The sequence below is a fragment of the Medicago truncatula genome, chromosome 1 (genome assembly GCF_003473485.1).
Source record: "Medicago truncatula cultivar Jemalong A17 chromosome 1, MtrunA17r5.0-ANR, whole genome shotgun sequence".
NCBI lineage: Eukaryota > Viridiplantae > Streptophyta > Magnoliopsida > Fabales > Fabaceae > Medicago > Medicago truncatula.
Window position 1 is genome coordinate 32,512,769 of NC_053042.1, and position 120,943 is coordinate 32,633,711.

General features: G+C 32.8%; 8 protein-coding genes, 1 long non-coding RNA gene and 1 pseudogene across 11 annotated transcripts; 7 read left to right on the forward strand and 3 right to left on the reverse strand.

Annotated features, from left to right (window-relative positions):
• Positions 1–11,589: 11,589 nt before the first annotated feature.
• LOC120578273 (uncharacterized) lies at positions 11,590–12,468 on the reverse strand. The gene is made up of 2 exons (XM_039830902.1): positions 12,135–12,468; positions 11,590–11,957 (listed from the first exon to the last, which is right to left on the reverse strand). Exons 1-2 carry the CDS (start codon positions 12,466–12,468, stop codon positions 11,590–11,592), a joined length of 702 nt encoding a protein of 233 aa, XP_039686836.1.
• Positions 12,469–18,360: 5,892 nt separating this feature from the next.
• On the forward strand, positions 18,361–21,421 carry LOC11430516 (peroxidase 21). The gene is made up of 5 exons (XM_003590444.4): positions 18,361–18,518; positions 19,210–19,358; positions 19,663–19,851; positions 20,331–20,496; positions 20,843–21,421. The coding sequence occupies exons 1-5, from the start codon at positions 18,452–18,454 to the stop codon at positions 21,247–21,249; spliced, it is 978 nt and encodes a 325-aa protein (XP_003590492.1). The 5' UTR covers positions 18,361–18,451; the 3' UTR covers positions 21,250–21,421.
• A 3,092-nt stretch (positions 21,422–24,513) lies between these two features.
• On the forward strand, positions 24,514–25,600 carry LOC11431263 (polyubiquitin 11). Its single transcript, XM_003590446.4, has one exon. The coding sequence runs from the start codon at positions 24,777–24,779 to the stop codon at positions 25,476–25,478; it is 702 nt and encodes a 233-aa protein (XP_003590494.2). The 5' UTR covers positions 24,514–24,776; the 3' UTR covers positions 25,479–25,600.
• A 5,936-nt stretch (positions 25,601–31,536) lies between these two features.
• Positions 31,537–40,252, reverse strand: LOC25484026 (ABC transporter F family member 4). Its single transcript, XM_013612771.3, has 3 exons — positions 40,244–40,252; positions 34,259–34,395; positions 31,537–33,845 (listed from the first exon to the last, which is right to left on the reverse strand). The coding sequence occupies exons 1-3, from the start codon at positions 40,250–40,252 to the stop codon at positions 31,910–31,912; spliced, it is 2,082 nt and encodes a 693-aa protein (XP_013468225.2). The 3' UTR covers positions 31,537–31,909.
• A 540-nt stretch (positions 40,253–40,792) lies between these two features.
• On the forward strand, positions 40,793–41,083 carry LOC25484027 (uncharacterized). The gene is made up of 2 exons (XR_003008713.2): positions 40,793–40,853; positions 40,953–41,083. It is a non-coding gene; the product is annotated as an uncharacterized lncRNA (long non-coding RNA).
• An 8,313-nt stretch (positions 41,084–49,396) lies between these two features.
• Positions 49,397–78,962, forward strand: LOC25484028 (peroxidase 21). Of its 3 annotated transcripts, none has more exons than XM_013612773.3 (5): positions 49,397–49,515; positions 49,661–49,809; positions 49,904–50,092; positions 50,314–50,479; positions 50,701–51,185. In XM_013612773.3, exons 1-5 carry the CDS (start codon positions 49,449–49,451, stop codon positions 51,105–51,107), a joined length of 978 nt encoding a protein of 325 aa, XP_013468227.1. In that variant the 5' UTR covers positions 49,397–49,448; the 3' UTR covers positions 51,108–51,185. The 3 variants fall into 3 exon arrangements, with proteins under 3 accessions (XP_013468227.1, XP_039683551.1, XP_013468231.1); XM_039827617.1 differs by lacking the exons at positions 49,661–49,809; positions 49,904–50,092; positions 50,314–50,479; positions 50,701–51,185 and adding exons at positions 77,387–77,535; positions 77,623–77,811; positions 77,897–78,062; positions 78,307–78,962 and having other exon boundaries at positions 49,431–49,515; XM_013612777.3 differs by lacking the exons at positions 49,397–49,515; positions 49,661–49,809; positions 49,904–50,092; positions 50,314–50,479; positions 50,701–51,185 and adding exons at positions 76,880–77,141; positions 77,387–77,535; positions 77,623–77,811; positions 77,897–78,062; positions 78,307–78,962.
• LOC25484030 (peroxidase 21) lies at positions 68,181–71,878 on the forward strand. Its single transcript, XM_013612775.3, has 5 exons — positions 68,181–68,450; positions 68,993–69,138; positions 69,221–69,409; positions 70,857–71,022; positions 71,231–71,878. The coding sequence occupies exons 1-5, from the start codon at positions 68,384–68,386 to the stop codon at positions 71,635–71,637; spliced, it is 975 nt and encodes a 324-aa protein (XP_013468229.1). The 5' UTR covers positions 68,181–68,383; the 3' UTR covers positions 71,638–71,878.
• A 19,187-nt stretch (positions 78,963–98,149) lies between the features above and the next one.
• On the reverse strand, positions 98,150–105,352 carry LOC25484035 (importin subunit alpha-9). The gene is made up of 11 exons (XM_013612780.3): positions 105,172–105,352; positions 104,813–105,035; positions 101,862–102,015; positions 101,650–101,752; positions 101,185–101,369; positions 100,853–100,932; positions 99,506–99,656; positions 99,315–99,396; positions 99,159–99,217; positions 98,785–99,090; positions 98,150–98,631 (listed from the first exon to the last, which is right to left on the reverse strand). The coding sequence occupies exons 1-11, from the start codon at positions 105,221–105,223 to the stop codon at positions 98,467–98,469; spliced, it is 1,560 nt and encodes a 519-aa protein (XP_013468234.1). The 5' UTR covers positions 105,224–105,352; the 3' UTR covers positions 98,150–98,466.
• Positions 105,353–107,524: 2,172 nt separating this feature from the next.
• On the forward strand, positions 107,525–111,444 carry LOC25484036 (lipid phosphate phosphatase gamma). Its single transcript, XM_013612781.3, has 2 exons — positions 107,525–108,340; positions 111,011–111,444. Exon 1 carries the CDS (start codon positions 107,653–107,655, stop codon positions 108,331–108,333), a length of 681 nt encoding a protein of 226 aa, XP_013468235.1. The 5' UTR covers positions 107,525–107,652; the 3' UTR covers positions 108,334–108,340; positions 111,011–111,444.
• Positions 111,445–113,078: 1,634 nt separating this feature from the next.
• LOC112418838 (uncharacterized) lies at positions 113,079–113,176 on the forward strand (annotated as a pseudogene).
• Positions 113,177–120,943: the final 7,767 nt, after the last annotated feature.

Sequence of the window (120,943 nt, forward strand, 5' to 3'; positions counted from 1 at the left end):
TGTTTGCGTGATTGTGCCAGTTTTTCACGATCCACCTGTCAAGAGTGTAACTTTGAAGAAGAATGCTGAGCCTTTGGTGATAAGGTTGCCAGGACCAATTCCTTATGTTTCGGACAAGGCAGTGCCATACAAGTACAATGCTACTATGATAGAAAATGGAGTAGAGGTGCCTCTAGCCTCCTTTGCCACAGTAAGCAATATTGCCGAAGGGACTTCTGCAGCGCTAAGGAGCGGGAAGGTCCGTCCGCCGTTATTTCAGAAGAAAGTAGCTACGCCGACCATTCCACCAGTTGAAGAAGCAACTCCAACCGTTGTTTCACCCATTGCTACAGATGTGAACCAGTCAGGCAAGTCTATTGAGGATTCGAATTTAGATGAGATTCTGAGAATAATAAAGAGGAGCGACTACAAGATCGTTGATCAGTTGCTGCAGACTCCTTCGAAGATATCTGTATTGTCATTACTCTTGAGCTCCGAGGCTCACAGGAATACCTTGTTAAAAGTGCTGGAGCAGGCTTATGTTGACCACGAAGTTACGGTAGATCGGTTTGGTGGCATAGTGGGAAACATTACTGCTTGTAACAACCTCTGGTTCAGTGAAGAAGAGTTGCCGGAAGCGGGAAAGAGTCACAATCTGGCTTTGCACATCTCGGTGAACTGTAAATCAGACATGATATCAAATGTGTTGGTGGATACCGGTTCCTCTCTCAATGTAATGCCCAAGACAACTCTAGATCAGTTGAGCTACCGTGGGACCCCGTTGAGGAGAAGTACTTTCTTGGTCAAAGCTTTTGACGGATCTCGAAAGAATGTGCTGGGAGAGATAGACTTGCCGATAACCATTGGCCCTGAGAATTTCTTGGTTACTTTCCAAGTGATGGACATTAATGCATCCTACAGTTGCCTGCTGGGAAGACCGTGGATACACGATGCAGGTGCGGTTACTTCCACCTTACATCAGAAGTTGAAATTTGTGAAGAATGGAAAACTCGTTACAATCCATGGTGAAGAAGCGTACTTAGTCAGCCAATTGTCTTCTTTTTCTTGTATTGAAGCAGGGTCTGCTGAGGGAACTGCTTTCCAAGGTTTGACCATTGAAGGTGCAGAGTCAAAGGAAGCTGGGGCTGCTATGGCTTCATTGAAGGATGCTCAGAGAGCCATTCAAGAAGGTCAGACTGCCGGCTGGGGCAAGGTGATACAGCTCTGTGAGAACAAGCGTAAAGAAGGTCTCGGGTTCTCCCCGTCATCAAGGGCTTCCTCAGGAGTCTTCCACAGTGCAGGGTTTGTTAATGCTATCTCTGAAGAAGCCACTGGATCTGGTCTCAGGCCTGTATTTGTTACACCAGGAGGCATTGCGACTAATTGGGATGCCATTGACATTCCTTCAATCATGCATGTTTCTGAGTAATGTGTCTTGTTGCTTTAATGCTTTGTTTTCAAAATAACAATCCTCTCGCTCTGCCCAAAGCGAGAGTGATATTTTCTGTAAAGGGCATGTTTGTTTCGGCATTGCCGTTGATTAATAAAATTTTGTCGTTTCTTCCACGACTACTTTTTTTTTAGTGCTTTTTTTTTCCCTTGGAAACAATGGTAATGCCAGAAAAAACCAAAACGTCTGTATTTTCTTATTAATTTCAAAAATCTGCATGAAAAAAAAAAACCATTTTCTAAAATCATCCAATCATTATATGCAGGTTGAACCATAATAAACCCGTTGAACACAGTAATCCTACGGTTCCTCCAAATTTTGAGTTCCCTGTGTATGAAGCCGAAGATGAGGAAGGTGATGATATACCATATGAGATTACTCGGTTACTTGAGCAAGAAAAGAAAGCCATTCAACCTCATCAGGAAGAGATTGAGCTTATTAACATAGGTACCGAGGAGAATAAGCAAGAAATCAAGATTGGTGCTACTCTAGAGGAAGGGGTTAAGCAGAAGATTATCCAACTCCTCCGGGAATATCCGGATATTTTTGCATGGTCCTATGAAGATATGCCAGGTCTAGACCCTATGATTGTGGAGCATCGGATCCCTACCAAGCCTGAATGTCCTCCCGTCAGGCAGAAATTGAGAAGGACTCATCCTGATATGGCTCTCAAGATCAAGAATGAAGTTCAAAAGCAGATTGATGCGGGTTTCCTCATGACAGTTGAGTATCCCGAATGGGTTGCCAATATTGTGCCCGTGCCAAAGAAGGATGGTAAAGTCCGGATGTGTGTTGACTTCAGAGACCTGAACAAGGCCAGTCCAAAAGACAACTTTCCATTACCTCATATTGATGTGCTTGTTGATAATACTGCTCAATCTAAGGTGTTTTCCTTCATGGACGGTTTCTCCGGTTATAATCAAATCAAAATGTCTCCTGAAGACAGAGAAAAGACATCTTTTATCACTCCATGGGGTACTTTCTGCTACAAAGTGATGCCGTTCGGCCTAATCAATGCTGGTGCTACCTACCAAAGGGGAATGACCACTCTGTTTCATGACATGATTCACAAGGAAGTTGAGGTATATGTGGATGACATGATTGTGAAGTCAGCAGATGAGGAGCAGCATGTTGAATATTTAACAAAGATGTTTGAAAGGTTGAGAAAATACAAGCTGCGATTGAATCCCAACAAATGTACATTCGGTGTCAGGTCCGGAAAGTTATTAGGCTTCATTGTCAGCCAAAAGGGCATTGAAGTCGATCCTGATAAAGTCCGGGCCATCCGAGAAATGCCAGTTCCACAGACAGAGAAGCAAGTCAGAGGTTTCCTCGGGCGTCTGAATTACATCTCCCGGTTCATATCTCATATGACCGCAACCTGTGGGCCGATTTTCAAGCTGCTTAGAAAGAACCAGCCTGTTGTATGGAATGATGAATGCCAAGAAGCTTTTGATAGCATCAAGAATTACCTGCTGGAACCACCTATCCTTGTCCCACCCGTGGAAGGAAGGCCTTTGATCATGTATTTGGCAGTATTTGATGAATCCATGGGATGTGTACTTGGTCAACAAGATGAAACCGGAAAGAAAGAGCATGCTATCTACTATCTGAGCAAGAAGTTCACCGATTGTGAAACTCGGTATACAATGCTTGAGAAGACTTGTTGTGCTCTAGCTTGGGCTGCCAAACGCCTGCGTCATTATTTGGTGAATCATACAACTTGGTTGATATCCAGAATGGATCCGATAAAGTATATCTTTGAGAAAGCGGCCGTTACTGGAAAGATTGCACGCTGGCAGATGCTTTTATCTGAATATGATATTGTGTTCAAAACTCAAAAGGCAATCAAAGGTAGCATTCTTGCCGATCATCTTGCCTACCAACCTCTTGATGATTACCAACCAATTGAGTTTGATTTCCCCGATGAAGAGATCATGTATTTGAAATCCAAAGACTGCGAAGAACCGTTGATTGATGAAGGTCCAGATCCCAATAGCAAGTGGGGTTTAGTCTTTGATGGTGCTGTCAATGCTTATGGTAAGGGAATTGGGGCAGTCATTGTATCCCCGCAGGGGCATCACATTCCTTTTACCGCCAGAATCTTGTTCGAATGTACCAACAATATGGCTGAGTATGAAGCATGTATCTTTGGGGTCGAGGAAGCAATTGACATGAGAATCAAACACCTCGACATCTATGGAGATTCTGCGCTCGTCATCAATCAGATAAAGGGTGAATGGGAGACCCACCATGCTAAGTTGATTCCTTATCGTGATTATGCGAGACGTTTGCTGACATATTTTACAAAGGTTGAGCTGCACCATATTCCTCGTGATGAGAACCAAATGGCTGATGCTCTTGCTACTCTATCCTCCATGTTTCGAGTAAACCATTGGAATGATGTGCCAATAATCAAAGTGCAACGCCTTGAAAGACCTTCGCATGTGTTTGCTATTGGGGATGTGATCGATCAGGCTGGCGAAAATGTGGTTGACTATAGACCCTGGTACTACGACATCAAACAGTTCTTGCTGAGCCGTGAGTATCCGCCAGGTGCTTCCAAACAAGACAAGAAGACCTTGAGAAGATTGGCCAGTAGATTCCTGTTAGATGGAGATATTCTGTACAAGAGAAACTATGACATGGTATTGTTAAGATGTGTTGATGAACATGAGGCGGAGCAGTTAATGCATGATGTACATGACGGTACCTTCGGGACCCATGCTACAGGGCATACTATGTCGAGGAAGTTGTTACGGGCAGGTTACTACTGGATGGCCATGGAGCATGATTGCTACCAGTACGCCAGAAAATGTCACAAATGTCAAATCTATGCTGATAAGATTCATGTGCCTCCGCACGCTCTCAATGTTATGTCATCCCCATGGCCGTTCTCAATGTGGGGCATCGACATGATTGGAAGGATTGAACCGAAGGCTTCAAATGGTCATCGTTTCATCTTAGTGGCAATTGACTACTTCACCAAGTGGGTTGAAGCAGCATCTTATACCAATGTGACCAAGCAAGTGGTAGCTAAGTTCATCAAGAACAACATCATCTGTCGATATGGTGTTCCCAGCAAGATTATTACCGACAATGGTACGAACCTGAACAACAATGTGGTGCAAGCTCTTTGTGAAGAATTCAAAATTGAGCACCATAACTCTTCTCCCTATAGACCTCAGATGAATGGTGCAGTTGAGGCCGCCAACAAGAATATCAAGAGGATTGTCCAGAAGATGGTAACCACTTACAAGGACTGGCATGAGATGTTACCCTATGCTCTGCATGGCTACCGCACTACTGTGCGCAGTTCAACCGGGGCAACCCCTTTCTCTCTTGTATATGGTATGGAAGCAGTTCTTCCTTTGGAAGTGGAGATCCCGTCTCTCCGTGTGATCATGGAAGCAAAGTTATCAGAGGCTGAATGGTGCCAAAGCCGGTATGATCAGTTGAATTTGATTGAGGAAAAACGTATGGATGCCATGGCTCGTGGACTGTCATATCAAGTAAGAATGAAGACTGCTTTTGATAAGAAAGTCCATCCCCGAGAATTCAAGGTAGGGGAACTTGTATTGAAAAGGAGGATAAGCCAGCAACCCGACCCAAGGGGCAAGTGGACGCCTAACTATGAAGGTCCTTATGTTGTCAAGAAGGCCTTCTCCGGTGGTGCTTTAATCCTTACACACATGGATGGTGTAGAACTTCCAAATCCAGTGAATGCCGATATAGTCAAGAAATACTTTGCCTAGAAATATGAAAAGAACAGCGTGGTAGGTCGAAAACCCGAAAGGGCGGCCTAGGCAAAAATGCGCTTCCCGGTGGATCGAAAACCCGAAAGGGCGGTCCAGGCAAAAATAAGGGACAAAAAAAAAAAATATATGAAAAGCTCGCTGAGATTGTACGCAAATCAGGCAAGAATGAGCGTCTCGATGAGCCGAAAACCCGAAAGGGCGGTTCATGCAAAAATGAGATTGAAATAAAAGGCAAGTAGCTATATCTGGCCGACCACCGTCCCCCTTGGGGCATTTGCAGCTGTTAATGACTATCTTCATCAAAAACTCCTACACTTGCGAATTCAAAGTTTCCAGGAAATGTAATGATTGCTGTGTTCAATGTACCACCAACCAATAAAATTACCATTTTCCAAGCTTTGTGAATCCGTGGAGTCATGCCTTCGGCTGACCACCACTCTTATACATCAATTTGAGCTTGTGCTTTTGTTTGAAACTCTGCTTTCTTTTTACTTTCAAAGCTATATACAAAACATTCTCTTTCTATTTTGATAATGACAATGCTTGAAACAAACATTTTGAAAATTGAAAACTTTTTGTCTATTTTGAAAAGCAAACCTGAGCAACAGGGTACATTCAAATGAAACATGCATGAGCGAGAGTATGTCGATGTCTATTTCAATATATGTTACAAGCAGGTTCTCCTCCAGGATAGTCTGTGGTCAGTGGCAAGAATGAAAAAACAGAATAAAATGCATGAAAATGAATGAGCTCGCTAAGTTGAAAACCCGAAAGGGCGACTTAGGCAAAAATGAGCACCCCGCTGGATTGACAACCCGAAAGGGCAGTTCAGGCAAAAATGGGGCATTGAAAAGAACTTATTTCCCCGGTGGATCGAAAACCCGAAAGGGCGATCCAGGCAAAAATGGGATGCAAAAAATGAACGAATGAAATTAAGAATATAACATGCAAAAAGCATTGACCACAGATGCAATGTCTACAACATATCCAGCACTGAAATGCCCAGCACAACGGCGTTTTCCCCAGTGGAGTCTCTCAAGACTCTATCCCTAGCAAGTTACATACCTACCAGCCCTCGGCCATGGTTCCGATACGTCTCCCAACGACGTCATCTCCAAAGAGGATTTCCAAGAATGTGTAATATAGCACGAGCCACTACGTGCCCAATATTCTAATGTCTTGTCTTCCCCGTGAAGTCGTGCCTACAAACTGCCAACAGTCATGCATTACAAGCATTCATACATGCATAATCATGCATATTACGTGCTCATGCATTTAATGAAACTGTTATATCATCCATGCATATTGCATTTCCAATGTCAACATCAGTCTCAATTCAATACTCATGTCAGGTTCTCTGTCAAAACCTTGTGAGCCAATAGTATCGGTCAATTTCTACCTTTCAAATCGAATCAATGTTAAGTCAATCTCAATCTATATTTGGTCAAATAAAAACCAATCCCCAGTGAATATGTTTCCGTTTGGTCAAGTGGCTAGCTCAATCCAAGAGCAGCTTGTACCTGTCTATCTGTTTCTGTCCGGTGGAGTAACCAGTTCGCATCCAAGAACAAGCTCACACCTGTTTATTTGCCTTTGCTTTCGGTCGAGTGACCAGCTCAATCCAAGAGCAGCTTGTACCTGTCAATATGTTTCCGTTTGGTCAAGTGGCTAGCTCAATCCAAGAGCAGCTTGTACCTGTCTATCTGTTTCTGTCCGGTGGAGTAACCAGTTCGCATCCAAGAACAAGCTCACACCTGTTTATTTGCCTTTGCTTTCGGTCGAGTGACCAGCTCAATCCAAGAGCAGCTTGTACCTGTCAATATGTTTCCGTTTGGTCAAGTGCCTAGCTCAATCCAAGAGCGGCTTGTACCTATCTATCTGTTTGTCTCCGGTGGAGTAACCAGTTCACATCCAAGAACAAGCTCGCACCTATCTATTTGCCTTGCTTTCAGTCGAGTCACCAGTTCGAATCCGTAAGAACAACTCGTACTTGCCAATTTTCTCTTTTTCCCAGTCGAGTGACCAGTTCGAATCCATAAGAACAACTCGCAGTTGTCTGTTTGTTTCATCCCCGGTCAAGTGGCTAGTTCGAATCCCAGAACAGCTTGCACCTGTCCAACTTGTTTCTAGTTTCCCGTTACTCTGCTATTCACTATCTTTGTCAATGTCTACCAATCCCGCAATGGATACGACATATTTTGTTAATTCCAATCCCCATGAGGTCTTGCATTCATAATCCAAATGATGCATGGCATGCATATTATTTGAAAATGGGTAGGCGTATTTTTACGTCCAAACACGGTGCAAATGCTAATATTTAAGTATCTTCGTCCTGTCAAGCCAAAGACTCCGTCTCTTGACTCTCCAGACAAAGAAACTTAAATAGGGGCAGCTGTTATACCCTGTTTTTGGACCTAAAAATACTGGGCCCAATTTCATTTCAAACTTTGTCAAATGTCAAATTTCAACTGCACAGTTCAAATTGTCTCTGCCTCGCAGTATTTTCAATCACAATTTTACCTATGTTTTTCTTGCATAAAACCTTTTGAAATGTCTTTACTTGTCTTGTAAGTCGTTCAAAAGTGTCTCTGAATCATTACATTGCTTTTTCTACAGTTTATTTCAAAATTTGCAAAAAAAGTCATACAGAAGGGTATTTTGGTCATTTCCTGCAGTGGGACCCATTTTCATCCTTGTGACTGTCTCTGAGTCTTTTCGGATTACTTTTAAACATTTCATCAGTAAACTTTGTTAAAATTCATTTCAAACTTGCATCTGAGTCAGTGTCAAGTCAATTTGATTCAGTTTAGGTCGTTTTTAACCCTAGGGGCATTTTGGTCATTTCACATGAAATTTTGGCATGGGGAGGTTACTTTGAAGTACCTCATTTAAGCCATTGGTTCGTTTTAGTCCGTTTTGTCAGTTTTATTTTTGTTTCACTTTACGTTTGGTCAAATTACGTTTTTATTCAAATTTTATTTTTAATTGCATTTTGGTCCCTCAATTGAGGTCCAAAAATTGCATTTTTGTCCAAACTGTTTTTTTATTTCATTTCAAGTTTTTAATTTTGCAGTTTAGTCCTCAATTTCTTTGTTTTTGCAGAAAGGCCCAGAAGTCCAAAATTACAAGGCCGTGCCAGTTTTCTCCATGTCCAGATGTCACAAATCCATTGGCTCAAGTGTACACATGTCAGCTATAAATACATTGAGTCAGATTTCAGAGCCATTAACTACACGCCAACTCATAAACACAAATTCAATTTTCTTTTTTCAGCAACAGAATCAAAACAGAAAAGTTTCTCAGATTCACCAAGAACACAAAACCCTAACCGTTTTCCAGAAAGCAAGAATCATCAAAATTCATTGAATTTCCCATTGATTCTCAGAGATTCCTGAGGAATCATCATCATAGAACCAATTCCTCTGCAATTCAAGCGCAGCTCCGTCACCGTTTGGCAACGAATCCAGGCGCGATCACAGAGACAACAGCGAGAAGAAGAAGAAGAAGAAGGTGAATCAGTGAAGAAACACCGTGTTGTTTCCAGTTTCAAAGCAACAAAGTCACAAAAGAACCAGATCAAAGTTTCCAGAAGCTCTTCCTACAGAGTCTCCGAATCGAAAATCACAGGTAAACAACTTCAACATCATTTTCTTTGAAAAAAGCATGAATCAGTGAAGTAAAACAAACCGAATCCAAAGATTTCCAGAATTCAAAGCCAAGGCCGTAACCGTAAACACAAAACCTAGATCCATAAGGATCTAAGTTTTGAAAGCAAGAACGCGTACCAGAAAATCAATCAAACGACGAAACGATGTAAATCTTTAAAGATCTAAACGTTTTGTTAAAAAAAAACAATCAAAAAATCATTTCAAAACCGTATGAGTCTTTTCCCGATCTACGTCGTTTCAAGAATCGTTTGAAAACCAGTGCCAGAATCATACTTAGAATAAGAAGACGAATCAGAAAACGTAGGAATCTTAGAATTCTGGAAATTTCTTCGCCGGAACCCTAGGAGGTTCATCGGAGAAGATGAAGTTTCCGGTCACCTTCATCTTCTCCGGCGACATAGCCAGAAACCGGTGGAGGTGAGAGAAGAGAGAAGAGTGAGTTTAGAGAGAGAAGCTCTGAGAGAAGAGAGAGAGAGAATTTGTAAAAAATGAAAAAAACCGGTGCTAGCTTGTTTATATAGGCAACTGAACCGGACCGGTTCAAGACCGGTCCAATCCCTTCAATCCTGAGCGTTGGATCTAGGGTTTCCCCCTCTGGATCAATCCAACGCTCCCTGTGCATCCGGATCTTTTGGTTTTTTGGGCTTGGGCTTTATTTCTTTGCTTTTTACGTTTTTGTTTACTTTTCTGCTATTTGCACTGTTTTTGTTTGCTACCTGCACCTATGTCTTGATTAAAATTGTGATAAAATTCCTAGAAAAATTCATACATGTTTCTTGATATTTTCTTATTGTTTTTATGACATTTTTGCACATTGAGGATTCATGAAATTTTGGTATGATTAATTCATAGCATTTTAATTCTCTTTGAATTATTTATTATGGATTCTTCTTCACACATTTGTCCTTGATGTGAGAATATGTGATAAAACTACTTGATGTGTTAATATGAGAAATTTGTGCCTATAATCTCATGTTGATTTGCTGTTTTGATTTGGTTCATAAGTTCTTGATTTTATGAACAATATATGCCTATTTTGAAAGATATAAAATGCCAAGTTTATTCTAGAAAATATGGCATGAAACCATGCTTGCATATTTCCAATAATTCCATGCTATAACTTGAGATAAAGAAAACTCTTTCAAAATTTGTTAAAGCATGAGAATTAGAGGCCAAGAATGCTTTAGGTTTCATACCTAAGTTTTTAGGGTTTAATGTCATTTTGTTAACTTTTTGTGCCATCTTGCATGCTTTTATTTCTTAGTACTTGTTATGTTTTTTTTCTTTTCACTAACAAGTTTATTTCCATGTTTCATGCATCTCATTTAGCATTCCCTCCACCTTCTTTAGTCTAGCATTTATTTTTGCAAGTTTTAATTCATTTTAGAGATGTAATTTACCATTGGTTTGTAGCTTGGCAAAGAGGCCATAGAATGTATTTAGGAGATGTTGTAATATGGACTATGGACACTATGGCGCACCGACACGCACACACTCACCTTAGATGTATGCATAGGATTGTATGGTTAAATAAGCGTTTAGGTTTTAAACACTTAGAGAAAATCCATCTTTTTTCCAAAAAAAAACAATTGAACTTCACTTCAAAAAATTTCATAATAAATATGAAGTCAACACTTCATTTTTTTTCTTTTCTTTTTCTTAAGGAAAATTCAATTCATCTTAACCATTTAGACTTTCTTTCTAATCACTAATCAAACCTCACTTTTTTGCTAAATCTAATGCTCATGAAGCCTCCCAATCTCCTTCTTCAAAACCATTTTCAAAACTTAAAATCAAACAATTAAAACAAAAACAAATTTTTTTAGCAAGAACTACGAACGGTTTTGATCCCTTAAAAGGGTACGTAGGCAATGAGTCAAAACTCATCCAAGCCGAAATAAAATCAAATTCTACTTCTTCTCACCCCCATTCTTCACTCAAATAAAACTTCTTTTCTTTCAATAAGTAGGCAATAAAAATAAAACGTAGAAATCGACTTAGGAAAACGGCTCCTATAGAGGACTATAGTTACTCCGGGTGCCTAACACCTTCCCGTAGTAAAACCGACCCCCGAACTTAGAATCTAAGGGTTTTTTCTCAATTTTTCCCTTCCCAAGAAAAAAGAGAGAAATCAACGGTCGAAAGGTACAAGTCCAATTAAATGGCTTGGCACCCAAAAACCATGATAACAGTTGTCTTGTAATTTTAGTCAACATGCAAGTAGTACATGAATCAAAATTTTTATCAAAATTAGGAATTAGATTTGATTTCATCATATCCTCCAATTTTCTAAAATTAACATGTCCCAATCGCATATGCCATAAATCACAAGTCTCAACCATATAAGCAGAAATCATATTATTATTATTATTAATATTTGCAACATTACATTTGAACATATTCTCACACAAATATCCCTTTCCTACAAACACACCCCCCTTTGAGAGGATAAATTTATCTCCCTCAAATACAGATTTGAACCCATTCTTATTAAGTAATGGTACAGAAATCAAGTTCTTCCTAACTTCAGGAACATAAAATACATCTTTAAGAGTAAGTGTTTTTCCAGAAGTGAATTCAATCTCTATGGTCCCTTTTCCTTGGACTTGCACAGTTGAATCATTTCCCATGTACAAAACACTCACATCTTTATTGATGGTCTTGAACATTTTATTGTTTTTGCACACATGGCGAGTAGCACCAGAGTCTATCCACCATGAATCAACATCTTCAATCATGTTGATTTCAGAAATGACCGCAACAAAATCATCATTTGTTGCCCTTGAATTCTTTTCTTTGTTCTTTTTTTAAAGAACCTGCATTCATTCTTGAAGTGTCCTTCTTTCCCACAAAAGTAACATTCACCTTTCCTTTTCTTTTTGTTGTTATTACCATTGTGGTTATGATGAGACTTATCATTTTCATGATTTCTCTTTTTGGAAGATTTGCTTGAATTTCCTTCTTCCATAACATGAACCTTCTCTTGAGTAACATGATTCTTAATACCTTCTTGTTTTCGGTATTCTTCTTCTAAACGAAGGTGATTGCCAAGTTGCTCAAGAGAAATGTCTTCCTTCTTATGTTTCATGGTTCGTTTGAAATCTTTCCAAGAAGGAGGAAGTTTGTCAATTATGGATGATACAATAATTGTTTCATCCATATTCATGTTATGTTGTTTGTAGTTGTTAAGAATACGTTCAATCTCATATAATTGTTCCATAACAGACTTATTATCTACCATTTTGTAATTATTAAAATGAGAGACAAGGAATTTCTTACTTGTTGCATCTTCACGCATGTATCTGGTTTCCAATTTGTCCCATAAGTCTTTTGCAGAAGGGCTGCTCTGGTAGATATCGAACAAAGAGTCAGACATACCATTCAGGATGTGTCTTAAGCAGATGTAATCATCGTTGTCCCATTTCTGTCTGTCTCTTGTCTCAGCAACGGTTTCATCATCCTTCTCCTCAGGCCTTGCCATGTTCAGAACGTATGCCACTTTCAATGTTGTAAGAAGAAACTTCATCTTCTTTTGCCAACGGATGAAATTTCCCCCATCAAACTTTTCCAACTTAACAAAGTCAGAAGTCATTTCTTTCAATGAAGCAGCCATAGAAATCGAACCTAAAGATTGTTATATATCTTGTTTGTTGGGAAGAGGCTGCTGCACTTGAAACCTGAAATGTTTAATGATCATGCATGTAAAACTCAAAGCGTATGGGGTTGCCACACTAACCTTTAGGTTCGATTCGCCCCCACCAATAAATGTATATTGGATGCAATAGGAATGACCGGCGAATCCCCTTCAGGATACTATGAGTTCCTTGACGTGTATTGCACAACCACACCAAGCGTATCTCCTAACAGTATTTTACAGATTTATGGTTCCAGCAATTCACTCATGCATTAGAGAATTGATGGATGATTTAGAATAATAGAATGGTGAAGAATTATGTTGTTAATGTAACAAAATTCTGTCCAAATTGTGTGTAGTTGTGTGGTTTTTGTATATTCAACTAATGCCCAAATGTCAAGCATTTATAGTGCATTATATGACTCTTCACATGAGAGAAAACACCTATTTAACTTGAATCAATGCCATGATTCATTAAGCACCCTTTTGCCAAAGGTTATAACCATATATACTTGAATCAATGTCATGGTTCATTATTAATAATAAATAATAATGTTCCAATGTATATGAATGGTTCCCATGAAGAGTTACAACTTTTGGTTCTAAATTGATTCCATTATTTTGGAAATCACCAACAATACATTTGTTCAAAACTTTCATCAAATGATTAGCAACAACTTTTGCAACCACCTTATATAAAATCATTATGAAAATATATTGATCTCCAATCCTTAATTGATGGTTGAGTTTCACCTTTCGGAATCATAGCAATATTTGTTCTGTTAAGGTTGGCAGGAAAAAAGCTTGATTATTGTTGATAATTGTACAAGAAAGAATTGGAATATATTTTCTGAATAGAATAGAATTATCATACAATGCATGAAATATAGGTATGATCTGTTTCATAAAACAATAACCTACAATGGTTTCATAAAACTGTAACCATTAATAACTACCACTAAGCAACACAACAATTTAAAAACTGAACAACAGTTGATAAAATCAAATAACCAACACCTAAAACAATGACTCCACATCAGCAGTCTTAAGGAGCAGCAAACACCAAGCTTTGGTCTCGTGTCTTTAAACTTGGTAGTTGGTAAGGGCTTTGTAAATATATCATCTATTTGTTCTTCTGTTTTGCAATAAACAAGAGTAGTAGCGCCATCCTTCTGCACTTCCCCTCAAGGAAAACAGTTTGATGTTGAAATGCTTGGTTTCTCCGTGAAAAACTGAATTGTGGGAAATAGCTATTGCAACTTGATTATCAACAAAAATCCTATTGTGTTCTTTCTGCTCAAGATGAAGATCACGCAATATCTTTGTCAGCCGCATAGCTTGATTTACAGCAGCATTTGCAGCAAAAAACTCTGCTTTGGCAGTAGATTGAGCCACTATTTCTTGTTTTTTTTTTTTTTTTTTTTTTTTTTAACTCCAGAATACTTGTGCTTCCTCCGACTTGAGCTTTATAAAGATCTAACACATACGAGTAAAATCAACAATGAATATAGTATAATAAAGACTGTCATTCAAAGGTGTTCTTCATGGGCCTGCAATATCAGTATGAATTAATTTCAACTTCTTTGTTGCTCTCCATGTTGTCTTTGGAAATGGCTTCCTACATTGCTTTCCAAACTGACAAGCCTTGCAATTTGAAATATGGTCACCAAGTTCTGGAAGGTCGTTTGTCATATCCTTGGATTTTAGTTGCAGCAGGCCCTGATGATGATATTGTCTGAGCCTTTTGTGCCACAAATCTGTTACATTTTCTTTCATTTTGAAAACTAATTTTCTCCTCCTTCAATAGATTTAGAGCAAAACTTTTTCCTCTCATTTTTACTCTGAAAACATCTTTACCATTACCATCGTTAATCAAGAATCTTTTTGTTTCAAACAAAACTTTATAGCCCTTTTCAATAAATTGCCCGACACTTCAAATATTTTTATCAATTTCAGGGACGTACAACACATCGGCAATGAACTTTGTAATTGAATAGGTTGCGATTGCTATTGTTCCTTTAACTTTTACAACAGTATAGTTGTCATTTCCAACCGAACTTTTAATGAACTTGCACCGTTTACTTTCCTGAATAAATCCTTGTTATGTGTCATGTGGTTAGTACAACTGTTGTCAATTAGCCAATTCTCACTTGATTCGATTCTAGAGAAACATGCATTTTGCATTGAACAAGTGATCCTCCTCCTCTTCTTCTTGATCACATCACTTGCCTCATCACTATGTTGTTGATTCCTATTCTGAAATATAAGAGCTTCATGTCTCATTTGACTAGACATAGTGCACTTAGCATTTCGTTTTCTCCAACATTTAAATGATGGATGACATTTCTTTCCACAATATTGGAAAGGTGGATAAGATTTTCTTCAAATTTCATTCTTTTCTTTTGCTTTCGCTGATGTTGAGCCTACTCCAATTTCACCAAAATCCTTCTTGAATTTTCCAACATTTTGCTGATTGGCTGCTGAAGCTCCTTTCGTTGTTGTGTCCTCTCTCATCAATCTTCTATGTTCTTGCACCTTCAATGGTTTAATCAATTCTTCCAAAGATATTTTTGAAAAATCCTTGGTATTCTCTGAGGCAACGACGGTTGTTTCATATCTTTTGGGTACCGTTACAAGATTTTTTTCAACAATTCTTGTGTCATTGAATTCCAATCCCAAAAGTCTTAGATTGTTTGCAATATTGAAAAGCTTGTCAGAGTAATCTCTAATCGTCTCGAATTCCTTCATTCTTTGAAGTCTAAATTCCCATATCAAGTTCAAGACTTGCATGCCTTTAATTCTTTCATGTTCTTCATATTCTTTCTTAAGATAACCAACACCTAATACATAATGACTCCTCATCAACAATCCTAAGCATGATATTTAACAATTCTAGCCAATAAAAATCAGCATTGAAAATTTTTGGACCACATGTGTTCCAAAAATGTTGATAGAATCCTAAATTAAATCCATCTGGTTCACGATATTTATCAGCTTGCATGTAGAAACCAACGTATTTGAATGTAAAAGGTACTGTTAAGTTTTCATTATCTCAAGTAGTAGAGAGGGGCATGGTATTAAGGACCAGAGAGTAATGGAGCACATATCCCAGAAGAGTTACAAACAACGTTGTTTGTGTCCTTCAAGGATGCAGTATTATTCACCTTTTTCCTAATAGTTGCAACACTGAATGTATTTAAGTGTGTGCATCCTTATACCAGAATGTATTGGCTGTTTGCTTTCAAAATAAATAATCTCTAACTAGGAGTGCTTCTAAGTGCATTAATTAATTCATGTTTTCCTTACTCCGTTTGATGATATCCATGGCTTATTTATCATGTCTCCATAGTAAGATTACTAACACTGAAGAACAGAGTTATCAAATTCAGGCTCCACCAACTAAGTATTCTCAAACTTAAATTGATAACGATCGAGGTCTAGTACCAATGAACATAGGGTTGCAAGAAAGCCCAAGAGGGTAATGATCTGATGTAGTAGTCGTTAGACATTCCAACCTCGCATCCGGAAATAAGTTGCACCAATTATCATTTGTCATAGCTCAATCTAGTTTCCCTTCTACTATCAGATTCATTCCAAGACTTTTGAACCAAGTGCACGGGTATCCCTCCATCTGAATATCAATTAAGCCCTCGTCCATAGTTGCCTTAGGGAAACCATTGATCAACTAATTGATGCGATCAACTCTTCCTTTCTTCTCATCAAATGAGAGAATATCATTGAAATTCCCTATATATAACAAGAAAATTGAGAAGTTTTTGAATGTTGTCTCAACAAATTCCATGACTTACACCAACACAAAGCCACATCGTCATCGCAACATTCACAGTAGACAATAAAATAATTATCAAAGCCCAAGACATAACACAACTCTTCTGTCTTATTCGAATTAATCACAGTCTCATACACGATAATAACACACACGATTATAATTTTGAACGATGTATTTTAAATTTTAAACTTCACTCTAATCACCCAAGCCCCGACATTTCCAACAAATGATACTCATTTATCTTAACAGTTATGTTCCATTACATCATTGACATGAAACAAAGGATTAAAATGCATGGGAAAGTCATTTTCAGTATCTTGTTTACAAACATGATGCTTTAACTACAATTTCAGATGCTTTTTATTTTGTCAATCAAAGATGCTTTTTTTAGTAGAAAAAAACATTGGATTAATTGAGAGAGTTTGGGGGCCATAGTGGTTTGTAGTTGGTAGTTGTAGATTATTCTGTATGAATATAATTAACTCCACTAATAAACAATGGTGAATATGACATGGTATACTCCAATTTGTGAGGCTAGTATTTCTCTAACACCTTGTTTATGTTTTTGTTTTACTATTTCTTTAGCACTTCATAATGATTAATATAATAAAGGGAACTATCTTGAAATGTTTGACAAAGATGAATGACCAGAAACGCCTCTTAACTTATTCTGTTATTGTATTTTAATAGTTTGGTCTACTTACCTAAGGCAAAGGACTTTGCTAAATTCCAATCCAATTGATCCTAATTTATAAGTTTTAATTAGTTTATCCTTTTTAATCAATTATTGAATCTAATTTCATTGGCAGCCCAAATTATATGATCTCAAATAATTTAAAGTTAGTCGATATAATATTCATTAAACATTGTTAAAATTGTATAATGTTCATTAAATCAATAATTTTAGCATTATATCACTCGACAAATTATTCAATTGTCTTCCTTCAAAAAAAATATATATATTCAATTGTCTATTTTTGGATTTAGCCATCACCAACCGATCCCCAAAAGTCCGTGACCGATGCTATTTTTATTTTTGTTAAGGACAGATGCTATTTTTAATAACGGCTATAATTCTTGTTACTTATACACCAAGTAAAATTATGGTGGTATCTTGACCAAAACAAAAAACAAAAATTATGGTGGTTGAAAACCAAACAATTAAATTTAAGTGGTTAATAAATTCCATAATATAGCTAATTGTTTCGAAGAACTTAAGTTCATTTGATATGTAGGACAATTTTTTTTTGTTGGATTTTACTTATCTTTCGATTGAAGTTCGAATTATCAGGGGGCCCTCTCCCTGTGGACTAGAGAATTGACCTCATTTGCTGTGTGGACAATTCTTTATCAAACTTTAATTATCTTTTGACCAAACTCCATATTATCAGGAACCTCTCTTCCATGAACAAGTGAAGGGTATATAAGGAATAATAATATATATTTTTTTAGTAAAATATTAATATTAAGTGAAATAGTTAATTTTCGCTTCTAATCAAAATTCAAAGTATTTTTTCCATATAGTTAGTGATAAGAGAAGTACATAATGAAGATATTCGAAATGGCTTAAATTATTATTTAGTCCCATATAAGATTAATATTTGATTCATCAACTACACAACCGTTTTTTCTTTTCTTTGCCTAATTAAAAGAATTTGGGTCTATACCTCATGCGTTTTAAGTACCAAAATTAACCGCTCCACTACAGTTAATTAAAAACTCCAAAATTAAACTTTCTTTGATTTGACCAATATTTCTATTGCTATTAACTATTTTAACGTTTTCTTAATTCATCCATCAATTTAATTATATGTTACTCAAACATTACGATCATAATTTTCTTCACACTCTTAGTGAGTGTGGTAAGGAAACATGTTATAATTATATAATTAATCTACAATATAAGCACTAGCAAGCTAGTTGAAGCAGTGCAAGTGTAACTTATGTGTGGGGCCACAAGCGTGAGGTGAAGAATGTCAAAGAAAGTTGCGTAGTAGTGGATATTGTGCCGCCCAAATTAGGCTTTTGTTTTACACTTCCCAAATGGCACACTTAAGCTTAAATTATTAATTGAGTTGTGCACTCCATAACTATCTCTATATAAGGCTTATAAATTCCCTCTCCCATATATCAAAACTCACAAGATAGAAGAGACATTTCAACTTGCTAGATATGGCTTACAAGTCTAGTTCTAATTCCTCTTTCCTCTTTCTATTGCTTCTCCTACATTTTAATTTGGGTACATTTCCTAACTCTTTTTCCTCAAATACTTTGTGGCCATTATTTAAGACATGTGACAATTTATACATATATAAGTATAGTATGCATTATCATGTGAAAAATATACATGCAACTTTCATGAGCTCCATGTTATTATTCTTCACTATCTTATATTTTTTTAATGGAAGGTAACTTGTTCTTATAAAATCAGTTTGTAAGGCTTGTTAGATTAGATGTATCTTCTTTTATACACTATTTTCAAGTGTTCTCTTTTCAATGTTTATTTTCAAAACACTCCCTCATGGCCTCACATCATATACTACAAGGTCAATGTTATCTAATTATATTTTTGGATTAGACCTAACTAATTAATTCTAACAAATTCTCATTTTGATATCATATTATGTTATTTTGAATTGAATATTATTTTTTCATTAAAATGCAAGGGTGTCATAGAAGGATCCGTGTTTCCCACTTTGGAAAATTCTATACGTATTAATTTGTCTAAGTCACTTAATCTGATCTATTTAACTAATATTAGACAACTCAATTTCTGATTTTGATATACAAATCAAGTCTACAATATAAAGTTTATGTGAATGCATAAAATCCTAATCTGTTATGGACACGTTATCTATTTCTTTAATTGTATTTTTGTAGATATTGTACCATTTCTTCTTTCATTATTAATGTCATGTATTTATGCATAGGGATAAGCCAACTACAGGTAAACTACTACTCCAAGAGCTGCCCAAAAGCAGAAGAGATCATCAAGCAACAAGTCAATGAATTGTATAACAAGCATGGAAACACAGCAATTTCGTGGGTTAGAAATCTCTTCCATGATTGCATAGTCAAGGTGAGTATAAATATATAGACACATAATTAATTACCAGCAGAGTTATATCATTTCAGATTAAGAAGCAATCTATAAAACACATATATTATACTCCTCGGATTAGGAGTGTCCCTGTGTAGAATATGTATCGTATTCGAGAAACACCAACAAATATGATTATATTATTTCTTTTTTTCAAATTATTATTGGTGTTGATGTATCCGTATCCGTGTTGTGTCCGGTGGTCCGTGTCTGAGACTGAGTCTCTGCTTCATAAGAAGCAAATTAATAATGATTTATATATGAGTTTTAAATGTCCTTGCAGTCATGTGATGCATCCCTGCTTTTGGAGACGGTGCACGGCGTGGTATCGGAGCAGACAGCGGAGAGAAGTTTTGGGATGAGAAACTTCAAGTATGTGAGCACCATCAAAGCTGCTCTTGAAAAAGAATGTCCTTTGACAGTGTCATGCGCTGACATTGTTGCTCTTTCTGCTAGAGACGGTATTGCCAGGGTATGTGTCTTTCTAATCATATATACATGTTGATAAGGAGTGGAGCATTGACAAGTCTTACATAAAAAGTGAAACTAAACTCAAAAATATTATTTCACCTAATAGATCATTAATTTTTTTTTAAGTTCAACTCTCCCTCTAAATTTAGGGATATTTTTTTCCACGCACATATACTTTGGAAAAATCTAGAAAAAATACAAGTTTTTTGCCATACCAATAGATAAATGTACTTTGTCACAAAGTGTACTTTTAAAGGGATACAGTTTTTAAGAAATCTTGGAGGAAAAAGTACTTCTTTCAAATCTATTTGTCACTTTGTCTAAAACAAAAAAAATTGTTTCCCTAATTAATCACCAAAAGAAAAGGAAAAAGGTTAAAAATAAAGGGAAGTTATTATTTTTAGAAAATCATTTTAGAAATTCTATGACTAATTTATATTTAGATGTTGATGTTGATGTTTGTCTGTTCTGTATATTAAGTTGGGAGGTCCAAACTTTGAAATGAAGAGTGGACGAAAGGATAGCAAAGAAAGCTATGTAAAGGTGGTGGAACAATTCATTCCAAATCATAATGACTCAATATCCTCAGTGCTTTCTAGTTTTCAAGCCATTGGCATTGACGTTGAAGCCACGGTTGCTCTTTTAGGTACCAAATATTCTCTTTAATTGGCTAATTGCTTTCTGTTATTTCTGTTACACATCCACTGAAAACCGTTCCAATTACATTAACACACTTACTATTACTTTAAAATTTCAAAAGTCAAACGTAAAACATAATTCATAAGCACCTTTCATTACATTAATAATACATGGACATCCACTTTTTATACACTTATCTGTGACAATGGTTAATCATGTTCGAAAATGTGGTTAAATTTAACTATATGCAATAACACAATTTTTAATGTAAAATAATTTTTTTGTAAGTGTGGGAGTCATGGAATATTTTTGTTTACAATTTAACATTACGTTGGTCACTTTGATTCAATTAGGAGCACACTCGGTTGGAAGAGTACATTGCATGAATTTGGTCCACAGACTATACCCCACAGTGGATCCAACGTTAGATCCTACACATGCTGCCTACCTAAAACGTAGGTGCCCAACACCAAATCCAGATCCAAAAGCTGTCCAATATGTGAGGAATGATCTAAAAACACCAATGATAATTGACAACAACTACTACAAAAACATCTTGCAACATAAGGGTCTTCTAACAGTGGATGAAGAACTAGCTACTGATCCAAGAACATCACCTTATGTGAAAAAAATGGCAGCTGATAATGGATACTTCAATGAACAATTCTCAAGGGCTGTTCAATTGTTATCAGAGAATAATCCTCTTATTGGAGATCAAGGTGAAATTAGAAAGGATTGCCGTTACGTTAATGCCAATTAGCTTTGTAAACAACAATTATAAATTTGCTGGTACTTTCTTTTAAGTTATTCACAGATATGTTACTTCATCATGACAAAACCTTCAAAAGATTTGTGAGTGTAGTGTGAAGTTGTAACTATCGTATGTCTTTTTTAATAGTAAAAGTTGATCCGTTTGATAAGGATTCAAGTCATATTGTTCACTTGCATCATCCGTTTAAATTTATATGTTGATATATTATTTAACTATATGTCAATAAAATTCGAATAATCTTATAAAATATGTAAACCACACTTAATTATTTGGATTAATTTGGTAGGATGCTTTTTAGAAAAGCAATCGTCACACCCAGCTAAAATGCATGATCAAGATATTGTGCAAGAAATACAAGCTTTCAATTTACTCAAATTTATATTGTTAGACTTTTTTTAAAACTGGTATTCGATTCAAGGACCAATTTAGGGGATCAATCTAATTGTTCATTAGTGAAGGGTGACAAATTAAAGCTTTGCGTAGATTAGCCCACATAAACTAGTGTCAAGGGGATTCGAACCTGTGACTTTGATTTCTTATGTCAGCGTTTCACAAAGACATCCCCTTGCAAAACAATGATAGTCCGACTAACATGCTATCAAATTAGTAGACATCTACATCAATCAACTGAACCAATTAGATATGGCCTTTGATAGGAGCAACCCCACGCCAATTTGACAGGAGTTAACCCCTTGCAAATTTGATAGAGTTTTACCCCCTCGCAAAGGATTTGCGAATATATCCTTTGTGAGCTCATCACTCTTGGAAAAACCTCTCGCAAAATTAAGTTTCATAGGGTTTTGTTGCATTTCTCAGGGGTTTCAGTGGCCCTATGAAATACTTATTTTTTCTTGTAGTGCCAAAAACAACAAAGATGTGGAGCAAATATCACTAACAAACGAATAGTCCAAGAAACAATATTCAATCTAGAACAAATATAGCAACATATGCGTATAACAAATCCACAATCATGACCAAAGAACAAAGATAAGAGAGCAGAGGAACAAACACATCGAGATTGTTTACCGAGTTTGACCCAATTTGACCTACGTTTTGGAGAGAGCACAACTCTTCAATCCAATATGAATAAGTCTTTACAGGAGATTTAAAGAACATACAAGAAATTATCATCTAGAGTTTTCCAAGAGAATTCCCGAGTTTCTACCATTTCTTCAAGTCTATCAATTTACAAGATGATCCTAAGAGAAAACAAGAGAGAAAATTTAGATTCTTCTTCCTTTAAGGAGATATCACTATTCAATATATTTAGAAAATATTTTTCAACCTAAGAATTTCACTCTAAAGTACTCAACCCTTAGCCTTTAAGTTTCCTAAAAGTTTCCTCTTTTGGTCTCCTCAATATTGCTCTCAAACAGATTGTAAAAGATCCATTTTATAAGTTATGAATGAATCTGCAAAATCCACCCCATGATGAGCCTTGGCGTCTTGACCTCAGTCTTTAGCCTTGCGCGCTACCTTTAGCGCCCCGCAAGCCAAATTGAAACAACCCTACCTGGTTGAGATTCCTACAATCCTCATTTGGAAATTTTAAGGCACACATAACAAAAATAATAAAGGTAAAAATAAAAAGGAAAAAAAAGATAAGCTCAAAAGTTTACTTGAATTACAAACTCAAAAAATAAAGCTTATACAGAAATGTTATAGGTTATTTTTAAGAGAAAAATGTTTTCGTTTTTGGGAGAGGAGAAAAATATTATAAGCTTAAAAACCCTATAATGTTCTAATTATGTCAGAAAAAATCTTTCAAAATCCTAAAAGTTTAATTATAATTAGACAAATTTAAATTTAACGAGACAAAATTGCATGTTGAAAAATTTACATATGAAAACTGGCCATTTTTCTTTGTGAGAAACAAAAGTTTATAATTTTATAAGGACGAAAAACTTGTTTAACTTAATTTCTTATTGAAAATATCAATTTTCAAAGTTTTAAAATGTTGAAAGCACAATTTATTTATTTTTTTTAAATGTTGAATGCACAATTTTTATTTTTATTTTTAAATCTCTACTTGACAGATATTTTAAGAACACTTGTTAAAATTCTCCTAAATATAATCGCATGGTTTAAACAAGAAAATTTCTACTTACACCCCATATATTTTTGGTTACATCCAAATTTACCAAAAATTTTAAGTTAATACCAAAATTGTTATTTTCATATAAATTTCTGAAAACACTTTTTTATCGTTGCACTCTAAACTTTCACCCCCTATCACCCATAAACATTCATGGATGTGGAACTCATCTCAATGAAAAATTAAAGATTCTTCTATTTTTCAATACTTTCATAACATCTTCCACTCATACTCTCCAGGAATTCTTTTATTTTTCAATTTTCTAATAATTTTGGGTTTCTATTTTGTCTTTGTTCCATTTCCTTTGTCTTTTACGGAGAAGTAGTTTTTGTAAGGTGTGTGCGTTACCTAGGTTTAAGTGTTAATCCCAGGTTAACGTAATTTAAATTTACGTATTGTTAAAACTTAAAAAAAAAAAAAAAAAAGTAAGGTTAACGTAAATTAAATTTAGGTATGTACACTTAAAACTTAATTTAAGCATGTACAAACTGTTAACCTCTGGCTAACGTAAATTATATTTAATTATGCACACTTAAAACTTAGTTTAGGGTATGTACAAATGTTAACTGAAGGTTAACGCAGTTTGAATTTAAGAATGGCTACATCACTTAAAATATGGTTAACGCAAACTAAATTTAAATATGTGCATGTAAATTCGGTTTAAGTATGTACATGTAAACTCAGTTTACTTATGTATGAATGACTACATTTACCATATATTTTTATGTACGTGACTTAATTACTCAAACTAATTGTATCTCACATAATCAACAAAACACATGCAAATTAGGGGTTACGAATGCAAAATATATCAAGAATCAAAATTGAAGGTTATCTTTTAAATTGGGAAAAAATTGCAAAGAAAATGAAGATAAAGTTATACAATTGAGTTTTGAAGATGAAGAAGAGTGGGTTTCGGTGAAGAGAAGAGAAAATGTGATTGTATTCTGGGTTTGGGAAAAAGGAGCACACAAATTAGGTTTTAGAAAAGATGAAAGGGTTTTAGTATAAATAGAAATTTATTTCCCTTATTCTAAAGGTACTTTAGTCATTTTAAGTATTTTAGGGTGCAGCTAGGTTTTATTGGGGTGTAACTAGAAATTTTATTTAAACAAAAGGTTGGTGGTTTCCTGGTGAATATTCGATCATGTGGACCTCTTTGCTAAACTCGGAAGTTTCGTGATGATCATTCGTGGGATAAGCATTGACGACACACCACGTCAAGTGTTGGAATATTATAGACCATTCTCGAAACAAAATTCCTTTCTTAATCTCCACGCTTCAGTGTTCTGGATTCTTCTTTCATCTCCTTATAAATCAACAACCTTTCCTATCTCTTTCATCATCAATCTTCTCAGTTCTCAATTCTTTCTCTCAATTCCTCAAAACCAATCACTCTCTTCTTCTTTCTTATATCATCATGCAGATTTTCGTGAAAACCTTGACCGGCAAAACAATAACCCTAGAGGTAGAATCATCCGACACAATCGACAACGTCAAAGCCAAAATCCAAGACAAAGAAGGAATTCCACCTGACCAACAACGTCTCATCTTCGCCGGAAAACAGCTAGAAGACGGTAGAACTCTTGCGGATTACAATATCCAGAAAGAGTCCACGCTTCACCTTGTTCTCCGTCTCCGTGGTGGCATGCAAATCTTTGTCAAAACCCTAACAGGGAAAACCATAACCCTGGAAGTTGAATCTTCTGACACAATCGACAACGTGAAGGCGAAGATTCAAGACAAGGAAGGCATTCCACCGGATCAGCAACGATTGATCTTTGCAGGGAAGCAGTTGGAAGATGGAAGAACTCTTGCGGATTATAATATCCAGAAAGAGAGTACGCTTCATCTAGTTCTGAGGTTGCGCGGTGGGATGCAGATATTTGTGAAGACGTTGACCGGGAAGACAATTACTCTAGAGGTGGAGAGTTCTGATACTATTGATAACGTGAAGGCCAAGATTCAGGATAAGGAGGGCATTCCACCGGATCAGCAGCGATTGATCTTTGCTGGAAAACAACTTGAGGATGGGAGGACTCTCGCTGATTATAATATTCAGAAAGAGTCTACGCTTCATCTTGTTCTCAGGCTACGTGGTGGTGGTGGTGACGATGTTTAGATTTAAATCCATAAGTTTCTAGTTTTTTCTAGTTTCTGTGTTGTTTTTTCGATTTGTGTTCTGTTGCAATGATTAAAAGTTCATTAATAAAAGTTTCAATTTGATATTATTGTTTAAATTTATGATATTGTCTTCGATTTATGCGAATTTTGACAATTTTGTTATCAAATATATTGTGGATGTTCATGCCTAGTTCCTATGCTTTCATTGAATTGCGTTTGATGTTGCATCGGCTGATGTATTCCTGTTAAGAAATTTCATTAAAAATCAACCATAAAACCTAACAGGTTATGCAGTAATAACATGAGAAAACCCATAAACTTGCCATCTATGGTTCTCTTTTAAGATGAAAAGAAAAGATGAAAAAAAAAAACATGGAAAGGTGTAAGCTTAATTGCAGTATTTTCCCAATTTTTTTCAAAACATTGAAAGCTTGGTGCTAGCTATCAATGATTTCTTACATGTATATATTCTTCTTATTTGTTGTTGCTTGATAGCTTGGTGTTATAGCTTAACATGCTATCAAGCACGACACTTGACACGTCGACACCTCTATAATAATTTGAGAAAATCAAATCTCCTCTTCCCCACAAGCTGCATAATCCTCAAATGTAAACATCTTGATGATGCTGTTCATAATGGTCAGTGAAGGAATTTCACTTTGATCTTGTTGAAAGATTGCAATAGTTTGATTGTATTGGATGTCTTTCCTTTTAGCACTTCTTCTAAGTTCTTACTGGGTGCTATATATGAACTTGTCATTCTAATTTCTTTGAACTTTTGTACATTTTATACTGTAGTTTAATTCTTTGACAATAAGTTGTTTTTCTTTTAAAAAAGTTGTTAGTTCAAGTTCTATAAACATATTGTTTCTGTCATTCATTGGGGTGCCAAATTGCATCCAATGAGGAGGTATTTTCGGTGGGGAGAAAAGCTTTTTGCAGAAATTTATAGATCTTGTGGTGAATATAAAATTAATGTAAATGTGACAGATGAGTTTGGAGGGCAGAGGCGTCGTGCCTTTATTCAGTGAATCAGACGGATATGGTTCTCATGAAGTGCCATAATAGAAAACCGGAGAGGTAAATTGAAAACTAAGGCACAAATCACTCCTTATTTGTGTGAAGGCTGTCACATAAAATCCTTACTAATATTATCAGGAGAGGGAGTAATAGTCACACTCGCAATTCATATAATTGCTTTGGTGCAACTACCAGGATGAGTCTGCTGTGAATCTGTTATTTGAATACTCGTTTTTTTTTTTTCCAAGGCTTCATTGGAAATTCTTTGATGGTTTGGGATTAATTCTGCTATGCATAATGTTCGCAGGGAACACTTCTTGCAATTTGCAGATATGAATTGATCAGCAGGATTCTTCTTAAAGAAAGGTTTTAGGCAGTATGTTTCCATAATCTGTTCATTATGGATAGCTCGATACAAGATGATGTTTCCATGATCCGTTCATCGAAAATTTTATATATGACTGCTACACATTCTACAAGTGTAATGCCAATTTTTGATGATAATGTTTATATTGGTCAATCAAGTGAGTTTCACTTTGATTTTGTTGAAAGATCATAGTTTGATTATACTCTAGTCTTTTCTAGGCTATCTAGGGTGTGTATGTTTCTGCTGTCTGTACGCATTTTAGTTAATTTGTTTTGCTTATTAAAAAAAAGTTGTTGGCTCAAATTCTATATTGGCATATTGTTTCTGTCATTCATTGGGGTGTGAAATTGCATCGAATGAGGAGGTCTTTCTGGTAGGAGGAAGAGCATTTTCAGAATCTTAAACATGTCTTGCAGATGAGTTGAGAGAGTAGACACGTCGGGCTTTTATTCAGTCCTGCTAAAGGTCTCTTTTCTGTGGAAATTGTTACAAAAATATATTCCACGGATAATCGTATCAAGAGAGGGATTGTTAGTCACGACTTGCAATTCTCATCTTTGAACCGATGAAACTGCAAGGTTAAGTCTTTTGCTCATTTTTTTTTTATGGAAGCTCATTTATTCTTTGAATGCTGTTTGTTTTTCTAAGGCTTCATTGGCAATTATCAAGATAGTTTAGGGTTGCTTCAGCCATGCATTGTGTTGACAGAGAACACTTCCTTCAATTTGCTGAAAGGTTTTCAGTTGGCGGTTTTCGTGTATCTGTTCTATATATGGATAGCTCACAAAATGTGGTGTGCCAATCAAATCAAAACATGTTGTTTAGGCAGGTGCTATATCCAAGGAGGTGAATAACAAGCATGAAGTTGGACAGATAAAGTGTAAGAGTTTCAGTTATTCGTTTTCTAGGTGATTTTTGAATTTTCTGTTTGATATGTAGTCACTTTTCCACACATATAAACACCATCAGCATGTCTCTATAACCTGCAAAATCAACACTCAAATTAAATTAGTAGCATCAGCCTCATCCAACACAAACCAATACAGCAAATAGCGAATCAGCTCACCCAAGCAGCGAACATCATCTTTAGTACAAGCTTATATATTTTTCTGTTCAACAATTTAGAAATCATAAGACACAAATATGGAGATACGTGCAGTTAAAATCAAAATACGACACAATCTAGATACATTAATAAAATTTATTCTATATATGCATCATAGGAGCACTATGTTTGTAAAGTAACATTCACAATGCTAGTTGATCATCAGTAATTAATATATGATGATTGATTTAATCAAAAAAGCACATGTGATTATAACAAGTAGAAACAGTAACATACCTTTCTTCCATCTATATCATATTGGTAAATTGGCAAATGAAGGAACTTCAGTTTGATCTTGTTGAAAATCGTAGTCTGCGATGACAATGTGGTAGCGGCTCTGTCGCCTATGAACAAGCTGTGGTTGATGAAGAGTATGGATAGTTGGGGGAGAGAGGGTGGTGTATGAGAGATTGGAGATTGATGTTCGGCGGTCTCCGACGTCAGTGACAGTCGGAGAGAAAGGGAGATTGTATATGTTGTATCATTGTATTGACAGTTGAATGAAGGGACATTGGATTATTCTGGTTGGAGTTGGCTATTGAAAAGTTAAGTATAATGTGTGTGAGTGTTTTTTTCGATACACAAAAAAGTTTAGGCGAGTTGGGCTTTGAGGGAAGTTTAGAGATCATCAACCAAAAATGTCATCACATTGACGGAAGTTGAACCTACGACCTTGCACCTTACAACTAAGCCAACGTTCATCGACTAATGTGTGCTTTATATAGTGTCTATTTGGTTTTTTCATTTTCTCAAACAAGTGTTCAAATTAACGACGGTGATCTCAAATGTTTGTTTTTGTAACCTAGCAAGTTTTCAGCTTCAAATTACATGGGAAAGTTATAGCAATAGTTCTTCTCATTTCACTCTTAAATCCTTCCAGGATGTTCATAATGTGTAAATTTCTAAGTGGACCAAGACTATATTCACAATAAAATATACTAGTTTCATTTGATGCAGCTTGATAACAAAGTTCTGAAGTCTGCTAGTTTTCAATACAAAAGTTGAGTTCTTCTGATCTCAAAGATTAATCTTAGGCTTAAGATACAAAATATTCCTTTTTTTTTTTTTTTTTCAGACTATACAAGCATTGGTCTAGAAGTATATGCATGCATCATGATTCGTTTCTGTCTTACTGCATGTGGTCAAATGAAGATCCTACTCTTTAAGTCAAACTTTGGTGCATATCAATTGATAAAAGAACTGAGATTGGTAACCTATGTGCTATGCAAAGTTTGGTTTGAGGAGCAACTGGTGAACCTTGTTAATATTTGCTGAAATTACAAAAATTATTGGCTTTACCTTGTCTGTCCTTAGAATTATCTCAAGCTTATTTCAGGTGGGTGGCGTTTCTGTTAACATCCTTTAATTTGCAGTCATCAGGGGAATATAACAGGAAGCTTCATTTGAGAACGAGATCAGTAATGATGTTGTAGTCTTTCTTTGAATGTCGGCCTCTACAAAGAAATTTCATGTTTCTGAAGACACTGTAAAATTGTTTCAATAGACTGAATTGGACCTGTTTGATTGTTACTTAAATCAAGCCTTCATTTTTTAGTGCAGATAATTTTCTTGAAGAGTTCAAGCAAGTAGGGAGGAAAAGTGTGCAGGTCTTCAATTTTCCTTAGGTTAAATAAATTGTGTACCTATCAGATAAGACAGCAACAGCAATCCCAACAGCCATTAGTGTCTAATCTTCTTCACCTTGTTACCCTAAAATACTCTTAGCTATAGCTTCATGTTCCTCGCCGGCTTGCTTCAAGTGTCGTTGCCAACATCCCAAACTTCCTCCACTGCCTGCTTCTCCAAAGAATGGATCTGTAGGGTCCTTACCTGTTAATAAAACACCTAGTATCATTCCAAAACTGAATATGTCTCTTTTTTCTGTGTACCTTCTGAATTTGCACAACATAAAATTTAATTTGAATAAATACCATCAACTTTTACATAGAAGAATGGAATCAAATACATCTCTATTGAAAATTACCAAATAATATACCCTATACATATATGCAACACATTCATCAACATTATATTCTTATCATAATCATTGATAAATTCAGGGATGAGTGAACCATCAAATTTAGTCTTTGAAAATGCAGAGTCAAACGATTCAATTGATCAAATTAACAAAATTTTAAAATGGTCCCAAAAATTGAAATTTCGTTATCATATTAGTCTCTCAAGACAATTTCAAAAACTAAATTGATCAATCTAAAGAGACTAATGTGTTCCAATATTTACAATTTTATGGATCATTTTGGAATTTCACAAATTTTAGAGACTAAATTGGTTGGCGTCGGTTGGCGTCTACAATTTTAGGGATTGAATAGGTGGTTCACTCTTCCAAGGACACACGAATAAAACAACAGGAAATATAAGAAGTTAAATTGAGAACAAATCTTTGTTAATTACAATAATTATTTTTCTATGGTAGGTTTATGATTCACCAATCTATATTTAGTAGTTTACAGTGTCTGTGATTGTGAACTTCATTCCTTTGGACTAGACCAAGCCCCTTAAGTTACAAAAACATGGCAACATAGTAATGCAAACAAATAACAAAAATTGTTGGTTTTGCAAAGTTGTTATCAAACAAACCAATTGCAATTTGCAAATGGCACCATAAAAGTACAAAACTTTTTTTTTTGAGGGATGAAATACAAAACATGGATTATGTTTCACAACAAGAATCTTTGATCAGGTAAGATTAAACAAAAGTTACCTAAACCATAACAAGACCATCCAGGATCATTGGTTTGTTTCTCCTCTGCTCTAGAATGAGGTAAAATGCTCTGCATATTATAACTGGGGACAATGTGGTGAATGATTGACGTGGTAAAAATGGAAAGAATTTAGATATGAAATTGAAACTTGGGAAATGGTAACATAAAGATGAAGATTTAGTGTTAATTCACTTCTCCCTACTTTAGTTTTTACATTTCCACTCTCCAGCCTTTCTTCTAAGCACACCCTAAACTTCAAATATCTTCTCTTAAAATATAAGCAAAATCTGTAGGAAACAACTAGGTTGAGAACACAAGTTCAACTTGATGCATCCAGTAAAAAACTCAACCCTCAATCCTATTTCAAAGTTAGAACAATAGGGATAAGAAATCAAACAATCTGTCATGACAAGACATGTTATATAACTAATAACCCTATGTTCACTTTCAACAACCAGTACATATCAATAGTAGCCACAATCAAATTTCCAAAGAGCATCGAAAGAGGAAAGGCTAGGGAAGGTTACACCACAGATAATTCATTCTTTTCAAGAGAGCTCAAATATATGACAAACAATTAGGTGAAGCAATCGGAAGTACTACATCAATAAACAAGGAAATACAACCATGATAATCAAACTGTGACAGAGTAAAAGCAAGACAACAAATAATAACACTTCAACTACGTTTTGGTACATTTTGCTGCTTAGACAAAAATGATTTTGTAAAAAAATACTAAATAAGATAGGACAAGAAACTATGTCTTCTCCATCCATTAAAAAATATGCAACTGAGTACAGCAACTTGATATGAAATTAGAAGAAACAAATTACAAAGTGGAAAAATTTGAATAAAAAAACATCATTATGAGACAGATTTGTTGAATGGAAACAACATCAAAATGTTTGAAAAAATAGAAATGTTTATTTAGACATAAAAGCTGAACCACACATTTCTATATATTATTGGTAAATTTAAAACTGTATATTTCACAAAAAGCATTGACGGCATTCCCGCAACATAATCAACATTCAGTTGTACAGTTGAAGATGAAGCAGACTCAGTTGTACAGTTGAAGATGAAGAGCAGAGAGAAGAGAGGCAAAAGCTGGCATCTGCGGGTGGACAAGTAATCTTTAGCAGCGAAATACAGGAGGGACAAGTGTATAACATGACACAGAAATGCATTTGAAAATTGGTCCCACACAAAGAAGCTCAGTCATCAACTTCAGCTTTAATTTCTTTCAGCAAATCTTCTTTGTAATCCTCAAATGTTCCAGGGAAATTTCTTACAGTACCATCTTCAACAACCCATATTTGACTCCGTTCTTCATCCTTACACACACGTGAAATCAATCTAGAATCATGACTAACAAGAACAACTCCACCGGTGAATTTATCCAGTGCATCAGCCAATGCTTTAATACTTTCCATATCCAGATGATTTGTGGGTTCATCTAACAATAAAATGTGAGGTTTTGACATGGATATCAATGTGAATACCACCCGAGCTTTCTGCCCTCCTGATAGTTTGACAATGGGGGAAAGATGGTTATGACTAGGTAGCCCAAATTTACCAAGTTTTGCACGGGCAGCCTCTTGCTTACTAAGTCCCTCCTGGTCTGGATGCAGACGAAGAAGGTACTGAACAGGTGTTTCATCCATTGTTAGTAGGTCCACAAAGTGTTGGGAATATCTCCCTATCCTCAATTTCTGACTTCTTCGAACTTCACCTTCACTTGGAACCAAATCACCAGCTAGAAGATTTAGAAGTGTAGATTTTCCAGCACCGTTAGGCCCAACGATGGCAACATGAGTCCCCATATCAATGCCAACATCAACATCTGAGAGTCTGAAATCCTTCCGGTTTGGGTAGCTAAAGCTCACTTCAATAAGCTGCAGAAGTGGAGGTGTGAACTCAGTAGGTTCAGGAAAGTGAAACTTCACGCTGTAGTCTCTCCATTTGTGTGGTACCTCTACTTGGGCCTCATCCTCATCAACCTTTCCCTTACTTTTGCTTTTCGATGCTTCTTTAGCAGCTGCAAACTTAGCTCTATCCTTCAACTTATCTTGTTGAGCCTTGTTTCCAGTCCTTTTAGCTGCTTTCAATTGATTTTGATAAATCTCATAGTTCTTATTCACCTCGCTACGACGATGTTCAATCCCTCTTTCAGAAGCATCGTAATTTCCACGATAGAAATGAAGTTTGAAATCATGCAAGTCAATAATCTCAGAGCATACTGTATTGAGAAAATCTCTATTGTGTGATACAACCACCAAAGTCTTCTTCCAGCGACACAAGTATTCTTCTAACCAGAGAACAGCCCTCAGGTCAAGATGATTAGTGGGTTCATCAAGCAATAATAGAGTGGGCTGCACAAAAAGTGCTCGAGCTAAAGAAATTCTCATCCTCCAACCCCCACTAAAGGATTTTGTAGGACGGCCCTGCATATCCTTTGTAAAACCCAAACCAGCTAAAATCTTTGATGCTTGAGATTCAGCAGCATCAGACCCCATCAGTTGTAATTGTTCATACAGCTCAGCTAACTTTTCTCCTGCATCCTCTTCCGCATTAGTATCATCTTTATCTGCACCTTCTTCACAAGAAGCTGCATTTTGTAGATCAGCAACTTCTTGACGAACTTTAACTAGTTCAACATTAGCTGAAACAACGGTGGCTTCAAGCGCTGTTTTATCATCACCAACTACCTCCTGCTCAACCAGAAGGACGTCAATATTCTTAGGTACTGGTATCTTCCTCCAAGCAAGAAGCTTCAAAAGTGTTGACTTGCCCATTCCATTCGGCCCAAGCAAACCATACCGTTTTCCATGAGATATCTTCACTGACGCATTCTTCAGAAGTTCTTTGCCACGAGCAGACACAGAAAATTTATCTATCATTATATCTTTGACATTAGCATTAGCACCATCGTCTCCATCAAGAACCGAAGCCCGACTTCCAATGACAACAGTGAAAGCATCACGATCATCTTTAAGAGCTTCTTTTTTTGCCTGTTCAGCCAAATGGGCAGCTAAAATATCTTTCTTTTCACGCTTTTTCAACTCTTTTGCAGCAATAGACACCTCAAGTGGCTTAACATCAGCCCTATGTTTTTGAATCTTCTGACTTTTTCTTACCCATTGTAGATAACTGAAACAAGTGAAAATCTTATTAATATTATTCATTCATTCTGATAAACCCACAACATTGTTTATGTTAATAAATCAATCATATAGCATACTAATTGTGCATAAAGTGAAAATTGTATTAGTATCATTCATTCAATCACAAAAAATAGGAATTGTGCTTAAAGTTCAAAATTTTCAAATGATACATGAATGCACTTCGTTCAAACATAGGTTACAAGATATTTGCTTCATAGTTTATCAATCAATTAACCCTAATTCCGTAATATATAACACAATCCAATTCATTCACACAAATTTAATTAAATAATCAATAACATAAAATAAGCATTGCGAATAAAAATTCAAAATTTTCAAATAATGCACGAATATACTTCCTTCAAATTGAGTAAGGTAATTTCTACTAAGTTTTCTTACTGTGAAGAAGTAAAACACGTCGATGAAGCTACAGTTCCGGCACGGTGGTTGTCAATGACAGTGCACGGTGGGGGAGAAAATTGCTCCACGGAAAAATTGCTGAAACTGATTATAGACCAACTGCAAGACGTTGTCGACTAACGGCAGCCGGAGCGACGCCGAGAAACTGGTGGCTGGTGGTGGTTATGAAGAGAGAAGAATGAAAGTTACGGTTCTGAATTTGCGTGCCCCCTAATCGCAACTGATACTTGGGAGCCAAGACTATTATTAAACCTATTTTAAGAATCTTTCCAAAATTCTCTAAAAAAATTAACTTAATGTGAATTTTTAAGGCTCAAAATTATTAAAAGTCTATATTTTATTCATATTATGTTAAGAAATTCTTTTTTTATAGAGACTATTGCAATGTTCTAAAACTTTTTTAAAATTTTCATTAAAAAATATGAGGGTTACACATGAGTTTATTTAAAAGTATGAATCGAATAAAAAGTGAAATTTTTTTAGGGATTAAAATAAAAGTTTATATATTTATAAGGATCAAAACATATTTAACTTAAAAAAATATATTTTTAAAAGGGCTTAAATATATAACGAGCCACAATAGTTCTTTAATGTATCAAAATTTTAAAATAGTTACTTAATATTTCGTTAGTCATAATAGTCTATGAAATTAAAATAATCTATCAATGTTGACATTAATTATTTTCATAAGAACCGATAATAAGTAAGTACTTAGGGTCCATTTGATGGTCATGATAGGATAAAGGCATGATATGATATAAAGCTGGATAGAGATAGGATATGATAAGAACATGATAAATGTAACACCCCGTTTTCCCAATATAAAAATTTCTAAACATTTATCAGAGTAAACATCAAATAACGGGATATCACATTCAAACATAATCGCAAAACGGTTAAATAACAATTTAACTTTAACAAATATTTCAAATGTTGCAGCGGAAATTAATTTGAAAACCATAAATCATTTTGGCACGTAGGCCCCATCAAAATATTTCAAATGAGTTAATTCAATATCATAAAATAACATAATTGTTCACGTAAGAGAATGAAGCATGCATATCATAACACCCCATCCCGTTACGTATCAGGGCGACCTAGACGACTCAGTGAGGCAAGGCCACTCACGACAGCAAACTGCACACTAAGCACGATCACCTGCAAGTTACTCATACGAAGAGCAACATTTTCAAGCAGAAGGGGTGAGATTTCATAACACAATAATATTAATCAATATAATTCGAAATCATAATTAACATCATAAACAGTCTTAATCATCATTGCATCTTTGATAACAATTATCAAGTAATCACAGCATTCAATCATCATCAATAACATAACATCTTTAGACTCGACAAATGCGACAATGCAACTTAGACCTCTTATATGCATGTGGTACCAATCGTCATCATAGTATTAATATACTTTAAGCATCGTGGGGAGGACAAAGCTCCAATCGTGGTGAGGACAAAGCTCAAATCGTGGTGAGGACAAAGCTCAATGTATGCTAATGCATGGACTCTATAAACAAAACATCTTAATCATCAAATCTCTTATACATCCAATAATTTGGAGTTCATCATCATTTTAATTATCTTATTCAGACTCATGCAACTTAGTTAATTAACAATAGCAGCATAATCAGATCACATCAACAGATTAATATCAATTCATCTTCAACAACTTCTTGATCATTCAATAATAATTCAAGTAATGCAATCAATCAATAAATCACATTATAATCACTTAGCATTTCATAATAGCTTCACAGTTCTCAGTTAATATCTTAAATAGGTCTCATTAGTACCTAAAGTTCCTTTCCTAATCATTCCAAGCAACTCGGGTCTCAAAATTCTCAAATGCACTCAGTTTTGGAAGTGCTCGCGAGGCGAGAGCATCTGCTCGCCATGGCGATTACAAGCCAGATTCCCAACTAAGGTTGTTCCAGGTTCAATCTTGTTCTAAATCATCCTCTAATCTTTAGTAGACACCTAAAGGTACTCAAAGGCATCTAAGGTTCAACTCAAAAGTCAAAAACTCAGAATTCGACATGCTCTCTGGTCATGCTCGCGATGGCGAGTAGGGTTGCTTGTTGTGGCGAGCTACGACATGTAACTCGCGAGGCGAGGGGTTTTGGCTCGCGTGGCGAGCGATGAACTTCATCCCTCGCGAGGCGAGGATCATCGTTCGCCAGGGCGAGCGATGAATACAGGCTCGGGCAGAATTGCAATTTTTACAAAAATCCATCAAAACTCTTGGTTTAAAGCCTAGTTTCGGTTCCAGAATTCATTCTAGTCATAATCTAAAGTCAAGGGACGTTTTCTACAACAATCTAACAGTTAAACATCATCGGATCATCAATTTCTCCTATTAACCCTAATTTCAGAACTTTTCTAATTCAATCCTAACTTTGTTAATGGATCATCAGAATCATACTAATTAACATTACTGAATTATTAGTCTCACCCTTACCTTGTTTTGCAGAAATCGCAGCTCTCTCTTGGTCTTCTCCCTTCTATGGCTTTTTCTCCCTTTTCTCCAAAAACAGTCGTACGTACTGACTTTTCTAAAACTAGGTCTATTCTTTTTATATCTTCTCCTAATATCTTATCTTATCTCACTTTCTCCCCCAAAACTCTCTAAAATCTCAAAACAGCCCTCAACTAAATATTTTATTTCATTTTCAAATCTTATTTTATTTAACAATAAAATAAGTCTCATAATCTCATCAAATCATCAAAACACATCAAAATCATCCAAATCATCTAAATCGTCATAAATCAACAAAATTCACACATATATTATATAAATATAATATAATCGTCTAAACTCGATTAAATAATTAACTAAACGAAAGTGGGCGTTACAATAAACATCAACCTATCATGCGTTTGATGCACACATGATAACAAACAGGATATCATTATAATTAAATGAAAAAATTGCTCTCATAATTAATTAAATATTGTAAAAATGGCATGTTATTAATTATAATAGAAAATACATGCTATCATTATTTAAAAAATGACAATATTTTAAAAATCGCAGAATATCAAGATAATAAATAAGGAATGATCTTCTAATCTCATCAGGATAATTTCTAACACAGCTTATACTCAGGATAAAAATTACAAAGGAAAGTCAGGATAGGATAGAAAAATAGTTTATTTTATTCTATCCCTTTGGTGCATCAAACATGGAATTTAAATAGGATATGATTAATGTATCATATCATGTCTCCCTATCCTGACCATCAAACGGGCCTTAAAGTAAGTGATATGAGAATAAGCAAGTGTATGGAGGGACTAATATGTCAAAGTGTACAATCAATGACTTGTTTACCGGTGTTTTTGGTAAACAAAAATGCTAATTTTAACATGTTACTTGAAAGATCAAACTAAAAATCCTAAAACATGTTGTGCAATGTTTTTTCCAAAAAATATTTGAATGCTCGTCATGTTCATGAACTTTAATATAAAAAGATGAAGAAAATTGTCTTGTTAGACGGGATCAACAAGGTTTTGAGAATATAAATAAACAAGAACTTTAAAGATAAAGTGATGAAACTTAAAAAAAAATATATATATAAAGAAAAAAGAAAAAAAAAAGAAGTAATTTGCATTGCATAAATGAAAGTTGGTTCATCAAATCAAGCATTCATTGTCTTGTTACACTTTTCTCTTGCAGCTTGGATAATTTGAGCATGAAGAATTTTGGATATGATTTATGACTCTTATTTTCTATGAAAAACTCATATACATGAGTAAAATAACTGAAAAACCAATGGTCCGCGACTATAAATCATCGACACACTTGATTCAACTTCCACGTGTCTTAGACCCTTGATTTTGCCTCTTCAGAGAGGATTTGAATTCCATCTAGTCGAATCCATAAACTTTGAAAATGCCAACATCCATTGTATTTTGTCGAATCACATTTATATTTAGTTTACACTTGCAGAAACCTTTCCTCGTCTCAACAAACCTCCTGTCGAAAAACAAGCACTTAAAATATAGGTTAAGAGGGCTATTTTAAAGTTTTGATGCATAAGGGTCAATTGTGCCTACTCGTTACACATTCAAGAATCAAATTGACTATTGCCTTTTATTTTTTAGGTTCACGTTAACTAGTGTCTTCGTCGAGAAAATTTTCATTGAAAACAACAAATTCTTAGACTTTCGAAAAGTTAAATATACAATTTTTCACATTTTCCAATACAATATTTCTACATTGATTTTCTCAACTAGTGTCCTAAATACAATAGTTAACGTTTCGTTATTACTTAATCTAGAGTATCATGGACCTCTTAAAAAACGATGTGGGATGGGGTTAGGCTTGGGCTTGGGAACGGGATCTGATTTGTTTGTTGACAATTGTTAAGACACATAGGAAAGTCAAACGGTAACTAACTACCATTTGACACATTTTTAAATTGGATGAACAGATTTTAAAAGTGTCAAATGACAATCCCGTTTGGTGGATGCTTGAGAGAAATTACTAGATGTTTAAAGAACAATGGCCTTGTTTGTTTTCTTGCTATGTTTTTTTTTTTTTTTATTAGAATTGTGTTTTTCTAGGGCCTCCGTTGCTTCCGAGCCCCCAAAATTTCCATTTTTTCTTTCAAGGTAAGCAAATTCTATGATACATCCAATATATTTGAGTATACTGGTACACTCCTTCTTTAAATTAATAACTGAATGAGTTGTTTTTTGAAGAAAAATATTTTTTTTTATCACTTATAATTATAATAACTAAATCTTATTCATCAAAAGTGTCAACGAAATAAAATTAATTTTTTTTGAATTTTTATCACTCATAATTGAGAACATTGATTATTTTTTACGATAATGTGTAAAAACAATTATAAATTTTTTTATAAACAATAAAATGATGTTTTTTCTTATAAAATAATGTTCTAGAAAACATAAATATTAACAAATAGCTATTTATTACACAAAAAAGAATCTTTTATTTATAAAATTATAAAGGAAGAGTACGGGTACACCTCACTTTGTAAGTGTACCGTAGAAGTTCCCTTAAATGTAATGTTATGGGAGATAAATACTGAAATGGTTCGGCAGTTACCCATAATACATTTAAAAAAAAATAAACTAAAATCAAAACCAATTATTAACATATTTTTTTTTTTTTTTTTTTTTTTTACCAAAATTGTTAACATATTGTTAAAAAAATATCAATTTTGGCTTCACATAACACTGTTGAAATCGATCAGCATCAATCACACGTGAATTTATTTCCACGTGACCAAATTAAATGGTCAAAATCATGAGTTGATAAAAAAAAATTAAAATAGAAAACTAAAATTGCAAAAATTAAAAAAAAAAAAAGACCCAAAAAAAGATATTAAAACTACATTTAAGCAACAAAAAAAACTAATTAAACTCATTGTTTTTTATCTAGACAAAGTGACAAACACAATTGTATGAAGGTGTCCAACTAAGAATAGCCAAGTTTAGGCTATGAGGTTGGGCAGTATAGAACTTTGCACATTATGTCCCTTCAATTGCTCACAAGCCCCTCAAATACCAAAAATTACTCCTCTCGAAACATAACTTTCGAACCTCTAGGGACGTAACTCCTCATCAGCCAAGTTTGGGAGTACGATTTGATAAGTTTTGTGTTAAACACCCAAAAAAGAGAATTATTACGCCTCATTTCTGTGTCAAACCGTTTTTTACACTTTCTCTAATCCAAATATTTTTCCTACTCCAACAAATCAAACTTAAGCAACATTTCTCAAACTCAAGCAACGTGATTCAAACGTAGACAACAAGTAATTGTTTAGTTTCTCAAACTCTACACATTCTTTCTCATTTTTTAGGTTAGGGATTTTGAACTTGATTAAATAGGATTATGAATTTGAATGTTATTTACTTATTTAGGTTCGGGAATTTGAATGTTAAATTGTTTAGTTTCTCAAACTCTACACATTCTTTCTCATACTTGTTCCATGTTGTACTAAAGATATGCGGGGTCTATTTGTGGAGACAGGAAGGCAAGTTGTTCTGGGTTACATTTCTTAGTTCTACAAAGTCTCACATCCCATGCCATTGGCTCTTATAGAGGGACCTAGGCCAGTAAATATGGAGGTTTTGATATAAAATGAGAATACAATTAAACTCTTGATACTTTGAAGATATGCAGGAGGGTTAAAATCATGACAATTGATGAGATGCAAAACTAGTTTGGAATACACCGATTAATATGCTACTCTACAACAAATTGCTCAAAAAAAACAGAGTCGGCGACCCAATATCATGTAAGGCGTAGATTGCACACTAACCCGCCTAGTAGTTTGTTTTTTATTATGTTCCCACCCGATTATGATGACTATGTTTTATAATGGTATCCTAATATTGTGTAAAGGGTGTGGACAAGGAACATGTAATGCTTTTTGCTGCAAGGGCTTCCGGGGTTGAAAACCAGGACGCAATAGATGCTGCCATTGTTGGAACACTAGTTGACCCAAAAGAGGTAACTTCTCTATAAATTGCATGCAATTATTGACAAGTTTGCAGAGAGAGGGTTTCGTTCTCTTGCTGTTGCTAGACAGGTTTTTATAGCTACTTTCATGTTTGAAGTTTGTCTTTAAAATTTATAATTTTATATTGCTTTTAACTGATCCCCTTGGTCACCTGTGCTACATTTGCAGGAAGTTCCTGAGAAAACTAAAGAAAGCCCTGGTGCTCCTTGGCAGTTTGTTGGTTTGTTGTCACTGTCTGACCCACCTAGGCATGACAGTGCTGAAACTATTCGGAGAGCTCTTCATCTTGGTGTCAATGTTAAGATGATTACTGGTAAGAATAATTAATTCCCTTTCCATCTCCCCCATATTTTTTTCAAAGGTGACTCTTGTATGTAAAAGTAATTTGTTACCAAGTATCTTGAGTTAATACATTTGTTCGGTATTTAAGGCGATTGGCCGGAGACTTGGGATGGGAACTTATATGACAACAGATTGACGAAGACGACATCAATACTTTTGTTTATACTCTTGTAGTACTTGAGATAATTTGTTTAGGATGTGTTTCTTGAATGGTAGCACTCAAAAATACTCTTGTGGATATTTTGATGTTTAATATTGATTCTAATTTATGCATTACATCTATCTATCTATCTACTAACTATTTATTAAAATTGATGCAATATAAATTTACAATTTTATCCCTAAAAGGGGCAATTTGGTAATTCCATAATTTCTTAACTTTGGGGATTGCCACCTCATCCAATTTTATATTATTTTCTTTTTAATTATTTTTTATTTATTTTATATTATTTTCTTTTTTATTTTATATTTATTCTATAATAATAAAAATAATCTTAAATTCAGTTGTTTCTACATTGCCGTTGTGGGAGATTAATGTATCGTTTGACGTGGCTTTTTCCAACTTCTCTACATTTTTAAGGAGAAGTTAGACTAAACACAATATCAATTTAGTACTTACTAAAAAAATATTTTTTTTGAATGCCTAAAATTGAATGGAATAAACTTTAGCCAAAAGCTGTTGAATCTTACTTTAAAAAACTACTTCTCGATAATTTATTTCACAAGCACCTTTTTTAAACTCACGCTGGGAACCTTTTCTTTTATTTTATAATATTATATTTCAATTTATTTTTTTTCTTCCATTTAACTTTATTTTATTTTTTGGAACCGTTCCATTTAATTTTTTTAAGGGGGTTCCATTTAATTTTATTATCTTTTTTTCAAATGAATTTTATTATTCTTTTATCACTTATATATTTAATTTCAATATCGTTTAATCATCACACCCTTACAAATATTTTTATTCACGTTGTCATTTAATAATACAAAATATTTTTATTTGCTTTCTTCAACCTCGCGAATATATACACAAACACATTAACGTTTAGAGTAATATTTTACGTCCGTCTATCTGTTTTTTTGTTACGCGAATGCATATAATTTTTTTAGTGTTGCTTGGTTGAGTGCTACCTCACCTATTTTTTTTATCTTTTTTCAATTTTTATATTTTAAAAAACTTTTAACTATTTTTCAATTTTTTTATTTTTAACTATTTTCCAATTTTTTTCTCCCAAATTCAGTTGCTTCTACACTATCGTTGTGGGATATTAAGATACCGTTTGACTCGGTTTTTTTTTCAACTTCTCTACATTTTTAAGGAGAAGTTAGGCCAAATAAAATATCAATTAAATAATTATTTAAAAATGTACTTTTTTAATGCATAAAATTGAATGGAAATGAGCTATGGCCAAAAGTTGTTGAATGCTACTTCAAAAAACTACTTCTCGACAATTTATTTCACAAGCATCTCTCTTCAATTTATGTTGGGAACCTATTCTTTTTTTTTTAAATATTATATTTCAATATGTGTTTTTCTTCCATTTAATATTTTTTAACCGTTTCATTTTTTTTTTTTAAGGAGGTTCCATTTAATTTTATTACCTTTTTTAAAGGAATTTTATTATCTTTTTATCACTTATCTATTTCATTTTAATATCGTTTAATCATCACAACCTCACAAATATTTTTATTCACGTTTTTCAAATAGTTTTATTTTCTTTCTCCAACCTCGCTAAAATACACACACACACATTAGCGTTTAGAGTAATATTTATGTGTGTCTGTTTTTTGTTACGCTAATGCTTATAATTTCTTTTGGCGTTGCATAACGCGTATGATTATTTTTATTAAATTTTGATTTTAATTAAGAGCAAAATTGTAGATGTCTTTTCTTCAAAAAAGGTATAAATGCCTAAAAAAATTATACTTTTATATATATATATATCGCACCTTTATATTATAACAAACTATGGATATCTTTTTCTTATTCAAAAAAACTAAACATATTTGTTTCCATGACACCAACAACGTAACAAGCATAATATCATATAATATAAATTCTTATATTTTTGAAAGACACAAAAAATATGGTATTCTTATAACAAAATTTGTTATAGAGTATAATTGAAATAGAAAAAACTAACTATTTTGATATTATTTATGTTATTATTTCAGGTTTCTTAAACTGTTTCTCCTATTCAAATATTTAACAAGTCATTTATATGATGATACAAATTTGTATTCATGTTACACAAAATAAACGTTATTGAGTAAATATAGTATTTGTCAAAAAAATATCTTTTATTTTTTAACATTTTTAGCCTTCAGAAAATATTTTAAACATTTTATTATTTATTATGTTAATTCATAATAAATTTGAAGTTTTGTCCTCGTGAGCTTAACTCAGTTGATAGGAACAATGCAAAAATATATGTCAGGTCCGGGGTTCGAACCACGGACACCATAAAAAAAAAAATCAAAGTTTGTACAATATTTTGGCAAAGAACATTTAACTTAAAAATAGCTTTAAAATTAAGAAAACAAAGAAACCAAACAACTTTAGATTCTTTCTTAAAGGTCTTTATTTTAACTTTGTTTTGAAATAACATTTAGACCGTAAAAACCATTGGTCAAACGGTAGCAGAGTTCGGATGGGAAAACTGTTACACTTTCTTCTTCTTAAGAGGTCATTTTCTTCCTTTTTTCATGGTTCTGAGACCATGCATGACTTGAGTTGACTGATTTTTATGGCTTGAGGGGTTCATTTTTTGACACTGTTTTAGTTTTTGCTTCATCATAGGTGATTTTCTTCCTTTTTTCACGATTATGCATTTTAAGAGTTTTTTTTTTCTTTCCAATTGTTAGTGGATTATGTACCATAAATTTTTATGTTGCATGGCTATAGAAAAATCTTCCTTTGTTATGTGGAGTATAGTAGAGATCATGATGATTGAATTTTAGCTCATGGTAAGATTTTGACACAATTGTTATTTTAGCTTCTCGTACTGTAGTTGAAAAAAATTGATGCATGTGAGTTATTTTAGGTTTTTTGAGTAATCCTAAAGTTGTAACAGTTTTCATATTTGGTTTATTCTTTCCTATACATTGAGCCGTACGAAAGCTGATTGGTGTAAAAAAAAATTGTCATATCATTGAGGTCCAGAAATTCGTGCATTTAAGATCAGGTTGATTTGATGATACAAAAATTGATCACATAGAAATATGTTAGCTTCTTCCGATATCAGAATGAACAAAGTGAATAAAATTAAATGATGTATTATTTTATTTCCATATAGGACTTTCAATGTCAAGGGATTATGATTACATTAAGGATTTCAAAAATGATTGGACATTTGAAAAATAGGATTTGTAGTGTTGGATTCTTGGATTGTGACTGGTAGTAATGAGAATCAACATATGAAGCTCATTATTTGTGATGCAAAGGTTAGATGAGTTAGTTAAGATTTGTTGTAATTTCATTTATGATTTATCAATATTACTTATTAGTGTACATTTTGATTTATTTATATTTTTTTATTTCTTTCTCGGATTTAGCGTGATCGAGTTCATGTAATAACTCGATATAGAGAATTGGAGCATTGGAAGGCTTTGATCGAGGAAAACAAGACTTATAATTTGTATAATTGTCATGTGTTTGATAATGACATTGCATTTAATTCTTTTAAGGTTTTTTTTTTTTTTTTATTCTGGTACAAAGGTGCAGAAGTATGACAAGTTAACCAACGTTCTTACTCATGAATTTCGCTTAGAGTCATTTAAGGAAATTCAAGATGAAAAATTCAAAACTGACGTTTTATATGGTATAGTTACGTTTTATATGGTATAGTTATGTACTTTAATTTATTTTTGTGTTTTCTCCGATTATAATATTCTTATAGATGTATTTATTTATTTTTTTGAGAAATCATCGGGTTTCTTCATGAGATTGTCAAGCCAACGCCAATTGGGACGGGAAAGAAATCGTGTACAAACATTGTGTTGAAAGATAAAATGTATTATTTTCTAATTTGTCAGCATCAAATGATAGGATTTTGTATAAGTTTGATAATGACCTAAAAGATGTATTTCCTTATGCATGAGAATATCTGGGAGTGATGCTTAATTTCCATTTGTTTCAACAATGTTAATTGGCCAACGGGGTACATATAATCTACATGCATGCATTTATCTAGAATTTATAGGAAGATAGTAGGAAGATAAATTAGAAGTCATGGTACATTTTCTTTAGCTTAAAATCTATCATGCTACCTTCATTTTATAAATTATATGTAACTATATTCGCATACATCTTATCCATGTTAATATGCATTAGACTAATATTGCAGTTATTTCCGTGTTTAGCATTTCCCAAACAAGGTGTCAAGAACAATTCTGAAAGAAAAGCGCAAAACAAACATTCTCATTGATGACCAGACACAGAGAAAGTATAAGTGTCGCCTCATTACCGCCAAAAGAGCATGCTATGAAAAATACTTGGATGGGCAGTGGTTCAATTTCTGCAGAGAACGTGTCATGGAAGAAGATGGTAAGCTCATCTTTGATCTCGAAAAGTCACCGAAGAACTTGCACGTTCGAGTTGTTCCAAAATAGATCTTTGCTGCTGAACTATTTGAACTTCTACTATTTTGGCGTATCGCTTTGGACTGTAATCGTAAACTATCTTGTCTTTGGGATGCCATTTGTTCTTTTCATTTTATCTGATGTAAATATTGGCAAAAATCTCTTTTTTGTTAGTCTATGACACTTGTAGTCTCTTTTATAAACCTAACTATTATGTAACGTTAATCTGCACATTGTTGGTTCCTTCGTTGGTTCCAATTAGTATCATGTTAATTATAAAGTTGTTTTCCTAATCTCTTGAACAAAATAGAATATGCTCTTTTCCCACATCAAATCTTTATAATGCTTTGGTAAATGTTTTAGAAATGTACATATAGCTGAGATTTGTGCAATATGCTTGCTTGATTTTCACATTTATGAACGACAACAATTTCTTAAGAAAAATGCAGATATTTCCCTTAATTTGCTCATTTCTTCTTTATAACAAAGTTTTTTTTAAAAATACAATAAAAATGATTCATTTATAATATCCGAGTTTGTGCAATATTCATTAATTTGCTCATTTTTCCTTTGGAACAAATTTTTTACAAGATATGTTATTCAACCCGTGCGAAGCACGGGTTTGTAACTAGTTTTATACTTAAAAAAGATGAACTTTTTTTTATCAAACAAATAAGTAAAAGTGATTTTCCCTTGAGAATAAAAAGAAAATGATATTTATTGCGCCTCTTTTAAGCTAGTGTCTTGGAACTCATTTAAAAATTTTCCTGCGAATATAAAATTTTCAGATGATTTTCTTATTTGATGGGGAAGTACCTGCCGTTTCTTTGCAGAAATCGTTTCACGGCAGCATAATTCATTAATCTCCGACCAAAATTTTCCTGCGGAATTTTGTCCAATTTCCTTAGAGTGTGTTTGGATGAGATAATTGAGAAATTATAAAAAATTTAGAATTCTAGGCAATTTAAATGATTCAATTAAATTACTTTCATTTCTCAATTTTTTTGTTTGGATGAAGTAATAAAAAAATTCATTGTCATCATTTTTGGGCAACTTTAATAAATTTTAATTTTTTTGGCCCAAATTTGAAAATTAAAATAAGGGTCAAATTTCAAAAAATTTGAGGGGTTAAATTATAATTTTTGAAAAAATTGAGGGACTAATTTTCAATTTTGTGGAAATTTATTGGGGTCAATTTGAAAATTTTGAGGACCAAAATGCAAAATTTGAAAATTATAACAATGAAGAAATTTGAAATTCTTAACTTTTAGATGTCATTTGAAATTCTCTAAATTTAACTTGAACAAAATACTTCATAAATTTTCATCATTTTGAAAATTCTTTAAATTATTATCCAAACAATGGAATTCACCTCAAAGTATTGAATTCTCTCAAAACATTACATTCCCTCCAAACATTCCCTCATCCAAACACACTATTAGGGAATTTCCGCAGATGAATTTCCTGCGGTTCCTATAATTCTCAGGAAACAATTACTCATAAAGGTATTACCAGGGAATCTAAATCCTTGGTCAAATCCGCAGGAAATTCCGTAAAAATATCGAGAGTTTCTAGTAGTGTAAGTCCCAAACCAACACAATTAGGCCAACATAATTAGGTATTTTTTGCCAATTTTTTATAATTCTTTTATAGACAATTATGGAGGAATATTTTTATGTCACATGTATGAATTTATTTCATTAACCAATTAGAGTATTTCTTAACTACTAAATTTTAATATTAGGAAAAAACAAGAAAAACTATTAAATTTTAAACCATTAACTACTAAAATATATAGATATCCCATCAAACCGGCCAAATAGAAGAAATAATCTTTTTAGAAAAATTACTTTTTATGCTTTTCAAATTGCTTTCAGCTTCCTGGAATTACCCTTTCTACTTCTAACGAAAGTTAATTGTTATATATTTGAGAGATTTTTTAAATCAATTAAACCGACTTAAAAAGTGATGAAACCGATGTAAAAAATGTCTAGTGACACTTAACTGCCACTGAAAAGTTGAACGACATTTAACCGCTCAAACACCTACATTTGTAATTTTGAGCAATTAAGAACACGTGAAGAGCAACTCTCAATTTTTAATCAAAAGGTCTTGATACAATTGCCAAAAAAAAATGTGCAGAACTTCTTATTCACGTTGGCCATTCAATAAATTTCTCTTGGACAAAGGTTAATACAATTTCCCCTAACTTTTGTTTTGTTATAAAGCCAAGATGCTAAGCTATGGCTAGTTGTTGTCCTAATTAATTGTACAGTTTGTTGTTTTGTTCCTTTTTCTATAAAAGAAAACAAAATTTTACAAATCTGCTAAGTAATTTATCGAGAGAAATTTATGTTGTTTTTCTTTTCTTGAAAATTTTGATGCATTTCAAGTATATGGTCCTTAGATTCATGAAGGGGAGACATGTGATAAATAATTCCATATGAACTTTAATAATTTAATATATTCTACAGTATAATTTCTAAAAATATATAATATAGGCTTAATTGCACTTTTCCCCCTTATAGTTTGCCAATTGTACGATTTTGCACCCCATAGTTTTAAACGAGCGATTTTGCCCCCTATAGTTTTCCCCCTTTCTGATTTTATGGTTCCCATGACATTTAGTGCTGGTTTTTTTATCAATTAATGTGTGCCACGTGTGTAATTCCATTTTTTAAAAATAAAAAAATAGTATTTTTTAGATTTTGAGAGAAGGGGGCACGTGATTTTTCAGATTTTAAGAAGAAATATCACACGCCTCCTTCTCTCAAAATCTGAAAAATACCATTTTTTTTATTTTAAAAAAAATGGAATTACACACGTGGTACACATTAATTGATAAAAAAACAGACATATCAGCACTAAATGTCATGGGGACCATAAAATCAGAAAGGGGGAAAACTATAGGGGGCAAAATCGATCGTTTAAAACTATGGGGTGCAAAATCGCACAATTGACAAACTATAGGGGGGAAAAGTGCAATTAAACCTATAATATAAAGGACATCATCAATTTAATAAAAAAGAATACTATCGTACTATACTACACTAAGTATATATAGTATTATAGTCCAAAGGACATTATCAATTCAAAAACATTTCTATATTTTTCATATATTTTATTCGTTTTGCTCTCATGTATATGTAGATCTATGATCCTTTGTGTTTTAAGGTATCTCACGGTCACTATGAGATTAAACCTCAAGTTGGTAGCGAGATCTTCAGAGCGACTCTAAAGATTGAACACAAATTCTTTTTGTAGAGAAGAGTCATGTTGTCAACTCTCTCAACACCATGTTGATTCTTAAAAACATTTAATGTGGATAGTTAAATGATTTTTTCCCACTAAATATAAAAAAATTACACTTCAATAAATTTAACCTAGGTTTTTACATGAAACAAAAAAAAAATTGCATTTAACTAAAGTTTTAATATTAATCAAACATACAATCATAATTTACTTCACAATAGTTATTGTGGGGCGGTAACATGCTATATCCACTATATCCACAAGCGTGTAGTGAAGAATGTCAAAGAAAGTTGCTTAGTGGAGGAGAGTGTTCTGCTCAAATTAGGCTTTTGTTTTACTCTTTCTTCCCAAATGGCACACTTAAGTTAATTAATTATTAATTAATTAATAATTTAGTTGTGCACTCAAAACTATCTCTATATATAAAGCTTCTAAACTTCCTCTGCTAAACATAAAAACTCACAAGAAAGACATTTCAACTTGCTAGACATGGCCATCAAGCCTTCTTCTAATTCCTCTTTTCTCTTTCTATTGCTTCTCCTACATTTTTATTTGGGTACATTTTCGCTTCTACTTATTGACTCTCTTTCTTTTGTGACTAATATTAAAGACTTTTGACAAAATTTATATGTATATAGTTATGCATTATCAAGTGAAAGACTTACATGCAACTTAACAATGCCATGTATTTTTATGCGCAGGGAAAAGTCAGCTCCAGCTGAACTACTACTCCAACAGCTGCCCAAAAGCAGAAGAGATAATCAAACAACAAGTCACTGAACTATATAACCAGCATGGAAACACAGCCATTTCCTGGGTTCGAAATCTCTTCCATGATTGCACAGTCAACGTGAGTATAAATATATATAGATAACATAATTAACACAACAAAGTTATATCGTTTCAAATTAATCGGCAACTAATAATGATGTATATGTATGCAGTCATGTGATGCATCCCTGCTTTTAGCAACGGTGCATGGTGTGGTATCGGAGCAGACATCGGTGAGAAGTTTTGGGATGAGAAATTTCAAGTATGTGAATACCATCAAAGCAGCTGTCGAGAAAGAATGTCCCTTGACAGTGTCATGCGCTGACATTGTCGCTCTATCTGCTAGAGACGGTATTGCAATGGTATGTCTATGTCATCATATACACATCACATAGTGAGACTAATAAGTCAAATGATTATCCAACTTAATAGAATAATTTTTTAAATTGGGACGCCTAATAATATGGACCTGATCAAAATTTTCACGTAGTAAAGGAGTCTACATTTTTCAAAGAATTACCTTAGAAATAGTATGAGTAATTAATATTTGATGTTGAATTGTTGGTATGTTTTGTATATTTAGTTGGGTGGTCCAAACATTGAAATGAAGAGTGGAAGAAGGGATAGCAAAGAAAGTTATGCAAATGTGGTGGAAGAATTCATTCCAAACCATAATGACTCAATATCCTTAGTGTTGTCTCGTTTTCAAGCTATCGGTGTTGACGTTGAAGCCACGGTTGCTCTTTTAGGTACCAAACATTCTTCTTGGCTAATTGGTTTTTGACTTTCAGTTACACATCAACTAAAATCCCACTTCCAATTACATTAACATTTACTTTCAAAAGTCAACCATAAACATAATAAATGGAAGGATGCCCAATGTAGGCAGAAACAAAGACAATACAACATAAGTGGACACTGATTATTAATAATGTAACATTTTATTAACTGGTCACTTTGATTAAATCAGGAGCACACTCAGTTGGAAGAGTACATTGCATGAATTTGGTCCACAGACTATACCCCACAGTGGATCCAACGTTAGATCCTACACATGCTACCTACCTAAAACGTAGGTGCCCAACACCAAATCCAGATCCAAAAGCTGTCCAATATGTGAGGAATGATCTAAAAACACCAATGATAATTGACAACAACTACTACAAAAACATCTTGCAACATAAGGGTCTTCTAACTGTGGATGAAGAATTAGCCACTGATCCAAGAACATCACCTTATGTGAAAAAAATGGCAGCTGATAATGGATACTTCAATGAACAATTCTCAAGGGCTGTTCAATTGTTATCAGAGAATAATCCTCTTATTGGAGATCAAGGTGAAATCAGAAAGGATTGTCGATACGTTAATGCCAATTAGATATAAATAATTAGCTAGCAATATATAGCTTGTATTTATATTTGCATTGCATAGAAATAATTTGCTTATTCTACTTTAGTTTGTCGAATCATATAGATGTTTGGACTTTGGATAATCCTCATAATGAAAGAAACAGACCTTTTTCTATATAAGTTGTAAAAGGAGTGCTACTCTATACTAACCAAACTTCCTAGCCATAGCACCTTCCTAAACAACACATTTAGTTTCGTGCTTTCCATATTCAACAGATACAGATACAAGACACTACAACATAATTAAGATCTAGTAACATTTAAAAATTGTAACTAAATCAAGAAAAATGTTACTAATTCAATTTAGTAACATTTGAATAATTGTTAGGTAAAGTCACTGTTGCTAAAGAGATTTAGTTACATTTTATAGTAATATCTACGACAATCAAAAAGTGTCGCACAATGTTACATTATTGTAACACTTTTTGTATCACCAGTAATAATAAAAAATTGCTGGCTTAAATGCACTTTTCACCCCTTATGTTTTAAAAAGTTGCGATTTTGGCTCCCTTTAAAAAAATGGATATTTTGACCCCTAACTTTTGGCCATCTTTTGATTAACTGATTTTTTTGCCAATTTCTCAGTCTCTGATGGTGTAAACTGGCATGGGGATAGAAAGATGCTGTTAAGTGGAGTCCAAACTGGCATGGTGTAACTTTTGGCCCCCTTAAAGAAGGATCCACTTATCAGTTTGGAGTACTCCACTTATCATGTCAGTTTGGACACAATGCAAGTTTGGACTCCACTTATCAGCTTCCTTCTATCCCCATGCTAGTTTACACCATTAGAGACTGAGAATTTGGCATAAAATCAGCTAATCAAAAGAGGGCCAAAAGTTAGGGGTCAAAATATCCATTTTTTTAAAGGGGATCAAAATCGCAACTTTTTGAAACATAGGGTGAAAAGTGCATTTAAGCCAAAATTGTTACATTCATAATTTTTGAGTAGTTGTAAAAAGTGTCGCAAAATTATCTAGACTAAAAAAATTGTGATTCGACCAAAAATTGTTCAATTGAAATAAATTAGAAAAAGTGAATGTGTAGTCAATCCACCACAATGAATCTAAAAATCACGTGACAAGTATTTTTACACCATCTAGACAAATCACAATACTACATTTTGATCAACAATTTTGGATAACAAGACAATAAAATAGGATTTCCTAACTAAACATACTAATCACTTTTTCCACAAAATAGACTTTCATTGAACTCCAAAAGGCCACTCAGATGAAGCCGAGGCGATGCAGCCAGCAGACCAACAAGAACAATGAGAAATATTGTCTTCTCTGAACTTGAAGGTTCCATTATCGTTAATAATCTTCCAGGTTTTGCTACTCCGCTCACATTTTTAAGCAAAAATCTCACCTATTAATTTTGCATCAAATCCCAATCATCACAAAATTCAAACTTCAAAAACAAAAATTCAAAATCTCCATAAAGCAACACAACTACGTGCATGCAACAATAAAATAAACATCCAAAGTAAATACAATGATTTTTCCTCACACTACTAGATTCTAATTTTTTTCAGCAACCAATTCAGGATTTGCGAAGTGAAGGAATAGAGAAACTCACGAGCTTCTAGTTGCAAGAGCATAAAACATTACCTGCTGATATATAATGCTCCTTGCTTCAACATGTTGAGCTTCAAGCTCAAGTTCCCTCTCAGTAGCTTATGAACTGACATCTTCCTTTTTCTAGAAACATCTTGCAATTGGACCAGTGCTCCTTCATATTTTAACTTTCAAGCCATTAACAGCCAAACACAAACAATTCATATATGCAACTACTTAAAGTCAGAAACTGAAAAGTGGTATAAATAAGTAATAACCTTCACAGAAGCCCATCTTGGTTTACAACTGTCTCCAAGCCAAGAAGCAGAGTATGTTCTACAGGCCAATAACAATTAGAATCATAATGTGTCCATACCAAGAAGTAGACAACAGTACACAGAGTTAAGACACTCATCTCCGAAGAACCTATAAGATCTATAAGATCATTATATGTTCAAAGAACAGTTCTATCACCATCATCGTCCGTGAACTATAAATGAGGAAAAAGTAAGTATAGTCATAAAGACGCATAGTATTCTTAAGGTAGAAGAATTTGTACTAGCAAATCGACCGTCAACCCAAAAACAAAGACACAAGGAGGGTGGATGGTGTTCAGTATTGACGTACATTGACCGACTCAGCCGGAACTGTGTGGTTCAGCCGAATGAATCTCGGGAACAATGACGACGTGAAAACCATCTCATTGATCTTTGGCAAGTACAGTACTAAAGGACCAATCGATTTGGACGCTTCGTTGGTCATATGTGTTGAAGAAATTCATAAAAATTTGATCTGGCACAAGAACTACGAAGAGATCAGGGCTCTGCTGGACGCACCAGACGAAGACATTAGTTTAGCTGATCTGTGATCAATTATATATGTTTTATTTTATTACGTGTTTTATGTTGTTAAAATCAATATATCTATGGTCAGTTTATGAACCTCACTTCTCCTAGATGATCTTCATCATGCTGTTGAAAATCTCTTCGCTGATCTTTCGTTAAAGATGTTCATTTAAACTCTGAAAAATCTCTTTCAAAAGATATGAACACATAGATAGAAAATATATAAAGATATGTAGGGTAAAAGTCAAGTTCGGATAATATAATCCAAACTAGTTCAGCACTGATTTTTTTGTGCGGTCCACATTGCACCGACAGTTTATTTGGTCCACGACGCACATAAACCTTTATAAATAAGTGTGCTCGGTTCATTTGTTGTAAAACACAACAAAAAACTGAAAAATCTTTTGAACGATATGAACACCAAGAGGTTGCTATGAGCTAGATCTTGCTGTCTTGACAATATAAATATGTCAGTTGGCATGGCAGCATAATCTAACGTAAAACAATCCTCTTGAAACACCTTGTCTTTCACCATTATGTTGCAGATTTGATTCCGAAGAGGTTCGCATGAACTTGATCCAGTTGACCTGCAAATAGAAATATGTCAGCTGGCAAGCCAGCTGGATCAAGTACAAAAGCACCTCTTTGAGCACCTTCCTAAAAGATTCATCACTTATATTATTGTGTTGTTTTAAGCTGTTTAATTTTTTTTTTACCTCTTTTAAAAAAAATCATGTCATTCTCCATGAAAACCTACAAAAAAATCAAACTTAAACATAGTCTGATGTTATTCGGATTGTATAATCTTAAAATATTTAGAGAGTTTCGAATTGAATAATCTGAAACCTCACATACTAGGTGAATTGTGGCGTTTCATCTAAGGTTTGGATGGTTTGTGGTGTGTTTAATGCATTTTTGGTCGGTTGGACCATGTAAAATGTTTCCTTTGACTGTAGTTATAGTCTAGGAATGATTTAAGGCTATAAATAGCCTTGCATGCTTCAACAATTTCATTTATTCTTCACTTCTCATCATTACTTAATTTTCTTAAAAAAAAATTGGTTTTTTAGGAGTGTTTATGATGTCATGGTCACTGACCGTTCATACTCATAGAATCCCGCTTTGTAGTTTATGCGGAAATTCTACGGCGATCAGCAGAGACTTTTGATGTCAAATACAAATATACAAATTGTAGTTCGTTTTAATTTGGATTCTAAAATCCAAAAATACCTAACAAACTGTTTCGGATTTTAAAATCCGAATAGACTAATATATTTATAAATTAGGGCGAGAAAAGTAAAAGTCATATATATTTATAAACTAATGAACTCTATTCAATTAGAAATATAAATGCCCAATAGCATAAACCCAATTTTATTATCTAAGAGCATACATCATAGTACATGCCTCCCCTCCGCCTAGCCTCCCGGACCTCCTCATTGTGGTCTGTGGACTCTATGAGAACCTGATTCTGTAGAGTGTAGTTTTCTTTTTGTTTTTCTTTTCATTATTTTTGTTCCTTTAGCTTTGTAACAAAAAAAAAAAAAGGTATATAAGCTACCAAAATTGTCCTTGTTTAAATTTCTAAGTTAAGCCTTTAAATTCATCCAAAAGAAATACTATATATAGTAAAGAAAAATAGCTTTTACGTTATTCAAGTTGACATATGCCTGTATGCAGTTTTCAATTCACGACATTTACTTCATGTACTTCAATATTTTTTCTTCTTCTCCATGTACTTCAACTAGTGTAACGCCCCGTGCCAAGTACGGGATACATTTTATTTAAATTTTTTTAACAGGGTTTACATATAGATAAGTTTTTTAGATATTGTTTGACTTTTTTAGTTTGATTTCATTCAGAATTTTGATATTATGTAGTACTTTATCTTCATATTTAAAATTAAGACAGAGTTGGCACGGACATGCCAACTCTGCTTAAAATAGTGAGAAAAAGTACAACTATGCTTAAAATATAAAAATACTATAAATAATTACTATATTCTTAAAAATATATCTAATTAATAAGAGGTATGATTACCTCTGTTATAATCTACCATTATGGCTCTGCCCTCTCTTTAGAAATCTTCCGCCACCTCGCCCCCTTTTTTCAAAACCTTCATCACTTACGATGTACCAACATGCAACGATGGTGCGATGAGTGGCGTCGTCCCCCCGCACCACCCTTTTTCCGGTTCCCACAACCATTCGTGTCGTTTGTTTCCGATTCAACCAGTACCGCATCTGCTACGGGTGGTGGTTGCTTAGTTGTTGGTATTCGTAAATTGTTGGTTGTCACCGGCGATCTTGTTTGGTTCTGTGTGTTGGCTTCTCAATGGCAGAACTCCGCGTTGGTTTGGTTGAAACCCGAAAGGGTCCGTTCTTTATCCTATATTTTGCCACCGTTTTATACCTTTTTCGCCGCCGTGTGGATTGGTTATGGTAAGTCATTCGAATCCTCCGTCTCCTCCCTTTCTTTGGAGGTGGTTGCGGTTCTATGTTGGGTCAGAAATAACTGTTAATTTGATGTTGATCATAGCAGTAAACAGTTAGTGCGTGTGAATTTGTTAATTACCGTGTTGGTGGTTGAATCTACTCCCCACTCTCAAGAATATGTATGTGTTCGTATCCCATTAATCCTTGATTGACATGAGACCGTGTTGCCGTTGTTGCAGGGTGTTGATAGCACGTGATCCGATTTTGTATTGAAGATCGATCAATACGCCAAATTATAGACCCGATTTGCCCTCACAAACGTCTATCGTTAATGGTATTCGTTTGTTAGAATTAATTAGGGTTGAACCCACTTTGTTGATCTTTTTTTGATGTATTACCCGTTAGGGTGGATCCACTTGGATTGACTGGATCATATTTTTTGTCCTCTCAGATTTTATATAATTTTTTCCTTTTTTTAATAATATATATGAGCAATTGGCAATCGATTAAAGTAGGGTACCAACTTAATTGAGATTATTCTTTTTGCTCTTGTCTTATAAAAATATAATAAAAAATCTACCACTTTGATTAAAGCTATTACTTTTTTTATTTAATCACTCTCGGATTTCAATTATAAAAAAAATATCCAAGTTCAAAAATTTACTTATATGCAATTAGTTTTCTCGAATATTTCTAAAAAAATATAAAATTATGAAAAGTACCATCTATTGTAACTTGTTTCATGAGAATAAAAAAATATTAAAAATAAAACTTACATGAATTAAAATGTATATTAGGATAAATAACATTAAATAGAGTCAAAATAAGTTATATATATATTTTTTTTTAATTTAAGATAATAAAATGTAGTTGTTTATTTGTTATATCTAAGATTGGAGAGAGTCCCTAAAAAAATATTGGAGAGAGTATTTCTCTCCAAAGCAAATTATCTCTAGTGAGAAAAATTTCAAAAAACAATTTTATTTAATCTCATATCTTAATTTTTTTTAATTAGAGATCAAGCGTCACAAATTAAAACAATCTAACCTAATTTCGTTATGTTTTAGTGTAGTTTTTTTTTTTAGAGATGTTTTAGTGTAGTTATGATTTCCAATTCATCGTTTCCCCTTTTTTCCAAGCAAACACTTCATCCTTTTAATGTTCCTAACCGAAATCCACAAACTAAAACCTCGATCAAACATGGGGAAAAAAAGGTAGGAGATCTATGTCAACCCACTCAATTTCATGCAAGTTCTTCAACTCCAATGGTGATCATAAGAGTAAGATTAAAAAATTCTTCTAGTATGGTAATGTGGGATAGATCAGGCAACTAAAAATAAAGGTACTTAACTTTTGAAACAAATAAAATGGTTCAAGTAAATGAATAAATATGTACCTTTTAATGGTATTAAATAATCAAGTTGATAGTTATAAATACTTACCTAGGAACAACTTAACTTTTGCAACAAAATTGTCAGATTCGCCTTTTTAAATTTACCGGAAGATAGAAAAAAGAGTACGTTCAAACTGACATCTCTTAAAAATTAATTGACAAATAATTAAAATAATAATTAAATATCATAATGTATTATATATTAAAAATGAAAACAAATAGATTTTACCCATTCGAATTCAATTTAATGTTCTTGTAATGTATCTTTGTATTCTCCTTCAATATCCACCACAATTGGTTTAATTTCTTTCATTCTTCAAGGCTTACTTAAGTAAAAATTATTTTATTGAATCCTTATTATTTTGAGTGTGGAGAGAGTGCGGAAGCTAGTAAAGTCAATTGGTTTAAGTGAGATAAGGTGTGTCTTGGTCGATATAGTTGTTGCTTGAGGGATCATATAATGCAGAATTTTAATTTATCTTTGTTACGTGAATAGTTTTGGAGGCTGATATGGATCAATGAGTTTGCATTTTAGAGTTTTAGCTTCTTAGAATAGGTTGGGTGAGTTCATGTGAAGAGTGAGGACAATTAGGCGTATGTGTGGTAAAATTACTTCCATGGTGTTAAAATAGAGGCGGAGATGGGGATTAGAAATTGGTTTGATGACAACTTGATGATAGTGGAGAGTAATGAGAAAAATACTCCTTTTTTTTGCAATGATTCGTGGTTGTAGAGTGGTCATTTGTGTGATATATTTAGAAGAACTTTTGAGTTATATCAAAATAACTCTATGCCATTTAAGGAGATACGTAGGTTAGGGTTGGATGGGGTGGAGACGGTGTCATGGAATTTTTCTTGGAATGAGGTGCAGGGGATATATTGTTGTTATTTGTTGGACAACATTATTTTTAAGGCTAGTGTTTTTTATAAGTTTCTTTAAAGTTGATCGTGGTGAAAGGTACCCTGACAAAGGGGTATATCATCTAGTTGCAAGTGGAGCATGATGAACCTATGGCTCTAAAAAATCTCATTAGGAACAAAGTAGCTCCTCTAAACGTCTCTCTCTTTTCGTGGAGGCTCTTGAATATCTGAATTCTAATAAATGGCAACTTAGCTTGATGGAGTATTTAAAATATGAACTTATTTTTATGTTCTGGCAGATGTGAAAAAGAGGAGAATTATCTTTTTTATTTTTAGTGTGAATTCTTTGGTAGCATATGACATAATATTCTAAAGTGGTTGGAATTATTGTGTTCTTCCAATTAATTATTGTCAGGGTAATCTTCATTTCAGTGGTTCTCAATTGTTCCAAAAAAATTTGTTTTAGTTTTCAGTTGATTTTGCTGACTTGCATTTGGATTATTTTGGAAAGAAAAAAATTCTTACATTTTTGTCACAAGAACCAGTTTATGGTGTTGTTAGATAAATTATATTTCTCGTTTATTGGATACAAAATGCTAAGCAATCATGTATGTATTTTGAGTTGAAATGTTGGTGGAATAATCTTTCTACTTCTCTTGGTTATTCTACCTCATGATTTGATTCTTTTGTATCTATGCATCTTGAACTTTGTATTTTCCTTTATTGGGCACATCTTGTGCTTGAAGTGTTTTTAATATAATTGATTTGAGGTCTTCATACAAACAAAATCCACCGCAGTCAAGACACCAACTACATCAATATATAACTTATTTCATGTTGTTAGAAAGGGATGGGGGTTTGAAATTAGTTTGATGATAAAAATATGATTCAAATTACATTTCATGTCGTAAGAATCATTAAAAACATCATATGCAGTGTAAACGAATACATGTTTGTAGGGACCAAAGAAGATTTAGATATTTTGATTTTTGTGTTAATTGTAAAATTCAGTTTTTATTCGTTGTGTGATGGTTTATACAAACCACTGTTGCAAGCAAAATCAAATGAGGAAATCGTGAACACCATTCCCTCTTGGAGTTGCTCCTTGAACTTGTAGATCAATGTTCTTTGTATAAACGCACCTATTCGATCACCCTAGATAACAAAGATTAAAATACTATACTTTAAACAAAAACAAAAACAAAAACAAAAAACAAAAACAATATGAAAAAAATACATTTCGATCCATTAGAACCAACTCCATAGAAAATGATAGTTTTTTCTTTTTGTAGTCTTGAACAAACCAAACACGAACAACCATCACAACCAATGTCCACGATTATTTTCTCGGCCAAACATTAGAGATGAAGTCGTGTTTGGTAGACGTTTTTCTTTCCAATAGAAAAAATTAAAAAAATTACTTAGAATATAGATATCAGAGAACCAGAGAACAAAAATAGAAGAACTATATTTTGTGATTGTTGTGTACTCGTACCCAAAAGCGCTACTATTTATATAGAAAAATAGTATCATAACGGTTAATATCTATTAATTATTAATTTGACCGTTTTAAAATTAATATTATCAACGTATTTAGTATTATAAAATGTGTATTAAATAATTAGATTATATTTCATGTAACCTACAAAAAATTAATTTCATAACATTTAAAATTCAATAATATCTTATTAATATTAAGTAATATAATTTTGTAACGAATAAAAATTAATTATATAACCTTAAAACCTATTTACTACAATTAAATTTTTAATTAGTAGGTTACTATCATAGTGTAACAGACCAAAATTCAAAAAATAATTTATTCAAGTTATTTATTATAATTTTGTAACTTACCAAATTTTTAATGTATTATATAAATGTTAATCGAATAATAATTATATTAATAATCATTTGATTGTAACGTACAAATTTTTAATGTATAATATAATTTTTAATCGAAACAATTATTATATTAATAATTATTTGATTGTAGCCAACTGTGTATTTTATGTACAAATTAATGATTAATAAAAAACAGTTTTTAATAATAATTATAATTATTAAGTTTGTATTAAAAATTAGGAGAAACTTTTGTAACAAATGCCAAGTATGATTATGATGATGTGGACATCTTTAGAGGAGAGGATTTTGGAATAGGCTATTTCTAAAAACTCTAAATTGTTAGTATAAAGATTCATTGATCCCTTGCGTGTTCCCATGGCAAAATTTAAATATTCTTTGCGTTAGTTAAACATGTGTATTGTCGATTATTTCAGATTTGGTGGAAAAAAATTGGGTACCATTTCAAGGTCTTCTACCAAGGAATTCATGGAGCCATAGTAGTTAACATGATTGGTTAATTTGGTGTTTCTACTCTTATTTTATTTTTGTAGAGAAAGTAATACTCCCTCCGTCTCAAATTGCATGTCGCTTTAGAAAAAATATTTGTCTTAAATTATATGTTGCTTTACAATATCAATGCAACATTAATGTTACTTTTCCTATTATAACTTTAGCTATTTATTACTCTCTTTTCTTTCAATTCTTTCATTTATCTTTCCCATGTTATTTGTTAAGGACAATTTTGTAAAACAACTTATAATATCTCTTTTCTACACAATATTAATTGCATTTCTTAATATATGTGAAATGCCTAAAACGTCGTACAATTTGGGACGGAGGGAGTAGTTATTACCAAGCACAATGATGATGAACAATACATTTGAGAACCATATGGGAGAGAGGAAATGAAGGAAGAAGTTAGGTGTTTAAAATTTAATTTTAAAACAACGGTATATTGATTTTTTTAGGGTGTAACTACATTTTTAAAGAGTATAACTAGAAAATATCAAACTTTTTCTCATTAAACAATAAAAAATAAAAATAAAAGTTGAAGTTCGATGTCCAAAGTTTTTCAAACGTGAAAAATCAAGAAATGAATGAAAGTTAGAATATATATATGGATTTGTTAGAACACACCCATTAGTTTTTATGTAGGAGTATTTTAGCAAGTTATAACTAAAAAGTTAATAAATACACCTTAAGGTGTATGTTGCTATAACGCACCTTCTAAAACAAACAAGTGGGTGTGTTCTAGCAAACCCCATATATATATATATATATATATATATATATATATATATATATATATATATATATATATATATTGTGTGTGTGTAGAGAGTAAATTTTGTTTGGGGAGCCATACGCTACCATGACCTCATTGGGCATATGTATATATGTGTGACATCCTTCAAAAAACAAATGAGGAATCTGACATGGTATACTCCACTTTGTGAGGCTAGTATTTCCCTTAAAACAACGCATTTTTTTTTCTTCTAGAGGATCACCTTGTACTTACTACTTCTTGTTTTTGTTTTATTTCTTTAACACACACACACACACACACACACACACACACATATATATATATATATATATATATATATTTAATAGTGGGAATTATCTTTAACTGTTTGACAAGGATATAATAGTGGGAATTATCTTGGACTGTTTGACAAAGATGAAAGGCCAGACACGCAACTCATACCATTATTATTTCAGAAAAAACTCTTTTTATTTTTTTATTTTAAAAAATATCAGAAAAACTCATTTCTTTATAAATATATATGCATTGTATTTTATTTTGAGCTATTATACATGAACCACCTAAGGTTGCATACATCTTTTTACACCCACACATATTTGTGATATTTGGCAAAAACATTGAAAGAATAGATGAAAAGGGGTGGTGATGTGATGTGAAATTATTAAAATATTCCTAACACATGGGATGTACATGAGAGATGTATAAAAAAGGGTGTCTACCTATCTTTTTCCTTTATTTTGGTCTACTTGCCTAAGGCAAACGACTTCACAAAATTCCAATTCAACTGATCCTAATTTATTAAAGAATTTTTCTATGTCTTGCTTATCAATTATTATTTTATTTTTTTTTATCAATTATTGATTCCAACTTCATTGGCATCCCACAATTATATGATCTCAAATAATTCAAAGTGTATGTTTGATTACGAGGAGGCAAAATTGATTATAGTAGTGTATAATTAAATTTTATTGTGGTGACTCAGAATCAGAAAATCATCTCTTTTTAGAGTGCGAGATTCCTAATTTAGTTTGATTACACATGCGGAATTGGATAGGCTTATCTACGGTGTATCCTTGTCAGGTGCGAGAGCATTATACACAATTCTCTTTAATGGCGGGAATGTCTCGAAGTTCTCATTACATATTCAAGGTAATTTGGTTTGCCTGTGTCTGAGTGATTTGGAAGGATTGTACGTAATGACCGTGTCTTCAACAACACGGGATCAAATTCCTCCGTCCTCATTGAGAAAATCAAACTGAATTCTTATTTATGGCTAAAAGGTAAACGTCCGTCCTTTCATTTATGTTATCATGATTGGTGGCAACACCTGTTACATTGTTTGGGTGCTCACTTGTAATTAATTTTTTTGTTTTGGCGGTGCCTCTGCCTTTTTGGTACCTTCCCGTTGTATACTTTAAACGGTGTTTTTCCTTAGCACACCTTGTGTGGGGGATTGTACCGTTGTTGTTAATATATATCATTTTGGTTTGTGCAAAAAAAATTAAATTTGACATTTTTTATTGTTTGCATGTAGAATTGATCTTGTATATATCTAGAATAGATTCTATTTAAAGTTAAAATTTGTAACTTTTATTTTTAGAATTAATTTTTATAATTCACTTTTTTATAAATGAATCTAAACAGAAATACTTTTTAGACAATATTAATTTCACATAATCAATTCATTAAAAAAAACTTGTCACTTGCGGCTTGAGAACCAAACACAAAGTGAACCAATATAATATTCATTAATTTTTTTTGAGGAATATTCATTAAACTTGTCAAAATAATATGATGTTCATGAAAAATATAATATACATTTTTGGATTTAGCCATCACCAACCGGTCCCCAAAAATCCATGACATAGACGGGAGTTTTTGTTTTTTCTACCATCTAAATGATTAAATTCACACACTTTTAAACGTGTAAAGACAGAAAGTTTGAAATTCAAACCTCGATTCCTGAACAAAATTTCTAAAATAATTATCAGTCGAATTACATTTACAAACTAAAAATAAATAAATAAGAAAGGGGATTTTTAATCATGCTTATAATTTTTTTTTTGACAGAGAATGTTTGTTATCGTTGTTAAACAAGTAATTCAGGTGGATATATAAATTTGACATTCATTGACAAGAGGGTGATTATTTTATTTTTTTACCTCCATTAGACATCTCAAAGTATCTCCACAATTTAGGCATTTTAATTTGAGATAAGACATACGGTGATTAATTTGGATCATTTGAAAGATTAGGAATAAGAGAATTTTTAAAGACAAGGTTAGAGACTTGTCGGGGATTGTTGACGAGATTAAGTTGTTATCGTTGAGGTGAAGTGTTAGTAGATTGAAAACACCGCCACACCTATCTTATGAATGGCTTTGGGACTCGTGTGTTTGAATAGATAATGGCTCGGGACCGTGTATTTTGGTGTTTTAACCATGGCCAATATTGTGGAGGACTTTGCTTGGGGATGGTAAAGCGGGTCGGCTTGTCCCGTCTAAACCTGCTTAAAACAGAACGAGACGAATCAAGTCAAATTAGGTGATCGAGTCCAAAATACCACCACACCCTATTTTGTAGCCGACATACGAGTTGGCGGGCTGATTTACCAAACAAAAATCTTTTTTTTTTAGGAAAAAAAAAACTCATTTTTATTCTGCGAAAAAAAAAAAAACTTTTTTAATGCATTCTTTTACAACTTAATTGTTACAAAAATAACTACGTTGTTTTAATCATGAAAAAATATAAAAGAATACCCAACAAGTAAATTTGTGGTAAAAACAAGGTAGTTAACAAATTGTCGAAATCAACATCATACTTAATAGCAAAATAAGAAAAATCCGCCAACATAAAAAAAAAAATATTAGGCTTAAATATGCAATCCGTCCCTGTAATTTGGACGCGTTTTGATTTTCGTCCTTGTAAAAAAAAAAATTAAAAACATCCTTGTAAAAAAAAATTTGTTTTAAAAAGGTCCCTGACCCCACTATTCAGTTGAAGTGGCATGGTTTTAACCACGTGGCATGCCACATAATTAATTTTTGTTTTTTTTTTTCAAAATTTTAAAAATTCATTTTTTTAATTTAAAAATCATAAAAAAATTAAAAAATCGGAAGAAAAAAAACTGAAAATTAAATTTTTCAATTTTTAATTAATTTTTTTTTCTTCAAAAATCTGAAAATAAATTTTAAAAAAAAAAAAAAAACTGAAAATTAAATTTTCAAAAATTCATTTTTTTTAATTCTGAAAATTAAATTATATTTTCAAAAGTTATAAATTTTGAGATTGTATAATTTTTAATTTTATTTTTCAAAAATTTATTTCTAGATTTTAAAAACACTAATTTCCAATTTTTTTCTTCATATTTAAAAAAAAATGGAATTTTTTTATTTATTTTCAGTTTTTTTAATTTAAAAAAAATCAGATTTTAAAATAAATAAATAATGACGTGGACTGCCACGTGGCAAAAGTTGCACAGTCAGCAACTACCACGTGGCCAAAGCCATCCCATGTCAGCAAAAAAGTGGGGCCAGGAACCTTTTTAAAACAAAAAAAAATTTGCACAGATGTTTTTTAAAAAAATTTTTACAAGGATGAAATCAAAACGCGTACAAATTACGGGGATGGATTGCATATTTAAGCCAAAATATTATAATAAATCCAACAACCAAAATAAATCCAAAATGTTAAACTAAGTCTAAGAATAAAAGAAAAAACGAGTTAAACGGGTCAGGCCGCCCCATGCCTTCCTCGTTCTTTCAACGAGTTAAACTCGACGAACCAACTACTAAAAGCGAGTTTAAAACTTTGTCCCAACTGCCAAAAATAGCCGACTAAACGGATCGGCCTGATGGGTTAGGCCCGTTTTGTCGCTCCTAACTCTGTTTTTGTTTTCAGTTTGTACACAAAAAACTGCGGTGTGGCATTTTCTGGCTGATTTTTGTTTTTGTTTAATTGTTGTTCTGGCTGATTTGATGCTGTCCTAGAGGCTCATTTTTGTTTATGTTGCCTTGTGTTTTGAGGGTTGGTGTTGTTTGGACATAACTTGCAACATGGGTGTTTTGTGGTCTTCTCGAGGGTTGTTGATTGTTTCCCTTGGGCCTCTTCTTGTATTTCTTTGTTGCGTTTGCATTTTGAAAATTGTTGTTTACACTACAAACAAAGCTAAGAAAGACCATAAAATAGTAAATTTAACCTCAATTTTCATCAGCAATTAATTACCGTCGGTTAAAATCCATCGGCAGTTAACTGTCAATGAGATTATTTTGTTATTTTCGTGGTGTTTTATAGAATCCTTTGATGTGGGAACATCATTTTTCTTGCATTTTGTTGTGTGTAGCGATGTTACATCAGAGGTGATGCACCTTTGTTGTGTCGTGGTGGTATTTTAGGTGTTCCACATATATAAGGTGTATGTCTTTGTATGCTTATTTACGTCTAGTTTCTATACACCTTGCGCGGACCAGGTGTTTGAATATACTTGTCCCTTAAAAAAAAGTAATCTTTGGTTGGTAGTAGCACATGCCTAATTCAAAGATTTGTGTATATCTCATCTGGTATAATATACTTACTCATTTCGTCTCAAAGTAATTATCGCTGCAATATACTTACTCATCCTTCTCAAAGTAAGTATCGCATTTGACGATTTCACACATATAAAGAAAATAGGATAAATTAAAGATAGAATAGTGATTTTACCATATTATCCCTATTAGCTATTAAAAGTGAAAGAATAATAAATTGAGAGTGATGCACATAGTATTAATTACATGGTACAATTAAAAAAAAGAAATTAAATTTGTATTAGAAACTATTTTCTTAAATGTGACACTTATTTTAGAACGAATGGAGTAAGTAAAAAAATGGATAAATTACAATCACCTCCCCTGAGGTCTATTAAAATGACACTGACACCCCCTCTATTTTTAAAACTTACATTAACCTCCCTTAAATTTACATAAAATTGATTACACTTCCCTTCTCTCTTAACACCGTTAATTCCGTTGATATTATTTTTCTTTTTTTCAGGTAGTCACACCATTAAATAGAAAATAAAAGGGATCAGAATGCAGTTTTCTATTATAATCATTGTTCTCGAGAGGAACTTCTTCTTCAATTGATTTTCTTGAATTGATCCTTTAGCGGCATGTCACTTCTTCGTTTTGCATGACCATAAATATTGTATTGTTCCTCTAATTCAAATCTCTCCTGAAGTGATACTAACATGTATACACAGTTGAAGTTTTTGTAATCATGCCATGAGAAATTGAAATGAAATTAATGAAGAAAATTGCAATTTGGGGGAGTTATTAATACAAAGATAAAGAAAATGGGAAGGGTTTTGTTGTAGATAGAATTGAAATTTCTTTTTTTGGTGAACGATGAAATTGAAAATAAGGAAGAAAAAATTGCAATTAGGGAGAATAATTGGATGATGATAGATGCATCACAAAAAACTTGATGATTAGCTAATGGTTGTGGTTTAACATTTAGTCCATATGGAACTCATGGTTAAAACTAACAAATGATCCTTTCTGTTTTACGTCTGATGGTGTGAGTGACCATGGAACTGAACAAAAAAAAAAAGCAAAATTAATTGAGCATTAACGGTGTTAAGAGAGAAGGGAATTGTTAGTCTATTTTATAAAAATTTAAGGGAGGTTAGTGTAAGTTTTAAAAATAGAGGGGTGTCAATGTTATTTTAGTAAACCTCAAGGGAGGTGACTGTAGCTTACCCTAAAAAAATTAAACTGTTATGCCTTAAAAAGAAAACAGCTCTTTTTCTTTCTTTTTTTTGTTACAAAATTAAACAATTCTTGTACGGTTAATGAAGAAGCTCCAAAATTAAACTTTCTTCTTATTGAACCCCATTCTATTGTTCTCATTTGAACGTTTTCTTAACTCTCCCATCATCATATCCCGTCTTGGCCTTTTGCGTAATATAAACAAAGTATGTGTTATCAGTTTAATGCGTTCGGATCCTCTCCATTTTCATTATGGGGATCAGCATTTTCTTGCCTTGCGGAACGACATGTGGCGTAAGTGAAAACCAACGGTTGAGATCTATTCTTTCTTACGCCACATGTGGCATTTAATAATTTAAATTGGTTTTAAAGAAAGAATAGATTTCAACCGTTGGTTTTCACTTACGCCACATGTCGTTCCGCAAGGCAAGGAAATGCCGATCCCCATTTTCAATGGAAATGGAGAGGATCCGGACGCCAGTTTAATATCCGATATGTTCAAAAAAAGTTTAATATCTGATAGTGGTTCAATGAGTCACACGGTATTAAATTATTTTTTTAAAGGCAAAGATATCACCACAATAGCTTGTTATATATTGAACTTCTCAAATATCGTCAATGCGTTGCACTAAACATCGACGCATCCGACTAGAAAAAAAGATCTCCCATCAATAATCTAAACATTGGCCCGACGCATCCGACTAGAAAAAAAATCTCCCATTAATAATATTTTTTTTTTATCATGTAGTCTAGTGGCTGAATCTTACATATTTTAATTTTGGAGAAGTGAGATGTTCGGAGTTCGAACCCTGACATCGGCATATGTTATGCATTGTCACTACCAACTAAACTAAGTTCACGGAACTTATTCAAATGTTAATTAAACATATTATTATGGACATTGACATGCAAAAACAGTTAGTAAGAACCAAAATCTTGGTTGAGTGAAAAAAACAAAATACTATTAAAAAACATCACCATCATAACTTACTTCTTCACATTCGTGGTAACATGTTCTATCCACGATATATGCACTACCTAGTTGCAGCAATGCAAGTGTAACTTCTGGGTGGGGCAAAAATCGTGAGGTGAAGAATGTCAAAGAAAGTTGCTTAGTGGAGAAGATTGTGCTTCCCAAATGTGCAACTCCAATAACATGTTCTACTCTCCCCAAATGTGCAACTCAAAAATATCTATTCCCAAATGTGCAACTCCAAAATATTTCTATATATAGCTTATAATGTCCCTCTCCTACATAACATAACTCACAATAAGAGAGACATTTCAACTTGCTAAATATGGCTAACAAGCCTCGTTCTAATTCGTCTTTCCTCTTTCTATTGCTTATCCTACATTTTAACATGGGTACATTTTAGAATCTACCTATTGACTCTATCCTTTTTTTTTTTTGGTGACCAATATTTAAGACATGTGGCAAAATTTATATTTACATAGTTATGCATGCATTATCAAGTGAAAAACTTGCATGCAACTAATTTCATGAGTTAATTGATATTATAGAGTAACCACCTTAATTTTATTTTTAATTGGGTGCAAGTATATATCTTTATAATTTTGTAGGACTTCATCATTTCTTTTCAATGTAGATGTTCGATATTTTCACTTAAACGCAAAGTAGGTTATCAAGCCAACACGAGATTCTTATCATTAGAAAATCATATATTTGTCACAATCATGTGATCCGTCTAACGAGCAGACAATTCATCAAAACTCGAAACTTAATTTGATAGTTCAAATTGGCAACTCTAATTACGTGAATGCAAGAAATCTATATCCATTGTGGACTTAAGATCTATTCTAACCATTTCTAATTATTTATTTTTTTAGATATTGAATCATTTCATCTCTAATTTTAATTTAATATTGTCATGTATTTTTATGTACAGGGAAAAGCCAGCTCCAGCTGAACTACTACTCCACCAGCTGCCCAAGAGCCGAAGAGATAATCAAGCAGCAAGTCACTGAACTATATAATCAAGGAAGCACAGCCATTTCGTGGCTTCGAAATCTCTTCCATGATTGCATGGTCAATGTGAGTGTGTGTATTACATAATTACACAACAGTAACATCGTTTCAAATTGAAAAGCTAATAATGATACATATATATATGCAGTCATGCGATGCATCCTTTCTTTTAGCAACGTGGCGCGGTGTGGTATCGGAGCAGACATCGGTAAGAAGTTTTGGGATGAGAAATTTCAAGTATGTGAACACCATCAAAGCTGCTGTTGAGAAAGAATGTCCCTTGACAGTGTCATGTGCTGATATTGTTGCTCTTTCTGCTAGAGACGGTATTGCAATGGTATGTCTATGTCATCATCATATACACATGTTAGGAGTTGCCTCTCGGACGGTGAGACTTATAAGCTGGACTGTCTTTGAGGGGTACAAATAGCTCAACCGCCTCCAAAATTTGGAGGCCCAATTTTATTTTATTTTTTCGGAATGCATGTAAAATAGTAATATATAATTAAATAACGGGAGAAGCATATCATGTTTTAAAAACAAATAATTCCACCTTTCATTTTTTCTGTTTAAATTTTTTTTTTTTCCAGCATGAGAGGGCCTTGGTTTTGACCTAATTTATCATGTATTTAAGGCTCGTATGTCTTCAATACAATTGTTATAAAATTGCTCACATGTCTTCGATTCAGTCCAACTCTATTTAACCTATTGATATAAAATTGCAGAACTCTAACAAGAAACATTATTATTATTCTCTCAAAAAAAAAAAAAAAACATTATCAACTTTTTTTCTCATACTCGTATATATTCATTTGAAGTTGTATTTTTATATTATTGATTATAATATGGATCTTTTTTGTGTTAATTACAATAAAGATATTATTTTCAATTTAAATAGAAAGATTGCTCTCTAAAAAAACTACATTTTTATTTTATTAGGGGTCTATTTTTATTAGAGGTGTTCAAATTCAAACCCATCCAAAATAAAACCGCAAACCGATCCAAAAAAAACCGAAAACCGCAAAAAACCGAATATATTTCGATGTGTTTGGATGTTGTTTTGTAAAAATCAATAGGATCGGATCGAATTTCAGATCACTTTCTCAAAACCAAACCGAACTGCATAAGTAAATGTTAATACTTATTTATTCTTTTATTAGTATTATATATTACATTATTATGTTGCTATTGGTTTTTAATCTTATATATTGCACTAATTTAATCTTATATATTAGTATTATATATGTTTAAAAAATAATCGATAATTTTAATTTTTTACTATATTTTGCATCAAACTTATTATTTTACCGTGTTTGTGTAATATTAATATTAATAAGAAATTTATATTCTTAAAAATAAAAGTAAATAAAAAAATATATAATTTGCATTTTGAATATCCAAAAATCGATCCAAATTAAACCGCATATATTTTGATCGGATTGGTTCTGATTTTTTTAGAATAGTCATCAAAATCGAACCGAACTGCATGTGATTTTTATTTTGAATCGGATGACATTTTGTCTCAAAACCGATTCAAACTGCACCGCAAACACCCCTAATTTTTACAATGAAAGCCGAACCGCCAATTACATAGGAACTGCCTGCTTAAAAGTCAAATGACTCTCCTTCTAATTAATAGAGTTGTCTTTAAATTGTAGTGTCTAATATGGACGTGATCTTTATTCTCACATAGTTAAGGATTCTTTATATTTCGAAGAATTAATTTAGAAATAGTATGTTGATGTTGATGTTGGATTGTTTGTTGGTGCGTTTTGTATATTTAGTTGGGAATTCCAAACATTGAAATGAAGAGTGGAAGAAGGGATAGCAAAGAAAGCTATGTAACGGTGGTGGAAGAATCCATTCCAAGCCATAATGCCTCCATGTCCTTAGTGCTCACTCGTTTCCAAGCTATTGGTGTTGATGTTGAAGCCACGGTTGCTCTTTTAGGTACCAAACATTCTTCTTGGCTAATTGGTTTCTGTTAACTAAAAGCACTTCAAATTACATAAACATTTACTGTCAAAACACAAACATAAACATAATTAACCACCGTTTGATTACATAAAAACACTCACTCAAGTCTTAACAATAAATGGAAGGACACTGATTATTAATAATTCAACATTTTACTAATTGGTCACTATGATTGAATCAGGAGCACATTCAGTGGGAAGAGTACACTGCATAAATATGGTCCACAGACTATACCCTATAGTGGACCCAACGCTAGACCCTACATATGTTGTCTACCTAAAACGTAGATGTCCAAAACCAAACCCAAAGGCAAAAGCTGTCCAATATGTAAGGAATGATCTAAAAACTCCATTGATAATTGACAACAACTACTACAAGAACATTTTGCAACATAAGGGTCTTCTAACTGTGGATGAAGAACTAGCCACTGACCCAATAACATCACCTTATGTACAAAAAATGGCAGATGATAATGGTTACTTCAATGACCAATTCTCAAGGGCTGTTCTTTTGTTATCAGAGAATAATCCTCTTATTGGAGATCAAGGTGAAATCAGAAAGGATTGTCGCTTCGTTAATGCCAATTAGATATATAATTAGCTAGCAATATACTAGCTTGGTATTTGTATAATTTACTAATTCTACTCTACTTAATGCCATAGAAATAATTTACTCATTCTACTTTAGTATTAAGTAATTGTAGAGATGTTTGGATAATCCTCAAAATGAAGGAAACAAATTTCTTTCTAGATATATGTTGTAAAAGGAATGCTGCTCTATAGTGTATAATTCGTTTGGTTTTGGCACCCGTCTCAACCATCTTACTAAATAGAAATATCAATAGAAATTTCTAAATATATCTTACTTATTAGTGTTACTCGTCAATCATTGTAAATAGTTTAAATTACATTGGTTGAAATATTCCGTAAATTTAGTGGTTGAATTGTTTGTAAGACCTAATTTTATAGGTTTTCGACCCTTTTGCCTAGAGAGATAGGTTCGAGTATACTGACAAGTATGGTGATCACACACATTCCACAATTTTATAGCCGGGGACAATCCAAATTTATCATCGGAAATTTATATAAACAAATTTAAAAAACTTCCTTTAAATTTGAACCGGATCAAGTAGTTTTAACGTGTTGACTGAACTTCGATTGCATGTAGTAATGAGTTTCCATCACCATGGAAAGTTATCTGGTCGGTTTCATTAAACTCAAATCGAGATGCTTGTTCTTTTAAAAAGCTGCGAATTTTGAAGTTTTATTTTTAGTTTCTGCAGCCCCATTGTTTGTGATTTTGGCTTGCCTAACGAATTTCCAGAGGCCAGTTTCTGCTATTGCATCAATGATTTATTTTTTGAAATCAAAATATGACACAATCAAGATACATTAGCAAAATTCATTCTATATATGAATCATAAATGTACAATGTCTGTAGAGAGACATTGACAACGCTAGCTAGTTGATCATCAGTAATTAATTATGATGATAACGATTTAACCAAAAAAGCATTTATGATTATAACAAGGAGACACATCACACATGTATACCTTTCTTCAATCTATATCATGTTTGAAAATGAAGGAATTTATTCACATGGTTAAAAGATCATTGTTTGATTATACTGCAAGTCTTTTCCCATAAATTTGTTACCGTGATTTATTTATTTTTAACTTTGAATACACATCGTATTGAAGTGTGGTTCTTTGTCAATTGTCATTAATGAATTTGTTAGTAAAAAAAATATAGGTTAAAGTTCTACATTTATCTAACTCTTTCATTGTGGTGTGAAATTGCATCTAGATCTTAAAATGATGCACAGTATAATAGTATTCCCCTAACACCTACTACTTTTACATCTGAAACTCGAATATGAGATACGATACTGCACCTATATGCCGATACGGAAAATTTTCAAAAATCAAGATACGATACGGCTGAGATACGTTAATAAAAAAAATTATATAATTAAATGTACAATATAATTATAACCATTTTTTTAATATGCAGATATATTAACAAACACAAGAAACTAGGCTCGTAGCACATTAACATAAATATAAATAATATTGACGATTAAGAGAGTGGTCATTAGTCAATTACATATGCAATATATACCAAAAAGAACACCATATCAGTGCTATACATCATGCTACACTATATCCAAAAGGAACTTGTTAGTGCTATACTATATCGATCCAAAAAAGAAGCACTATATCAAAAAAAGAACACATCAGTACTAAGAGTCTCTGCTAACTCAATTCCAACACCATCAAGCGGTTCATGCGCATCTCCACTAATGTCCCACATTCTTGATTGTCCTTTCTTATATCCATCTTCTTTCATTGACAAGAGTCGAAGATTAGTATGCACATAAACCAAATCTTCTATCCTTTTTGGATCCATTTTGTTTCTTTTCAAAGAATGGATAAAAGAGAAAGTACTCTAATTTCTCTCACAACAGGAGGAAGAACAAGGTTGCACAAGAAGCTTTAAAGCAAGCTTTTGGATAGTTCGACGGTGGCCAAAGTGGACGGCACCCACTTTGGAAGAAAAAGTTGAAACCCTAATTTCTTAGAAAGGGAAAGATGCAATTGTTTGTGTGGTGTGGTGTGGGTCGTACTGGCACCAAAGATAGATAAAGGAAATGTATATATATTATAGCAATAATGTTTTTATTCTTATTTTTTTTAAAAAAAACAGAAATCAAAATAATATAAAAAACACAAGTATTCGTACGTATCGGAACGTATCGGATAATTATTTTTTAAAAAAATAAAATTTAATATTTGGATACTCTCCGGATACGTATCGGAAAGTATCGGGCATGTATCGGTGCATGATACGCAGGGAATACCGTACGTCATCCATTTTAAAGTATCTTCACTGCTTGTTACTTATTGTTTCTGTTTTATTTATATAGCCAACAATACAATAGTGGAAAATTACCTTGAATTGTTTGACAAGAATGTATGGTCAGAAACGTCTCTCTATTTCTATAGTTTTATTTAGTTTGGTCTACTTGCTTAAGACAACTGACGCGCAGTCAGAAGCGTAGGCTAGCAAATGCTAAACCTATATTGATAAAAAAAACAAGTTTGCAAGGGATAAACTTGTGAAAATTGGATTCCGATATCCACTAGAAATTAAAAAAACTCTCTAAAGTATTATTGAATGGAGGAGGATACACATCACAAACAAAGCGTTGGATAGAACAATCCCATAGGAGGTACATTAAGAGCAGTAAGTCTTGTTTTGTGAGATCCTGGCAGCACTTTGCTTTCATCCAAAACGTCATCGAATCTTATCATAGGTTCTCTTACTCTTTTTTTACTTTTCCCGGAACAATTAAAGTCAGACGCAAAAGAATAAATTTCAGATGTTAGAGACAAAACTCGATTTATCTTTGTACCTGCATCAAATAGATATGTGGTTCCACCATTGAAATCCATTGAAATAGGAACTGCTGTCACCATAAAATCCTTCGCCTGAACATATTCATCGTTGACAGAATGTCCTTCGACTGGTTATTTAATGTATTCTTCCAATGTGGCACCAAAACTATCAGCAACGTTCACGCTAGGTAACTCACCCTTAGTGACATTCACACCAAGCGACTTCTGATTTGCGACACTCAAATTAACTGACTTACCGCTAGCAATACTGAAACAAGGTGGCTTATTTTTATCGACTTTAACATTAAGATACCTTTCAATATACATTATCAAAACATAATGTTTAGCAATATCTTTAACCGTTTTACGTGAGTTACCTGCCAATCTGAAAGCATGTTTCAAAAGGTTGGTCAAGGAGTAATTTTTGTTGCAACAAAATGGACAACGATATATCAAATCAGAGATTTTAAACTTGTAGTAATTATCCTTCAGCTTTTTGTAATATCTACGCTCATAGTATTCCATATCAGATTCACAGGTATGTTCTATATGGATTTTTTTGTGAACCCTAATAACCGGAATTGATCCTCCTCCCCTGTTCGGATTGTTTTTGTTTTTGTTGTTGTTGTTGTTGCTGTTGTTGTTTGTTGTTGTTGTCAAACTTAGTTGTTAACACCGCCATCTGATATGACAAAGCTTTAATGGTCGTGGTAAGAGTCGCGGTTATGCCGGTAAACTCTGCCCACTCTTCCCTTGTTATCAGTTTATCTCCCATGATTGATCACGTTAGGAAAAGAACATGGAAAACCTACTCTGATACCAACTGACGTAGTCGGAAGCGTAGGATAGCAAACGCTAAACCTAGATAGATAAGAAACAAGTTTGCAAGCGACAAACTTGTGAAAATAGGGTTCCGAAATCCACCAGAAAATTTAGAAAACTCTCTAAAATATTATTGAATTAATAAAAGTTCTCTTAGTCTACAACTGTTAAGCTTAAATATGGAAATAATAAAAAATTTAAAAAAAATGAACGAAATAACAAAATCTTGATGGGCCCAAAATAACAAACTAATACAAAACAAACAAATAATAAAATTAGGCTGAAATAATAAAATACTAATGAAATACTATGGAAATCCTCCTACATCACAGTCGGAAGCGTAGGCTAGCAAGTGCTAAACCTAAATTGATAAGAAACAAGTTTGCAAGCGAAAAACCTGTAAAAATAGGGTTTCAAAATCCACAAAAAATGAGAAAACTCTCTAAAATATTGTTGAACGGATAAAAGTTTCTCATAGACTACAACTATTAAGCATAAATAAGGAAATAACAAAATGATAATGGATCAAAAATAACAAATTAAAAAAAAACAAACAAATAATAAAATTAGACCGAAATAATAAAATACTAATCAAATACTATATAAACCCAACTAAAACTTCAAAATATTCCAATCCAACTCCTAATTTAAGTTTTAAATTAATTTATCCTTTTCAATGATTAAATCAAATTTAATTGACAGCCCAAAATTCTGAAAGTCAAAATTATATGATCTCTAATAATTGTCCTCGTAAGTTTAACTCAGTTGGTAAGGACATTGTATAATATATGCAAGGGCAATGCAAGGTCGGGGGTTTGAATCCTGATCACTACAAAAAAAAAAAAATGATCTCTAATAATTAATTAAAAAAATGATTTCTAATAATTCAAAGTAAGTCTATATAATATTCATTAAAACTTATCAATATGATATATATAATGTTCTCTGATCCAAAAAAAGGGATCTGATTATATATATTTATTTTATTTTATTTTATTTTTTGGTCCAGTTGTTCATTAAATTATTTATTTGTGCATTATTTCCCTCGGCAGATTATTATTAAATTATTCATTTTAGGATTTAGCCATCACCAACCGATCCCCAAAAGTCCAAGACAGATGCAATTTTTAATCATGCTTATAACTTCTTGAACTTTTTTTCTGGAGCAAAAAATTCTGGATAAGATCTCTTAAAATAGGTCATTATTTATTTTGAATTCCGGTAGATGTCTCCAGGTATCCCTACTGTTTAGATCATTTAGGCTCGTTGAGACAAAAAAATTATTGGCAGCTGGATATTTGTTTGCTTTTTTTTTTCTTTGCCTGATTAAAAGAATTTGTTTATAGGTAGGAGGTACAAAAATCATTAATACTAATATTTGCGTAATTAAATTTTCTTCTTCATTTTCCTAACTCACCTATCAATTTCTTTTGGTACAAACTCACCTATCAATTTAATTATATCTTAATCAAACATTACCATCATAAATATAATTTACTTCACACTAGTTAATAGTTAATGTGATACGGTAACATGTTCTATCCATAACCAAAATTAATCCATAATATAAACACTAGCTAATTGCTAGCTGCATGTATAGCTTCTGTGTAGGCCCACGAGCATGGGGTGAAGAATGTCAAAGAAAGTTGCGTAGTGGTAGAGAGTAGCTTTTTTCTACACTTGCTATCACATTAATTAATTAAGCTAATTAATTGAGTATTGCTATCCATAACTTATCTATTTAAAGCTTCTAAGTTCCATCTTCCATAACTCACAAGAGAGAAGAGACATTTAAACTTGCAAGATATGGCATCCAAGCCTCGTTCTAATTTCTGTTTCCTCTTTCTATTGCTTCTTCTACATTTTTATTTGGGTACATGCATATACTTAACTTTGTTTCCTCATTTTTGTGTGACCAATATTTATTTATTTTTGGTGAACTTGTGACCAATATTTAAGACCTGTATTAGTATGCATTATCAAGTGAAAAACATGCATGAAACTTTCATGTGTTCCAATCCAAAGAGTTATTCATTTCTAACCATTTTAATTTTATTTTTGTTGAGATTGCACCATTAATCTCCTCTAATTAATAATGCCATGTATTTTTTTGCGTAGGGAAAAGCCAGCTACAATTGAACTACTACTCCAAGAGCTGCCCAAAAGCAGAAGAGATCATCAAGCAAAAAGTCATTGAACTGTATAACGAGCATGGAAACACAGCGGTTTCGTGGGTTAGAAATCTCTTCCATGATTGCATAGTCGAGGTGAGTATAAATATAATCGCAGCAAGTTATCATTTTTGGATTAAAGAAGCAATTAATATAATGATATATATGTGGGTTTCCACGCAGTCATGTGATGCATCCCTGCTTTTAGAATCGGTGGGCGATGTAGTATCGGAACAGACATCAGAGAGAAGTTCCGGGATGCGAAACTTCAAGTATGTAAAAACCATCAAAGCTGCTGTGGAGAAAGAATGTCCCTTGACAGTATCATGTGCCGACATTGTTGCTCTTTCCGCTAGAGACGGAATTGCCATGGTATGTTAAGAGTCGCACATTAGAAATCCCACATAAAAATTGAGACTTAAAATTAAAAGATTTTTATGCTGTTGCATTTGTATAGTTGGGAGGTCCAAAATTTGAAATGAAGACAGGACGAAGGGATGGCAAAGAAAGCCATGTAACAATGGTAGAAGAATTCATTCCAAATCATAATGACTCCATATCCTTAGTGCTTTCTCGTTTTCAAGCCATTGGTGTAGACGTTGAAGCAACTGTTGCTCTTTTAGGTACTACTGTACATTCTAACATTTACGGACACGAACACCAGACACCACACGGACACAGACATGCCGACACAACCGATAATTTAAAAAAAAAAATCACATAATTCTATGTAATTACAAGTGTCGGTGTCGTATCGATATCCAGAACACGCCTAATTCGAGGAGTGTCTGTGCTTCATATACATTATAACATTTACTTCAAAAGTCAAACATAAACATAATTAATTGGTCACTTTGATTCAATCAGGAGGACACTCAGTGGGAAGAGTACATTGCATGAATATGGTCCATAGACTATACCCCACGGTGGACCCAAAGCTAGACCCCACATATGCTGCCTATCTAAAACTTAGATGCCCAACACCAAATCCAGATCCAAATGCTGTTCTATATGCAAGAAATGATAGAAAAACACCAATGATAATTGACAACAACTACTACAAGAACATCTTGCAACATAAGGGTCTTCTAACAGTGGATGAAGAACTAGCTACTGATCCAAGAACATCACCTTATGTGAAAAAAATGGCAGCTGATAATGGATACTTCAATGAACAATTCTCAAGGGCTGTTCAATTGTTATCGGAGAATAATCCTCTTACCGGAGATCAAGGTGAAATTCGAAAGGATTGTCGTTACGTTAATGCCAATTAGTTATATGATATGATTATTTCGCTATGGTATTATGTGTATTTGCATTTCATATATAGAATAATTAATAATGCCAACGGGCTAAGACTTTTATGCTTGTACTTTCGTATATTAGTTGTTCCCACAGATATTTTACTTGATCAGCCGACAAAGGCAATAGAAAATAATTCACCTTTGAAGTTTGTGAGTGTATTATCAAGTTGTATCATGCATGATGATTGACTTGCAATATAGTATTTGATGTAATATAAATATATAAGTATATGACAATAAAAATTGAATAATGTTTGGTGACTGCATGATCAACATTTTTACTTCTTTTTCCAATTTTAGAGTAAGTTGTGTTAGACATCAAGTGAATAATGTGACTCGTTTCCTTGGAAAGGAAGTACTATCAATAGTTAATTTGTCCTGAGTTTATTTTGTCATTTTCCACTTTGTATTGAAATTTTAATTATTAATGTAATGGATTGAATTCGTTTGGTTAAAGAAAATTAGTAATGTGCAAGATCCAATCTAAACCAGACTTAATTAATTTGGAACATATCATAATTTTCTCAAAAATAAATCCAAACCAAACTTAAGTGTGTGATCGAGAGATTATTGTTTAGTGCAGAAAATAGAATCTATGAATTCACTCTCATGAATTAAGGAATGTTTTGTTGATTATGTCGATAGTAAGGCAAACAAGTTTATGTTTTCAGACAATTGAACAATGCTTGCCTAAGGAGTTAGAAATATAATGATTAAAAGGAAGGATGGGATTGTGATCTCAAATTGTTTGTTCTTGTTAGATAATAAAGTATTGAGCTTAAACTATTAGATTAGACCTTTATATTAGTAAGTTAGAGTCCATTAGGTTTATTATATATTCTCTCATAACATTTTGTAATATTAAGCTATTGTTATTCTAATGAAACCCTAGCCGTCGTTGTTCCTATTCTCTCTTTCTCCATTTTGTATCTGTATTCTTAACAGTTCTAAACATGAAAATAAACCTATTTAGGATGAGACAACTTTGAAAAACGGTTTCACTATGCAAATGCAACATGACCAGAAGAGATATTTGATTTGAGTCATAGAAGAATTCTGAAGGCTCCTTGCTTAGCATGTGACCTTTTTGAGGTTCAGATTCATGTTGGTGAAGCACATGCTTATCTGCATAAGTGATACAAGATGAATCTCGGAATTTACGGTTAGATTTTGTCGCCTAAGTTTCAAGAGTTTAAGCCAATTGAAGTCAAAAGGTATGGTGATTGGACTCTCTTCAATTTAAATTCCAAAGGTGTATGAAAGTTGTTTGATGAGTAGAATTCTTAGGTATTCCTTTAGCTCCAATGTTCCTATGAGGGCCAAGGAGTGTTAGAAACTTGCCACCAAGACTGGAAGTTTATCATATGATTATGACAACATGATTACTGCAGAAGGTGACTTAGATCACTCGGCTTTATTTGCTGACATAGAACCTGTTAGCTTTGAAAATGCCTTGAAGAGCTGAAAGTAATTGAAAGGAATCAAGGTGAGAGTTGGTTGAGCTGTCAGCTAAGAAGCATCCAATTGTTGTTAAATGGGTGTTTAAGGTGAAATTTAGATTAAAAATGGATCAATTGCTAAGTAGAATCCAAAACTAGTGGCAAATAGCTATCTAGAAAGGGCTGGTTAATTTGGACTACTAAGAGGTTTCTGCATCAGTGGTAAAGCTTGAGACAGTGAGATTGGTAGTAGCACTTACAAGTCTAAGTTGTGATCAAATTAACAAAGGTAGATTAGAAGCCTAAGGAGAGATGAGATGAGAATTAAGGAGGTGTGTTGTTAGAGTGATTCAAGTTCTGTTATTGCTGTCAGTGACAATTACTGTGTGTGTTAGTTAATCAGTTGCAATAGGCCAATCAATCTTTAACATCATGACGGTATCGCAATGTTTTCAAGCTAGATAAATTTGTGAATGTATACTCAATTACGTACCAAAAATTCAACAAAGTGATTCAATCTAATTTTCTTAAGCATTAATATATGCAGATTCTTCTTCGAAGTAATCAATTATAGGTAAACCATACAATCAAAAAACAGTTATAGGCAAACCATGAAACAATATCCCGACTCTCTATTCATTATACTATCTCTCCAAAGGAATTATATCTTTGTAAGAGCACCAAGTAGTAGTCCATTTAACTTTAGAAGCTTCCTCTCATCCATGAACTTTCTTAACCTGCAGTAGAGAATTAAATTTACATCAATATATAATAATACTACAATAATAACTTTAATTTATTTTCTAGCGAGTTTTCGTTGTATCGATGTACTCTATCAATTTGAATGAATAAATATCGTTTATTTGTGTCAAAAAAAAAAAAAAACTTTAATTTATTGAGACAATGGTTACTTGAGAACCAAGTTAAATTTTGATCTATGTAATACTGCTATAGTAATAACTAAACAGCCTGAAAACTAATTTCATCCTGCTTTTGTTTTAGGTTTCTCCCTGATATCATCCTACATGAAATAATCAGTTTTAATCCGCAATAATCGGAATATATGTCATCACCTCACTCTACCGAATTTGAAAGGTTATTCGTCACCAGCGAAGAACTAGTCCCTTCAACCAGCATTTGTTGAAGTATGGCTCATATATACAAGACACGGAAGAAGGCAAGGTACGGTTCAGGAGTAATATTGTAAACTGAATCGGAATATCGTGCGTTCATTGTCTTTCTCTTTCGTTCTCTTATTTAATCTTTTGTTACTAGTTGTTCTAACAACATTAATGTTAGCTATGTCTATAAATTTGTTTTTCCTAATTCAAACTCCCTCATTCTCTCTGCATTTAACCATTGTCAAGCAATTTGAAGTCTGCAATATCCAACACACTAGACTCTAATCTCTCTTGACAAAATTTGCACTAAATGTACGAATTGCAGTTAAACTCAAGTACAATTGTTATCTAATTTTATTATCCATTTATTACAATTTGATCATACAAAATTCTATGATTTAATTTTAAGGATGCTAGCTAAAAGACAAACAAATGTTCGATCTTAGCTATGAGAGGTGTATGCATTTAGTGTACGACCATGAACTCGTGCCTCGAACAAAATTACTCATATGGTCTAGCGGAAGAGATCAGTCTCCCATAGCATAACGAACGAACAAATGTTCGATCTAAACTGTGAGAGGTGTATATATTTAGTGTTTGATCATGCCTCAAACAAAATTACCGCCTAGTAACATAGAAGAAAAAAATTACAAGTGTACTTGCCTTATTTGTTGCCAAAGTAGCACCACTAACACCCATATTACCCAATGCTTTCTCTGTTCTGACTAAGTTTTTTCTTGGAATTGAATGAAATTTATGATGAGGAGGAGGAACCGATGAGTGTGTCTCAGGACCTTTATAATCAATCTCATATACCTCTGAAGGCAATATTGCTTCTGATTCCCCTGTAATATACAATTAATTAATTAAACTAGAATTAATTAGTAGCACCAACAAATATATACAACTTACTCTATCATGACTTCCTAATATTATAAGTTTAAACTTTATCAAAAAATATATATATTATAAGTTTAAAGCATATGCTATAAGCATGTGATGTTATGTTAAACAAACCTCTAGAGAAGTGAGGGAGAACAAGGAAGAGAAAGAGAAAGAAGCATGTTGTGAAGGTAGACATATGCTCCATATTTGGTATGCTCCAAAATTTCTTTAGGCTTTTAAATCTTAAAACTATATATCAGAAGTATATATGTATATAAAGCCAAACTTAGGATCGTTTATATGGTGGAAAAATTAATTATAAGAAGTAGTGGGTGGGGATTGTGTGTGTGTGGGAGGGTTCGTTCAGGCAAGAACCACAGCTAAGGCTGGCTCATTGAACCAATGTCTCTAATCTGTATTTTTCTTTTTTCTTTTTTTCAGTTTTTTTCATAAGAGTTTCTGCAATATATATCAAAATCATTTTCATCCACACAGCAATTATAAGTTGCCAGATACTGGTGGGGTGTGGATGTGTCGGTTTGGGATATCAATCAATGCTTTTATTTCAAACCCAACTTTAACGGTTTTTTCTAAATTACCTCTTTGGAGGCAATTTACCCCTATTAAAAATATCTCATTTTTTTCATCTTTTTTATTTCTATCTACAGAACATAAAACATTTTCATCTATTTCGTTCAACATGTGATTTTCACCTATTTTGTTTCATAATCGGATCTTACTTGTCATTGAGGATCAATTCATCAAAAAGTAATGTATGCCTCGTAATTTTTGTTTTCTTACAATTAGTTAATATTTTTATCTCAAAAATGTTAAATTTCTTCATCTCTATCATTTAATATGTAATCTTCACCTCCTACGTTTTAGAATCGAATCATAATTGTTACTAGGTTTAAATTATCCCCTATTTAACAAATGTAGATCTGACCCTGTATTTACTTTTAGAACATTATCATAAAAATAACATTTCATGTTCTGTCATATTTGTTTCAACTTTGAATTTATTGGTCAAAAGTTCATATGAAAAAAAAGTCACTTTAAAAGAGAGAATTAACATTGCTATCCAACATATTATATTATTGGATAGATTTTAGAAACGGTTAAACAAGTTATTTCAAACTTATAATATATATGTTTATTTATTAAAAAAAAAAAACTTTGAATATGCTAAGTTGGATTTGGTCAACAAATTTAGTAAGGGAAAAAGAGATGACATGAAATGAAATGTGGTTGGGACAAGTCCATGTGTGTATAAATAATTGAAATCTGTCATGACATGGACAAGGTGTAGTGTTTACTCTGCACACACTAATAGTCCTACATGTGTTGACACTAAACACTGATCTTACACAGAAGTAGTAATTGTATTGAGACGTTGCCACTTCACCAAACATGTGCCAAAAATAATATTTCCGCTACTGATTTCCTTTTATAGCTTATTCTTTGCAAATTAATATAACCGAAAATTTTCATTGAATGATGTAAAGAAAGTTGATCGAAATTATTCACTGAAATTTACATGACTGCAGTTAGTTGTGAAGATATGTCAAAAGTACACATAAACAGTATGATCACAGGAATGTTTGGACAATTATGCGTATTTACTATTTACCTATTATACTATGCATTTACAATATACCTTGGCCTCTTGAACCTGGAAAGACCCGCATGCAGATTAATTTTATGTTGAATGAGAAAGTACAGTTACATCTATTTATTAGACCATAATGGTACCTCAACAGACCTCAGAAAAACCACATGCATTGGTGCTAAGGTTGTAGGACCGTTAGGTCCTAGTGCAATTGAATCTAGATCTAATAGGAATCAATGAAATGAAACCATAGCATGTAAGCTCAATTTGGGGTGTACATTGTCAATAAATCAAACTGAATTGGATTGCTTATATGTCCTTAAAAACTACTTTTAGACCGGTTTATTTTTGAGAATTTCTTTTCCCCACTTCTTATACTCTAATCTGCCCATCAAATTTCTCATTTTACACGGTTTGAATTATATAATCTGAAACATTTTTATACGGATTATATAATCTGAATCTCTTAAAAATACATGTAAATTATTATGATTCCTCCATTTCTTATTTCAAAACAGTTCGAAAATATAATCCAAAAAAAATAATATTAACAGTTCCGGTTATATAATGTTAAATGTGGCAATCCCTCATCTAACCAGTTTTTGACAACACTTGTAGTCTCTATGTTAAAAAAAGAAAAAAAAATCTGAATTTTTGTTTTTAAATGGCCTATTAGGGGGGTATTCTGGATTTTTTTTTTTTTTTAAAGGATTGTTTTTTCTTAAAATGGCCTATTAGGGGGTATTTTGGAAAAAAAAATATATATTAAAAGGACTGATTCCATCCCAAAATTTTCTAGGGGGTAAGCCGAAAATGATTTATTTTACATGGGAAAAAGCACTATTAACCCTTCTTTGATTCACAATGTGTAATATAGGATTCCAAATCCAGGAGGATGATTGGTTTTGCTGAGCAAGTGAATGGATTGTACAACAAAGGTCTTTGTTGACCATATCTTACCATTCCCATAAGAACTGCACAGCAGGTTTGAAGATGGTATGAATTGTCAATGGTGACCATTACATTATAACCGCCTCCAATGAAAAGGTAAGAAATAAAAAAGAATGAAAAAAGAGGAGAATTGCAATAAAAATATAGAAAACATGCAAGGCTATTTATAGTCACAACACCATCTTAGATTGTAACTATAGTCAAAGAAAACATGTAAAATTAATAAAATCTCCCAAAAATGTATTAGACACACCACAAACTGTTCAAACATTGGTTGTAACACCATCGTACAAATTCTGGAATATTTTGGATTATCTAATCTGAATGCATGTCCAGTACTGGTTCAGATTATAAATTCTGAAACTTGTCCAGATTGTTTAAATTTTGTGCTTTGGAGAGTTTTGCGCGTTTCGAATTATGAATCTTATTCAGAACACATAAAATAGAAAAATATGTCATTAATGAAATTCTACAACAGCAATATAAATTAAACAAAACAATTTCAACGACATAATTTCAAGAGGATAATTCAACAACAAAATGCAACAACGTAAATTAATATAATTAAACACAAACAAAATCATGGATCAAACGCGAGATGTGGACCCTAAACAGATTAGGTTTCTTCCCGTTGTAGTAAACTACAACTAGTGCTCATATCTATTTGATAAGTGTTCATATGTGATGGTGTTTGCACATGAACCATACAAGTCAATTTATTGACGGTTATGTGCTTTGTGAACCATAAAAATTGTCGGTGCAATATGAACCACAAAATAATCCTGCATTTGACTAGCTTGTTCGGATTATATATTTCAAAACGTATCCAAATCACAATTTTTAACATTGTTTGGGCATGTTTCAGATTATATAATTTGGACAAGTATAAGTCATGATTTTTTATTATATGTCTAGGGTTAATTAAGTAAATGGTTATAAATATTCATAATTTCTTTTTTAGTCCCTAGAAAATAAAATCTAACTTTGTAGTCCCTGTAAAATTTTCCATTGGTATTTTTAGTCCTTGTAAAAAATTTATGACAACAATTTTGGTCCCTAAAAAGCTAAATGAAAATGTTACATAGACTAAAAAGTGCAATTTTATTTTGTTGGTACTAAAAACGAAATTATGAATATTTACAGGTCGATGGTCGACAAGATTTGGAATGTCTACTAATTTCAGGTCAATGTGTCATTTTTTACACATTTTATTGACTGTATTACACGTTTTGGATTGATTGTAGATACAATATATTGTATTACGCGTCTTCTTTCCTTTTCTTTTGGGGAAGTTATGATGTCATGGTTTCACTATTGGTCTTTCATACGAAGGGTCAACTTATGGGTTAGTATAAATGGTCAACGTGGGATTGTCTTATATCAACTTGTATTTCATATCAGTTTGAATCTCAGATTGTTCAAATCAGTTTCCACCTTCTCCTTTTCCATCACGTGTTCTCAAATTCTTGTACTACAAATTTAGTTTTAGTTGTCAAATATTGTGTACTACATTGTGTTATCTCAATGTAAATGTATTATAAAATCTTGTTCAATATTAAATTTAGTTGTCAATTTTAAATTATGCCGCTTTAAATTATATCATTTTAAATTATTCCTTTTAACAAATTGAGAACAAAATTGAGTAAATACAATTCAGATTTTATAATCTAAAAAGGTCAAATACACTATGGATTATAAAATCTGAATGAGAACAAAATTATCAAGTTAGAAGGCACGACAGAAGTACATGGGGTTGAAAAAGAAATTCAATGTGCCAATCACTTATGAGATGTGGCCCAAGGCTCATCAAATTACAAGACTACTATTTGGAAGAACATAAAAGGTTCTATCATATTACATGACGCATGTACCAACCATTACTCTCCCCACCACCACCCTCGATAATATCATGTGTCGCATAGAGTTCAAAGGTGTACTTGCTATCTTTAGTAAAATGGTTGATTTTGTAAGTAAAAAGGGGGAAGGATTGTGATATTCATACTAAAAAAGTAAGAGTTCAGTCTTTTTTTTTGAAATGTTAATAGTGTCTCCGGTGCACTCTAAGGATCATAAGTAATAAGTATTTATAAAAAATATGTGTAATCAATGCATTTAAAATCAAAATATTTGACTTTTTTAAAAAATAATTGTTTATTTTAGAATGCTTAAGAGTGTCTCGGATGCACTCATTAACAAAACTTTTTTTTAAAAAAAAATTACCTTCATATTGTAAGTACCTTTTTCTTTTTGAAATTTTTGTTTAGAAACAATAAAACTATTGGCCGTATATGAAAATAAGTTAGTGTGCACAAAAATTTTGGTGAATTGGCAATCAATATTTACCTTTATTTATGTGGTAAGATAAGACATTTTCACATAGTTCAATTCTTACATAGACCTGACTGAAGTATATAGTAGTTGCTTTAAAGAGTACAAGTCTTTTTCCTTCAAAGTTCATAATTTTGTAGACTGGATACATATATGACTAGTGTTCGATATTCATATCAAATCATCATTTATATTATGATTTTGATTATTATGGCTTGTGATAACCTTTTACGTAGTAACCAATCTCAACTCAATATTAGAGAATAATTCATGAAAAACTAATTTTAAAGATGATTTGGTAAAATTATAATATGAGTCATTCTATTTTAAATTAATGTTCAAGATCATATAAAAAATTATGTTCGAGATAGATAACGGGTTAATTCTATTTTAATAAAAATTGTTTAGAAATGACCAAAAAATTTCAGCGATAATTAACTGCAGCTCACTTTTCTCTTCTGAAACTCACTGAAAGTTTTTGATCATTTTCATGTATTTTTATGTGAGAAAAACAATGTTTTTAGTGAATTAAATCAAAATCCTCAAGCAACAACTTCTAGAAGAAAGAAAATAAGTAGACAATTGGAAAGTGATTTGGTACCTAATCCACCCGGAGCTTGGGCTGAGTGTTTCTTAGCCAATTTGGATTGACAATATACACCTTGTCACAAAGAACATTGTTTTTCCTCGCATAAAACTTACTTAAAAATATATGAAAATGACCAAAAAAAATTAACGGTAGTTAACTATATCTCGATTTTCTCTTTTAAAATGAGTTGTAGTTAACTACCGATAGAGTTCTTGATCATTTTCACGTGTTATTAAACAACTTCTTATATAGAAAAAGCAATTTTCTGTCGGAAAATATAAAATTTGCATACCAAACCACTACAAAATAAATCACCATTTTTTAAAAAGAAAATAAATCCCCATTATTTAGTCAAAAAATAAATAAGTCCCCAATATTATTATTATTTGCTCAGAACCCTGGAACGTGTGCACAACTCTAGCTTAATTTTTTTAATGGTTAAAACGCATTTCATGTTGGTGTCAGGATTTTAGTCAAAAAATATGTTTGATGTCAGAATTAAAAATAATTTACCACATCAGGGAGCTGACAAATCCACCAAAACTATGGTGCGATTCACCTCAAAGTCATAAAAGATAATACTTAATCAACAAGTAATTAGTTTTTTTTTTTTTGACAAAGGGAACAAGTACTTAGTTGTTTCCTGGAAAAATAGTCATTTTGATTTCAACCGTGTGAGTCATTGTTGCTTATAGTTCCTAAAGTTAACATTTCCAATCACTTACTTTTTTTGTTATTTAGCTGCCATAAAATATTAACTTTTGCTAATTATTTTAATCTTTAAATGTGTTTATCATTTATTAATTTAGACTCTAAAATTACAAAGATAATTCCACAGTAACGAAATAAAGAAGTCAGACACTCTAGAATTTGAGTGTAGATTTTGATTTTTTTTTTAAACGACTAAAATTTTATTCAATATCCCCCACTTCTATCACAAGAAGCAAGATGCTCTCTCGATCTAATTAATTTATTAAAATACACTTATTAATCACGGTTAATATAATAATTAAGCTAAAGACAAATAAAATGAGACAGATGGAGTACGTTACAATCTCTATATAGGAGATAAAAGTTAACAAAAATATGTATTTAGATTGCCGGTGAATTTATGAAAATAACAATGTTGCCTAAATTTTATAGAAACTAGAAAGTGTAATTTTATGAGAATGGTGTAACTCATTATAACAACAAATCTAAACATACATGAAAAGGATTGCTTAGTCATAAAACATCTATGTATTTAGTAGAAAAGTTGGTCAGAGTATCCAAAGATGCTTACTCAAACTGTGTGTCGGAACATGAAATGCCAAGCAAAGTGCACCCCCGACAACAACAGCACATCAAAAAAGATAGTACTAAAACAAATATCACTTGCACAGAAAAACCCTACACTCTAGCTTCAAACTTGTTTATATCAACCAAGGCATTAATATCCTCGAGAACTCAGATCATGTTTCCATGTTTTTCTATATTATATTACCATAGAACCATAAAAGATTCTCTCGTACAACTCAAGATGTCAAAACAAGAAAATAAATCAACACAAGTTTAATTAATAATATGGTCACTATGAAGAAAAAAACAACATTGACCTGTATTTTCGGAAGCATGGATACGAACACAGACACTAGACACAACATAGACGCCGACACGCTAACACCGTTAATAATTTGAGAAAATTACATAATTCAGTATAATTATATATGTTGGTGTCAGACACGACACTTGTCCAACACTGAGACACGCCTAATCTAAAAGTGTATGTGCCCTATATTCAACTCATTATAAGTAGTTCATAACTATAATTATAATTATAATAAGTAATTCATAACTATAATTAAAATAAGTAATTGAAAGATAAATAAAAATAATAAATACAAGAAAGTAATCAATATTGAAAACCATGTAAAGAAGAAGGTATCTGCAAAAACCTTTGGATCAAGATTTTCTTGCTCGTTCAGATTTGCATCTTGTTAGCACTAGAGGAAATGCTATAGATTCTCCTTCTTCTGTTTCTTCCTTTCTCTTCATTTCACAAACCTTTTCAGACTCAGTTATTCTTTCTCTCGCTGAATCTTCAAGTTCTTTGAAAAATCTCAACTTTGAAACTGAAACAGACTCACTCTGTTTCTCCTCAGAGGGTTGCTCTGTTTCTTCATTCCTTAAAGGAGAACCCCAAAACCTACTTGCTAGTGAAGATGAACTATATGGTGCTGATTTGCATCTAGTTAGTAACAAAGCATTTTTTGGTGGAGTAGAACAAAAAGTGGAAGAATCATTAGAATCAGAAACTAAAACTTTAGCTTTAAATACTCTGTTATTTTCTTCTTCTTCTTCTTCTTCTTCTTCTTCTATATATGATTCTTTTGAACCATTTTTCATTGAAGCTTCTGAAACTTTTGAAGCTTTACTTTTTCTTCGAAATCCAAAGCAGCAAACTGAATCCTTCCTAACAAAATGGCAACAAAAGAGAGTATGTGGGACCCACCAAAAAGGGCAGCGGCATTTACTCGGAGCTCCGTCACCGGAGGAGGGACGACCCTTTTTAGTGGTGGGTTGTTTGGAGGAGCGTTTAACTCGAACTTGACCCATGCAAGTGACTTTAGGGGAAGAAGGTTCTTTGGTTTCAATGGAAGTAGTGTTCTTTTTCCTTAGGATTAAGAACATAGAGTTAGACTTTGATCTTGTTCTTCCTCTGCTTTTGTTTGCTGCATTTGATTTTAAGAATCTCATCAATGGTGGTGGAAACTTTTCCATTCTACCTGGACTAGAAATGGGTTTTGCAGATAGCTTCATGATGCCTTTGTTTGTTTGTAGGGTAACCGTTGGTGGAGAAAGGAAAGAGAAGATATAATACTATCTCCTCTCTCTTCTATATCTATATATCTCCACTTTTTGTGAAATTTGGTGCACTTCATTTTTTTTTTTTTTTTGTTGTGGCCATGCTTTAGTGGGAAGCGCGGACTCTTCTCAAATTAAATGTGTCTTTGTGTAGGATAAGATATGTGTTTAACATCGATATGATATCAATATATATAATTACACTTAATTATATTATTTTCTTAAATTATAATGGTGTCATATCTAGTGTATTTATCTTGTATCTGTATCCGTGCTTCATAGCATTCTAGATATAATCGAGCAAATTGTCTTTTTTGTTTAAGAAAAATAAGTATTTTTTCTTTTCAGTTATTTTGTTTGCATGTATAGTTTGTTTTCATCTTTCATTTTTCTTTGCATAGTACGGATGGATGAGTGAATCTGATATTAAGATTTCTTTTCGATGTGAGGTTCTCTTTGCCCTACCTCTTGAGGTAATTGTTGTTTTATTATTTGTCTCGGATATATGGTTGTAAATTGTAATATTGTAGCTTAATTGCACAATAAAATATATAGGGTAAATTGTTTTGTAAGTATAGTCTGGTTGTTTGTTTTATAGACATTGATAGGTAAGAGTGAGTGTTTAAACCTCGAATTTTCAATTTCTTTATAGTATGTGAATTTAGCCACTAGATTAATTGGAAGAAAAAAGTTATACTCTTCTCCGTAATAAAAAGATTTTATTATTTATCATACATGCAAACTTAAGTTACTTTCTCTCTTGTTACAATAAATAGGAGGCTTGTTCTACAATTTGGAAATTTCATTTCCGTTCTGTAAATTTACCTACTAAGTAACACATTCCCCCACGTAGGATAAACATTTTATTGGATTTTGATTGAACGATGTATGTGACTCAATTTTATCTATAATACCTTTTATTTCATTTTGGTTGTTACATTTCTGCATTTTTTATACTTAATGTTCTTGTTCTTGCATTTTTACAATGTTTGTCCATTCCCACGTATTTCTCGCACTACAAACAAAGACTTAAGACAGTAAACTTATCAACTTAGAACCCCCAACCATGATCTAACTCGAGTCCTAGATTAATCATCAAGTTCATTTATTGAAGATATTTTTTTCTTTCTTGTCAACCCTTTTAAAATGCTTTAGTGTATATTTTACTTTCTTAATCATTAGCATTCATCTTAACATATGAGAATATATTATTGACCCTTTATTTAGTGAGAATGACATCTTTATATAAGAATACATTATTGACCCTTGAGATTAAAATGGACGGCTTAGATTTAAAGTACCAATTAAAACATAACATGGACCATCACCTTCTTCTTTTCTTCTCCAACCCACAATCCCATCTGCAAAATCGTTGGCATGCGTGAATAGAAACAAACAACATCCTCTTCAAAACAACAATTGCATCATTATTTTTAAGGAGTATCTAACCTTTAGTATTTCTTTCTAGTGTCACAAATTGGATCTAATTTTAATTTTGAATACATTCTTAATTAACCAATTCACAAAATAAATTTGATGTCCAGATTAAAATCTAATAACCAAAATTGTACCGGTGTCCAGATTAAAATGTATTAATTAAGTATAATATATTATAGGGTGCTGCTAACCGGTGTTCCTAAGGCGCCGGTTAAGAAGTAATAAATGAACGAATTCCACTTATTTTACAATAATTAAAGTGATAAAAAAAGTCAACTAATTAAAATAAAATAAAAATTGTATTTGATACTCTATTAAATTTCCTTTCTTTACACAACTATACACAGTTCCTTTCCTTTTTTTTTTTGACAAAAATAAACGATATTCATTTATTCAAATTGATAGAGTACATCGATACAATACAAATCCAAATTCGCTAAAAACAAAAAGGATGAATCTGCGAACAAACTCACAACATCCATGTTAATAGCATAAAACGGAAAAGTACCTATGCCTACAAATATGACTATATTTATGTCTCTCGAATACTCATGTCTCCATATCTGCAACGTTGACGACACCAAAGTCATTGTCATTGATCGGATCTGCACTTGCTCAAAGCTAATTTTTCAACCTGAATCAAATAAACACCGCACTAGGACGGGAAATCAAAAACACACTGCACAAAGACGAGAAATCAAAACAAACAGAGTCGTTCAAATACGACGAAATCACAAAAACAAACGAAAGAAAATATAAAATATGTGAAATCACTTATTCAATTATGATAGAACGAAAAACAATTCGGACGAGTGATTTTTGGGTCAAAATTGACCCTAAATCACCCCTCTAAAAAGAAGAAGAAGAAGAAGAAGAAGAAAGGGGTGACGGCTAGGGTTTGAGAAGGAGAGAAGAGAGAGAGGGGAAGAAAGGGGTGTTGTATAATTAGGTGTTGAATTATCACAAAAAATTCCTTTCTTTTTCAGTTTCCGAAATTGAACCATTACATATTTACATCCATATATCCTTTTCATTTCTTAACAAAAAAAATTTCCTGTGGATTTTATTTGAACCAATATTTTTTCCGTGAACTTTTTATGAATCATTTTTTTTCTTTCAAACCATTTCATGGAAAGCCTATGCATAATTAGTAAGATATCCAATTAAAATAAAGTCCAAAATAAATTAATAATTCCAAAGATAAAACATAACCAATTAAATATCAAATACAAAATCATCAAATGCATAGAAATTACAAAATCTTCTTCAAAATAAAATAGGATTCCATGCTTGTATCACAAAATAGGAAATTTGTTAGAGTATTGAATGCATATTTTTCATATTTTAATTAGTTGACTTATTACTCACTTTAATTAAATGAGATTCATTCATTTATTGCTCTTTAACGAGTACCACAGAAGCACCGGATAACATTACCCTATATTATATATTTAACTATTAAATGAGAAGATTATAATCCAAACATATCTATGGAGACAAGAGTATAATCTACTTGTTATATCTTTTTATTCAGAAAATTAAAGTAAACATATTTTTTAACATAAAAGGAGAATGAAGTACTCCCTCCGTTCCTTTTTAAGTGTCACTTTTGGAGAAAAATTTTGTTCTTGTTTAACTGTCACTTTCAAAGTTCAATGCAACATTAAATGTTGTTTTACCAATATTGTCTTTAGTTATTTATTGCGGAGAGAGAAATATATCAAATGAGATATTAAATGAATAAGGTCATTATAGTAAAAGTATAATTTATTGCATCAAAAGTAGTATAAATTGTTAATTGTCTTAATTTATATAAAATGTCAAAATGTGATAATTAAAAAGAAATAGAAGAGGAAGTATAGTTCAAGTCTTTTCTAAGTTATGAAAGTGTAGGTTGCTCTGGAGTATACTGCATTTATGATCCAGAATTGAGTATGTACTCGGACATACAACTACTTTTATTATCCCCATTAAATTTAGCCAGTTATGTTTAATTAAATTGTTATCTATATTGTGAAGCTAATTTTCAACTCAATATTTATCTCTATGAGCTGTCTTGCAAATGATTCATGGCTTGAACAAGAGAGGTGAGAGGACACGGTTTATTTTTGAATGGTTTGCCGATCCGATAGACAATCTATTAGAGTCTATTCGGAAGTTTAAGAGGAGATGGGAGAGCTTTATACTCTCTCCCTAAATACTATTTTCACTAAATATAAACTCATTTTTTAATTATTAGATACATTTATTACTGTCATTGTAAATTTAACTTAGTTGGTAAAGACAATGCATAATATCTGCAAGGTCCGCTGTTCGATTCCCAAAAACCACAAAAAAAATGTATTTGTTATTTTTCCTAAAAATACCCCTAATTAATACTAAAAACTTATCTTGAAATATTAAAAATCAAATTTAATACACATACAAACAAAAACAATTTAATAATATTAACACACAAAATAGACACATTAATTGCATTAACAACTTTTTTTAAAAATGTGAAAAATACAAAGGATGCTTATATACAGAGACAAACAAAGAGAAAAGAGTAAATGAAAGAAATGGAAGGTTGTGGAACTAAATGTTTTAAACAATTCTCAAGTAGATAAAAGATATAAGGCTCCTTATACATGTTTCATTTCGTTTTCAAGAAGAAGAATAATGACATTGAAAGACGGTGGGTTTTTTTCCCCTTCATAAACAGGGTGGTTGTTCAGTCACTCAAATATGTTTTCAATAAAAATAATTGCGTGATATTATTTTGAAGTGATATTTGTTTGCCCCCACTTTGCATGTTCATTTGTCTAATTAATTACGTAAAGTATACTTAGGATTGGGCTAGCTACCAGACGGATTTGTGTGGTGGAGAATCACAAATCCTTTGCGCAATGAAAGCTAAGCTTCCCATTTATCCCGCATCACCAATTTTGCTAATAAAAATGACCCACATGAAACTCTTGATTTTATAATATGGTTCAATAAAGTAGCCACACCTTCTAATTACTTGATGAAGCACTCCGCACTCAAATTAGTGACGGTTGGAGCTACTAGATACTATGTGGGAAGGGGATTACTTCCTAATTCTTATGGTTTATGGAGGGACTTGGATCCTGGATCTTCTCATAGATTCACTCCTTTCAAACAAACAAATTGAGAGGGGGGAGATGAGACAAATTATAGGTGTGATAAGGAGTGATTATAGGCTAGTTGCTACACGAATTTGGGAGCTAAAATCTTAAGTAACCTAGTGGGCATTTCCTATAAACAGGAAACTTATTTAGTTAGAATATAGGACATTAATTAAACATTTATATATTAAAATTATAGTAGTGGACTCCTCTATTTCTTTTAGAAAATGGAGAGGATCTCAACTCCTCATAACCTCGGTATATTAGTCTCATTCTTATACTTCCAGAGCCATGACAATTCATCACTTTAAAATCTAAAATTAAAGTAGGATTCTTTGATTTGTGAAGGATGCCTTTCATGATCCAAATTCATTAACTACGTAGGGGGATTTCCTCTGTACGGGAGATAATTGTTCTTACATATTGAGCCTATAGGATTTGTATGATAGTGCTAAGTTAAACTATGAGCACTCATTATATATTCCCTATGTGTTTGAATTGTGATTATCAATGTGCAATTAACATTTTCATACTCTCTCCGTCCTTATATCTAAACACATTTTTATTAGAAGCAAAGAGTATTTACATATAGAGATGGAGGAGTATATCCTAGGGTTCAACGCTCTTCGTCAAAGTTGTCACAACGTGACGTCAAGAGATAAGAACTCAAAGTCCTTATATTCTAATTACATTATTATCCAGACCATGTAACAAGGGGATTCAAGGTATTTTTGTAATTAGAAACTAGTAAAAGTTTAAACCGGTATATTTTCTTGCAAATGAGGCTATTTGCTTGATATATTAAATTAAATAAAATAAAAGAAATTAGCCTCATTTGCAAATAGTCTCATTTGCAAATGAGGCTAATTTCTTTTCACTACCAAACATAGTGTCTTTTCACTATCAAACATGGTGTTGGGGTGTCTTGTGCGTTTAGAGACATAGATAAAGAAAAGGAGAAAAAATGATAAATTTAATTGATAATGCAATTTACTAAAAATTAGTAAGTATTAAATTATTACTTCAAAAAAAAAGTATAAAATAAACTCTAAATTACTAGGATATTTTCTCCTATAAACCAAAGATTATTAAGTATAAAAAATAATGAATGCAAATTTACAAACAAGTGAAACCCTAGTGGTAATTGATTTTAGAGTCACTCAAGGGAATCCAAATCACATGTCTCAACACACATATTCTGCTAATACTAATTAATTTTAGAGAAATGCTAACGAGTGTCTCAAAGACACTCTTTAGAGATTGTGAGAGCACCTACATTCATGTCATCTATATTGGTGCAGGGATACTATTGAGAGTTTGGACACTGTTGAAGGTTTTTGTCATAAATAAACTCTCAATAACAAAAGTCAGCAATGGCGGGCTAAAGAGTGTCGCCGACTATTGAGGGTCTTCAACCCACCATTGCTGACTTTTGTTATTGAGGGTCTTTAGCTCGCCATTGCTGACTTTTGTTATTGTTATTGAGAGTTTAACCATGACATATATACAAGACACTATGACAAAAACATTTGAAATTTGTGAGACCACTTTATGTCAGTCGATATTCATGCTTCAAGTAATAAACTCTACGAAAATGTATTCAATGTATTAAAATATTTGACCTTTTTAAAGAATTATTTCTTAATTTATAATCACTAAAGAGTGTTTTGGGGATATTTGTTAAGAAGACCTTTAGTTTTATCTTGTTATTCAATTTTGAAGAACTCGGGGAAGCCTCTCTGCAATTTAGTGATCTCTCGGTTATATCCTAGTAACGAGTGCATTGGTCCCAACCAAAAAAAAAGTCAACAAAATGCTAAATTGAACCACTCTTTTTTCTTGCTGACACTAACAAATAGTTTGACCTTTGAACATGAATAGCTCCCATCCCAAGTCAATTAAGAATTACGTGATTCAAGTTCGGTTCGTCCAAACAAAGTACCAGACGACGACAAGAATATGAATAGCAAATACTATTACATTACATTTTATAAATGAAATTTGCATTTCATACTTCATGCCACGTTAATTCTATAGGTACTGTTAAAATTATGAATATGAGACAACTCCACTTCAAAGGAGAAAAAATATTGAATATAACACAACTTATACGCCACATAAAATTACATGCTGTCAATATCCGAGCACGAGACCTTTGTTCCATCATCTGTTTCTGTTCCATGACAGCCTTCGTGATCTGAAGCATCAATAAAAAAATAGAGACCAACTATGAGATGGGGTTCAAAACTCCAAAAAATAATAATAATAAATAAAAGGACAAGAAAAACGTTTTTAAAATAAAAAGACCAAAATTTCATTTATTTATATTTTAAAATAGAGAGACCAAAAGTGAATTTAATCTTTTTGTTTTTTATTTTTAGTTGAACTAATAAATATTAAAAATAATTTAATATTATATTTTTCATAATATTCTTTCTACAATTTTTGAAAACATATATTTTTAAAAATGCATTCTTCTTATCTTGTCTTTCAACTTCTCTATCACAATTGTTCACTACATAGTTCCTTCATCTCTTATTAGAAATTTAAAAATGAAGTGGAGGTGGATATTTGCATGTCATTTGTGAGCCATGGCGTTAGGGTATAAGCCCCCAAATAATAATCAAATAAAGGTTCATCAACAAAAGGTTTAAGAAAAAATCTTGTCAAAAATGATACGCAGATTTTTTTAATATTACTCTTCTCTCACTTCTCAAATTACTCAAAAACATACTTTTGGCGGTAGTTATCTTCAACTCTCGTTGGTCACTTTTTAGAGCGTAGGTTTAACCGATCTTAAAAGTGTCCAACGACACTTTATTATCACTGAAAAACTGAACGAACGATAGTTAACGACATTTGAAAAAAGAGCAATTTGATACATGAGAAATATTTTCTATTTTTTTCCTATGTTCAGTTCAAATCCAAACCAATGAAATCTAATCTCGATTAGTTTGGATATCTAATTGAAAAACAAATTACCCGATTTTCAAACCAAACTACTATGTTTTTATTTAATATTTCTTAACACTACACTACTTTTTAATCACGTTACACACCCTCGCTCTCCATATCTTTTAGGTCGCAACTGGTAACTTTTTCTTTTCAGTACTAAATAACAAAGTAAGAAAAAACTTGAACTGAACTACAAAAAATTAACCTACTAAAAATTACACTTTCAGTCCATCACAAGACCAATGAAAAGAGTATAACCACAAGCAGCAGATTTTTTTTATCAAACCTCTCAATCCCAAATACAGATTCTATTGACCTTTGATGAAGAATGTTCAGCCATGTTTGTCACTAAAATTGCTGCATATGACATGGAGTTGAGGCAAGGGAATGCATTACACGAACAAAAACGATTGGCATCTCAGCTATTCTCGCCCCTACTACTCATCAAGCCCATAGTCCTCACCAAAATACTTGTCAACTAGACTATTTGCCATAGTTCTGACGTCTTCATTTTCGTGAAACTGAAATCTTTCCATGGCTTCAATCCCATCTTCTTGTTCTACAAGCTTTGGGCCCTTTCCATTTGGCATCCCTCTCAAGACCTACAGACACAATAGATCATAAACAACACGGGGTTTAGATCTCAAAGAGTGTGGTATAATTTGTCATGTTCAATCATCGATTACACAAACAAATGAACTGATCTAGCCATAATCTACCAAGTAGTTATTTATACATTCATGAAAATCGCTTACCAGCTCTATAAACTGAAGCCCTAGCTTGGCAGCTTCGATATCAGCAGATCTAACCAAATCAATAAAACCTGGCAAGCATCCTTTTTCAACAAGTGAAACCAAATGCTCCAGGATAAGATTTGGTATCTCGTCACCTTTAGTTGGGGCAACACAAATGTTGCCTAATATGTAAGCAACTTCCTTTCTTATATCAAATGGGGCGGCAGAAAAAAGGTGCAATAGCAAAGGCAGTGTCTCACTAGAATATATCAATTGCTTGTGCTCAATAGAACCAGCAGCTATATTAGATAGCACCCATGCTGCTTCCTGCATAAGATAAAAAAGCTCTCATCAAGCTTGATCCAAATTATTGAATCAAATATTAAATTTTATACCTTCTTTAAGACCCTGTGTTCACTATTTAGACATTTTATCAGAGCTTGCATGGCAGTATCTGAAATCGTCATTAAATAATCAGATAAAGAAATTGATCCATACTTTTGATTAAAACGCGGGTATTTATCTTAGCAAATATCGAAAAAATCACTAGCCTGTAACTTCAAGTCCAGGTACAAGAACAGCATAAGTTGCATGGGAATCACCAGCAACGAGATTACCTAAACTTCGCAAAACCTACAGGGATTTCCCATTGTTATTAGAAACAAAAAATCAGTGTGAATAATTGTGGTTCATGTGCAGTGGTGTATGCTAGTAATCACAAGAAGGTTCACAAGATTCTTACCGGAATCATTAATTGCAAACTGTTTGATGTTGCTAATCTATTTACAAGCAATTGAAGTACGTCACTCTTCACCAGCACGGAGGTAGCTAAATTTGAAAGTGCTGAAAGATAAACAACTACCCATGCTACTTCAGTAGCTGATTCATCGTCCCTGAGGTGATAAAATAAAATTAATATAACAATAATCAGGGTAGCCTTTCAGGGATATTATGTCAACTGGTAACAGCTGGATAAATCGGTAATATTTCCGAGAAATAATATTTCCACGTAGTCATAATTTTACAAGAGGATTTGCACTACCATCACTTCTGATTTTAAGCTCAGAAACCTATAGGAAAGTGAACTTTATGATTATAGTGGTTACATTTACAGCCACAAAAATTTCATGTACTTCATCCAAATTAAGTTAATAAATCATTTAGAAATTTGGCCAAAATAAATAAGAAATAGTTTAATGGAGGAAAAGAACTTCCTCTTTGATAATAAAACTTTTGTGACGTCCCACCATTTTGCATTTGGATGGTGTCATTTCCACCCAAACGCTGAATGGAAGCATTTCCCTTTAGAGCCTTAATAGCTCTATGTATCTTATATTCGGGTATTCTATTGGCCTCAAAGTACAACTCTCATTGATCAGCAACCAATAAGCCTTCTCTTCGCCAAACTTTGGAATCGTCTTCAAGATGCAATACCACAATCCAACATCCAGCTCTAACACTAGTTGATAATTGCTAGTCAAATATCAGAAGAATAAAAAAAAAAGATTTGATTTTATTGATGAAACCTACCTAAACCCTATATCAGTGATGAATAAAAGTTAGGAAGGACAAACACAGGCTATTGATATTCCTCTCAGGATTAGAACTCCAATTATAGAGCCTGAGACCTCCCACCAAAACAAATCCCAACTATCCAGACTCCTAATCTTCTCCCACTCACTCTTTATAGCCTACTTCTGCCAAATCTATTAGAACTCCAATCAACAACCACAAACTAGACTAACTTCTTCAACCAACAAAACCCAGCCAAACCTGTTTGGGCTTTCCTAACAATTTATCTAAATAAAATATAAAATATACTTTATAAATTGACATGTTTGAAAATTTCATCTTTCTGATGATGTGCATTGGGCCAAAAACGGAACAGAATAGTTTAAATACATGAAATATATTAACTGTAGTTGCAATTTAAACAATAAAAGTCAAGAGTAGAAGGTATGAGTCACCCATGCACAATAAAGCAATATAATGATATTAAGCATGCATGTTATAAAGTAACTGCGAGTCTAAACAACAGTGAAACATGCTGGCTAGGATATAACATAGGTAAGTCCGGGGAAATACTCACGCTTTCGTTAAGTGTCGAACAATTGCATCCAATACTCCATCAACACGTATAAGTTCGTTAGCAGCTTTAGGATTTGGACCCTATATGCAAACATACTGAAATCATATAAAAACATATGTATGTGGAATATTCCATCTTCCACAAAAACCATAATGCACAAGAGACCACAAAAGCTGATGACTACAAAACACTTCTAAAAATCTACGGACCATGCAGTAAAGGCAAAGAAGATACGAACTCAGCTATATAGAATAAGAGTGATCATTAAGGAATTGATACAAATCAATCTCTCAGACATATTGTATGTAATATTCATTTGATGGATTTGAAACCTTGATTAGATTAGACAAAGCCCAGGCCGCTGTTCTAACAGTTGAACGTCTGTATGGTAGCATCATTCTTGCAAGAGGTACTAAGGCCCCTTGAATTAGAAGAACATTCCTCAACTCTTCATCTTCACCGGCCACATTTCCTAGTGCCCAAGCACACTGCTCAGCAACAGGTGAGGAGCTCTTTTCTGCAGAACAGGACTACTTATGAATTTTGAAGGTAAATCATTAAATAGTTTTAACCTTGAAGAACTTCATTATAATGTTGGATATAGTTGCAAAATTAATGAAGGTGGACATTTTAGAAAAAGAATAAGATGCAAGTAGGTCTAAGTTCCCTCCATCCCATTCTTTCCTTAGATTGTAGATATCTTACAATGCTTTAACAGTTAAGGCTATAAGAGTTCCTCTAAATCTTTATATCTATAGAAATATAGGTCAAAAAGGAATCTCAAAGTGATCACTCACCCCCAAGGTGAGCAATAAGCAAAGGCAATGCAGGAAGCAAAGCTTTTGTTTCCTCTGGATTCCCTGCAGCAATATTTGTAAGACACCAAGCAGCTTCAAGCAACTGCAGGATACATTCGCAATAACAAAAATGAAAATAGTAAGAAATTTTCTTGCCATTAATGATTCCATATGCTCTGCATAACATGTATAGAAGATATATGCGTTTAGACCTGTTCATCTGGAGAACCAAATGAAAGACACTGCACTAGTATGGCAACTGCTCCAGCTTTAACAGCAGACTCAACAGGAGGAAATTCAGATCTTGACAGTAAACGCCTTAATTCTTGAAGGGCGCCTACTCTTTTCTGCACTGCACCCTTCCCCCTATCAATTAAAAAATATATAGAGTAACACTTCTGTCAAAGTTAAAGAATATGTGAATTTGCAATTGACATAATTGAAGATTTTCTCAGTCTGTGGAGAAAATATGGCCAACACATTATCAAAGAGATAAGAGAAAACACTATTCTAAGATGATCTAAAAAGAAACAACACAACATCAATCTTAGTGCCTAATTGGGCAATCCTGCATGCATATGAAATTATCACATTGTTAAAAACTTCCCCCTCTAAACCAGAAAGATTCAGAACACTTGGTGACTTATTTTTCCTCAGACCAACACAACTATTTGCTTATCATGTGTCAAATATGGTTTTAAAATAAAAATTGACATGAACTGTATAACTTAAATTAAACAACTCTTCCCGTGATTGAATAGCTTTACCTTCATTGGCCAGCACTAGTCTTCTAATCCTTGTTCATCGTAAACAGGAGCAGATGCTGGGCTACTACATTGGGGGCTCAAGAGACCCCCCCTCCCCCACAAGAAAACAATTGTTTTCTATAATAATACTATTATATATATTTTTCAGCCCCATCAAACAAACTACACACACTAACTTATACTTACACACTCATCACAAGTTCACATCCCACAGTTCAGTTTTGACTTTAACTATTGGTGGTTGAATCCTTTGTTATGTGTTCAGTTACTTGAGCATACGCACATAAATATTTTTCTATTCATGTAAATCTTTTGGTTTTCCTTCATAATTATTATGTGTGTAGGTTCACCCACCCTTCAATCAAATTCTTCACACACTCTCTTAACTTTACCCCCCATTCTCTTCTTAATTTTTACACGGGCCTCTCCTCCGAACATCAACATAAACTGTTCTTTTTCTCTTCTTCTTGCTATTACTTCCCCTACAGTATTTTTTTATTTTTTTTTTAAGATTCCCCTACAGTATTAAAAGTTTAGATTTTTACTTTAACATCAACTAAATTTTATCGACCGGAGCATTCCCTCACAATCAATATTTTAAGGTTAGATTTTTTACTTAAATCAAATTTATTGTTGTCTTCTATTTCTCTTCAACAATTGCAAAATTTTAGGAATCATTTTTTTGCTTGGTGTTTTTTTATTCAAAAAAAAAAAGGGTGTAGATATTCAATTAGTTTTGTTAGAAAAATAAATCAAGCATCATCTAGAAAAATATTTTGATTTGTTATAATATTTTCTAGCCCCCGCCAAAGAAAATTTATGGATCCGCCACTAGTCTTAAACTAATTTTTTTTACTGGAAATCTGTTTTACCCACAAACAACTAGTCTAGAGTGGCCATGAAGTCACGATTGCAGTAGCATGTTGCATATAGACCGCCAGCATTTATGTTAATAGCCTAAACCCCCAGCAAGTTCAACAGGAAAACACGGAGGTTCAATATAGGATATTATCAGTTAAAACCATGAAAGATCTTGTTTGGGTACTCCAATACAATAACGACATGGAAAGCAACAGCAAGTAATTTCAAGAGTTTTGTAGTTCAACTTCTAGGTTTTGTGAAAGTGAAAGAATCTAGAAGGGTAAAAGAATATGCCTGCGATTTTATTAGAATGGGAAAACTAATTCAGATGAACACTGCACTAGTACTTATATAATAGCGAGAAAGCTATTCACGTCAAGAGTTAGTTAAACCTGTTCACTGATTCAAATACATGAGAGGCTAAATAGCAGAAACACAAACTATGAACCAATTTGGATCGGCCTCTAGCTTTTGGAATCTTTATCTACCAAAAAAATCCTTATAAGCTCATATATGTTTATTGAGAAATTAAATGAAAAAAACCTATAAAAACAAATGAGATACATAAACTAGTTTCAACTTATACGAGAAACTGTTATTAAAAGACACATAGGGCCTCTTAGGATTGACTGATTTCAGTTTATCTACCGGTATTAACACTTCAGATACTGTTTTAGAGAACTTACGGAAACAGCTTATGACATGTCCATAAGTTGTTTTCAGCTTATTTTCATAAGCTTTCCAAGATAGCTTATATGAAAACAACTTATAGCTTATATGAAAACCACTTGCATTTATTTTATCTTTTGATATAGAAATAGTTTATAACGTATCCGTAAGTCCAAGCTCAACTGGCAAATGCCGAAATTGTTAGGCTGGATATTCTTGGTGTCCAAGATTCGAACGTGGGATATCCCATATGTGTGCGAGTTTCAAGTCGTATTTACCGCTCCATCTAGTCTACAGGGCGTAAGAAATAGCTTATATCTTACACAAAAGTTGTTTATCCAAACAGGGTCGTCGTAAATGCAATATTCTTTTAATATTTATTTTTTAATTGTTTCTTGAGAATTTTATCAAAACCAACCCTATCACCAGCAATTATAAGATACAAGGAAACTAATTTCCAACTTGCAAATCATAATTCAAAACTTCATTTTTATACTTCCAAAAAATTCACCATTCCAAGATGAAGCCAATCTAAACCTAGGGCCCATTTGGATTGGCTTATTTTTTAGTTTATGCAGAACAGCTTATGCAAATAAATATAAGGTTTTATGTATTATTCATAAGTTTGTCAAGGTAGTTTATGAACAAACAGCTTATGAAGATACAATTTTTATTAGTGAGAAATTCTGAATTAACATAAAAGCTTATTTATTTGCATAAGCTATTTTTCATAAGCTCAAAAACAAGTCAATCCAAACGGCCCCTTGTTATCATAAACTGAAACAGACCATAGAAGAAAAAAAATAAAGTTAAAAAACCAATTCTTAATCATGTAAAAGCTAGAAACTTGGAACAGAGTAGCTTACTGATAAGCAAGAGCAGATTTCAAATTTTCAACAGCCAAAGAAGTTTGAGACTCCAAAATAGATTGTTCTTCGTCTATCATCATTTCACCTTCAACATCAACATCAACTTCAGCATCACTAACTCCAACTCTACAAAGTCGTTTGGCACGAACCAACGATTCCCTCCTTTCTTTCCCAACTGTAACTGCAAGTTGGCGTCTTCTTGTACCCGCAGCATTCACAACTGAAAACAAACACGCGGTTGAATCCATTAGCATCGGAAAGCACAAACCTAAACCTATCTAGGTTCTGTCAAATTGAATTTGATTACTGTGAAATGAATGAAAATTCAGTTGTTATAATGTTGAATAAGAGTGTACCTGATGATTTGATAGGGTCCCTTTTGTTCGTAGCGAAACCAGGATCGGCCATTGAAGATGAAGGTGAAACGAATGCAAAAGTGTTTGGAGTCGCTGAAAAAGGTTTTAGCGGTGGTTCTTCTTTTTATAACGGTACATGATAATGGGATCCACGGCGGTAATAAGCTCCACATTATTGGGCACTTGTAAAAAGGGAAAATGCTGAGAAATGTAATTAATCCACTTGTTATAAAAATTAAAATAGAAATATCTTCTTGAAAAATAGAGAGTGTGTACTTCAAAGACATTCGTAAAAAATAATAATATATCTAAAAAGAAACTAAATAGTGTTTTTAAAAGTAAAGCACTCTTGGCTTTTAGTTTTAAAAATTTGTTTTATAAACCAATTTTAGAGAAACTATTTTTAAGAAGAGAATAAAATAAAACTATTTGGTGGTAATGTAATATTTTAAAAATTGTTTTAGAAATGAAAAAATGAGAATAATTGTTTGATAATCTAATTCTTGAAAATTGTTTTAGAGATGAGAGATTTTATTTGATTAGAAATTTTTTTTAAACTAATTTATTTTATATTGTTGTATAATAAAAAGTAATAGAAATTCATAATGTATTTTTTAGAAATATGAAATTCTCCTTATATCTATTTACCGGTAAATAATATATTCAGCCAACAAATAAAGTAAAGTAATATTAATATGTTTGTGAAAAAAAGGTAAAGTAATAATAATATGCTTTAAAAAAATTATAACGTGTCCTTTGTTGTTCTATCATGTGTTATGTTGCTATCATGTAATGTATAATATAGTATTTATTTTTAACGGATCAAACGAACTCATACATTTTTTAACCCTTTAGTTTTTTAGGATAGGAGATGAGGGACCTTGGTAATGTAAGATTCAATTAGAAGTAAGTAAAATTTGAATGATAAGGATTATTTCAATTATGATTCAAACTTGAGTTATTTCGAGTGATCCTTAACTGAAGTTAGTTAATCACTTGAACAAATTTGCAAAGATCTTTATATTATGACCTCTAATGATGATATTTGTGTTAAATCATCACAAACCCTAAACCCAAAATTGTGAAGATTTTGTGTTAAATTTGTGATTGTAACATCCACACTTGAAACAAATTTGATGAAGATCTTTATATTCAATGAGTATATTATGACCTCTAACGATGAGAGATTAAGGGAATGCTTAGATTTATCTCTACATAGATTCTCACAAATTTTCCCTTCAAATTCAATGGGTAGATTATGACTTCTAATTTTTTTTTTTTAAAAAGGCATGCCTAAATCTATCTCAATATATATTCTTGTAAACTTGTTCTTAAGTGGATATTCACTTTGAGCATCGCTCCTACTTGAGTACCAATTTGCCAAAGAAATCAATCAAACTGACACTTTGCTCGACATCTTATTTTCATTGAGAAAGAATTATTTCCAATGGTGCACCAAAAGATAATGATCCACAATGAAATGTATGATTACAGTCCTCAGTATAGGAAAAATAAACGAGGTTGAAACCTTCCTCCATGTCCACGATTTAGATAGACCCTTTCATACCCATTTGTATTGAAGTATATGTTCCAAATGTTTGAAACTTACCTTCTTACCCATAACCCTAGGAAAAAAAGATTTCTACACGACTTAGGTCAGTCACACTATTCATCATCTTGAAAAGAGACTTCAAGTTAAATTCCAACGATCTGAGTATTAACTTTTTCCATTCCAGTATCGCAATAATCAATGATCAACCAACTTTCCATAATTTCATTATCAAGCTTTTCATGGATCACCTCTCAAATCAGATCTGACAACTTTTATTTTTAGGATTATATAGTTGCCTCTGCTCATGCATAAAATCTCCTTATCTGTGATAATCTCATCATCCACGTCCCACAAATGAACCTTCTTCTTACTATAATATAACATGTCTTCCTCCTCTCTATTATGGCCACACCCTCTTTGTGCATTTAGAAAATCCATGCACACATGAGTGCTATATCAAATTTACTTTTTCATTATTAATGTGCGATTATTAATGAGTGAGTATGTGAGACACACAACGTCAGTTTCCTCCTTCTAGCTAAATTTTCTCCAAAAGCAAGAGTCGGATAGATCGAATCTTAACCACTTATTTAAAATCGAAGTTTGTTAACACTTTGATTAATCTATTGTTAATTTGATTTTTAGTTTAATCTCTAAAGCGGCACCACATATGTATTTTTTTTAGAAGAGCTCCACATATGTTGGTTTGATTCATTTTATTTGTTTAAGGTATTTTTTTAGAGGTGTTTTGAATGGATATGTTTGTTTGGTTTTAATCATCAAAAATTCATTTCCTCAAAACAAAAATCATCAATATATCACTATTCAACTATCATTTTCAAAAACATAAAAATCATCAAAACATCAGTATCATCATCATCTTCATCTCAAATCACCTGAGCTCAGATCTCAATTCTCAAACCTCCACAATGTCAACAATCCCCACAATCCCATCACCCCTAAAAGCCGTAACACTAACCCACGTCCGTTACGAAAGAGGCGATCCCTTAGGCCATTTCCTCGCCTGGATCTCCCTCATCCCAGTCTTCATCTCCTTCGGCGGTTTCTTCTCCCACTTCATCTTCCGCCGTGAAATTCAAACAATCTTCTTCTTCTTAGGTCTCATCGTTTCACAGTTCATCAACGAAATCATCAAAACCTCCGTTCAACAAGCTCGCCCCGAAACATGCGTGCGTCTTGAAATGTGCGATTCACACGGTTGGCCTTCAAGTCATTGCCAATATATGTTCTTTTTTGCTACTTATTTGACCCTTTTGTACGCTAAAGGAAATGGGTTGTTTAAAAATGTGATTTTTAATCTGTTTATCTGGTCTTTGGCGATTTTAACCGTGTATTCTAGGGTTTATTTGGGTTATCATAGTGTTGCTCAGGTTTTTGCTGGTACTAGTTTGGGGATTTTTATTGGGGGGGTTTGGTTTTGGGTTGTGAATACTGTTTTTTCGCCTTTTTTTCCTGCTATTGAAGAAAGTGCTTTTGGAAGGTGGTTTTATGTTAAGGATACTTCTCATATTTCTAATGTGTTGAAGTTTGAGTATGATCAAGCTAGAGCTGCTAGAAAGAAGATGGTCTCGGATTCGAAGTCTGATTAATTAACGGGTACGTTGCTTATTGTCTTCAATTTTGTGTATTGTTGTTGTTGTGATGCAAGTTATTAGGATTTGGAATTATGTAACTTTGGAATTGAATATTGTGTGACATGAAAGTCATTGGAAATTATTGTTTGTAGTTTTTGCTCTGTTTTTAGAGGTGTATTTATTGAATGGTGTTAATTTGGAAAAACTAGAGATTAGTGAGTTGGATAGATTATGGTATGTGGTAGAACTTTATGGCATAATTTGAAACATGTAGCTAACCCTACTTAGTGGGATAAAACTTGGTTGTTGTTGTTACATTGTTATGATTCTAGAAAAAGATGACTCAATTAGTTATAGAAGGATCTATGACTTAGCATTTGAATCAATCAGGCTTCCAGAAGGTTGTGAGGTGGCAAGAAATACCAGCTATTGTTAGTTCAATGTCAAATTGTTCCTTTCCGAGTGATCATGTAAAACAATGTTTAAGTTATAGCCTACACTGAAATATATATTCAATTCTTGAGTGTAAAGAACATGTGCAGTGTGTTTACCCTTGTGCTAATAAAGATAGATTGGTTGATCCAAAAATAAAATAACAATAAAGATAGATTGATTTTTGATATCATATTTTGAGTTTAAGTCCATTTCATTTCCACTCTATTGTGTTCTATGTAAAATGCTTTTAATTATTTTAATTTAGGAAAATATAAGATGGTTGATTTAGGGCGATGTTGAGCATGATTTTCCTCTCCCTGACCCTACAGAAAAGTAAATGTTAATCTACTCCTGAAGAGTATATCTATATATCTTGATTCTTCTGTTGACTCATTTTTTTAGTAGGCTTTTTTGAAGCTCAAGTTTTGTCCCATATAATTAGTCACATGATACTGAAATACCTCTCAGATATTCGGTGTATACATGACTTCAATTTTGGAATTCAAAAGAACAATATTAATTCTGTATTAATACAAGTTGATATCTTTTGAAATTAAAAAAATCTCTTGAATCAAGAATGAAAATAGTAACTTGAAAATTAAACATTTTAGCTCCCGACAACTCCGTATTTCATTTTCTTTTGAATAAACCTATTAGAGTAGAAGTGTTCAATTGGTACATATTATAAACTGTGATATCTGCAATGAACAATATATTTCTGAAATTGAAAGTATAATTAATTAGTGAGATGTATTCATGATCCTTTGTCCGTGTAGAGTGTTTAGTGAGGAAGATGTTTCTTAGTTAGGATGCGTAAAATATCTCTGGTGTCCTCCATAATTGTTTGGTGTAGACGATGCAATGCCTATTGAAGCACTCGTATGGGAGGATCAATTAGGATGGCCTTGATAATTATATCATGCAGCTAGAGGGAAGAGAATTCACTGACTCATAACTAACTATTTGGCATTATCTGTGAGCTGGCAAGAGGGAAGAGAGAGAAAATAGATCTGGTGGTATAAGATAGGGAATGATCAGTAGAGTGAGGTCGACTGAATTTGGTTATTTCCGTTTGGGAGATCCCCAGGCTTCTTGAACTGTCTGGCCTTTACAGTTACATTTATATTTTATTCTCTTTGTAGCTCATACACTGTACCTCATCAGAATCACTTTGATGTTGGTTGATATCGATATAACAGTGTTTTATTACTATTTTCTACCAATATTTTCTGCCATTATACTGAATTGGTATCTATCATCTTAACTAATGTAACACTTAAGTTGTACTAACAACCAAATAATCTGTTGAGACATAAACTCTTTGTTGTTTGGCAAAGAGCAAAATAGTCTTCATCACTAAAATCCTCAGGTTGTAGTACTAAGCAATCTGTTAAAACAAAAATTCTCTACACTGTTTCTTTCTGAAATGTATTTAGTTACCCTTAAACATTCAATTCACATTTCACCTACTTTGTTCCACCATTTAAACCAATCCTCTGCATAGATGATCGATACCAATTCAGTATAATAGGGAAAATAGCAGGAAATAGTGGTAGAAAAGAGTAATAAAACACTGTTTTATTGATATCAAGCAAAATCAGAGTGTTTCTGATGAGGTATAGTGTATGAGCTACAAAGAGAATAAAATATAAATGTGACTGTAATGGCCAGGCAGTTCGAGAAGTCTGGGATCTCCCAAAGGTAATTAACTAAATTCAGTCTACCTCACTCTATTGATCATTCCCTCTCGCAAGCTCACAGATAAGCCAAATACGCTATGAGTCAGGGAATTCTCTCCCATTGCACGTGCTTTGCCCTTCCTATCATATACTCTCTCATAACTATCAAAAGACTGTATTGCTCTTTGCGCCAATGACTATCTTGATTCTTGCACCTTTTAATTAAAAAGTCTCCTGGCAGTCCTGCTACTTCGGAGCAATATAGCATTGCTTATATAACTTAACTGTTATATAAAACCCTAATGCTATTCCCAACCTTTTCATTTGCTGGTCTATATCTAGCTGTAATAATACATTGTTACAACAACAGTATATTGGTACAACAACAGTATTTGTAGGATACAAAATAATATCCGTTTGGGGTGTTAACCTGCAAGGACATTGTTATTAGGGACTTATGGTTTTTCTTAAATATTGTCGATAATGCATGCATATGAAGACATTATTGTGAATATAATCTTTACATATGATTTGGTATGTTTTGTTTTAATTGATCTTGTTCCTTTTCTATTTTCCAGGCTGATTGCTCCGACTCTCCGAGTTTGTTTGAGGATTTGTGTTACAGGTATTTATGACAGTAGTATTAATATATTGTATTTCTTCTCTGGAGGATTCTGCTTTAGAAGCCAGCTTGCGTAGGTTACAAATGGCATCTATGGAGAGAGCAGCAAAACACACACATTGATATTTTAGGCCTGTGATGCTGCCTATGAAATTGAATCTGAAATGATGTAACAATAGAATGTTATCACATGCTATAGATTATAGAAAAACACTTGAATATTTTATCTTGTTTTCTATTCGGGGTTGATATGAAGAATGAAGATACATACATAAATTCAATACAAAAGTACAAACACAACTTAGGGAATAAATTCCACCGAAATTTATCGGGGCGTTGTGTAGCATTTTTTTTTTTATATAGTCATATGTGATTGAAACCAATACACCACTTCTCCATTAGCTTGTTGCTTATTGTTTATGCATCTTTTGCTGCCATTGAAGTTTTTACGTGGAGAAATGAAATATTATTTTTGGTGGATACCCTGTGATAAAATTTATTAATTCCTTTATACTATTTTATACCATTTTATTTGGAAAACATACAGTCTCAACAAGTAGACTATAGAAAGAAGAAATAGAATCAATAGGAAGGAAAATAAAGCTTATTCTGATCTATTGGAGAGTTGAATCAACATTCTCCAAATATTGAAACTAAGAAAGGAAAAAAGGGAAATGAGTCCAAGCTGGAGCTGCTAACTACACACATTTTTTTCTCGACGAGTGAAATATTCCACCCCAAGCATCACAAGACACCTCTACCCACCACCTTCTCTGAAGGGCTGTAAAGGGATCACACGATCATGTGTTCGAAGGTGTACAATAGATCATACAAAGACATACACCAATGGCAAGGCATACAAAGATAACACCGATATTACCCGCCAAAGAGATGCTATACAGACCAAAAACAGGTTGCTAATTCACCAATACAAGAACCTTAAAACAACCACGGACACCATAGGACTCAAACAGAAAGAATAGCAGCAATGCAGAACTTTTTATTGCACCAAACCGTCACCAAAACCAAAAAATTAGCAGCATAGTAGAACTATTTGCAGCATTCTTAGTTATTCGAAACTAATTGCAGAAAGCAATGACTTGAAAACCTACTGCAAACGGATCAAAACAACCCTGCAGAAACCAAACAAAGCTTAATTCACAAAACACACCACCCCCGTCCTGTCATCAAATATCCTTCCTTTGCTAGACAATCCGTCTCTTGGTTTGCTTTCCCTAGGACATGGACAAATTCAACACCTTTCATAATCAACATCAGATTTTTTTTTAATTTGTTAAAGTAGAATCTCAATTGCCACAGACTCTCGCAAAATTCTTTATCTAAGACAATGCATTATTTAGGTCGGATTCAATAATTAATTTATCTAATACAAGCCACAATTGATCCAAAAGCACCTCGAGCGCAAAAACAATAGCGAGCAGTTCCACCTCATTTGCTTCCCTTTATCATCATGAAAGACTCCTCCAGTACATGCACGCCCAGGTTTCCCTCTAGCAGAACCGTCAACATTCCACTTCAAAGATTTTGAGGGGGGACCTGCCACCTTAAACACGATCTCAAATTCACTTCTTCACGCCACCTGCTATGTTACGAGTCACATCTCCCAGAGAGTACATACATTCTGGACACCGACTCTTCATCCAAAAACCTAATATAAGCTTCATAAGAAAAAGAAGCTTCTCCCAATTTGTGGCACCATTATCAAACACTACTCTATTATGTTGGTTCCATATCGACCAGAATACAACATAACACAGAGAAATCCAAAGATTCCTCCTAAAGCCACCGTAAAATGCTCCTATCCAACGATCAAACCAAACACTCGGTTTGTACGCAATATGCATCTCGACATTCCACGAGTGTAGTCCTCCCATCCGAATTCGACACTTTGTAGCTTCTACAAAATCATGGTGGGTCACTCTGATACCAAACATACATGTATAGTTAAGCAAGCAACAGAACACATGTATGATATAAAAGTGCAGCTAGCAAGTTTCCAACTCATACATTTCTCGGTCTTTTGGCTAAGATCAAATGTAGTATATATTTTTATCAATTTAATATTTGATATGTGAGTCATTGGCTCACAAGTTCAATTTTTTTTGCATTTCTTCTTAGAAAAATTCTTTGAATCCAAATTTATTTTATTTTTGTTTTCCGGTAGTGGTGGTTATTGTTGATGGCGAACGGAGCAGGTCTTCATTATAAATGTAACATTAATTCAACTCTTTTTAATGATAATTATCATGTTGGTTTGGACATGCGTCACGGGGATTATAGTGGCTCTTTCTCCCCACTCCAAATGGAAGGGTTTTAGCCCTTAAAAGTTTTAAAATGGATTAACAATTTTGGTAAATTTAATGTCACCTTTGAGTCCTATTGTAGAACAATTTAAATCTATTTTTTTTCACACTAACGATTGTAAATCTTTTGGATAATGAGGTTGGAAACATAGTGTGACATACTTAAGGTTTTTTCATCTAAATGTCATGTCACGTAGTCATCTTGCTTAGTTGTCAGAATAGTGTTACGTTAGGTCTTAAAAACACAGCTCGGTCTAGTGTGGGAGATCTTAATAGGTCTCCTATCGTGAGCAAGTGAATGTAAAAAATTCTAACTATTAGATTGTGAAGCTATATGATTTTTAGCATACACTGTCGGTATCCAATATTTTTTTTAATTTTATTGTCACTTTTCCCATTCTCTTTCCTCTCCATCCCCATCCTTCTTTCCACGACAGATCTCCAGAAACACTCACATTTGCCATCTCCTTCCCGTTGTAGTCATTTATAGATGTTTTTTCCTCTTTAAATTTCCTTTAAATCATTGAATTGAAAATCATGATTGCAAAAGATTCAAATAGTATGCTATCTTCAATTTCAATTTACAACAAAAAAAAAAACCTTTAATTTCAATTTTCAACATGTTGATTTTACCATACATATAATTTCATTAACGTACATTCAGTCAGATCTTTAGGTTATTCCATATATTCGAAGAACTATTATAGTCAAGCCACATGTCCAACTATAATAAACGACAAGAACCGTTCCTATGGCCATATATGTTTTACATTCCATTTTCTATTCCCTTCTCAGCGAGATTCGATGGAGAAAATTAGTGGGTTCGTTGCTTTTTTCAGCATAAGGTTTGGTTTTGGGTCTTGTTGAATCTCTGTTGGGGTTGTTAATTATGTGTTTCTCAATTTCAAACTGGTCTCATTTCACTCTCTGTATTTGAGTTTGTTTCAACTTCCCCGTGTTTTAAAACCAAATTCAAAAATATAATAATAATGACAATAATAAATGGGTAAAACTGAGTGCAGCAAAGTATGTAGGATAAGGAGGGAGACTATATCCATAGCCAATCAAACTAGTAAAAATAAACAAGGAAGAAGATGCAAGAGAGGAGTAAGAGTATAGATTGATACGGTGTGGTTAGGTGTACCATGGACAAGCAACTTTTTCACTCACTCACGGTAGGAGACCTATTAAGGTCTCCCACCCTAGAAGGCGCCTAAAAACACAAGTGAAGTACTTAATTAAAAACAAGTATTAGACGCAAAGTCACTTTAATCTAATTTGTGTTAGACATTAACGCGCTATTCTGTCTCCTACCATTGTGATCAATCTTTTGGTAGGTTTGGCTTTATTATAACTTTAACTAATGTATGAAATAAAAAGAAGAATAGAATGCCGGTTGTTGAATGCAGTATAATAAATAATACTACTAATGTAGTTGTAATCAATAATATTAATAATAATAATAAGTGGTAATCATGTTGTCCCCGGCCATGGCCAGTTCCGAAATTTCAATCTCTAATTAAGAACAAGAAATTAATATGAATGGCCACCCTGTCTCATTTCTATTATTAGATTAGATGGTGTCCTTGTCAGAAAATTTCAATAGTGGAGATTGTAATTTATCATATATGATGGCTTAAAAAAATTTGAAAAATTTAACATGTGTAATGTGTGTGCAAATTAATCTTATTTTTGACTGGCTGTGTCTAATCTTATTAAGATCATGTTTAAAAGTGGCCTAATTATAAGTACACGAGTAAAATAGTGTTCACTTTTTTTTTATTTTTATCTTCAGATCAATAAGATCATCCACAATACATCATTTCATTTGGGTGTTAAAACGGATCCAACTGTACACGTCATTCGTTTTATAATTAATACTGAATAAACACCCAATCTCTCCAACCCAACACCTCAAAATAATTATGAATTGGGTCTCAACAGTAACTCTATATCTTTCAATTGTAACAATAATTTATAGGGTTAAATATGTTTTTGATCCCTATTAAATTGGGAACTTTTAATTTTAGTCCTTACTAAATTTTAATAGTTCTTTTGGTCCATAAAAAAAAATATTTGCACCCAAAATTAGTCACTCCTCAATTCAAATTTGTTTAATTTATGCTTAAACTCTTGAGTTTTTGAACAATTTTTTTGCAAATGTGTTAAGAATATTACTAAAAGTTCCTCTGCGAAAAATTGTAGCAAAATTTGATTTCCACGTCCAGATTTTGTTAATTTTATCTTTAACTTTTGTCGTTTTAAAAAATTCATATTTAATTCGTTTTATGTTAAAAAGTTCTAAATTTTAGTAAATGAACCTCTCATAGTGTTCTAAGGATAGTTAAACAAACTTTGTTGTAACAGGGACTAAAATTAGAAGTAATTTATTTTTTGCAGGGACTAAAAAACCTATTAAAATTAAGTAAGGACTAAACTTAAAAGTTCGTAATTTTATAGAGTCTAAGAACATATTTAACCCTAATTTATATACTAATTCATAATTATATAATTTTAAAATATTGAAGTAATATAATTATAAATCATATAAAAAAAGCGAACATTTTTTATTTTATTAATAATTCAAGAAACTATTATTTGCAACTATTATATAATTTATTTTTTAATATTAAAATAATACAATATTTGAATATAGAGAAATATAATAGAATTAATTGTACATGTGGGACCCATGAGTAATAGGAGGGAGGGTGCCTATAAAAGCATTCATCTTTATAAGCACCATAATCATTGATGTCACAAAGGAAATGCCTATTTAACATGGTGCTAAATAGGGGGAAGGACCCTCCATTGTAGATGGTCTAAGTATTATCATATTTCATTTGATCTAATGATGAACTTTATTGATTCAATAATGAAAAAATTTTCGTACATGATAAAATATCTATCTCACTTGTGCATCATAAAACTATTCTTAAAAGTGAATAATATTTTTCCATCAGGTTCATTAGTAACTTCATTAAGGTTGCGACTTGGGGAAGGATTCACAAATTATTAGCAGAGGACATGGTTTTGGATTTTCAAACTGGTTTGATAATCACTTAGAGTCTTAGATAATAGGGACAACACTTTCTTTTGGAATGATCCTAGGATTGCAAGCCTCCATAAAGGAAGGGGGGCAATTTCCGATGACAAAAGTGGGAAGCTCAAATTGCGTAGTAGAGACCCCTAAAGAAGGGGGGATCGAAGCTCTACAAAAAGAGGGCAACCCTAATTTTTAGTGTGTGTGTGTGTGTGTGAGAGAGAGAGAGAGAGAGAGAGAGAGAGGTCATCGCTATAACACTCTAATTCATCATTGCTAATAACTTAACAGGTTGGTAGCATGAGCAATTCTTAAATTACATTGTGCCATATATCGTGGCGGATCTTGAGTTAATTTGTTGGGGGTGCCAAACTTTTATGGAATATATATTTAATGGTTTCAAGTATTATCAATAATTAATAGTTGGCCAAGTGGTTAAAATGTTTTGAAGGAGCAAGAGGAAGTGGGTTTGAATCCCCTCAAGAATGCCAGCTCAATTATAGTTGTTATTATACTCTTAATATAGTATATAAGGAAACTTTGAGGGATACCATGTCACCTGCCCCCAAAGAGATCCGCCCCTGGCCATATACTTAAAAAGATGATTGTTAGGAGTCTTATATTGAATAAATAAAATTTCTCAATGTCGTATTTAGGTCTTGAGCCTCTCCTATTTAGGTACTATTGTTTGGATGCGTTGAGCTTATCTCGTAAGCTTAAGTTCTAACAATTTGTATTTTCATTGATAGTAGGTCGCATAATGAGCTTTTATAAATTAGATTAAGGTGTTCCACTGAATAGTGATATGTGAGTTAAGTCTCCAAAAAGGAAATGACTACCTTCGCTCGTTAATGCTGATAGAGTGAAAGCATCAGTAGATGTTAAGAACTTATTAGGCGTGACAATGTTACGAACCTCACATTAAATAAATATAAAAGAGTTCAATATGATACTTAAATCATAAAACTCTCTCTCTCAATTAACTAATATTTTGGGTTGAGTGCCATCATGCGCTTTACTCGTAACAAAGGTTGAAGTTTAAAGATTATGTGAAGTTCACACATTGTTGTTGGCATATGGTATGACTATGTTTATAGAGTACTAGTTTATGAATTGAGTAGTGATAATTTAACAACCATTTGAGATAATTTTTTGTGACAACTTATTTTCTCTCTCTTTTCATTGGTTAAAAACATTGGAGAGAAAAAAAGGAAGAGAGAGAATAAGATAATAATATAAGTGTGAGAGAGAAAGTTGTTAAAAAGTTGTCATAAATTGGTTGTATAAATATAATTTCTCTTGTGAATTAAGTTTTAAAAAAATAGTGTGTTCGACAAGTAACCTATTGAAACTTTTAGGTTTTACATCGATCACATTTACTGAAAGGCAAAAGTAAAGTTGCAAGAAATTCCTTTGTTACGGGATCAAAAGAAAAGTGGAAAAAAAAAAAGGAAAAAGAAGAAGCATTCATACTATGCATGGAATAATTAGCAAGAATAAAAAGAAGGAAACGCATATGGGACCGATTTGTTTGTGTTATCCAAACAGAATTTTCGGCAAGATTCACAAAAGTGCTTTATCAAGTATATTTAAAAGAAAAAATTGCTAAAAAAAAAAAGTCTATTTAAAAGAAAAAGAACCTATTTATTAAATAACCATAATGGTAATTTTTCAAATGAGATAATTCTATTTAAAAAAGAAAGTGGCATTAATATTTTTTTTCAATATTTATTAAATGAAACTCACTTGCATATGAACTATGAGTTTTTAGGTAAAATAAAGTATTAAAAAATAATATTTATTCAAAATAATAATAATATCTAATCCATTTAAAAAATGAATGTATTATGTTTTTCATATTTAAGACAAAAAATTGTGCGGTCCTATATTCATCTCTTTATGCAAGACCATCTTAGAGTCTTAGTAAATTCACAAAAATTATAAAAGAAAAAATGTTTTTCATTAAAATTGTCAACAACCGCATTATCTTTTTAATTAAGTGTATTTTAGTTGTAATTGATTAAAAAATAAAAATGTGGATATTAATATATCAAAAAGAGTTTCATTAAGGTGTATTATTTTTAAAAATTTACTCCTGCATATTGAATTGAAAGATCGTTCATTTACTCATGTAATGTTGTTACTCGTTTAAAATATGTCTCATTTATAAAAAAGGGTTTGTCCTAAATGAATGACTTTTGATTTTCAAGATAATACTAATTATTTTTATTTTCCAATTCTAATATCTAATTAATATTATTCTTTTTCCTAAGTAAATACATTTCATTGTGTATTTATGTTAACGGTGATTACACCCGTGCATATTAAAGATGGTGGTAAGTGTTGAACAAGGTAACACAAGGTTGAGAAGTTATCTTCCAACCAAGTGACACTTGGCAAAATTGAGAAGTTATCTTCTAAGTTATAACTATGTATATTTTACTAGAATACATCCAATAGTTTTTTATATGGTAGTGTTTTAGTAAGCTACATCTTAAGATGCATTTAACCACTTTTAATTATGACTTACTAAAACACACCTTCTAGCAAATGCTTATAGGAGTTGCTAATATACACTCATTTATTTTTTAGAATGTGTGTTTTAACAACATTCACCTTAAGGTGTATTTAACAACTTTTTAGTTATATCTTTGCTAAAACACACCTTCTAAAGAATAAATGGATGTATCATAGCAAACCCATATATATATATATCTATCTTTTATTTTATTTTTATGTAAGCATATATCCGTTCTAAAATAATTGACTTAATTGATTTTTTAATATATATTGATGAATAATTTTAATCTTTTAAAATTTTAATTATTTATTTGTAAAATTTATATAAAAAATTGATTTTTTAAAAATATTCATCGAGATAAATTCAACATCATATATGTTACTTCCTCCATCCATAAATATATGACCCTTTTGTGAAAAACACGAGAATTAGAAAAGTTGATTATAGTATTAATTTTGTTGACAATTGCTATTATTTTACAAATTTACCCTGTAGAAGGGTATTTATTACATATTGAATAAAAATATGTAACATAAATAGGGGTATATTGGTGAAGAAATAATTAATGTACTTTAAAATTTGAAAAGGGTATTATAAAAAAGGACAAAGAAAAAACTCAAAAGAGTCTTATAATTAAGGGCAGAGGTAGTACCATTAATCTTTAAATACTAGTGAATAAAACTCAAGAGGGATGGATCAAACTCAATTGTGATGGAGCTTGCAAAGAGAATGGAGATCGCTCGGGTTGTGGAGGTTTACTTCGGGATGCTAATGGTAGATGGATCAAAGGTTTTGTCCGCAAGATTGGCGCGTGTGATGCTCTTCATGCAGAGATGTGGGGTATGTACCTTGGTCTAGAGTTGGCTTGGAGGGACGGTATTTCTCAGCTTTGCGTTGAAAGTGATTCAAAATTGCTTATTGACATGATAACAAATAATTGCAAGATGAATGGGACAATCCCTGTGCTCATTCGGCGTATTCAAAATATTTTGAATCGTAATTGGCGGATTCAGGTTCATCACACTTTGCGAGAAGGCAACAGAAGTGCTGATTGGCTTGCCAACTTCAGCCTTACCATGGATTCATGGAATTTTACTATTTTGGAGACCCCTCCTAGTGAGCTCAATAGTCTCCTCTTTGATGACATCTCTGGTGCTTGTATGCCTAGAAATGTTCGTGTAATTGTTTAGTGTTCTCTTTTGGGCTTCGGCCCTCTCTTGTACCAAAAAAAAAAAAAAAAGATCAAAATAAAGTCCGCATCAAAAGGAAACTATATACATCGGTTGGGTGTGACCTCAGATTGGTTGGGTTAAGCTTAATTTTGATGGTGCTTGGAAGGGATCTGGTACTCTTACAAAGTGTGGAGGGCTTTTTCGAGACTCTGAAGGCAGATGGATCAAAGGCTACTTCAAGAAGATTGGAATGTGTGATGTTTTTCATGTTGAAATGTGGGGCATGTACATGGGTTTGGACTTGGCGTGGAGGGAGAATACCACTCATCTTATAGTGGAGAGTGAATCAAAGATCTTGGTCGACATGATTACTGAAAAATTGCAATTTTGGTGGAACGACTCCTACCTTGGTCAAGCGTATTCGACAACTTTTGAGTTTGAGTTGGACTGTCAAAATAACCCATACTTGGCGTGAAGGCAACAAAAGTGTATATTGGCTTGCTAATTTCAGCATTTCGATGGATTTTTTAGATTTTCATATTTTGGAGAATACCCCTAGTAAGCTTCATAGTCTTTTGTTTGATGATATTTCGGGGCCTGCATGCCTAGGAACGTCCGTTTAATTTTTTAGTTTTCTATCTCTTTGGACTTTGACCCTCTTTTGTACCAAAAATATAAAATAAAAATATGATCAAAATATATTAGTAGGTAAATAGTGTCTACATTAAACAAGATCAATTAGTTTAGGACCAATGATGTAATTTACTGAACATATCACTTTTCTACACATAATACTACTCTTCAGTTTTAAATGAGTGTCATTTTAGCG

Bases quoted from the DNA above. Each gene is read 5' to 3' on its own strand.
- LOC25484035 (XM_013612780.3), bottom strand. From the start codon at position 105,223: ATGGCCGATCCTGGTTTCGCTACGAACAAAAGGGACCCTATCAAATCA. The intron at 105,036-105,171 runs GTACACTCTTAT...GTTTGTTTTCAG, and splicing joins GGACCCTATCAAATCATCAG to TTGTGAATGCTGCGGGTACA. The intron at 101,370-101,649 runs GTGAGTGATCAC...CCTGTTCTGCAG, and splicing joins GCTTATTGCTCACCTTGGGG to AAAAGAGCTCCTCACCTGTT.
- LOC25484036 (XM_013612781.3), top strand. From the start codon at position 107,653: ATGTCAACAATCCCCACAATCCCATCACCCCTAAAAGCCGTAACACTA.
- LOC11430516 (XM_003590444.4), top strand. From the start codon at position 18,452: ATGGCTTACAAGTCTAGTTCTAATTCCTCTTTCCTCTTTCTATTGCTT. The intron at 18,519-19,209 runs GTACATTTCCTA...ATTTATGCATAG, and splicing joins TCTCCTACATTTTAATTTGG to GGATAAGCCAACTACAGGTA. The intron at 19,852-20,330 runs GTATGTGTCTTT...CTGTATATTAAG, and splicing joins CTAGAGACGGTATTGCCAGG to TTGGGAGGTCCAAACTTTGA.
- LOC25484030 (XM_013612775.3), top strand. From the start codon at position 68,384: ATGGCTAACAAGCCTCGTTCTAATTCGTCTTTCCTCTTTCTATTGCTT. The intron at 69,139-69,220 runs GTGAGTGTGTGT...ATATATATGCAG, and splicing joins TCCATGATTGCATGGTCAAT to TCATGCGATGCATCCTTTCT. The intron at 69,410-70,856 runs GTATGTCTATGT...TTGTATATTTAG, and splicing joins CTAGAGACGGTATTGCAATG to TTGGGAATTCCAAACATTGA.
- LOC11431263 (XM_003590446.4), top strand. From the start codon at position 24,777: ATGCAGATTTTCGTGAAAACCTTGACCGGCAAAACAATAACCCTAGAG.
- LOC25484028 (XM_013612773.3), top strand. From the start codon at position 49,449: ATGGCCATCAAGCCTTCTTCTAATTCCTCTTTTCTCTTTCTATTGCTT. The intron at 49,810-49,903 runs GTGAGTATAAAT...ATATGTATGCAG, and splicing joins TCCATGATTGCACAGTCAAC to TCATGTGATGCATCCCTGCT. The intron at 50,480-50,700 runs GTACCAAACATT...TGATTAAATCAG, and splicing joins AGCCACGGTTGCTCTTTTAG to GAGCACACTCAGTTGGAAGA.
- LOC120578273 (XM_039830902.1), bottom strand. From the start codon at position 12,468: ATGGCTGCTTCATTGAAAGAAATGACTTCTGACTTTGTTAAGTTGGAA. The intron at 11,958-12,134 runs GTAAGAAATTCC...CTTCTTGGAAAG, and splicing joins CATGCGTGAAGATGCAACAA to ATTTCAAACGAACCATGAAA.
- LOC25484026 (XM_013612771.3), bottom strand. The intron at 33,846-34,258 runs GTAAGAAAACTT...CACTTGTTTCAG, and splicing joins ACGTGTTTTACTTCTTCACA to TTATCTACAATGGGTAAGAA.